General features: G+C 26.3%; 12 protein-coding genes and 1 long non-coding RNA gene across 29 annotated transcripts; 5 read left to right on the top strand and 8 right to left on the bottom strand.

Moving 5' to 3' along the window:
* The first annotated feature begins 3,640 nt into the window (after positions 1-3,640).
* LOC126549123 (uncharacterized) lies at positions 3,641-12,264 on the top strand. 3 transcript variants are annotated; one of them, XM_050197631.1, is made up of 9 exons: positions 3,712-3,972; positions 8,072-8,261; positions 8,348-8,548; positions 8,631-8,702; positions 8,932-9,056; positions 9,160-9,252; positions 9,736-9,816; positions 9,978-10,224; positions 10,463-12,264. In XM_050197631.1, exons 2-6 carry the CDS (start codon positions 8,078-8,080, stop codon positions 9,184-9,186), a joined length of 609 nt encoding a protein of 202 aa, XP_050053588.1. In that variant the 5' UTR covers positions 3,712-3,972; positions 8,072-8,077; the 3' UTR covers positions 9,187-9,252; positions 9,736-9,816; positions 9,978-10,224; positions 10,463-12,264. The 3 variants fall into 3 exon arrangements, with proteins under 3 accessions (XP_050053586.1, XP_050053588.1, XP_050053587.1); XM_050197630.1 differs by having other exon boundaries at positions 3,718-3,972; positions 8,932-9,075; XM_050197629.1 differs by lacking the exons at positions 8,072-8,261; positions 8,348-8,548; positions 8,631-8,702; ... (3 more) ...; positions 9,978-10,224; positions 10,463-12,264 and adding an exon at positions 5,678-7,783 and having other exon boundaries at positions 3,641-3,972.
* Positions 12,265-18,233: 5,969 nt separating this feature from the next.
* Positions 18,234-20,674, bottom strand: LOC126549288 (uncharacterized). 2 transcript variants are annotated; one of them, XM_050198009.1, is made up of 7 exons: positions 20,412-20,674; positions 20,090-20,314; positions 19,928-20,011; positions 19,550-19,657; positions 19,360-19,416; positions 19,204-19,275; positions 18,234-18,904 (listed from the first exon to the last, which is right to left on the bottom strand). In XM_050198009.1, the coding sequence occupies exons 1-7, from the start codon at positions 20,458-20,460 to the stop codon at positions 18,234-18,236; spliced, it is 1,266 nt and encodes a 421-aa protein (XP_050053966.1). In that variant the 5' UTR covers positions 20,461-20,674. The 2 variants fall into 2 exon arrangements, with proteins under 2 accessions (XP_050053966.1, XP_050053968.1); XM_050198011.1 differs by lacking the exon at positions 19,204-19,275 and having other exon boundaries at positions 20,412-20,671.
* A 3,742-nt stretch (positions 20,675-24,416) lies between these two features.
* LOC126549269 (interferon-inducible double-stranded RNA-dependent protein kinase activator A-like) lies at positions 24,417-26,394 on the bottom strand. Its single transcript, XM_050197966.1, has 2 exons — positions 26,222-26,394; positions 24,417-26,140 (listed from the first exon to the last, which is right to left on the bottom strand). Exons 1-2 carry the CDS (start codon positions 26,301-26,303, stop codon positions 25,779-25,781), a joined length of 444 nt encoding a protein of 147 aa, XP_050053923.1. The 5' UTR covers positions 26,304-26,394; the 3' UTR covers positions 24,417-25,778.
* A 1,541-nt stretch (positions 26,395-27,935) lies between these two features.
* LOC126549293 (zinc finger MYM-type protein 1-like) lies at positions 27,936-30,799 on the top strand. Its single transcript, XM_050198029.1, has one exon. It carries the CDS (start codon positions 29,522-29,524, stop codon positions 30,266-30,268), a length of 747 nt encoding a protein of 248 aa, XP_050053986.1. The 5' UTR covers positions 27,936-29,521; the 3' UTR covers positions 30,269-30,799.
* A 4,362-nt stretch (positions 30,800-35,161) lies between these two features.
* LOC114120949 ((E3-independent) E2 ubiquitin-conjugating enzyme UBE2O-like) lies at positions 35,162-50,843 on the bottom strand. Its single transcript, XM_027983066.2, has 21 exons — positions 50,434-50,843; positions 50,182-50,355; positions 48,938-49,090; positions 48,626-48,781; positions 48,424-48,557; positions 46,995-47,248; positions 45,776-45,907; positions 45,165-45,337; positions 43,896-44,095; positions 43,669-43,834; positions 43,402-43,592; positions 43,079-43,237; positions 42,891-43,009; positions 42,569-42,624; positions 42,224-42,488; positions 41,006-41,166; positions 40,574-40,838; positions 40,357-40,516; positions 38,317-38,382; positions 38,199-38,254; positions 35,162-35,578 (listed from the first exon to the last, which is right to left on the bottom strand). Exons 1-21 carry the CDS (start codon positions 50,638-50,640, stop codon positions 35,457-35,459), a joined length of 3,369 nt encoding a protein of 1,122 aa, XP_027838867.1. The 5' UTR covers positions 50,641-50,843; the 3' UTR covers positions 35,162-35,456.
* Positions 50,844-51,951: 1,108 nt separating this feature from the next.
* Positions 51,952-55,630, bottom strand: LOC114120946 (pre-mRNA-processing factor 6). The gene is made up of 2 exons (XM_027983060.2): positions 55,027-55,630; positions 51,952-54,488 (listed from the first exon to the last, which is right to left on the bottom strand). The coding sequence occupies exons 1-2, from the start codon at positions 55,473-55,475 to the stop codon at positions 52,145-52,147; spliced, it is 2,793 nt and encodes a 930-aa protein (XP_027838861.1). The 5' UTR covers positions 55,476-55,630; the 3' UTR covers positions 51,952-52,144.
* Positions 55,631-55,856: 226 nt separating this feature from the next.
* LOC114120947 (histone-binding protein N1/N2-like) lies at positions 55,857-72,153 on the top strand. Its single transcript, XM_027983061.2, has 3 exons — positions 55,857-56,139; positions 70,540-71,459; positions 71,516-72,153. The coding sequence occupies exons 2-3, from the start codon at positions 70,546-70,548 to the stop codon at positions 71,961-71,963; spliced, it is 1,362 nt and encodes a 453-aa protein (XP_027838862.1). The 5' UTR covers positions 55,857-56,139; positions 70,540-70,545; the 3' UTR covers positions 71,964-72,153.
* LOC114120948 (uncharacterized) lies at positions 61,462-70,086 on the bottom strand. Of its 2 annotated transcripts, none has more exons than XM_050199858.1 (6): positions 69,661-70,086; positions 68,453-68,632; positions 68,094-68,379; positions 65,346-65,471; positions 62,570-62,707; positions 61,462-61,786 (listed from the first exon to the last, which is right to left on the bottom strand). In XM_050199858.1, exons 2-6 carry the CDS (start codon positions 68,624-68,626, stop codon positions 61,503-61,505), a joined length of 1,008 nt encoding a protein of 335 aa, XP_050055815.1. In that variant the 5' UTR covers positions 68,627-68,632; positions 69,661-70,086; the 3' UTR covers positions 61,462-61,502. The 2 variants fall into 2 exon arrangements, with proteins under 2 accessions (XP_050055815.1, XP_050055820.1); XM_050199863.1 differs by having other exon boundaries at positions 69,905-70,086.
* A 5,056-nt stretch (positions 72,154-77,209) lies between the features above and the next one.
* Positions 77,210-81,819, top strand: LOC114120964 (glutaminyl-peptide cyclotransferase-like). The gene is made up of 6 exons (XM_027983087.2): positions 77,210-77,603; positions 79,972-80,103; positions 80,203-80,469; positions 80,953-81,108; positions 81,194-81,404; positions 81,473-81,819. The coding sequence occupies exons 1-6, from the start codon at positions 77,520-77,522 to the stop codon at positions 81,619-81,621; spliced, it is 999 nt and encodes a 332-aa protein (XP_027838888.1). The 5' UTR covers positions 77,210-77,519; the 3' UTR covers positions 81,622-81,819.
* Positions 81,820-82,132: 313 nt separating this feature from the next.
* Positions 82,133-108,720, bottom strand: LOC114120956 (dynein axonemal heavy chain 7-like). 2 transcript variants are annotated; one of them, XM_027983075.2, is made up of 50 exons: positions 108,440-108,720; positions 108,076-108,345; positions 106,091-106,323; positions 105,683-105,839; positions 104,868-105,017; positions 104,612-104,797; positions 104,177-104,547; positions 103,324-103,843; positions 103,059-103,262; positions 102,699-102,988; positions 102,506-102,628; positions 102,271-102,424; positions 101,547-102,210; positions 101,370-101,485; positions 101,034-101,312; positions 100,728-100,958; positions 100,470-100,635; positions 100,261-100,406; positions 99,580-99,828; positions 98,937-99,269; positions 98,673-98,852; positions 98,484-98,615; positions 97,999-98,427; positions 97,473-97,921; positions 97,254-97,401; positions 96,970-97,182; positions 96,582-96,896; positions 96,397-96,513; positions 94,760-94,900; positions 94,226-94,384; positions 93,700-93,929; positions 92,665-93,641; positions 92,374-92,602; positions 92,113-92,266; positions 91,896-92,029; positions 91,606-91,797; positions 91,120-91,525; positions 90,873-91,055; positions 89,754-89,937; positions 89,535-89,686; positions 88,464-88,613; positions 88,083-88,234; positions 87,621-88,000; positions 87,376-87,542; positions 87,278-87,286; positions 87,036-87,059; positions 84,542-84,776; positions 84,182-84,333; positions 83,978-84,115; positions 82,133-82,543 (listed from the first exon to the last, which is right to left on the bottom strand). In XM_027983075.2, exons 1-50 carry the CDS (start codon positions 108,566-108,568, stop codon positions 82,190-82,192), a joined length of 11,856 nt encoding a protein of 3,951 aa, XP_027838876.2. In that variant the 5' UTR covers positions 108,569-108,720; the 3' UTR covers positions 82,133-82,189. The 2 variants fall into 2 exon arrangements, with proteins under 2 accessions (XP_027838876.2, XP_050065838.1); XM_050209881.1 differs by lacking the exons at positions 87,036-87,059; positions 87,278-87,286.
* A 3,733-nt stretch (positions 108,721-112,453) lies between these two features.
* On the bottom strand, positions 112,454-114,926 carry LOC114120966 (cytochrome c oxidase subunit NDUFA4). Its single transcript, XM_027983091.2, has 3 exons — positions 114,749-114,926; positions 114,461-114,607; positions 112,454-112,615 (listed from the first exon to the last, which is right to left on the bottom strand). The coding sequence occupies exons 1-3, from the start codon at positions 114,794-114,796 to the stop codon at positions 112,565-112,567; spliced, it is 246 nt and encodes an 81-aa protein (XP_027838892.1). The 5' UTR covers positions 114,797-114,926; the 3' UTR covers positions 112,454-112,564.
* Positions 114,927-115,293: 367 nt separating this feature from the next.
* On the top strand, positions 115,294-115,857 carry LOC126551858 (uncharacterized). Its single transcript, XR_007605753.1, has 2 exons — positions 115,294-115,492; positions 115,644-115,857. It is a non-coding gene; the product is annotated as an uncharacterized LOC126551858 (long non-coding RNA).
* Positions 115,858-119,789: 3,932 nt separating this feature from the next.
* On the bottom strand, positions 119,790-130,399 carry LOC114120945 (cytoplasmic dynein 1 intermediate chain-like). 12 transcript variants are annotated; one of them, XM_027983059.2, is made up of 16 exons: positions 130,132-130,399; positions 129,942-130,047; positions 129,210-129,306; positions 129,033-129,144; positions 127,931-128,058; positions 127,674-127,733; positions 127,293-127,313; positions 123,532-123,579; positions 122,679-122,864; positions 122,441-122,597; positions 122,128-122,379; positions 121,946-122,063; positions 120,977-121,208; positions 120,753-120,913; positions 120,416-120,682; positions 119,790-120,113 (listed from the first exon to the last, which is right to left on the bottom strand). In XM_027983059.2, the coding sequence occupies exons 2-16, from the start codon at positions 130,038-130,040 to the stop codon at positions 119,955-119,957; spliced, it is 2,097 nt and encodes a 698-aa protein (XP_027838860.2). In that variant the 5' UTR covers positions 130,041-130,047; positions 130,132-130,399; the 3' UTR covers positions 119,790-119,954. The 12 variants fall into 12 exon arrangements, with proteins under 12 accessions (XP_027838860.2, XP_027838854.2, XP_050062092.1 ...); XM_027983053.2 differs by having other exon boundaries at positions 122,679-122,834; XM_050206135.1 differs by having other exon boundaries at positions 127,293-127,356; positions 127,675-127,733.
* Between the last annotated feature and the right edge of the window lie 9,514 nt (positions 130,400-139,913).

Here is a 139,913-nt window from a genome sequence, read left to right as displayed (position 1 = left end):
TCGTTAGGCGATTACATAAAAATTTAAAATTCAAATGCTCATAACAATTTTCCTATTATGGCGATTTGAGTTTTCTCTATAGCTATTTGAAGAAAATTTTATGGAAAACTTAATGTTGAATTGCCAAACCTTAGATATAAATACAAAAAATGTTATGAAGTTTCAACTATAAAATTACTTGTAAATTTTCACAATTTTAACATATCTCGTAAAAATTTGAACTTTAAACGCTTATAAATAAAATATGATGGCTAACGATTTTTTATTTTGTTTTTAACTACAATAAGAACGAGTTATAAGAAATTTTGTATTAAATTTTTAAGTATTTTTAGCAACCAACATTTTTTTATCTATCCTTCAAAAAAAAAAAAAAAAAAAAAAGCGGGCAAGTGAGTACCGCTCTGCTGTACATTAGGTGCCGTATAGATCATTATTATATATTATAGGAGTGTTAAATTTGAATCCAATGATAGTTATCATTGTATACGAAAAACGATTCTGAACGAAGATGATTTGTCAGCCTAGGATATAATTTCTAGTGGTTGGTGAAAAAGGTGGCTTATGTTTTAATGGCCTGAATACAACAAAATTTAAGTTCTTTTATAATAATTGTAAGTTAAACTTATGAAAAACCTTGTATTAAATTTTCAACTCTAAGCTACTTATACAAAAATTTTTATGAAATATATCTACAAAATAATTTCCAAGTATTCATGGTTTTGACGAATTTTTGTCAATATTTGAACTTCAAATGCTAATAAAAAAAAATTGTGCCTATGTATTCTTATAATTTTTTAATCACTATAATAATAACTTATGAGGAACTTTGCATTAAATTTTCAAGTATTTTGATAGGGCCAAAAAGATTTTATCGACACATAAAAAAACAATTTTCAGAAAAATTGAAAATTTCAGTTGTCTATAAATAGCTCAAAAAAAGTCAAAATATTTTGAAAATTAAATCACGTAAATAAAACGCTAATCTTAATAACTGGTAAAATTTTCAAGTATCTACGACTTATACTTTTTGAATAATATAACAAATATTTAAAATCGTTTGAGGATAAATCGTTATCGTTACGCGATTTCGTTAAAATTTAAAATTCAAACGCACTTAAAATTTTTCCTATAATGATGCTTCGAGTTTTCTCTATAGATACTTGAAGGTAAACTTATGGAAAACTTAGTGTTGTATTATTAATCCTTAGTTATAAACACAAAAAATTTTATGATTTTTCAACTTCAAATAATTTGCAAATATTCATGGTTTTGACGAATTTTCGTCAAAATTTGAACTTCAAATGCTAATAAAAAAAAATTGTGCCAATGTATTCTTATAATTTTTTAATCACTATAAGAATAACATATGAGGAACTTTGTATAAAATTTTCAAGTATTTTGATAGGGCCAAAAAGATTTTATCGACACATAAAAAAACAATTTTCAGAAAAATTGAAAATTTCAGTTGTCTATAAATAGCTCAAAAAAACTCAAAGTATTTTGAAAATTAAATCAAGTAAATAAAATGCCAATCTAAATAACTGGTAAAATTTTCAAGTATCTACGACTTATACTTTTTGAATTATAACAAATATCAAAAATCGTTTGAGGCTATACCGTTATTTAGCGCGGTTTTGTAAAAATTTAAATTTCAAACACTCATAAAAATTTTTTGTCTGAATCCGGTAGAGTTTTTTTTACAGATATTTGAAGAAAAATATATGGAGAACCTTGTACCAAATTTTCAAGACTTAGTTATAAAAGAAAAAAATTTTATGATTTTTCAACTTCAAAATTACTTGCAAATTTTCGCGTTTTCGACAGATTTCGTAAAAATTTGAAGTATAAACTCTTATAAAAAAAAATTGTGACTAACGATTTTTAATTTTTTTTAGCTACAATAAAAACAACTCATAAGGAACCTTGTATTAAATTTTCAAAACTTTTTGGTCATCCAAAAATTTTTTATCGACACTTTAAAAAAAATTTCTCAAAAAAAATCGAAAATTTCAGTAGTCTATAAATAACTCAAAAAAAGTTAAAATTTTTTGAAAATTTAACTATATACAGATACCACTGACATTAACATTTGGTGAAAATTTCAAGTATTTTCAGTGATTAGTTTTTGAATTACAACCATAAAAAAAAATCGATTTGGTCGAAAACTGGTTTTGCGTAAAAATTGCCGTTTTCCGTCATTTTTTTTTTGTTTTTCTCGATTTTTTTGAAAACTGTTGGAAAATGTTAACTTTTTACCTCTATAATGCACCAAGGATATTCACTTTTACATCGGAAACCACCCCCATAGATTGAAATTGGAGCATTATTTCGACTAGTTATGCTGTACACAGACACAAAAAAAAAAAAAAAAAAAAAAACACACATCATTGTAAAATCAATACATTCATCACTTCGTTCAGAATCTAACGAGAAAACGTGTCATAATATGAATGCGGCTTGACCGAAACACAAAATTATGCTGGAGCACAACGTTCCAACCCAGATAGCATTTTCGTAATGATAATGTTTTATTAAAATCATATTTTCATCAGAAAAATATTATTTAAAAAAATATATTAATATAATGTAAAATAATTATTTTGCAAAATAATATCATTTGTATAACATTAATATAATGTAAAATAATTATTTTACCAATAATATTATTTGTATAATATTTGTAGAATGTCATTAACGTAATAATATTATATTATTTTGAAAATATTATTATTATAATGTTAATAATGCATTATTTTGATGATATTTTGAATATAATATGGTTATGACATTATAATCGAAATAATAAAATAATATTTTGAACATATGATTATTATGTTATCAAAAACAAAAATTACATAAATTAATATAAAATCGTATATGTATGTATAATGTCCGAAAATGAGTATTCAAGTGTTATTAAACAATGTACTGTTCAAATAATTTTTACAACATATTATATTAAATATTAAAATGGCTACTTCCCTATAATAATATAATATAATTTAAATAATATTTTTGTTTAATAATAATTATCATAATTGTGTGCCATGTACGAACTATAGACACTATAAGGACACTAGTAACAGCAATACATTATACAGCATTGATGTTTCACGGCTTCAGACGTGTTTAGAAAGAGACAGGGCTGGTTATAGGAGTAGGCGACGTAGGCCCAAGCCTATGGCGGCAAAATTTATATTTATATATAGAGGCGGCATTTAAGAAAAAATCATAAAACAAGAGGCGGCAATTTTCATCTTTGCCTACATATAAAAATTTGCTTGCACCGGCCCTAGAAAGAGACGACGGTCTACCATTGATTATTGTGGTTTTAGTATTTCCATGCTTTCCATGCTTTTTTCATTACTAAATGAAATATAATATTGGTTAATAAGTAATAACATTATGACTATAGTCATGAGTATTTCACCATTGTAGTAGTTGAAAGCGTAGGCTTATAAATTGTAGTGCACTCTTGCTTTTTTTCATTATAATATTTTTAAACACCTAATTCAAATTTTGAATATTCATAATATTCGACATTATTATTCGTTACCACTCATCACTAAATATTATAATACACGTCTTTACCAATACTACTGTACTAATAAGAAATAGCACCGATAAATTATACTGCAGATACTGTAGTCTGCAACTGCCATAGATTCAAAGAGTAAATACATAAATGGTAATCGTTCATCATCGGCAGCGACGCGCCACGCGCCACGGAAGCTTGAAAATTAGTAATTAAATGGCAATATAATATTTTGTTTCCGTGTTCGAAAAATCATTTAGTTTTCTATGTCGTTTTTGCAGTTAAATAACGTTAAACTTTTTGTTTAATTTTCGTATTTAACTATAATACTGTTCGGCGTTCACCGTACAATCGTGTACTTATATTATATTTATTAAATTTGTGTGCATTTTAACTGCCTATTGCATTGTGGGATTGCTGTTCTTCGTTTCTTATAGGTAAGTGATCAAGGTTTTAAGTTTTGTATAGTTATTTTATATTTAATAAGTTATTTAGATGTAATTAGTAAATATATTCACAATACTTTTTATATAACATATTTTACCAAAAATTAATCCTATAGTTATTAATAGGTGTTTAAATATTTTTAAATTACATACAGAATTGCATATTATATTAATAAATAATAAGTAATCTGCAATTATTTTATAAATATGTACCTACCAATGTATTTAATATTTTACTCAGAATTTATAGTATTTATGTTGTTTAATATCAGTAATAATTTGTACCTACTATTGATTTTAACTATAATAATTTGCTCAAAAGTGTTATGTAGGTATTCTGTATTGATTATTAATAGCAGTTATTATGTGATAAATCATGTATTTTAATTATTACAAATGTAAAATAGAAAAATATTTTTATAGGTGATTGATATAAATATATAATATATAATATATATTATATATAAAATATAATATTATATTATATAATATATATTAATACTTAGGTATACATTTTCAATTGTTATATTAAGAGGTTGCTACACTCACATGTGTTGTCTACTTATTGTTTTCCTTATTTAGAAAAATTTCATCTCGAAAACAAACCAATCTAAGTACTTACTAAGTAGTCAAACAAAACAAAGAAGGGAATGCCCCTTAGAGGCAATACCATTTTTTATAATATCAGTGATGATATTTTTATTATGGTTAATTATGATGTTTTTCTTCCTTAATAAAAGTTACCTGATAAAAGTCATTATCAAATAGTTTAGTTGAAATTGATTTGCCAACAGACCCACATGAAAATAATTCTTTTATAAATTTTAAATTAAACTTACATTAACTCCAAAATGCTATAAAACCAAGTATACAATTAACTGATGAAACAATTTATGACTCGGATAATGAAATTAAATACTTATAATCGGAAACCAACTAAATTAAATACAGAAGCTAAAATTTGTCTTTTAACATGTAACAGTAACGGTGACATAATTAAAGTCTCAAATCATACAATAATGTTAAACTATGTTAGATATATTTATTATGATTTAGTTTATTTTTATATAGGTACAATTATTCTTGTTTTCATATTGCATTGACACTAAGGTACTATACTTTTATTACATTTGTGGATAATGTAGTATTAAATACCAGAAGGTAATAGGTATATCTTTGGGTAGGTACCTATCTCATTAATTAACGATAAAGTTTCTTTGGAAGTTTCGATCTTCAAAAATCATAACCTATGTCCTATAACATAACATAATAAATACTTTTAAGCTTTTAAGAATTAAAAACCCATAAGAGTTATGTCTCTGTGTTATTAGAGTTAAGAACTTAATTTATATGAGTGTAAGCCACAAACAATAATCTGATAATTATTAAAAATAATTTAACAGTTCCTTTAGCATTATTTATTATTTATTTATTATTAATTAAGTATTTCAAATGTTGAAACTTATTAAGTATGATTTTTACCCATACTTACACAATACCTATTAAAGACTAGCCAATAGACTTGTATCTAAATAAAATTGGATGCTTATAGTCTTATAAGTAGACATCATACTTATTAACACTAAATGTTAGGTAGATAGCATATGGGTATACGTTATAGGTATTTAACAAGAATTTTACTTAGGTACTTATATATTTATATGTTAATGTATTGTATAAATGCCTGATCTTGTAGGTACCTACTGCCTACTACCTACTATTGTCTAAGTAGCGATAATGTCTTATCAAAAGAAGTCAAACCTAAGTATGCGTTCTAAGAGAAGAAGAGTCAATGAAGAACTCAAAAACACAACTTTATCTATATCAGCTCCTACAATTGACAAAAATGTATCTTTGACAGCTCATTCAACAAGAATTAACATTATTCCAGAAGTAAATTTGGATACTAATGTTAAGTCTGTGGATAATGTTTGTGTTGCGTCTTCACAGAGAAGTATTAATAAATCCCCTAATAAATCCGTTGATCACAATTTAGTGACCGAATCGGGTGACGCACTATCAGATGTTAGTGTTATTGAGTCTTCATCAGATGAAGATAATTGTTCTACTTCAAATAAATATGGTAAAACATCATTTTTTATGTCATTAGTTGCTGAATGGGCCGTTAACTTTAAAATATCTCAAAATGCTCTTAATGGCTTATTAGGTATTTTAAGGCAACACACTTGTTTTGAATATTTGCCTAAAGATTCAAGAACAACCTTACAGACTAAACCAATCAACATCTTAAATATTCACTCGGTAGAACCTGGAAACTATTATCATTTTGGCTTAGCTAATGCTATCAAAGAAAATATTCCATTAAATTTAAAAAATAATGCTTCAGTGATCCATATTGTAGCAGGAATAGATGGTTTGCCTTTATTTAAATCAACTGCTGAAGAATTTTGGCCAATACTTGCTTATATACAGCCAAATAGAAGTAACGTGTTTCCAGTTGGGATGTATTGTGGAAATAGAAAACCCTTGGACAGCAATAAATTCCTGAAGTATTTTGTAGAAGAAATAAATTTTCTAGACAACAATGGTATTGATATAAATTATAAATGGAAAAAACTTTAAAGTTATGTTGGATGTGTTATGCTATGACGCTCCGGCTAAATCATTCATATTAAATATTAAAGGACATGCTGGATTCTCTTCTTGTTCAAGATGTGAGCATGAAGGAGAACACTTATTGAATAGAATGTGTTTTCCATATACAACACCAGATAATCGACCATCCAAGAGAACTCATCAGAATTATATTTCTCAGTTTGATGAGGAATATCATACTGGAAATACTTCTATATTAACTACAGTACCCTATTTTAACACTGTTACAGATTTTTCATTGGATTATCAACATTTAGTCTGCCTTGGTGTGGTTAGAAAAATTATGTATTTATGGATTAAAGGCCCAGTGCCTATACGTTATCCATCTTGGAAAATAGAAGAAATATCTACAATATTGATAGGTTTAAGAGTCAGTATACCTTGCGAAATCAATAGAAAACCAAGAAGTTTGACTCATATAAAAAACTGGAAAGCTACTGAATTTCGTACGTTTCTATTGTATTTGGGTTCTTCTGCTATCAAGTCTGTTGTACTAAAGGAACACTGGAAACACTTTTTTGATTTAAGTTTAGCAATGACAATATTATTGAGTCCTGACTTTGCACAATATATTAATATTGCTAAGAAACTGTTGGATAATTTTGTTAAAACCTTTGAAATTTTGTATGGTCGGCACCTTATATCACACAACGTCCATGGATTAACGCATATAATATGTGATGATTATATTAAATTCGGTCCATTGGACAATTGTTCTACATTTCCATTCGAGAATTACATGAGTACTCTAAAGAACATGATATGGAAGCCAGACAAGCCACTTATACAAGTTGTTAAAAGAAGTAACGAAATAAGTTTATTGAAACTAGATTCTCTAAAAGAAATACCAGTGTTCAATTTTTCTGGATTTCATAAACGTGGACCATTGATACAAAATATACAAGGATCCAAGTATACTACCTTAAAAATGAAAACATTTACTATTAAATCAAATACAGAAGCTGATAGTTGTTTTTTAACATGTAACGGTGACATAATTAAAGTCTTCAATATAGTTAAAGATAAAAATGATGCAATATTTTTAATTTGTAAACAATTTCAAAACAAAGACATTTTATTTGATAAACCGATTAAATCTTCAGAATTAGATATTTATAATATTAATACATTAAGTCATGAGCTCCACTGCTATCCTATAAATGAGATTAAAAAAAAAATGATTTTAATTCATTCTGACAGTAATGTGTTAATAGCTTTACCATTAATTCATAGTACTTGTAATACATAGTTAAAAGTTATTAATATTTTATATTTAATGTTAGTTTTTAGTAATCAAGTATGAAGATTGTTATTTGTTAATTATATTTATCATTAGTTGGTTTTAATGTTAATTTAAGTTATAGTACATATTATATTCATTTATTAATTCCTATTTAAACAATATATTATTTAATTAATTTAAAATAATTTAAAGTCTGACAGTTTTATTATTTTAATATTTACTATATTCCAGTAAAATATGTGGTCAGTTGTAAATTTTACTGATGACAATGGAGTTGCAGTTGTGCCATCATTTTGGGTCAAAGGAAATAAATCTGCTTGGCCAAAAAAAAACGCAAATCACTTTATTAAACAAAGATTAGTACCAAATAAATATGATTTCGAGTATTTATCAATTAAAAAAAAAATGTGCAAGGACTTAGGTAATATTATAATATACAATAATACTAAAGAATACATATGATTGTTATTGTCTATTATATTAATAAAATATTTTTATATTTTTCAGATGATTATTTTCAGGCTAAGGTCCGAGCAAAAAAGTCTGAAAATACTTCGAATGTTTCATCTTCATCATATGAAACAGATGATGAAATCAGAACTAGGCAAAAGAAGGCAACAAAAAAAGAATATAATAAAATAGTGAAAATTCAAAAAAACAAAGCAATTAAAAAACCAGCATGGAGTCCAGATTCCATTAAAAGTCTAGGTAATTGTGAAAAATAAAAATATTATATAAGCCTACCCATTAGAATAGTAGGTACTTATTAAAATTACTGTTTGATTCTTAGGGTCATGTAAGGAAATTGAAGAGAATACTAATTGTGACAATGCGTTCAATAATCCAGATAACATACATATCGGTATGAATATTATAATCAGTAAACTGCATGTATTATTTAATTTGTATATAAGCCCACGTGCAGGATATAGTTTAGATTTTTTTAATTAGTAAAAAATCATAATATATACCACATACTTAGTTAAATTTTAAACATCTTAATATTATTTTTACAAAATCAATATTCTATTACTTTGTTTTTTTTATTTTTAATCAGTATACTATTAATTTTTAATTATTGTTCTTTATAGATACTCCACCTTCTAGGAATAAAATTATTATTGATAAAGTATTATCGAGCAACCAATCAGTTAAAAGACAATTAGATTTTTTTGATGAGCTATCTTTGAGCCCAGAGTTAATACCAACTGCCGAAGTACTTAGTACATACTATAGTATGAGTATAATAATACTATTATAAATATGATTTTTAAAAATTAAAAAACTTCTAATAATTATGTCAATTATCCTTTTTTCAGATGCACAAGATGATGCTTAAGAAATAATTTATACATCCTCGTCACCCTTTAAAGTTTCCAGGACTAGTGCTATAATTGGTAACTCAGCATTAGGTATGTATAGTATGAAATTTACAGTTTAGTAATTTAACAACCATTTGGTGGTGTAATTTGGGGGCAGAGTGGTGGCAAGGTGGGCATTTATAACCCATCAAGTTAGTGAAAATAGCTCAAGAATCTAAACAATTTCTCATAAAACAGACAAAACTTGAACCAGTAAGCAAGCAATAAAAATAAAATAATATTAATAGTATTAATTGTATTGTATGTATAATTGTTTTATAAAATATCTGCTACTTTATATTTGCAAATGATTTTGTTAACTAGTTATTAAAATGGGATGCAACAATTATAGTATAAATTATTTAAATTATAAAATATGTGAGGTAGGAATGGTAATTTGATAAAAATGAAATTAGATATGCGATTAATACCAGCTGCCGAAGTACTTAGTTTGTATATAATAATATTATTATTATGATGATTTTTGAAAATTAAAAAACTTCTAATAATTAAATCAATTATCCTTTTTTTCAGATGCACAAGAAGTTATTGATACATCCTCGTCGCCCTTTAAAGATTCCAGGACCAGTGCTACAATTGATAACTCTGCATTAGGTATGTATAGTATGAAATTTACAGTTTAGTAATTTAACAACCATTCAGTGGCGTCATTTGGTGGTAAGGTGGGCATTTGCTCCCATCTAATTTTCAAAGCAGCCTGATGGACCATTCCCAGTTCCTTCCGTTTAATGATTATTATGTTTTATCACAAACAGACATACTAAAAAAGATAAATAGAACCACATTAAACACATGGTATGAAATAAAGACTATAAGCGAAAGATTAGAAAATATTGAAAAATGTATGACAAATAAAACAAATATATTTGAACTTCATGAAACAACATTGCAAGGAATTGATCATGTACTGCAACACATACTTTCTAATTTACCATTAAAAACAGAAGAAGATCTTTCAATATTTGAAGAAAAATTAACTGATATCCAGATAAAAAAAAAATGGTAAGAGTTATTTATTATAATAATAATGAGTAATAACTAACATGTAGGTAGAGCTTGTATTTAAAGAGGTCTCTAAATCTTTTTACCCAAGTAACTTACTGGGTTTTTTGTATGGGCTATCTTTATAATTTTTTGGGGAGTTATTAAATTTGTTCAATCAAGATGTACCTACTTATAAATAATTAAATTGTGTCCAGATAAAAAAATAACATACAAAAAAATTAATTTATGATAACAGGTCGAAGAATTATCACGGTTAGCTCGCAACAATATAGGTGGCACAGTTCGAACAATTCTAAGATTTTTTTTTACTGATGAATTACTAAAGGAATTTAGTTACAAAGGACAAAAAAAGAAAAAGGTTTTCTCAGTCTTGGCCACATGTTCCTTAATATTCGGTAAGAAAGATGATAACATAATATTCTTTTATATTCTATTTCTTCTGAAAGTTTATTTTTCAATTTTATCCTATAATAGTATAATACCAATATACCTACGTATAAATTAACCAAATATATAATAATTATAATTTGGATCATTACAAGAATTATGCCAGGCTCGCGCATGGGACTTACCGAAGTACGAGTATAGTCAAGGCATCAAAGGTTTATCAAAAAATCAGAAAAAGTTTTATACAGTAAAATGTTCTGCGGCCTGCGGGGCCATTTGTATCAGAAGGTGTTGGTAAAAATAAAAAGATGGCGAAACGGGATCAATTGATTGCAAAATTACAGTAACGACTAACGGTACAATAATGGTTAGATTAAAGAATATTTGATGTATTTTAATACAGATTTGTAACTGCACAATAGTTAATAAAAGACATGATGAGCAATCGACACCAACTTAATTTTTCAAGGTAGTGTAATTAAGAAATATTTTGATTGTAACTATAAAATATAAAAAATGTCATTTGATGCTTGAAAATGCTTGTTTTTTCGCCATCTTTTTATTTTTACCAACACCTTCTGATACAAATGGCCCCGCAGAACATTTTACTGTATAAAACTTTTTCTGATTTTTTGATAAACCTTTGATGCCTTGACTATACTCGTACTATACTCGTTCTCTAACGCCGCCGTCTCGATAACGCGTTTTTCTTAGGTTAGGTTCGATTATTACGCGGGTTTTCGACGATTTTATTATTTTTCGATTTTTTTTTTAGTCCTTTAAATTGACTATGGTGTAATGTGTAATACGTTTTAATGTATACTGTAACAATTTCTCTGAATAAATTATATATATTATTATTTCCTATATTAAATATTGTTATATATTGTATTGTACAATTGATACCTATTTGATTTGTTTTAATGTTTTGCCTAATATATTGGACTATTATAATAGATACCTACAACACACTGACACTGTACATATGGATAAGAAATAAGAGTTTATACAGTGTATAGTTATGATTATGATTATAAGTGTGACATTTCAATACATACAATGTGTTGTATTATATGTATGAATATTTTATAAGAGATGTTAGTACGTAAGAAATAAGTTAAGCAATAGTTAATTATTCACAGAAATAGGTTAAAATAACAATTGTGCAATTCGGTGCCAGTAAACTTTATATTACAGTTAGCATAGTAAGCAAGATATAATAATAAGGAATGTAAATTAATTTGTTTAATAATTTACTAATCGGGTTAAAATAACAATTACACAATAATCATAGTATCTATAATTGTAAATTTAACGTAGTAATAGAAAAATGTAGAACAATCGATAAGTAATTCGATTGTAAGTGTAATATATAAGTGAGATGGCTAAGACAGCAAGGGGGTCAGTGGTGGTGATCGTGTGACTCGATCACCACCGGACATCGTGTTCAAACTTCAAATAAAGTATTTTGCGTTATTTTGTGTTTAACTTTATTTTGGTATACGTCCGAGTAATCGGCGTATACGACAAATGGTATGAGGTATACCAATATATATATATACTTCCTTATATTACTGTGTGTGTATACTTAAGCAGAATTGTTATGACTGAATATAATATGTTGGATGGACATAGGACATGTTATTATAGTAACTTAATATGGTAAATATGAATTTATTAAATGTATTTTGTTATTTATTCTTATTAATATTAAATTTATTTACAAAAATTCTTCTATTTTCATCATTTTTATGTGAAAATGAAATTAAAAAAAAAAAAAAAATTAAATGTATTATACGCAATAGCTCATGTAAATTAACCAATACCTATTACCTATTATACTGCTTAATTTCTTTTTTTACATTGTATTGCATTATATATTTTAAAATTAATTAATATAATATAATATACTTAAGATTACAATAAGCTGAATAAGTATACATACATGTATTAAATATTTATGCTACTACCAAAAAAAAAAAAAAAATACCTATAACAATACCAACTGCACCAACACTCAACATAATTATAATGGTACTTAAAACACTCATGTTAACATATCATTATTATTATTATGTTAACCTATGAGCTGCACAAATACCTGTAATTGTAATGTAAGTAATTTGATCAAATTTATACTTTCCTTTACAAACATGATACATTGAAGTTGCACTACTACAACTGATACTATTATTTGATTATTAGATACTCATATTATATTAATATAAATATAGACACCAGGAAAACTCTTAAAGAAAAACACATACAAATATATTGATTATATTTTATTTATTCTGTAAAAATAAACATTACAAATTTAAAATTTAGAAAAATAATAATAAAAATGCTAACAAAAAAAAACTTATTGCTTACCGCTTGGACATTCTTCTCTGTCCTGTATTTAAATCATATTTTTAACAATCAATATTAATTAATAATATTGGGGGACGAGGTGGCCGTGCGGTCTAAGGCGTCGATGCGGCGCAGCCGGTTGCTGGTTCGATTCGCGGTCACCGGGTGGCATTTTTCTTCGGGCAAGACCCGGTGTCCGGAGAATAAGTGCCGCCATCCCCCGCGCAATAATAATAATATATATAATTACAAAATATACGTACAATCACGGGCCAGATGGGCCTTTTGTGCTTCAGTGTTTATAGCATCCTGAAAAATAAAAGTGTATAGGTAATATTGTATACATTCATTATTTTTGATATTCATACTTTTTTGGCATTTTTGGTCGGTGTTGACCATCACCGTACAGTTTCTGAAACTGAACATAATCTATAACATTTAATATTAAATTATTAATTAAGTAAAAAGTAAAATGACATATTACAGTTAACCTAAAAACAAACAAAAAATACACGCGAAAAGGTTAAAATAACTAATACGTGTACTCACTTCGAATGAACAATTCAAATTGAATAGCGTCCGTAAGACGTTCGTTGTTCCATTGCATATTACGCATTTATGGTTGGAATTAGTACTATAAATAACCGCAAGTCTGGTCCATCGGTCTACCCATTAGTGACGATTGACAATTAATATTTAATAATATCCTTTGTAATATTAATTAAATTATATTATGTGCTGTATTTAATATTTGTTAATACTGGTGCCATGTTGTGGCGGAGTAGAGAGCGAAAAGCGTTGAGGACCTGGGTCCGGTGCGCCTGCATCAGGCAATTTTTCTTTGACGTTCATGCAACACGTTTGTCTTTACGTAAACAAAAATTTGCACTTTTTTCTGTACTTTTTTACACATTTTATTACTTTTCTACAATTTTTTTGATATTTTTAAGTTCTTTTCCGGGATCGTCGGTCGATGTGGTCAACAACATTCTCATTACGTTCGTATCTCGCACTTTTTCAACGTGAATATTTGTCGTATTTACACATTTAATTTGTATTTATATTGTTTGTCAATGTCCTTAAGAAACATAACAAGTAATGATTGACATTGTTTCATTGAACAAAAATTTTAATTGTTATAATACAACATAAGCATTGTAGTTACTGATTTGTAACCAAACCAGACACTGTTGACCATAACAATTGTTATAACACACACCATGTACAGCGTTTTATGCATGTAATATTTTCATTAATTACTTACATTATAATAATAATTATAATACACATTGTTCTGTATGTTTTTTTTTTATGTCTCATGTTCAAAATATATATCAAATATATCATAAAAATATACAATATTCTTAATTATTTACCATTACAAACAATTAAAAAGAATAAACTCCAATACTTAAACGTATTATTGCCAAGTTTAATTTTACGTATACAATAATATACATATATTTATTGTTTGTTAATATTACACTTTACTATAGTGTTCTTTAAAATACTTTATATTCCTTTAATTTGATTTTCAAATACATGTGTACATTGTACAATATATGATGTGGTCGATTAAATTATAATATAATATGTATGTGTTTAAGAACTAACATCACACTTTCACAGGAATAGATTTACACTGGTTGAGGACAGATAGCTAGACACTCAATTGCAATTTTTCGAATTCATTTGTTTTTTGTTTTACAAACACAAAAGAACCGGGCAAGCGACCGAACACCGTATTACACTGGTTGAAGAGTAATAGACAATCAATTACCATTTTTCGTATTTTTATATTATGTATATTATGTAATATAATATATATTATTACATAATTACACATTCCAAAAACAGCCGGGCAATTATGTCGAGATAAACTTTTACACCGAGAGCGATAACAATGATAATACTATCAGTTAGGTATATTAACTATAGGTAATAACTTATAAACACAACGATCGACTTAAGTACTTTTTAGTACATGATCTCTTTTCTAGACACCTGATTACCATTTCCGACCGAATTCCCCGTAAAACTATTTTCACTCGACCCCATCTAAGGTTAGGTTAGGACCCCCCTCGGCGCCTTCCATAACCCCTGGATAGGTTAGGTTAACTAAAATTGTGACTACTAGACTTTTTACGATATTTTCTTTACAATCCCATCTCCGATCTAGGGTACTCACTTAGACCGAATTTCACAGCAGAGTGAGGCACACTTACACCGAGGCACACCGGCCGCTATTATTATAAGTATATATACATATTATTAAGTGTATTACTATAACGCGTTAAGGGAGTAAATTTTGAATTGTTATGTTTTCAATTTTTATGACATCTGATATGTTTTATAGTTTCTTATATATCAAAAACAACATCTGAACTTTGACATTAGGAAGTATGACAATTATGGATCTAACTTTCGGACATCAATTTACATCATATTATGATTGATAGCTAGACATTCAATTACCATTTTCACTAAATAAATTTTATAATATAAAAAAAAGAACCAGGCATGCGACGGGACACGGTATGAGATTGTTCATATTATACTATATTGGTATCATAACCTACTATTCACACATTGTCCACGATCCGACGCAATTGGATTGCCTACGTGGTGGGTGAGTTTAATTGCGTTTAATTCGATTTTTCCCAATGATAACTGACAACTCGATTTGAATGCTCAAAATATGTTATTCGACTTTATACTAATTATCCTACAATACAACATTAGACTTTCGACGTCGGAGGCGCAGGTGGATTGTATTGTCAGATATAGATTTTGGATACAGATTTAGTTACGTGATGTGATGATTGATAGCTAGACACTCGACTACCATTTTCGCTAAATACATTTTTTTATATACAAAAAGACAGGGCATGCAATGGGAAACGGTATTACACCAGTTAAGGACTGATAGCTAGACACTTAATTAAAATTTTTCGTATTTATTTACTCGACTTCAGTACTTTTCTTACTTTTTTAGTGTATGATTTCTTTTCTAGACACCCGATTACAATTTCCGATCGAATTCCTGATAACACGATTTTTACACGACCCCCTCAAAGGCGCCAAAGGCGGCTTCCACCAGCCCAGAAATCGAGGCACACCGACCCCCTCGAAGGTTAGGTTAACTAAAATTGTGACTACTAGACTTTTTACGATATTTTCTTTACAGTCCCGTCTCCGACCTAGGGTACTCACTTAGAGCGAATATCACTTAGACCGAATTTCACAGCAGAGCGAGGCACATCTAGTAATATAATAAAATAATAATAAGTATATAATAAAAAAATATCACCTACTAGTAAATAGGAGTATTGTTACTTATTTTATAATGATATAAGTCCTCAACATAAATTATTGTTTCTTGAAAAACATAATAATAACATGAACATAAACATAATAAATAATATTATTAGTACATAAATGGTGTACACATATAAATAGGCTATAAAAAACATTTTTTTTTCAAACATTGGTTATTAATATATTTGAAAATTTACTTTTTTTTTTTTATTAAATAGTTTATATCTTTCATAAGCGTTTATTTTTATTTGATCACTTTCGTTTTTATTTAAATTTGATTTACCTGATAAAAGCCTATTTATTTGTGTACACCAGTTATGTACCATTAATTTAACTGTAAAATTAATAAATTTTTCTGGAAACAATAATTTATGTTCAGGACATGTTATGTATTTTAAATCAACTTTTTCTTCAATTATATTAATTAAATCTACTTTTAATTGTTTATGATGACATATGGAAGGTAAGTTATGTGAAATAATATTAATTACATTTTGAACTAAAGAACAAAATCTAGAATTTGGATATTTCAGTAAATGTTTACCATTAAGCTGATAATCCCTAGCTTGAATTAGTTGATGATCATTGTTAAGATTGGAACAAATTTCTTTTAAACATACTTTGCAGTTTTTAAAGAAGACAGTATTAAGTTTTTTTACAATGAATCCTGCAATATAATTTTTTGTTTGTGATTCTAATAAAATTATGTCGGAATTACTGTTGGACGATTCTTTAAGTAAGCCATCAGCAACACGTTGTTTATCCGATTCAGGTTCAACAGTATCCAGCTGTTCATTGAATGTGGCAAACAACGTTTGATATGAAATCAAACAGGCTTCAGAAAAATCATCTTCACAGTTGCTGCCAGGAGAATGTGTCGACATCATATTATTCAACAGCAAAGTTTTATAAGCTGCTGAAAACATTTCACAGGTAGGGTTATTATTGCGATACCCTAGAGCTCTTAATGCACCAAAAAAGTTCTCCAATGAATCTTGATTGAAATGTCTCAAAAGCAAAACCTTTATCCCTTTTTCATTCATTGATTTAAATATGTTTTGGAAACCTAAAAAAAGGGGGGTTAGTTGTTGATGATGCTTTGAAATAATATTTTAAATGTTTACTTTTGATTGTTTTAATCCAATTTCTCAAAGTTGGTGGCTGTGGAGTGGATGGATTTCCAGTAGTAGGATTGATAAAACGCATTGTACTTAAAACTTTTAGAGAATCTATCCACAATTGATGATGAGGAGAATTCTTTTTAACTCCTGCTCTGTATATTTTGCCATCAACCACTTTGTCAAAACTACTATTGACAGAGTCAAACAGTTTGTCAAAAAAAAGACAAAATTTAGCTGTATCGCTTGCTGTTTCCCCAAGAAGATTATTGGCTAAAAATATTAAAAATAATTATAAAATAAAATAAATATTTATTAATTAAAAATAAATAATTTTGTTTACTTACATGCTAGAAATGCCATAATAGATGAAACTCTTTGACTGAATACTTGAGCAGCGTTTCTTACACGCATTTTTCTTATTTCATTTGGCATAACATGTTCTTTAGTTAGTCTAGGAAGCATTTTCACATCTTGTACACCACTGTCCAAATCATATAATTTTATGATGTCGCACCAACTAGCTATTTTTTCCCCATCCATATGAAACGAAACATTTTTGGTCAATAAGTTATTCCTAATACCTTTTAGGAGATGAGGTGGGTCGAATAAATGAAAAATTTTAATATAATCAGTACTGTTGCCAAATTTGTACTCCACTTCATAGAAATCGCCATTAAATTCTTTGTTATGTTTCCAGTAATATGCCTTTGTATCATTCATTAGGATGTTAATAGCCGCAGAATTAGTTGCACCTTGATCACATATAGTTGATATAACCTTTAGACCAGTTGAATGTACAGCTTTAATTACTTCACGTATTTGATGAGCCTAATCATTTTTATTTGTCGTGCTTTTGCAAAAAGTATAACAGATAGGCTGTTTAAAATTTTTTACAATACCTCTAACCATGAATACTAGACTGTGATCAGCAAATTGTTGAGTACGACCTGAGTTATTTTCTTCAAAACCATAAATTATCCCCTCGTTACTGTTGTAATGCAAACTGGCACTAAGACTTACTTCATCAAATAAAATACTACAAAACCTGTGTTGAGGTTTCAAACTTTTGACATTTTCTTTTAGTACTTTAATTAATGTTGGGTCTATACCAGTGTTGATGGGCACTGATGTCAACATATTTGTCAATGTTTTTCTACATGGAAGTACAAACATCTTCGCCAACAGCCTATATGATTTAGGACTTTGTTTGTACAACGATAAAGACATCAACTTTTCATTAAGGGTGAAACGTCGTCCTTTAGGTTTCATTTTAGATTCACGAAGTTGTAGCCTGGTAAAAATTTTTGCTGCAGTAGTCATTTGTTGGGATGTTTGGCAATTCATGTGATTGCTAGCAGCTTCAAGTCTTTGCTTGAAAGTACTACACTTTTTATGCTCTCGTTGTAATTGCTTCTGTAGTCGTTTAGCATTGGCATATAGCGATTTACACTTTGGTGTTAGCTTATTGGCTCGAGTTACTCCAATTTTATGTAATATACCTAAATTATAAATACATTGTCAAATTGTTATCATATAATTTATAAATTAAAATTATGTAAATTAAATAAACCCTAGAATGCTAGCTGTTGGAAGTAAAAAATGAGAAACACTATTTGGCACTACTGGTAGGTACCTGGTACATATAATATTTGTAACTATATACTATAATGATTGATATTAAAGTTAAAAAAGCAAATGGTTAGCAATTAAGCCATACAAATATGGTTAGCATTTTAGGTAGGGTAAAACTAAACAATTAAGCAAAGTTAAGTGCAAAAAATATAAATATAATATTAACCAGAGTTTGGTGCTTTTCTGTTACTGCTTGCAATATTGGCATCAATGGAAGGTCTATTTTCATGCATATCAGCTACATAACATTAAAATAAAAAAAGCAAGCATAATTTTTAAGCAAATAAATCATAGATAAAAGCATTTAGAAAAAAAAACTTACAGATTAACTCAGAAGAATTACATTCACTGTTGGCACAATATAGACTGGAAGTATGATCTAACAGAAAGAAAAAACATATAAATATACATAAACTGTTCTGTATTATAGCCTATTATTATTATTTATTTATTTAATAATAATAAAAGGTAAAACACAATTTATATAAAGGCATGTTTAGAATGTAACTTACTCAAATGTTGTATTTCCGAATCATTCAATATACCTATACCAGATATATTCAAGTCATCATTGAATACTGAAACAGCATTTCCAATATTTGGTGAAACATTACTAGCGGCTAAAAAATTGGAATAATGACTATTTGTAAATCATAATTTTTATTAAGGCTGACAAGTTAACTATTTTTGTTTATAACTCGTTAAGTGAAGTAAATTTTGAAAAATGTAAGTTAAGTTTAAGGTTGAAAGTTAAATTTCATTTTTAGTTAACTTGTAAAAGTTAAATGTTAATTGGAAAAAATAATTAACTTATATAACTTAGTTAAATGTAAGTGTTTTGTTAATGCCAAACTTTGGTTTTTATAGCATAATTAATTTAAGAAACTTACATGCTGACTCAAGTTGATTTAGATCTTGAGTTAGGACAGACTGTTCAACATTCACAATTGGTGAAATGACATTATTTACATTAGCTATTAACAAACGATATATATATATATATATCAGTAAGTATAAGTGTTACATTAGTATAGAACAAATTTATAACAAACTTGGGACTGGTTTGAACATCATTAAGTGTGGCAATACATTGTGCTTTAATGTCTTTGTACCAGGACTAAAGTCATTAATACTAAAGTGCAATGAACATATTCTAAATTTTTCATAAATTACACGATGTTGTATATTTTCAAACCGTTCTGATCCTAACGTTGTTAACCATTTTTGGAACATTTCAAAAAATGTTCTAGGATTTGGGAATCGGTGAGAACTCACACCTAAATAAAATACCAAATTAACATAAAATGCCAGGTTAAATTACCTATTATAAACTAGCTATTAAAAGTTACATTAGGTATATAAAGAATGAATTACCTTTTGACGTACAACCAATTACACAACATTTATATGCTGCACGGCCCATTTCCAGTTTTCAATAAGTTGAAATGAAAAAAAAAATTTAACACGATTAAAACGGATGAAAAAACTGTACGACAAAGAAAAAAATAAGAAAGAACACGATGGCGAAAAAATCGGTAAGAACACGATGGCGAAAAAACCGGAAAGAATGCAATGGCGAAAATCAAAAAGACAAAAGCCGAAAAGTAAAAATAAAACATAGAATATGAATTGCGCGCTGGTGGCGATTCTAACGGATGGTGAATGAACTAATTTTAAAGTCTGTAATCAGCCTATAGAGTTAATATATGAATATTAACATAATAATATAATATAATATATTATGAATATTCAAAATTTGAATTAGGTGTTTAAAAATATTATAATGAAAAAAAGCAAGAGTGCACTACAATTTATAAGCCTACGCTTTCAACTACTACAATGGTGAAATACTCATGACTATAGTCATAATGTTATTACTTATTAACCAATACCTATTATATTTCATTTAGTAATGAAAAAAGCATGGAAAGCATGGAAATACTAAAACCACAATAATCAATGGTAGACCGTCGTCTCTTTCTAGGGCCGGTGCAAGCAAATTTTTATATGTAGGCAAAGATGAAAATTGCCGCCTCTTGTTTTATGATTTTTTCTTAAATGCCGCCTCTATATATAAATATAAATTTTGCCGCCATAGGCTTGGGCCTACGTCGCCTACTCCTATAACCAGCCCTGTCTCTTTCTAAACACGTCTGAAGCCGTGAAACATCAATGCTGTATAATGTATTGCTGTTACTAGTGTCCTTATAGTGTCTATAGTTCGTACATGGCACACAATTATGATAATTATTATTAAACAAAAATATTATTTAAATTATATTATATTATTATAGGGAAGTAGCCATTTTAATATTTAATATAATATGTTGTAAAAATTATTTGAACAGTACATTGTTTAATAACACTTGAATACTCATTTTCGGACATTATACATACATATACGATTTTATATTAATTTATGTAATTTTTGTTTTTGATAACATAATAATCATATGTTCAAAATATTATTTTATTATTTCGATTATAATGTCATAACCATATTATATTCAAAATATCATCAAAATAATGCATTATTAACATTATAATAATAATATTTTCAAAATAATATAATATTATTACGTTAATGACATTCTACAAATATTATACAAATAATATTATTGGTAAAATAATTATTTTACATTATATTAATGTTATACAAATGATATTATTTTGCAAAATAATTATTTTACATTATATTAATATATTTTTTTAAATAATATTTTTCTGATGAAAATATGATTTTAATAAAACATTATCATTACGAAAATGCTATCTGGGTTGGAACGTTGTGCTCCAGCATAATTTTGTGTTTCGGTCAAGCCGCATTCATATTATGACACGTTTTCTCGTTAGATTCTGAACGAAGTGATGAATGTATTGATTTTACAATGATGTGTGTTTTTTTTTTTTTTTTTTTTTTTTGTGTCTGTGTACAGCATAACTAGTCGAAATAATGCTCCAATTTCAATCTATGGGGGTGGTTTCCGATGTAAAAGTGAATATCCTTGGTGCATTATAGAGGTAAAAAGTTAACATTTTCCAACAGTTTTCAAAAAAATCGAGAAAAACAAAAAAAAAATGACGGAAAACGGCAATTTTTACGCAAAACCAGTTTTCGACCAAATCGATTTTTTTTTATGGTTGTAATTCAAAAACTAATCACTGAAAATACTTGAAATTTTCACCAAATGTTAATGTCAGTGGTATCTGTATATAGTTAAATTTTCAAAAAATTTTAACTTTTTTTGAGTTATTTATAGACTACTGAAATTTTCGATTTTTTTTGAGAAATTTTTTTTAAAGTGTCGATAAAAAATTTTGGATGACCAAAAAGTTTTGAAAATTTAATACAAGGTTCCTTATGAGTTGTTTTTATTGTAGCTAAAAAAAATTAAAAATCGTTAGTCACAATTTTTTTTTATAAGAGTTTATACTTCAAATTTTTACGAAATCTGTCGAAAACGCGAAAATTTGCAAGTAATTTTGAAGTTGAAAAATCATAAAATTTTTTTCTTTTATAACTAAGTCTTGAAAATTTGGTACAAGGTTCTCCATATATTTTTCTTCAAATATCTGTAAAAAAAACTCTACCGGATTCAGACAAAAAATTTTTATGAGTGTTTGAAATTTAAATTTTTACAAAACCGCGCTAAATAACGGTATAGCCTCAAACGATTTTTGATATTTGTTATAATTCAAAAAGTATAAGTCGTAGATACTTGAAAATTTTACCAGTTATTTAGATTGGCATTTTATTTACTTGATTTAATTTTCAAAATACTTTGAGTTTTTTTGAGCTATTTATAGACAACTGAAATTTTCAATTTTTCTGAAAATTGTTTTTTTATGTGTCGATAAAATCTTTTTGGCCCTATCAAAATACTTGAAAATTTTATACAAAGTTCCTCATATGTTATTCTTATAGTGATTAAAAAATTATAAGAATACATTGGCACAATTTTTTTTTATTAGCATTTGAAGTTCAAATTTTGACGAAAATTCGTCAAAACCATGAATATTTGCAAATTATTTGAAGTTGAAAAATCATAAAATTTTTTGTGTTTATAACTAAGGATTAATAATACAACACTAAGTTTTCCATAAGTTTACCTTCAAGTATCTATAGAGAAAACTCGAAGCATCATTATAGGAAAAATTTTAAGTGCGTTTGAATTTTAAATTTTAACGAAATCGCGTAACGATAACGATTTATCCTCAAACGATTTTAAATATTTGTTATATTATTCAAAAAGTATAAGTCGTAGATACTTGAAAATTTTACCAGTTATTAAGATTAGCGTTTTATTTACGTGATTTAATTTTCAAAATATTTTGACTTTTTTTGAGCTATTTATAGACAACTGAAATTTTCAATTTTTCTGAAAATTGTTTTTTTATGTGTCGATAAAATCTTTTTGGCCCTATCAAAATACTTGAAAATTTAATGCAAAGTTCCTCATAAGTTATTATTATAGTGATTAAAAAATTATAAGAATACATAGGCACAATTTTTTTTTATTAGCATTTGAAGTTCAAATATTGACAAAAATTCGTCAAAACCATGAATACTTGGAAATTATTTTGTAGATATATTTCATAAAAATTTTTGTATAAGTAGCTTAGAGTTGAAAATTTAATACAAGGTTTTTCATAAGTTTAACTTACAATTATTATAAAAGAACTTAAATTTTGTTGTATTCAGGCCATTAAAACATAAGCCACCTTTTTCACCAACCACTAGAAATTATATCCTAGGCTGACAAATCATCTTCGTTCAGAATCGTTTTTCGTATACAATGATAACTATCATTGGATTCAAATTTAACACTCCTATAATATATAATAATGATCTATACGGCACCTAATGTACAGCAGAGCGGTACTCACTTGCCCGCTTTTTTTTTTTTTTTTTTTTTGAAGGATAGATAAAAAAATGTTGGTTGCTAAAAATACTTAAAAATTTAATACAAAATTTCTTATAACTCGTTCTTATTGTAGTTAAAAACAAAATAAAAAATCGTTAGCCATCATATTTTATTTATAAGCGTTTAAAGTTCAAATTTTTACGAGATATGTTAAAATTGTGAAAATTTACAAGTAATTTTATAATTGAAACTTCATAACATTTTTTGTATTTATATCTAAGGTTTGGCAATTCAACATTAAGTTTTCCATAAAATTTTCTTCAAATAGCTATAGAGAAAACTCAAATCGCCATAATAGGAAAATTGTTATGAGCATTTGAATTTTAAATTTTTATGTAATCGCCTAACGATAACTACTTATGCTCAACTAATGACATAAGTGCATTGATTGATAGATCTAAGAATTTACATATTTTTCCATCTAAAGAGCAGTATTTAATGATTTTACGAAGTGTCTCATTATATTTTTTATTTATTTTATTATATTCTTATTATTATAAGTGTACATTATATTTTTCATTCATTTCATTATATTCTTATTATCATAAGTTTACATTATATTTGTATAAATACCAACGTGGTTTCGATTGAAATATGCCCACTTTTCTACACAAGCAAGTCTGATTGTTCATCTATGTTTACTTGTAACTCAATTATTAATTATAAATATTTGATTTATCTTCCTGTGCACTAAACACAATGTTTTAATTGTGATTATTTTTTGAAAATTGGTCTTCGAGTTAGGTTAACTTAGAGTGACTAGTTTTAGAAAAATAACGGAACAATAATTTTTGGTTTAAATACGCTAAAAAAACATACACATTTTAAAAATTTTAATGACATTTTTTATATTTTATAGTTACAATCAAAATATTTCTTAATTACACTACCTTGAAAAATTAAGTTGGTGTCGATTGCTCATCATGTCTTTTATTAACTATTGTGCAGTTACAAATCTATATTATAATACATCAAACATTCTTTAATCCAACCATTATTGTGCCGTAAGTCGTTACTGTACTTTTGCGATCAACTGATCCCGTTTAATAGTTTTGGTTTACGTGTTAACTAATTTTTCAGAATTATAATTGATTTAATGGTAGAACTAGATGGCGATTTCTTGTCATCTATCTATATCACATTAGTGACAGAAAAATGTTGCAATTGCAAACTAACATTTCACTAATGTGTACGGACAGACGACAAAAAATCACCTTCTCGTTCCTACCATCAAATCAATTATAATTTTGAAAAATTAGTCAACTAAAACTATTAAACGGGATCAATTGATTGCAAAATTACAGTAACGACTAACGGAACAATAATGGTTAGATTAAAGAATATTTGATGTATTTTAATACAGATTTGTAACTGCACAATAGTTAATAAAAGACATGATGAGCAATCGACATCAACTTAATTTTTCAAGGTAGCGTAATTAAGAAATATTTTGATTGTAACTATAAAATATAAAAAATGTCATTAAAATCTTTAAAATGTGTATGTTTTTTTAGCATATTTAAACCAAAAATTATTGTTCCGTTTTTTTTTCTAAAACTAGTCACTCTAAGTTAACCCAACTCGAAGGCCAATTTTCAAAATAAACCACAATTAAAACATTGTGTTTAGTGCACAGGAAGATAAAACAAATATTTATAATTAATAATTGAGTTACAAGTAAACATAGATGAACAAGCAGACTTGCTTGTGTAGAAAAGTGAGCATATTTCAATCGAAAACACGTTGGTATTTGTACAAATATTAATGTACGCTTATTTAAAAAAAAAACATTTAAAAAACAGCATTTTTAGCTTCTTCATAACACATTTACCCAGTGCTTGAGCAACATCTTAGCCGCTTGTTTTTTCGCCATCTTTTTATTTTTACCTACACCTTCTGATACAAATGGCCCAGCAGAACATTTTACTGTATAAAAATTTTTCTGATTTTTTGTTAAACCTTTGATGCCTTGTTTATACTCGTACTTCGGTAAGTCCCATGCGCGAGCCTGGCATAATTCTTGTAATGATCCAATATAGTTTATGAATCTTGATAATTGAGTACTACAAACAACACATTGTTGATCGGTCGAGGGTAATTCCGGGTTATTGGAAAGTTGTGCTCCGGCATCATTTTGTGTTTCGGTCAAGCCGCATTCATATGACATGTTTTCTCCACCTATGAAATTTATTGTGTAGATATTATAATATGGTAATTGATCTACCACGAAAAGTATCTTATAATATACTATTGCTTTACCACGTTCAGCCATTATTCCACAAAGTCTGTAGTAAGACGATACTAATTCACCGTTGGCTTCAAATTCACAAAGTTCCGCCATTAAATTCAATATATTAAATGTAATACAACAATACGTCTTAAGCTGAAAATGTATACTATGAAATAATATATATATTATTAATCTGTTTTTTTGGAAACAAACTATTCACATAATGTTACCGTAGAAACAATAAGTATAGGTATAACTATTGGAAATTTTTTACTTTTGACCCCCCAAAGTACAAACTAAATTCACTTTCCTATCCGAAACAGGGTCCACTTTTTAAAATCGGAGCACTTTTACTGCTCCAAAACGTGGTGACAGACACAAAAATAAAATAAAAAAAAAAAAAAACACACATCATTGTAAAATCAACACATTCATCACTTCGTTCAGAATCTAAAATACCAACAAAATTAATCTTTCTAAAAAAACATTATATTCCTATGAAATGAATTCATTTTTTAGAGTTATCTTTAATTTAATTCAAATTATTCAAAAGTAATAAATTACCAATATTTATTAGTATAATATGTATAAAAAAAATAATAACAATATAATATATTATTACTTATTATGTAAAATTATTATTGTATTTACTTATTTACTGAATACCTACCGTGTTATATTTGTATAGTTTTGATAACACTAGGTATGTCATAGCTCGATTCATTGGTTGAAATTGAAATCACATTCTAAAAAACTGAAAAATACTCGTAATAATATTCTAATATAATTAAATATATAACTTTAATATGTAGTTATATTTTAAAATATATTGTTTTCAAACTAACAAATCTTATTAGCATTATGAAGTGTTTACTTTTAGTCATTGACACGCGCTCTAGTAGAAAAAACAATAAATATAAATCCCTTATATCCAAATAAAAATTTACAAACAGATCACGAAACACGTAGATAACATAATATATTCAAATTCGAAAACCATGAAATCAGAAATACATCAATACATTATAATATGTATTATTAACATATTGATCAAGTAAAAAAAATATAATACCTGGTTTTTCAATTATATAGATAGGTACATTATTTTTGAAACAGTTACATCATATCATTTATTACCAAAATAATGATTTTCTTTATCTTGGGTATTTGAATGTAAAAAATTGAAATTTTTTCATTCCTATAGGTAAATAGCTCAAAAATAGTTAAGACAATTAAGAAAATTTTATCATTTAGTAAACATGTACTGTTATTTTTTTTTAAAACCAAAACAATATTAAAAATTGTTATAAATTATAATAATATAATTATGTATTGTTTTCGTCTTAGTTGCGACTGTTACGAGTTTGACCATAAACCTGGCAGCGGTGACATTGTAGAATATCTTTTTTGGGGTAGGCTGGTTTGATTATGACCTTCATGTAGGTCTCCATGAAGTCCAAAAATAAACCTATCTTAGGCTTATAAAATTAGCTTTATAATACATTACAGACGAAATGTATTTTAAATATATGAATTAACCTAGTTTTAATGTAAAATGTTAACTCAAGTAAATTTGGTGCAATTGGACTGTAACCAAAACGAATTATTATTTTTTTTTTTTTTTGGGGGGGGGGGCACAAATGGGCAACCCCTATGTTACCTATATTTATTTTAAAATACATGAAATTCAAAATAAAAATGATCGCATTTTGTATTTCATTTTACATTTTTTGTATATTAAGTACGTATAGTAAAATTTGAGGCCCGATACATTCATGGCTCATCAGGTGGTGCCTTTCAACTCTTGCAGCTGCGGTATAGTTGCGGCACTATTTACTTATATATAAATGATAATATTGATTTTGTATTTTTTAGATCATACTATTTATTTAATTGTTGTTGTGTTCAAGTTGTTATTGTTTTTATCGCTATTTAAATCACCAGTTTAGTAATATCGTCATTATTGAACTTGTATAATATAATAACAATACATACCTATTGTTATAATTTTTTCAAATTTAAAAAACAATTAAAATTAATTTTTACATTTATTCGTTGTTGATACTTTATCAATTTTTTCTATATTTCACGTATTCAGGCAGGTATTACCGAAGATGACAAACAGTGGTCTTTATTGAGTGATCAGAGCCAATTAGGTTAGTATTAATTTAATAATTGCAGTTATTTTCTGGTCCCCATTCGTCGTAGCCGATTCACTAAGAGCTGATAAAGTGCAGAAAAGGTTTCTGAATTATACCGGGTACCGTTTAAAGTTAAAACATATAGTTCATTCACCTCACAATTATCAGCCTATAAATGAAAGGTTCTCTGTCTTATATCTCAGTCATCTAGATGTCAGACCCTTAGTTATAATTTTTTACGTAAAACATAAAAAAAAATTGATTAAGTATCAACAACGTACCTATAAATGTAAAAATGCATTTTAATTGTTTTTGAAATTTGAAAAAATTATAAGAATATGTATTTCGATAATATTTACCCGATTTATTTATAAGAATTGAAAGACAAGAAATTTCACTTTTCTATTATCGAAAAGTAAAAGAAAAATTAATTAAAATTAATGGAGAAATGGCAAAAAAAAATATATATATACAATGAATCAATTTTATTAAAAAATAAAGACAGGTTACAAGCAGTTTTAAAATATCAGAAATACTAAATGGAAAAGAAAACACAGATGAATTACCTGAAAATTTGTGATAAAGTAATCTCATATGTATGAAAAACTGTCCAGTTAACATCGTTGACGTCGAACGTTCGTTTTCAGTGTACAAAAATGTACTCACTTTCAATTAAAAAATATCAAACAATTTTTAATTGTTCAATGCAATTTCCAAAGAAAAATAATATTAAAAGATAACACCAAAGAAAACTGAAACTTTTAACTGTTTTATGTATTAATGCATATAAATACTTATTTTTATACACACTTTATATTTAAAATAAAATAAAATAATTTAATGATATATTCAAGTGTATATAATTTTTTTTATGTATAGTATTTTCGTACATATTTGATGATATTTTAATTTGCGTGTATATTTTTATGATTTTCAATGCAATAAGCCCCAATAAGTCATCATTTTTAGTATAATTAATAATAATTATTATAAAAGGTATATTTAATCCATTTTATGTAACTATTTAACTTTTGAGCAATAGATATCCAGAATATCCAGAATCTTTTGAAACATCTTGATTTTAATTTTTTTTGCTTACTGAATTTATGGAATGAAATATTGACAACAATTAATCGCGTTAATTTAGCTTTACAGAAGAAAAGTTTAACGATTGATAGCGCAACCAAAATGGTTAAAGGTTTAATTTTATCAATACAAACAATGCGAAATGAAGGAATTGATAAGGCAATTGAATTTGGTCAAATTATTGCTAATGATCTCGGTGTTAAAGCAAATTTTTCTGATAAACGAAAGAGAAAAGTAAAAAAATTAGATTTTGAATTAATTGAAGATGATTTGCAAGTTTTATCTCAACAGAACGAATTAAAAAAAGATATTTTTGAAGTGTATGATCGAATTCTTACAGAATTATATAATCGATTTGAAAATATGTCTGAAATTAATGAAAATTTTGGATTTTTGTATGGTAGTAGCCTAATGGACCACTCTATGGAATATATACAAAAATGTGCAGCTGACTTATCTTTAAAATATGAAACTGACTTAAATTCTTCCGATTTTATCTCTGAAATAAAAGATTTTAAATGTCAAGCATTTTCTCTTTTACCTGACTTAAGAGCCGCAACACCATTAGCCTTACTTCAATTAATTACAACATATTCTTTACGTGCTGAATATCCAAATATGGAAACAGCTTTACGCATATTCTTGACTTTACCAATAACTGTGGCGACGTGTGAAAGATCATTCAGTAAGTTAAAGCTCATAAAAAACTATTTAAGGTCTACAATGGGACAAGAACGAATATCCGATATGGCTATTTTATCCATTGAACATACGTTGGTAAATACTTTGGATATAAACGAACTAATTGAAGACTTTGCTGGGAAAAAAGCTAGAAAAATTTCAATTTAAATGTTAGTTATAAGTAAAAGCAATAACCAATATTATGTATTTATATATTTACTTATGCTGTATTATATTATATTTTATTATATATATATATATTAATATTATACTTATGAGTGTTATTATGTTAAGCTTATTATTTTTAAGTGCATTTATATTTTAAAAAGTTATTGGTTTTAATAAAATTAAAAAAAGCTCATATAATTATAAGGAAATAACATTATTTAAATAGTATATATAAACAATATTCAATTTTGAGTTTTTAATAAATAAAAAAAAAATATATATATAAAGGCGCATTTTTGAGTTTCGCCCCGGGTACAATATTTAGTTGCTACGGCACTGGATATCCTCTTATTGTAAAACAGTTTGAATAGTTTAATAGTATAAATAGATAATACCTTAAAAATAATTAACGTGTTTTGAAAATAGTAAAAGTTTTATTTATAAAAAAATAGTCAGGATTGTATATTCTTAAGATTTTTTAACTTTAGAATGAAATACTTAAGAAGAGAATTGTATTACATTTTTAAACCTTAGCTATAGAAATTTGAAATTTAAATAAATTTTTTACCATGCCATTTTTTTTTATCTCTTTAAATTACAAACTAGATTCATTTTGCTATCCAAAATCATCCTCAAAGTTAAAAATCAAAGTATTTAATCAACTAAGTACGTATATTTAAACTTAAAACTAAAATATCTGAAAATAACTATTTGTTTAATATTGTATTATGTTTGATGTATGATTCTTAAAATAACAAGTTACAATTGTTAATTTTAAACAAAATTGGGACCGTCTAAATACTATTATATTCTTAAAATAACAGGAATATTGGTAGGTACTAAAAACAACTTAATTCAATTTTAAAAACAACTAAGTATTTCAACAGTTTTAAAATGATTCCTATTGATTTTAACTGAAACATAAATAAATTACAACAAAACAACAAAGTATCTTAATTTTACTATTTGTTGTATTAGAATCTTTAATACTGAATATCGGTTATTTAAACCAACGCACCATTGTGGTTTCACTTAATAAAAAAGGAAAACAATTATGTATTTTAGTATGTGACATCAGAGTTATAGTAAATGAGTTGATTTAAATACATCCCATTTTTGTGTGTGTATTGGCCATTGAGTACAATTAAACATAAAAAAAACCCACAAATAAAATAAATAAGTTTATGGCTCTGGTCAAAATCTATAATCTCAAACAGTTTTAATGTTTTTTAACCCTAGAACACTTTTACGTGTGCACTCCTTGTGAGTAGACGTACAGTGCCATAACGACCTGCCTTATCTTTGTAATTAAGCTATTCAACATCGTCGTTATCCAAGTAATATGAATATTTTAATTTACTTAATCTACCCACCAATTTAATTTAATTACCAATCTAATCGTTCTACAATGAGTCCATCAGTTAAACCTTCACTATCTCACAGTCATAATATAAATATCAAAAATAACACAAACTCGCCAATACACCCAATTAAAATTGTTAAAAGCAATGACAACTCAAATAATTGGCAAACAGTACCGCAGAGATCACCTACTTCTCCCAGTCCAAAAATACAAAAAACAAACTCCTTTTCAAGCAAAAATCGGTTCTCAGTCCTCACCGACAACGAAAAATCATATGAAAATTCAAATGAAGTCGAAATGCAATCCCAAGAAATCTCAAACGTGCAACCCAAAATACCACCTATATACATAAAAGACAATATCGATTTCTTCGATTTTTGCAAAAAAATTAAACCTTTCACTGACCCCGAAGGGTTTAACACTAAGAGCTCATCATCCGGTTTAAAACTAATGACGTACTCAATAAACGCATATAGACAAATAATCAAATTTCTTGAAAATCAAAATATGAACTTCCACACCTTCCAAACACACGAAGAAAAAGCTTTCCGAGTAGTAATTCGCCACCTTCATCATACCACGCCAACAGCCTACATCAAAGAACAGCTTCATTCTCTCGGTTTCACCACTCGTTTAATTACAAACTGTCTTCAATACAAAACCAAAAACCCACTTCCATTATTTTTTGTGGACCTCGAACCTTCTCCATTAAACCAAAACATCTATAAAGTTGATTCAATTTGCCATACCAAAATTAAAATCGAAGCACCTCATCCAAAAAAAAACCCAGTTCAATGTCTAAGATGTCAAGATTATGGACACACCAGAACTTATTGCCATCACACACCCCGATTTGTAAAATGTGGTGACACTCACCTCTCTACTGATTGCCAAAAAGACTCAAATACTCCAGCAACATGTGCCCTCTGCTATGGGGATCACCCAGCATCATACAAAGGCTGTCCCAAATTCAAACTGCTCCAGAAAGGACGATCTTCAAACAAAACCAACAGGCCAACTGAAACTCAAGACACCTCCACAACTTCAATCAAAACCAACACCTTTCAAGATAATAACTTTCCCCCACTCTGTCAACCCCAATGGAGCACCTCCCAGTCTACCTCAAAACCAAACCTCCCTAATACCCACTCCCACCCTAAAAAAAAACAAAATCCCACAGAACCCTGTGATAACCCAAATACCGATTCCGTTTCATCCCAACTAACTAATTTCCTAGTCCAATTCCAATCCCTAATAAGCCCCCTTATCGCACTACTCACTAAACTCATCGAAACCCTACTAGTTAAATGACAAACTCTTACCCTAACAATTCACCCCTCTCACTCCTACTTTGGAATTCAAATGGCTTACAAAATCATTATCACGACCTCCATCTTTGCCTCAACAGCCGAAACATCGACATTGCACTTATCACCGAAACGCATCTCACTCCTAACAAAACTTTATTCTTCCCAAATTACTCCACTATCCGAACCGATCACCCAGATGGTTCAGCTCACGGCGGAGCAGCAATTTTTATTCGTAACAATATCAAATACAGTATCAGCCCTCCTACTTCTAACCAATCAATTCAAAGTGCAAACATCCAATTGAACATTAACAACACAAACACTACCATTGTAGCTGCATACTTCCCGCCCGCAAATCCAATCAACGAAATCATCTTAAATGACTTCTTTTCTTCTCTCAATAAAAACTTTGTTATAGGAGGCGACTTCAACTCAAAACACCCCCAATGGGGTAACAACACCACTGACACCCGAGGTCGCAACTTACTCAAATTTATAACAAATTCCAACCTACGTACTATCTCACCTCTACATCCCACCTACTGGCCCTCTCACCAAAACCGAAACCCCGATATCCTTGACTTTTTCATAGTTTCAACCCTCCCAACCATCCAACATTCAATTCTAAATATAAACGAACTTTGTTCTGATCATACAGCTGTGTTACTCTCCTTAAATACAACTACCCCCACCAATGTCAAACCTAGCTTAGCTAGAGGTCCCATATCCTGGACAAAATTCAAAGTTATCCTAGATAATAAATATTATTTATAAATATTAATATTGTGTCATAAATATAAAGTATGTTACAGCCTTACAGGTAGATGTTTTAAGTACCTACATTCATGTTCATACTTGTGAAAAAGATTTTAACAATCGCTTTGTTTATGGTTTAAATGGAACGTGGTCTGCGATAAACTGATGAGACATCAGACATCATAAACGCTTATGCTTCATTATTTTGTTTGAGCGCTTGTAAAGACAGAACAAAGACTTAGAGTTTTTGGTGGCGACAGTGCTGTAAGAACTGGGTGTGCAGAGTGTGCATCGCACACGGGCCATAGGCTTCCTACTATATTGCAGAGCCTCAAAAAGAGATTATAATATGGCCACATAGGTCCTCTAGATTTTGGTTTGCACACAGGCCTCGAGTAGTCTAGTTATGGCACTGGGTGGTGTCATGATTGTAGTGTGAGCTCTTCTATATGTCAATTGGAACATACTATGAGCGATTGAAGAGTACAAAACATTCAACTGAAATTTACCTATAATTTAAATCCAACAGGTAATTGTTTGCAAACCTTTTTTGTGCACTTAGTTGTTTTGATGAGAAAATACAACTAAGGGCTAAATTTTTATCATTAACAAGTCTTTTAGGACAGGATGTGGAAACCCTTTGGTCCTGACCATTGGAAGCTTTTTTCTTGTGCTTTAACTGGAAATTAGCTTATTATTACTTGATGGCAGAAGTTTTAGTCCTGAAAACTTTTTTTCTTTAAATCACTATCTTTAAAAAAAATAATTTTGTATTTAATTTTTTAAGTCAACAGTCAAATGAATACATAAGATTCAATGTATTTACATATTCTATTAATAAGAAGTACAAAGAAAAATTTATTTTGTTGGTATATTAATATAATACTTAGTCTTCTCTACCTGAGACATAAATTATTTAAATATATTTAAACAAAGTGTTGATGGTAAAAAGGTTAAGATATATACATAGTCGTAATCTTGGATGAATATCTGGTAAGGGGTTGGAAGATAATAACAAAACTAAAAATCTATCAGGTAAGAAAAAGAGGGAGCGCTTCCCCCTACATAGAGATATTTCTTCTAGTATATAATCAGTGTTTTATCGAGCAATATTATTGATATAATGATTATTAATTATTAAATATGAATGAAAAAAAAAACTATACAACATTAGAATGCATTGTGCTTTAAACTTATAACAAGGGGGGGGGGGAGCACAATCATTTGTCAGTCTCAAATAACTGAGGAGGTAGTTGCTTTCCTAATGACTATAAGAAAAAAAAACAAATTGGCAGTTTTTATGTTCACGTTACTATAATATTAAGTAAAAAAAATATTTAATTTTACATGTTTCAAAAGCCTATAATGTAATATGTTTAAGGCATAAAACAAAATTAACAATAGTTTATAAATAATGTACATGACAAAATAAACAAAAAAAATTAAATAATACAACAAATGGAATAAAAATATTTAACAATATTTACTTTATTATAGTTAAAAACTGTTTTACATGTAGTATACATTTCCTATAATTACATATTTGTTTTCTCATCTAAATATGAAGTAGTTGGAGAATAACATGTAATATAACTTTTAATAAATAATACTTAAATACGTTGAAAGCTAGAGAAGTAGAACATAAAAAATAAATAAATTTAAAAAATGGTAAGTATATAGAAACAATAACTTTAATATGAAACTCATATGTTGACATATGTTTTTCGTTGAATAGGATAGAGCAATTAGTTGCTTATAATTATTTAAACATGATATTCATAGAAATCAATACTTCTTTGTAATCTTTTAGAGCTTTGATGATTGATAGGCAAAAACCCTTGGAAAGTGGTAATAATGGATATCCAGGAACAAGTTTTTCATCTAAAAATTGATCAAATTATACTTAATATTAAATACAATCATTTGAAGTAAACTACTACAACTGTATTAATTACATAGACGTGCACAAGAGGGGATAACATGTGTGCCAGAGCTTCTTCTGATACATTATAATTGGAGATCTAAAACTCAAGCCCCAGAATAAGTTGGCATATTTTATTGTTACTAAATTATATGTAATTCATGAAAAAATATCATATAATAAAAAACTCTTATTTCTACGATATTCAAAAAAATAATTGATATCATTAAACATTAGTGTCTTAATATCATAAATAAATAGTAACTGTTTTGGAAATAGATTAAGATAATATTTCTCGAAAGTTAGAATTATTAATCATATTTAATATTATGTGATATTAATAAATTACTAAATTGAAAATTTCATGACACAATAAGTGACCATAATTCACAGGTAAACACTACATGGGCCTTGGAGTTTCATGTTTTATGTAATTTAAAAAATCAATATCACATATTCTATTGTTTGTTACAAATATGGAACAATTAACTAGGGTCTGGATTTATATGTCTTTACATATAGTAACTGAGTATATGCAGTATTAAATAGTAAAAATTGTGGACAATTCATTAAACACTGAGTTCACAAGAAAAAGTTTTTTTTGCATAGGTATTTGAAAATATTTCAACTGTCATAGAATATTTAGCATATTTAACAAATTTGATCCATTTTGAGAAAAAGGCTGATTTCTTATAATTTCAATAAAAAGGTAACTGGAATGGCAAATGTATTTAATAATTACTATAATTTTTTTTTAACACTTTTGATAAAAAAAAAAAAACATGCAATGATAATACTTTTATGTATCTATCCATGATGTTCATTAAACATGATGACTAATCTATAATTTTGGCTATTATTCATCCATTCTCATAAGAACAAAATATTTTTTTTATGATTTGATGTAATAAATGATTTAATTATATTGTTTATATATTATATTTCTATAGTGCAATAATCTCATTACAAAAGTGTTAATTCATTTGAGTAAAAAGTGGAATCTACTTAATAGGGACAAATATGGCGGTGATCTATCTGTCCCCACTATTCGACCGTACCGATTAACTGCATGATTTAAATTAATAAAAACATATTAAGGGGATTGGAAGCATTGATTTTCTGTCTTTGTCTTACACACATGGAATATAGGAAAAATAGCTATACGCGCCTGACAAAAATTAAGGTACTTCTAGTTGTTCGATTTAAAATATGTAAAGATGATTGAATTGGTATACAAGTTTACTTTGCATCGGTCGAAGCACTTTATCGATTGTTTTATTGTTTAAAATAAATATTTTGATGAGAATAAATATTTTAAATTTAATAATTTGTCAATTTTTATTATTAAATATAAATTGAAAATATTAAAAATATACTTCAACGGATGCAAAGTAAACTTGTATGCCAATTCAATCATCTTTACATATTTTAAATCGAACAACTAGAAGTACCTTAATTTTTGTCAGGCGCGTATAGCTATTTTTCCTATATTCCACGTGTGTAAGACAAAGACAGAAAATCAACGCTTCCAATCCCCTTAATAAAAAAAAAGAATGTAAATTAAAACTTATCGAGGAAGTAATTTTGTACCTAGGCTAGTCAAGGTACTCATGGTAGTAGGATAAAAATGGTTGACAAAAATAAAATACATACAAAATTACAATATTATAACATATTGAATAACATAAAATTATTATATAAAATATAATAATGACATTGAAATTAGATAATTACAGTTTCGATAAGAAAACAGGTTTGAACAAATTAAACTATGTTCCTTATAACTGATGTTTTGTGATAAACAAAATTAAATTGCTTAAAATGTATAAATTCATACGAGACTCTGCTGATTTGTCCCTAAAAAGCAGTTGTCCCTTTTATGTAGAGCTCACTGTAATTACATATTTGACGGAAAATGTAAAAAAAAAATGTAAAAATTTACATTTTTTTAAGAGAATTTAAACAGAATATTTGCAGTTTTTTTGGAGAAAATAAGCATCATATTTCAAATATATTTAGAGAATATAAATTCAGACCCTAATTATAACTATTCAAATATAATTATAATCATTAATACTATCAGAATTATACTATTTATTATAAATTTAAATCATAATACTTAAAAACAGACCTCAAAAGAGAAAGAATGAAATTCTAATAAAGATGCAAATTTTAGAAAATTAATGTGATTTTTTGATAAATATATAATATATACTTGACCTGGAATAAATTATAAGTATTATTAAAGTTAATAAGCTTTTATAAGATTCATTAACAAAAAAAAAAAATGTTGGGAATCAGGGTTGGACATTTTTTAAATTTAAATTTTCTATTCATGATTTTTTATTAAAATTCCACAACCAAATAAAATGAACATGTCTACAATTATAAATTTGTAATTATTGTTGTATGTATAATAAAAAAAAATAAGTTATGTACCATCATATAATAACCTTATTAACAGAATGCTCAAAAATATTACAGGCATCTCCTGAAATTGTGGTCTGCGCACGCCTATGATCAAATTATTATAATACATGATAAACTAATATTATTGTTAAAAATTGGTTATTAGATTACCTTCAGTTAATTCTCTTTCAGACATTTTAATCCAATTTTCAATTGTTTTGATTAATCTAAAAATATTGATAAATACAACATATTAAAATCATTCTAGATTAAATATATAAAAACATACTTTGGACCATGAGTTTGAACGTGTTCTAGTATTTCTTCTTTAAAATACCCTGTATTTTTAACGTCCCTAAAATAAAAATATATAAAAATAAATGATGATTATTTCATGTTTATATAAAAGTAATCAGAGCTTTCAAAGAGGGTGATCTTATTTTATATATTGAATATAAATTATAAGAAAAATTTACTTTTATTTGACATTGCCAAACAGTTCAAATTAAAAGGATTGTAAATTTTCAAAAACAATCATAGATGCAGTGACAGACTGGCTCGAAAAGGTCCAGTCCTCGATTTGGAAAAAAGGGCCCCCAATAGGGAATTAGCAAATGTTTTGATTAGTCCAAAAAAAATTCCAAACTGTGGTCAATATTTAGTTCCGGTTCAGAGTTGGAGCCATTGTCAAAAGATAGATAATTTTTTAAAATTTTTAGTTGTTGAATCATATTGTATTGCAAATTGTTGTAGTTCAGAAGTTAAAATATGTACACTTTTTTTTTGTTAATTCAACAAGTTTTAATATTGAGTTTTCAGGTAAACCACTTTTAATATTTTTTAAATTTTTAGGGTCTAAGAAAATACAATCTTTGAGTAGATCTGAATTGTCAACAAATCTTTCTTCCATACTATTTATCATAACATCAAATATATAATTATGTGTTTCCATTTTAAACTTTTTTTCTGTGGAAATGTCAGGCTTTTCATCTGATGCTAATTTACCAAGCATTTTATTTATTTTTCGCACTCTACTTACACATTTGTTTTTACTAAACTTATCTTTTATAATAAAATCTATACCATTTAATTCCAATTCCTCATTAATTTTTGTTATAAAATGTTGAGCATTAGAAATAAGTTTATTAAATGTTTCATCACCATTATTTCTTTTTTCTTTAATTTGTTTTACTAAATTTTTTGTCATATTAAAAGCTATTACATAATTTAATGAGCGTGATTGTAAGAACTGGGACAGGAGAACTTAAATTAAAAATATCAAGATAAATAGCTGCAGTTAAAATTATTTCAAATTTTTAAGAGTCATGTAATTAGTTTTTGCATCAAATTTTGAGTCACTAGAAGTTATTGCCAATAAAAAAATGTATGAATAACAAGAATCAAGAACCTTTTACATTAGGCTCATTGAACTGAATTATAGAAGATAATAATTAATATTGCCTTGGTAATTACTCCACTATCTGGTTGCTCCAATCAAGTTCAATTTTTCGAGTTTATAATGACTTTTATGAGTTTGTTTTGTTAAATCTGACCATACTTTCATTTTTTTAGGTGAATCTAAAAGAAAAGTAGCATATTGTTGAACTAACATATTATTATTGACTTTAAAAGTTATTTAAAACACTGTGGACTATACAGCCTTCATATGCATGAGTACAATTCTTATCCAAAGTATAATAATTTACAATTAGTGATAATTAAGAATACGTATAAATATAATATAATATTATTTAATAGGTAGTCACAACAATTTTACACTATTTATAATCAACAATAAATATTTGTATATACACAGCTATTACATTTGTAGAATAATAATGTTATTAGTTTAATAATAATCATTGAAAACTTCTCAAGATAGTAAACAAATATACATTTCCAGATTTGAAAAAAAGTAATGTTTATTTCATATTTCTATTTATTCTAGACGAATAATAATAATATTAATAGGTATAAAATCAGGGGTCTCCAATTACCATAATTAAGGTGGGGCCCTGTCCGCAATTGCGGACTAGAGGTCCAGGCCAGTGTGACACTGCATAGATGCTTATCTTTGTTCAATATTTCCCAAAACATACCAATGATTTAGAGAATTATGCAACATATCAATGTTTATTTTGAATCCTAAGAGTAATTATGTATTAAAAATAATTACATTTTTTCATGACTTTAATATAACCTTCAACTTAATTAAATTATTAATTAAAAAAAAAAATTTCCAATAAAATTAATTTAATGTAGTTCAGCTAGATACAGTCATATTTAAATGCAGTAGGTTAAAGGGTTAAATTTTATTTTTTTAACTTACGAATGGTGCATGTTTAATTTTAACATATTTGTCATTGATTGCACTACTTTTATCAGAGCCATTTCGTTGTAAACACGAGAGTTTTCTTTTGCAAGCTTTTGACCACGCTGAGAATCAAATCCAGCTTCATTATAATACGGTTCACTTACCAATATCAGTCCTGAAACAATAATATAATATTAATATCAGAGTAGGTATAAAACTGAATGTTTATCACCTTGTATTGATACTAGAAGCTGTAATAAATTAGAATTATTAGGTGACCATAGTTCAACACCATGACCAGACCAAGTACCTAAAAGACTAAGGCATACTTTTCCATCTTCATAAAGATTTGGATTCAATCGGTCATCACAATAACTATAATAATGACAGAGAGGTGGTTGAATTGGATAGGTAGGTGGTATTTTGACATCAAACAGAAACAAACCACCAGCATATGGAGTTTTTTCTGGTCCTCTGATCATTATAGAGAATAAATCCTAAAATAACAAAACAATTAAGGAACATATTAGAGAAATAAATAATAATTATTATGCCTTTTATTCAAATAATAATTTAACAATGATAAAAATAATATTAATTTAATTTATTTTGTACAGTTTTATTTTATAAACAATACACATATTTGTAAAATATTATTAATTACCACACGATTTTCAAAAGTTTTCACCCAAATTCCTGCTGGTAAACTTTTTTGAAGTATTTGAATGTCTTTGGCAATAACTTTTGGCAATGATGAATGTAAATTATCTTTATCATTGATATATTTGTGTGAATTATCCCTAACTGTATCAATTACATCAAAAACTGTAAAAGAAAATAAATAAAATTGAAAAACAACTAATTTAATATTTGACTTCAAGATTATTTTCTTCAAGTTTTATTATTTTAATAACAAATGTAGAATCTTTTTATAAAATGCCTAGTAGGAAGTTAAACTGCAGTTTTGTCTTTGTCTTATAAATCTTGCATTTAATATTATTTAATTATAATTAATATTATCAATAAAAATATTAACCAAAGAGACTTAAAACATACTTATATTGCTTATATTATAATTTTCTACATGCAACAAAATTTTCATATAATTCTATAGGAAGTGTAATTTACGGTAAAAATTAATTTAAACTACTTAATGAGGAAATTGCTAATAACATAAACGTTATCCTTAGAAAAAGACTGATTAACATTGTCTCCAACTACATATGATTAGTTTTATCCATTGGTTAATGGTTTATCATTGTATTAAAATATAATACTTCCATTATACTGTATATTTGAAATTTTTATTTAAAGTTGAGTTTTTTTTTAATTTTACTAAAGTAAACAATATTTTCTTTGTAATTTTTAACCATATTAATGGAAATAATAAAAATGTCTTACATTTTATAAATAAAGCAAATATTAATGCACTTGATTTATTTTTTTAGTACTTTTGTGATTGAAAAAAAATTTAATTCAGGTTGAATACTCTGTTCATTGAAAGAACTCAACTCGCTTGCACATCCAAAACATATAATTATCTTTATCATGCGGTTATTGCTATATAACTAGTTGTGGGTGTTGCGAAGACTATAATAAATTTTAAACATAGCCTAGTTATATCATGGCAAACAGAGTTTTTATAATTTGTTTTCATAAATTTATTTATTTTTTTTTACTAAAATTGAAATATGAATAGGTTGTGGGAAAATATGTTAATGCTCCAATATATATATTAATCTAATGTAAATTGAGAAGTGATTTTCTTGTTCGATACATTTAAGAAATTATTCGTGAAAAGTAAAAAAATAAATGTTATTTCACTTTAAGATAGCATTTACATAAAGTACTTTATAATTTAGCCATTTTTAGTTTTACAAACCTCCAGCTTCTTCTGGTTTGGTTATAACTTGAAATACCGGTTCTTTATCTGTTTCTACTGCAATGAAACGACATTCTGTAGGATTTGATTCAATTATTGGAAGATTTGATGTTGGATCAGTTATATACGTTCTCTCAAGACATTCTCCAGTACTTGGTTCAAAAGTTTTTAGTACTAAATCATAAAGATCATATGATTTATTAAAAACTCGATTAACTTTCTTTATGAAATCTGCTACTAGTTGTCTTAATGAACGTACACTGTCCTATAAATAAATATGTAATTTTAAAAATTAATCATGAAATATTAAATAGTATAAACTGAAATGTTATTTTATTTATTTACTTTAATTAAATTCTCATATGATAGTTCTTCTTCTTCAACTCTTTGTTCTTTACTATCTATAAATACAGTAATATACAGTTAAATATAAAATAAACTTATATCATTTATCAACAATGGAGCCATTATTTATCATTTTACGTAAATTTGCAACTTTTAACAGAACAGTTAGGTGTATACAATATAAAAATTTTATTCCAAGTCAAAATTACTTGAGAATGACTGTACAGTTATAGTGTTATCAATCTAGTTCTGTAAGCTAATTATGGTTCCATCTATATAATATAAATAATGTGATCTAATTGAAAACTATAAAATACAATACCTATTCTTGAGATTATTTTGTTTATTAATTTAGAGATATTATCCATGAGATCCTTGTACCATGCTTCTATTTCCTTATATTCTGAAGTCGATAAAGTTGAACTAATGTTAAATCCTAACCTATGTATCAGTACATTGTTTTTATATTTAAAATGTTTAAATCATTTTAAAATTTAATAGATGAATTACCTATATTGTTCCAAAGTTTTTTTTAATTTAATAACTTTATCCATGTCACAATTTTCTTCAACAGCATCTAAGAATAAATTTATACTCGTAGCAGATTGTTTTAGCAATTGTACTAATAATTTTGGATATCTCGGTTCATCTTCTTGGTCACAGCTTTTACTATACACATAAATAAATATTATATGAAAACAAAATAAAAAACTTGGAATGACTTGTATGAGATACTTATAATTATTAAACTCTGTGTTAACATTTATTTTAAGCAAATAGATTGTAATGTTATTTAGTTTGTTATAATTTAGGTAAAAATAAGTTAAATTTACTTAGATGATCCAGGACTAGTTACAGACATCCAATCTTCAGATAAGTCATCTTCAACAGCAAGAGGTGCATCATCATCTTCATCCTCATATTCTTCCTCTTGAAAACTGAAGTTATCATCATTTGGTTTGATAACAAACAATTCTTGAGGCCAACATTCAGTTTTTTCACCATTCACCCACATCACTAAAATCTAAATAATTAAAATACCATATAAATAATAAATATAAATAAATTATTATTAAATGAATAGTATAAAAAAAAGTTACCCTGCCATTAGGCCCTGCACTTAAGACTTGTCCAGCAGTTAAGGTATTAAAATGTCGGTTTGTTTCAGGATTAATGTGTATAATGAGACAACCAGATTTAAAATGAAAATCAGGATGATCTCGTAAGTCATATACACTAAAATAAGTCTTTTCAATAGGATTTGGCCTACAAAAATAGTTAAGATTCAGTATTAATTTGAAGTAATATTAATATAATTAATTCATACAATGAAGGATTTTCAGGATAAACTTTAAACCATTGTATATGAGCAGTACGTTCTGCATGGTCAACAGATTCTACAACTCCATAAACATCAGATTCAGGATTTTTATCAGTAACAAAATCACCAGGAAAAAACTCAAGATCATCAAGAGTTTGCACTGGGTAGAGATCGGTAGAAGAAACTCCTGTTTCTCTAGTGCCATCCTACAAACAAATACGTTCAGAATTAATAAAATTTAATTAAAATAAGAATATTTATATTTATAAATAAAAACTGAGCATTGAAAATTATTCTAACTGCTTGTTATTCAATTTTCCCTTTATGACATAGTGATGTTTTGCAATTTATTTATTTATGTTTTGGCTTAGGCAGATCTCCTATTTTTGATATTATGTTTTGTGACTTACTGATTAGTAAAGCGCTGATTTCTATGCTATTGCATATTTTTTTTCTTTTCACATTTTTGGATTTTTGTCAGTAATCTGTACAAATCATTAGCTTGAGGATACTGGTAAATTTTTTTTTGTATATTTCTGTATATTTAATGGTTATTGCTTATTTTTACAAAATTTGAAATGTATTAAAACAAAATTTTTAAAAAAATGTACAAAATAATATTTTGTCAAGTAGAAATATTAAAAATAATTTTGTTGGCATTAGATAATAACTGAAATAAAGATAGTAAGATGAATAATCAATTACGATAAACGTTTGTATCTACCTATAATCTTAATTGATCTTATTGTATCAGTCAGTTATCGACATACCACTCAGTTTGTTGATTAGTCCGCAAACCATAAATATGTCGAAAATAATTAGTTGATTTTCAACAAAATTCGATAATGGCTTTCATCAGCAAACAAAGACACTGAGGTTTTCACTATAGACGAAAAAAATAGTATTTTGCAACCCTTGTGGAAAATCTATTATTGTGATTTTAAAAATACATTAAGTTGTTCAAAAAATTTCCTATATTTTTTTTTTATTAAGTATTTAAGTAATTAATTATTTGTTAGTAAATTATTCATTTTTCATAATTACTTAATTTGTAAATTTTAAATAAAAAAAAAAAAATTCTTACATATATGTTACATATTTTCATGATTTTTAAAGCATATTTCGATACTTTTTAGTGCATTAAAAAAATACGCGCCCTACTGATAAAATTATAATTGGGGATTACTATGTAAAGATTATGCAAACCAAAAACTGAATTTTGTCAGTACTCAGTGTATTCTTATTTAAAGTATAAAAGTGAATTAATTTATATACCTGCCATATAACATCTACCATAGATTTTGTGTAGCAAACCTCAACTACAACTTTGGAATTGGGTTTAGTTTTTACTTTGGGTACATTGAGTTGTTTACTTTTTTTAATTAATGATTTCCATATACGGTTCCTCTTTAGTCGGTTTGATTTTAATGTATGAACGCAATTATTGCCTAAAAACAAATTAACAGTAAATTCTAATTTTTTAAAATAGATAATAAATGTTTTATATAGTATATAATATGGTTAGGTTCATTAAAATAACAATTTTTTGATTTTAAGTGTTCTTAAAGACTATATTTTAAATAATAAGACTATTTTACAATATTTATTACATAAATAAAAATAATTTAAATTAGTATTTTTTAAATTTCAAAACTATCCCCTCTCAAACCATACTAATAAATCCTTTTAACATTTATAAATAAAAAATAGAAATTTTTATGTTATATGTTGGTTTAAGAGCTTTTGCTAATACTAAGAAATTAAATGAGATTTAACAGAACATGGGAAATTTAAAAATTCTTAAGATTATATATTTATTTTTTCATAAATAAAGATAAAAATCAACATATTATACTATCAAATAGATTATATTTACAATTTTTTACCTGTTGTACTTGTGAATGGTTTAGATACACATTTTTTGGATAGCAATGTAAATTTAAATTCCTTATTTAATAATCTATCATTTCTCTGTAACTGCATAGCTGGAACGTTTCTGCTAGACACATTTTGTGTACCTACAAAAATAATATCCAACAATAGTATATTAATTATTCTGAAATATATTTTATAATACATTATCAAGGTCTTTGAAAATATAATTTATTGTTTGGTTAAGTAATATTACCAGTCATTTTAATTAAACATAAAATAAAATATCAAGCTGGACAATTATAATAGTTAATATTTTGACTAATATATTTTTAATGTATTTTACAATAGTAAAATTAAATATTTAATCAATTTTACATGTGAAAAATATAGATGGATCATTAAGATTAAGCAAGTTTTAAAAATTCCACTTTTTTTTTTTTAACAATAATTTCTAGATTATGATTTTAATTTTAGTGATGAAATGTATTATATTTTATAAATTTGAGCACAATGATAAAAATAATGTTGAGCAAAAACTGAAGAGGAAAGCAAGTTAAAGATTAAATCAGAAAAAGTTATATTTAATGTGATTTAAAATACTAGAACACGGGTGGCCAAATTGTTTTTCGTCACAATCTACTAACAATATACTTCACTTTTGAGGATCGACTTCCATAGAAAATTTTTTTTATTATTGAATAGCTATAATTATTAAGAAATATATAGAACGTGTGACCCTAAAAATAAATTTTAACATGATTGACTGTTTGGTTGATCCGAAATAATAAATTAACTCTAAAGATTTAATATAATAGGATAAAAAAAAGTGATAAGATCATAATTACAATTTAAAAACTATATTTTCTTTAATTCAAGTTTTATATTTTTCTTACAGTTACCTTATAAATAAGAAAAAGTACATTTTCTATATTAATTGCATGTCTTTATATACAACTTTTAATTTCACTTAATTAATAAATAGTTGTTCAATATTTTGGGAGCTGTTTTACTTCTCTAAGTCCTTAAGGGCAAGTTAATATATTTTTACTTAATAGTACAAAACTAATGTCCAAGTATGTGAAAGGTAGTAAGATTTCGATAACTTATTTTATATTAATAAATGTAAATATTTAAATATTTATCAAATGTTAACTAAAAACTACTATTTAAATAAAAATAAACATCAACATTACATAAATTCAATACATTATTATAAAGTATAATACATACTTAATAAGCCATCTATGTGATCCAACTCATTAAAATCTGTATTCTTTGATGATTTATTGGAACTTAAAAGTTTGTTTTGATGCTTATCATTATTTGTTTTACTATGCAATGAATCTAGTCCAATATTGAAGGATTCAGTACATTTAGATCGCCATTGTTCCATTGTCATTAAATTATCTGTATCTTGAATTGTATACCAATGTGTATCTCCCACTTGAATTGAACACGACTCAAATAAATCGATAGTTTTAAGTCTATACATTTAAAAACAGTCAAAATTATTCAAAAATAATACAAACAATATCAAACTAATTATTTTGCATTTATGTATACTATTTGGATACCTTATAGAACATTTTTCAATAGTATATGTGAAAATGAATATATTTTTATTTAATTAAGGTAGAAACTTATGACACTAGAATTCCTTAACTATAAATATGTAAAATAATATATATTAGGCAGGACCACGACATGACGCGGTTGAACCGCTTATGCGTGAACACGTATCAGGCAATTGCATTTAAAATCAAAAAGTTTGAATTTGTTGAGCGGTTCAACCACTGTGTATAAACTATAATGAATCTTAGTTATATTTAAATATTTTCATTTTTAGTTTAAATTAATACTATAAAATACTTTTAAGCTGTATATATATATATGTATACAGTAGAACCCCTCTTGTCCATCACTACGGTTGATCCAACCAAAGTATTATCAATAAGAATACTTTAAAAATATGTGCATTTAGATCCAATATTTATGTATGCATGTAATATCCTCATTCAAATTTTTTGGGTTACACATATTATGTAGTAAATAATTTAACACATGTCTGTAATTTAAAATAATTTAATGAAAAATTTCCGTCAAATGATTTTGAATATTCTGATAATCTAACCATTCAAACCTTTTTCATGTTTCGACCACATACCCACAGTTCTGAAGGTGACGGAGTAGAGGGGTTCTACTGTAAATGCCTGTGCGTATGTAAAACACTATGAATGACGAATGTCTTAAGATATAATTTTTAAGCTGTACAATGTATTGCTCGCAGATTAGTAGTCATTGACTGTAATATTAATAAGTAAGGCCCAGATTTTTATGCAAATAAATATTCTTCTAAAGTTTACCTAGAATTATTTTTTTCCCATATTTTTGCATATGTAGTCACCATAAAATAAAAATAATAAAAATAATAAAGGATATCATTAATATTTCAAGCAAAACATAAATTATACATTATTAACATTTTGTAACCATTGACCAACATAACCTCATAAAGTGCATACAGTCTATTTTCTGTAACAGCTTGTAACTATATCTCAAACTGCAATAGATAATATACAACAAAATAACCAAGTACTTATTACATAATAGTTAATAGTTAATATATTAAAATGAATACTTATTTTTCTTTAGTATTTACTTTTTCAAATTATCACCAGTAAATAATCTTTGTGGCCAACATTCTTCATGTGGCTTTGTTTTACTTGATGTTTGGCAGTACCATTCAACTTCAACTGATGATACAATAACATCTTGAACATAAACTTTGATCCACTAAAATTAATAAATATAGCATAGTTACAACATCAAAACTTATTTATATAATGACTTTAATATATTACCTTGGTCCCATATTTATAGCTGATTTTCTTCTTATAATTGTGCAATAAACATTTCATTAAGTTACTGACAGTTAAAAATGTTGCACTTTCTAGGGAATCTAGACACATTTTTAATTTTTGCCCGTGATAGAACACATTGTCATCAATGGAAAAACTCTAAAATTTAAAAGAATTAAAGTCATAAAAAATTTTTTCAAGCTCTATTAAAATTGGTAGTAACATAATAAACAATAAAAACTAATAGTAAAACCTAACCTATGTTATTTAAAAAAATTTTAATAGACTAAATTATCAATATAAATTTTGAATTACATCACTTGTAGATAAACTTATGAAGTCTCTTCGATATGGATCCTCTAATGTAAAAATAGATCCATCTTGTGAAACAAATGTAACTTTACATTTTACTTCATAAACTCCGCCGACCCACGATTCATAAAAAACTGAGGAATCAATTGCAAAGGGCTATAAATAAAATGTAATAATTAATGATACTTCTAAAATTTGTATTAATGAATTAAACAAAAATTACTATTATTTATTAAAATAATAATAAATGGCATCAATAAAAATAATTAAATTTGAACAATATTTTATAATATACTGTGTGTTCACCAAAATAGGGAACACTGAATTTTTCAGCTGGATTATTTTGGAATAAATCAATTTATTTTTACAAGCTGGTGATATATAAATACATTTAAAATTTTTTTGAAATTTTGGTCCACACATGAGCAGCGAAAACTTTTTTTTTAATAGCAACACCTATTTTAAACACCATATTTGAATAGGTATGTTTTTTTTAAGCAATTTTTATGTATCTATCAACTATGATTTTTAAATTCAAAATTGACTGAAAACAAGAGTCTTGTCAATTTTAATAAATAATAAATTTTTTTTAGAAGTAGTATAATTTTATACCCATATTATGTTTGTCTTGTTCATAACACTTCTAAAAAAAAAAAATACGTACTAATATTCCAAAAATACCTAACCAATTAGAATTAATTATAAATTTATAAATGATTTTATCCTAAATTTTTAAAAATAATAAAAAAAATGTGTTATTTTTTAAAATTGACATGGCTCTTATTCAGTTAATTTTGAATTTAAAAATCATAGATGATACATTAGAATTGCTTAAAAAAAATAGACCTAACTAAATATTGTGTTCAAAATAGGTGTTGCTATTGAAAAAAAAGTTTTCACTGCTCATGTGCAGACCAAAATTTCAAAAAATGTTGAAATGTAATTAAAAATTTGTATATATATACCTACCTACCTACCATTAGTTTGTAAAAAAAATTGAATTCAACTCGTCAAAGAAATTCAGTGTTCCCTAAATTGGTACACACTTTATATTGCATATCTTGAAAGTAAAATTCTTTTTAGTAATATGTGTAAGACTTAGGTACAAAATAATTACAATAAATATATTAAATAAAAAAATATTCAAAAAATTTAATAGTAAAATAATTAATTAAAATTAAAAACTTTAATTCGTTTGATAGATATGTAAAAATAATTAATATTTAAAATATAATATAAGTACATACTTTAATGTGAGTAAAATTTCGAGAATTGATATTTTCTATTATTTTGTTAGTATTAAGTACTTTTACAGTGGCATATATATCAATATTTTCACAATATCCAAACTGACTAGGTTTGCCTTCACTAACTTTACGTACTACATCACCAGGCATTAATGATCGATCCATTAATACAACCTAGGAAGTTAAAAAAAAAGTAAGGCTCTAATTTCAAAACACTTAAAATTGCATATGTATGAAAAAAAAATAATATACTTTATCATCAGAGATAATTTCTTCAGCACCATTCGGATGCCAGATCACTTTGATCTCATTATGATTTTTATACGAGCTCTTCTTTAACTCGGTTTCTGATCGCGATCTGTTCGTCGTTAAAACCAAACCATACTTAACTAGACCAGATTTTGAAGACACCATGGCCACTTCATCTTCGTAAAAGAATTTTTCATCATCTTTCTCCATTATTTTATTGTACGTAAATAAAAGCGGGTCAGATGACAGTACCTAAACCGGCTTACATCAACGCACAATGTTAGTATTATATTTTGTAATTTCTTTTACTCAATAAAAGTTGGAGACATGCGACTTAATTTAGTTAAATATATAGAAATACCTAAATGCCAATCTAAAAACAATTTTGGGTCTAAATCTAAATGATTCATTCAGAAATACTGATAAACGTTATTATCATTTTTTTTGAGTGATGCAATGAGTAATCATATGGTCACATTGATTTGACATTTTCCACCAATCATAACGGACTACAAGGACATTATACTGTATTTGTAATGAATATACTTTTGGCGCACAATTTAAAAAATATAATAAGCCACAATTTTCTTAGTATTCAGTATAGTTTTTTACTTTCAATTAATTCTATTTCTGTGGTAAACTCGTGAATTGGTATTTATTACATTAAATGATGTAACTTTTTTCTTGTAACTCATTAACAATTTTTTTGATACTTCAAGGTTTAGTTAATATAATAAGTTAAGTCATTAAAAAAATTAAAAAAATGTATTTACTTAAAATAAAATAATGATTTAAAATATTCAATACCAATTATATTTTATAAAAACTACAAATTATTGAAATAACTTATTTTAACATTACATAGTTATTTATTTTCATTTATGTATGTGTAAAAATAAATCTGCTGTATAATTTTGAACTATCCAAAACTCAGATGTTCTTCAAAATACCCTTAAAAACTTTTTTTTTCTTTATAAGTTTAGCCATATGGCATGTATTAGCTCAATAGTTATTGTTTTATTTGTCACTTGTGATATGACACATTTGTTAAACTTATTGGATATGAGCACCTAAACTTGATCCATAAAAGCAGAGATGTATTTAGGAATTTTGCGTCCCAGGTAAAGTACTTTTTTTTATCACCCAAATGTCATTGGTAACAATGGTAAAGTTGACATTAACAACAACGTTAATTTTTGATATATCATAATACTCTTCAAAATTTACTGCCCCTAAAAATGTACCGCCTAGGGTCCAATCTCATCCCCGCCACCCTAAATACGTCACTGCTTAAAAGTATACTTATAGTTCACAATAATGTACACTATCTTAAAAAATATTTAGTTTTAAGATTAGCACATCATTGTTGAAATACAGAAATATAATATTGATTGTAAAAGACACAAGTATTATTTACATAATATATATGTATATATTATATATATACATATATATATTTGTAAATCATTTTGTTTAAGTAGTTGATAAGATTGTTAAATACATTATTAAAATGTTATACTCGTTTTTATTATTATAGGTATATTATATTTTTTTATACAAACATTTCACTCTAAATGTAATTAATAAATTATTACGATTTAAAATTTAAAAAATACAAGTATAACTTAATAAAAAAAAAAATGATTTTTAGTAGTTATTTACAATTTACATACTAACTTAGCCTATAAAAGAACAAATATTTAAATGATGTTACTTAAATAGGAATAGGTAAATCTTTTGCAACTAACATTAAAACATTTTCAGTTGTAAGTCTCCAGTTATCAATATTTTTTGATACAATACACCATGCTTCACCATGATGAGGTTCTGCTGCAATACACCTCTTTTTAATATCTAGTTGTGCTTCTTCAGTTCCATGTAATACTTCAAACCTATAGAAATATGCCCAAGCATCTCCAAAATCTGGATCAATTTTCACAGTTCTATTAAACCATTCTCGGCATTTTTGTAATTTACGTTCACTCCAAAATAACTTGGAAACAGCTAAAAGTACATTTACATCATGTTCACATTTTTTTAAAGCATCCACACTTTTAGTTTTTCGTTGTGGTCTTGGTTCTAAAAATATAGCTTCTGACCATAATATTCCAGCATTTGGACATTCTTGTAGTGCTTTTGCCATCATTGTGTTTGCTATATCTCTCATTCCTGCACGAAATTCTATACGTATAGCTTCTAACCATAGTTCTGGATTATGTGGATTTTTCAAACGACCTTTTTCCAATACTGATCTTGCTTTGGTTAACATTTTTCTTTTTTCATCTAATCTAGCTAACCAGATCCATAAAGGAATAGAACTGGGACACTTCTTTAGTGCAGAATTAAAAGTTTCATGTGCTCTATCTACATCTCCTTGTTGTTCTTCAATCTGGCCTTTCATTAACCATAATTTAGCATAATCTGGAAACTTAACAAGAGCTTCTTCAAGGATTTGTAAAGCTGTATCTAAATTGTTCAAACACCATTCAAGTTTAGCAGATTTCATCATTACTCTTGGAGTTGGAGCTGAAGCTCTGGCTTTAGATAACAAACGTCTTGCACGGTCAAATTCTGAATTTTCAGACTCTAATTTGACAGCAGCAAGCCAAATTTCTTCTGAGTTTGGGTTGGCTTGAAATGCTAGAGATAAAATACCACGAGCAGCTGGTACATCGCCAGCTAACCATTTTGATTTGGCTCCCATTAACCATAATACTTCAGATTTTGGACAATGAGCAACAGCTTTTTGTAACAAAGTTTCTAAAGAATCTCTTGTACCATGATTTTTTTCAAAATAAGCAGCTCTCAACCAAATAGATTTTTTACTTGGGAAAGCAGCTAACGAATGAGAGAAAATGGCTCTTGCACACTCATAAGCTAATTGACTTGCGCACGAGTCAGCATCTTCCATCCAAGTATGTTTACGATCTTCATCTTCTATTCCATATCCAATTATAGCTTTAATAAGAGCTTGACATGTTTTTACCGAACCACATTTTTCTGCTTCAATTGCTTCTTTAATCCATTGTTCTCTGTTAATTTCAACACCATTAGCACTTAATGAAGATATAGCACGATCTATGATTTTTTCAACCATATTAATATTACCATTAGCTTCTTCTAATTTAGCAGCTGTAGTCCAAATTTGTCTGTCAGTAGGAATATTTTCACGAGCTTTATTTAAAACTTTACGTGCATTTTCATATGTTTCTAATCGAGCTAAAGCTAACCATAGATCAACACTAGTCGGGCAACATTCAACAGCACGACTTAATAAAATTCTAGCATCTTCTGGATCTTCCAACTCAATAGCTGCTTTCCACAATCTAACTGAATTTGGAATATGTTCTAAGGCTTTTCTGTATACTTTTCTTTTACCTTTAGTTTCAGATTCTAAGTCAGCAGCTTTAATCCAAATACGAACTGATGTTGGAATATGTCTAACAGCTTGGGCAATAACAGCTTTGGCAGTTTCTGGAGGTTGTAAACGAGCAGCTTCAAGCCAAAGATCTTCAGATTTTGGATTATCTTCACAGCCTTTCATTATAACATTACGAGCAGCTTGAATTTTTCCTGTTACTTCTTCAAGACGAGCTGATGCTATCCAAGCTGGTGGATGATTAGGATTTGTTTCTCGGACAGACTTTAACAATAATCTAGCTTTTTTTATATCATTAATATCTCCCCCATATGTTGGAATCATACTATGTAAATCAGTCAAATACCCTTTAGGATCAACAACCGTTTGTCCTTCAACAGAGTCTGATACTTGGTTAAGTTTTACATTCATTAAAGTATTACGAGCTTGTCCCATTTTTCTTAAATCTAAGTCACCAGATGGAGTTAACATTCCAGGTGTAACAGTACCATGTGGATATTGACTCATAAGACCACTTGCTGAATCAATAGAAGAAGTACTTTCACCACCAAGACTTCTTGAAAGTACAGTGTCAGGAAGTGGTGTGAATTTTTCAGCTCTAGGGTTTCTTTGTTTACGATTTCTAGCATCACCAACTTCGGGAATATTGCGCCATTCATCTTCACTAACCATAGTCAATCTAAAAAATAATACATTTTTAGAAAGATGTAAAAACAGTGTTTAAATATATGGTGCATAATGCAAAAGAATTTAACCACCTTTTATTTTATTGTGTATACATAATAGAATAGAATATTTTAAAACAAAATAAATACCACGATCTACTAATAAAGTTTGTTAATTGATAGTACATTATTTTATCAACCATTAAAATTTAAACATTAATTTTAGAACTGAGAATAGTTAATTCAAAAAAATGTTTGCAAAGATAATTGATTAGTGAGTTAAACTGTTTTAGAACTATACCATATTTACACGTGTAACTATATAATCAGTTGCGGCAGAAAATTAATTTTTTTTCTATGAAGCAACAATTTACCCACTCACAAATCGTTTTCATGAAAATGTTTATGATTTACCACAATACAACACCAATTATAAACGATTCTTGAATCATTAATACCTTTATTCACCTACCTGTAATTTTACAATAATTGGTCTCTTCATAAAATAACTATTTGCTATTACTGAATATAATTATGTACATATTGATTTACCCTCTTTTTAAGTCACTGAATTGTTGTTGAATTTTTGGTCGTTCTTGTCGGTATTTCTCTAATTCTTCTTTTAATCGTTTCTCTCTGTATTCTTTGCGTTTTTCATCCATTCGTTTATCAATTTCTTCATAAATCATGTCTGCTTCTTCATCATCTTTATCGTATGGATCCTTACTGAATAACGAACCACCATAACCACTGAATTCATCATAATTTGAATCGTTCAAATCTTCATCATCGTCTTCTTCTTCGTCCTTTTTTTTCTTTTTTGTTGGTGGTGCATGTCGATCGTCGGAAACATCATTAGCATCTCGTGCTGGACCAATATCAGATCGTGTTGTAAATCCTGTAGCACCTCGACCAACGCCAGCAACATATCCAAGAGGTGCAGGAATACCAATAAAATGTTTTTTTACCTTACTCACTAATGCGGCTGGTGGTGCTGCCATAATAATATTTTTTTTTAATCGACAAACATTCAAATTTAAAAATTCAGAATTAAGATTTTACAGATCCCAGTATCTACGTATTTCAAGTCTTACTGTTTACACTTTACAGTACTAGTGTTTTCACTGTTTTCGAAGATGGTTTTTATTACAGTCGTATCAATATTCTATGCTATCAAACAGAGGTTTTGTTGTTGTTGATAAAATAAGAAAACTATGGTTTTTCGTCCAAGAATAAAAAGGTTTATTCCATGATTCTTTAACCTTGAATTGAAATGTTTATCTTTTTTATAATATCCCGCATTTTTTTTTATTCGTTTATCATGAGAATTATGTTAGGTTATTCGTTATCTTTTTTCTTCTAACTATGAGCCATTCACCATTGAGAATTAATGCTATAAACTAATTCGTAGTGATATAGCGGGTTTTTCCTTCTTTAAAATTTTGTTGGTTTGGCGAATCAGTGGCGATTATCGTTATCGTAAATCGTAATATACTAATATCCGTTATTAATATTTGGACATTTAGCTCAAGCATTTGTCACTTGACACTTCATAGTTCTTACCTACTTATAGTTTTCACGTTTTTGTGACCAGCTCCTTTTAACTCAATATTTTTTGTTCAAGTAATAATTCTACTTATTTGTCAACGGATCTTCTCTTGATAGGTAAGTCACTAATTAGTTTTACCATCAACAAATAATTGGCCTTTATAATAAATACTTAATACATAATATATTGAATGTCTAATTAATACATGTATTCATACAGTTATTTAACATGTGGTTTTGTAATTCGTAGATTATTAATCAATTTTCAATATTTTTTTTCTTAATGAAGTAATAATGGCTATATTAAATAAAATAAAATTACAAGGCTGTATTATATTTGGCGGGAAACCAATTTTGGTTTTGTTCTTAATTTTTTCGCAGTATTTAGCAAACTTATATTTTTCTCAGTTGTAATTTTACTTCAAAATTATCATTGCTAGAAAGTGATTGTAATGTCTGTCATATAATGATACCAGATACGTTAATGTTACTATTTAGTATGTACAATGTAATGTAATATATTATGTGAATTAACATGTTTTTTATGTTATTGTGTGAAAAATGTCATTCCAATTGCATATACTTATGACTTCATTAATTTAGTGACTTAGGTTTTTATTCATTAATTGATTTCCTTTGTAATGTAGTAGGTATGCTCACTATATTTTTTAATTTAGCTCTATATTTATTTAGAAAGATACACGTATACAAGAGATACAAGTAGGTATTATTATAATAATAATTCTATTAAGTATAAAAAATAAAATTAGGTTATAGCTATTATATAGGTGTAGACATGGGTGCCCATTGAGGAGGGCTAGATAGGGCATTTGCCCCTCCATGGACAAAAAATATTATGAACTTGTAACTCAATAAATACCAGCATAATATCATTAGTATCTTCATTATCTTACTTTTGAGAAAAATTTTATTTTGACCCCCCCCCCCCTAAAATGTTACCCATGGGTGTAGAATTTGTGTCTTGATTAATTTTAAAGTGTGCTTTGTGCCCTGATATCTCTTATATTAAATATAATATACATAGGTATTAGAACGGAGATCTTGATGACCAGATGTTTATAATGAGTACTAATTCAGTAATATAGTAATAGTAATAACAATAAAGTGCGAGTCAGTGACAGTAGGCCTAAGAACAAAGGGTAAGATAAATAGTATATGGTTCAGTTAATTTATTTTGATATAGGTATAGCAAGAATAAAAATAGATCTAAAACTAAAAGCGGTACAAAAGAAATGCCGCTTGGGAATGATGATAATATCATATTATATTACAGGGGTGGCCAGCGAGAAGAGACTCGCGAGCCACCAAATGTATTAATAAATATGGAAGAGCCAAAATAAATGTAAAAAAAAAAAAATCATATTATATAATACATATATTCATATTAAAAAAAATTGTTAATACAAAATATGTTAGGTACGATAATATGCGAGCACGATGTCAGTATCGTGGGGATCTCTGGACGATATTAAGGGGGTTCCGAATGGACACATTTTAGATGTGATTTGCCAGAGTTAGAGTGAGCACCTTCATGCCACCCAGTTCATTAATTGTGTCTTTTGGTCTTAGAATATTTTTCCCTAGTTTAATTAATTAATTGGACATAGAATAATTTACAATAAAAAACCTCTTAGAAATATTTTGTCGATCTTCATTTTTTAACTGATCAACCTTAATCTACATCACTACGGTTGCTCATAAGTGGCACGCTACAAGTGCTAAAAAAACCCTCGCAAACATGCAGTTTAATAACTAAAAATATTCAATAATATGCTGTTAAAATTTTAAGAAAGGAAAAAATATTAAACAAATGTCTCTGTTTGATATTAACAATTAATAAAAAATATTTAGGTAAATGGGTATAATATACATTTTTCTGTTTTTTAATATTATAAAACTGTTAATTATATTTTTCTTCACTTCAAAACAATCAATTTAATCTTACCTAAAATATTCTATAATAGTCATATAAAAAAATTAACATATAAGTATAAGAAACTAAGAAGCCAAGAAATTCCAAACATTAGTTATAACTCCGGTTATAACTTAAAAAAAATAATTACATTAACAAATTAAGGAATATGTGCCTTTAAATAATATCTGTTGTAAATGTTTGGTAGAGAATTTCAATTCTGTCAAAATAATTGATAAGATGTTTTAGCACTTCTACCAAAAAAAAAAAAAAAAATCATGCAAGCATTAATTAAAGATAAATTTCCTACTCATTGCACTAAAAGATCAATATCATGAATTTTTTAGACAACAAAATCATTCTTTTATAAGGTGCAAAATAATGCACTTCTTACAGCGCTTAATATTTCAAGATAACACCTGAACTTAATAAGCATTTAGAAAGAATAATTTTGTGTTAGTTTTTTATTAAAGTAAGTTGATCTATATCAAGGATTTCAAACCTTTTTTTATAGCAGGTATTTAAAATCTGAGATATAGTTTGACATCATAGTCTAATTTTTTTTTAAATGTTTAGTAATAGTACATTTAGTACCCCAAAAGTCCTAGACATTCAAAAATACAATTTTATTGTTTTATTATTTAATTATCATTTCTGAAAAACCTCCACTTGGCCTATGATAAATAGGGCTCATTTTTCAGGTCTACAATTACAGTATTAAATTTAAAGATCAGAATATTGTTTGAACTAAAGTTTTCTCTGGACACTTAAGTTTCAGATCTACTCCACAATTCATAGAAAGATTGATTTAAAAATATTGTTTATGGTTATTATACTAATGTGAAAACAAATTTTACCAGAAATCTTAAATCATTTAAATAATTAGTATTGTCATTATTGTAGTCGTTTCTTTCATCGCCATTGTAGAAATTTTATGATGGCTCCCTCTTAAAGCCAATGTTGTACACTTTGAGATCTATTGATCTAGGTTAGTTTATAATAATTTCAGTAGCGGTACGTGAATACAATTTACGGGAAGACTTAACATTTGTGTAACTATTGGCTATTTATATAAATTTTTACTTAAAATATTAGTATTTTATTCAATGCCGTAACTGATTAAATTAGCTTAATAATTCCGAATATAGTTAATTATATTTTTAATAGATAATTTATTCAACTTCATTATAAGTTATTAATTTTAACTACTGAAAAAATATAGATAAATAGCATCGTTTCTTATATTATACAATATATTGTTAGATTTAAATATATTTATATATAGAAATTAAAACTGATAAAATAACAAGTATAAAAATTATATCTATAACAATAAAAATATTTAAAATAATATTTCAGCCATATTTTTTTATAAACAAGTTCAAACCTTCGTTCTTTTTTTTCTGCATACCCGACTACGAATATACTATTAAAATAATGCACTGCTCGGTGGCAAATGTTACTGATGACTGATGAGACTAGTCTCATGGCCTCCATTGGTACAAAAACCATTATCGCTATGACCCCCCTCCCCTCTAAACTTTTATATACCATCTATAATACTAGATTGGAGACTGTTGTGATTACGTCTCATTCGTATTACGACCTCATAGTCCATCGTTAATCATTATCGCTAATTCCAAGAATGGTATATCTAGTGCTATTTTCCTAGAACCTATGCGTTTTATGTAAACGCACACCACGATAAAGAGAATATTTATACACAAATACTTATGAGAAAATATTTTTAAAAAAATTAAAAATTAGTTTTATTGCTATGTTACAACTATTGGGGAGACGCCGTCTCAAAGCCTCCCTTGACGCACTGCCCCTGAATAATTTTTCTTGATATCTCAAACCTTATATTGAGAATTTAATTATTAAATGGGTTATAACTATTCAATACTACAATTTTAACATTTTCATTCCTCGTTTGGAAATGATCAAAAGTAATTTTATAAACCCTTGATTACCTTTTATAACATATTACAGTATATACGATGTATTCTACATTATATAAGAGTAATCTTAGGCAAAGACTGATATTCGTCCAGTTTGGTTAGATCATATCTTTAGATAAATTGATTTTCATTGACCTTAGTTGTTAGCATCCATTTACTACGATCAACCACAGTTAAACATTGTAATGTTATTTTATACAAAATGCATTATTTGAATTTTTCAATTTTATTGGTACTGGTTTGTTATCGCTCTACCATCTATATATTAATAAATACATCTTACAAACAATCTAATAATTCGACGGAAAAAACTTACTATTATTACTATAAAATACCTATTATAGATATTGATTACATATTATAGATGGATATAAAATTAAATATATAATATCAATCAAACATTACAGTATGTATTTGTCTGTGTTGAAAATGAATTTTTTTTTTTACATTTTTCAATATTCTATTTTTTAATTTTAATTTGCTTAAATATTATATCAATATATCATTGATTTATTACATTTATAAATATCAATAAAGAAACTCATTATTTTATATTTACATAATGTATTTATTGTTGTATGGATGGAGGAGCTATAGTTTTCACTTGTCGCTGCAGGGCTTATTAACCCAGTATCATTTTATTAACTGATTATGCATTTGCCTCATCTATAAGTTGTTTTTGTCAATGAGCAAAAAGATATCAAATTAGCATTTGGTTAAAATGTTTTATTTGGGAATAGAAAGTACACATTGTCTTTCTCTTTTTATTTATTTAAAAACCATGTAGTAATAACTTTAAAATGTTTAATTCTAGATCAAAAAAATATAATGACATTATTTTAAGTTTAAATTCTGTTGATTGACAACAACTATAAATTTAAGTATGTATACACATCTCATAGGATTTTATATTTTAATAATAGCACTATAAAACCAATAACTAGTAGCTTAGTAACCAGTAACTAAGTAATTAAACATCATAAATATTTGAAGATCAAGGTGAATTAAAATGAATAAAATATAAATGGTGAATAAAATTTGTATTATTAACTTCATAAATAATGCTTTATATTTTCAAATAGACAATACAAAATATATATACCTAGTTATAGTTTTAGACAGTAAATTGTAATTGATGAAAATTTGTGTTAATGCAGAATCAGAATAATAATGAATAATATTATCTTCATAGGCTTGCGCAGACTTTGATCGCAGGGGGGTTCTTAAAAAGGTCCAAACCAAAGATTCTTGTGTGATAGTAACTGGTAAATTAATAACTTTATCACATTTATTTTATATTTATACTATTATATTAAAACTGGCTTCCCCACTTTTTTCATGTAAAATGTAAAAATGTTCGCTATCTAGTAAAATATCATTTATTAAAGAAAAAGCCAGAGGCTGCAACCCACCCAACCACCCCCGTGCGCACACCTATGATTATCTTCAATATTTATAAGAAAAAATAACCTAACATTGGTTATTTTATACATTTATGAATAGGTACATTAAACTTAATAATTATTAATTAATGTTTAGTGAGTAAGTTATTTAAATATAGATCGAACGTAATAGTGTCTGAACTATTATTTTATGGTGGATCTCATTATCTTAGATAAAATAGTCCATAAACAGCTAGTTAAAATACATAAAATAACTGCTACCCATCCTATACTCACACTCCAGCCTAGTGAATATATTCTGGCAGTTAGCAATTGTTCCCAAAAATGTATTGTTTGACACATGTTTCTACTGACATTAATCATACCATCGATAAGTGCTAGTGATTGATTGCAATTATTCTGGCTATGTGTTTTTCTTGAATGATGTTTATTGTGCATTATTCCCAATGTGAACAATCCAAAAGTTCCTATAAAATAACAATTTAAGTTTTATACCTAATAGATATTAGATAAATTATCTAAGATAATTATACCATTTTAACACTCATTATTTCAAAAACTTTAAAATAAATGTTGAAAATATTTTTTATGTATACATTATTTGAAGTCAATAAAACAGTATTATACTTGAACAAAGATTATGACTAAATTTAAATATTTGGTAAAAGTATAATTACTGGAAAACTTAACTTTTACTTATTATTACTGATGTATGTCATCATTTCTATCTTTTATTAATCTATATTTGTACATTTTTTGGTAACAATCTATTATGATTAAAGTCTAAAGTATAAAAAAATCCTTACTATTGTAGGTAATATAATTCAAAACTAATAAAAGTGAAATGATGACATTTTTCTACAGATTTTAATCTACTATTTATTTGTATAATAACTGTGTTTATCTATCATATTTTTTTTTAATTATAAGTTTAATCAACATAATTTAAAACTGTTTAAAATTATTTTTTATTTAAAATTTAAAAACAATATCATCCAATAACAATTGGAAAAAGCGTATGGTTAGGTTTTTGATAAGATAATTTATTGCCCAAAAAAATATACGTAAATGTTGTATGCAAATAATAAATATTAAGATTTTGGCCCATTTCACTAAGGTTGTACCTCTTGGTAATGAAATTTATTTACATTTATACAACATAGTTGAATATATTTTATACTGTTGTACTACAATAATATAATATAACATGACATTTTGTTAAAATTTGAGCAAATCTATAGTTATATTACCTGCTAATAAATACATTACAGCCGTGATTAACATAGCACTAATTTGATGGCGAAAAATAGAAAAAAGTCCAATCAATGACGCAGTAACAACTATTATAATGCATACCAATGCACATGATATTGACACATTTTGCATTCCTTTAACATATTAAAATAGGTAGTTAAATAAATATTTATTAGTGAATAATAGGGTTTTTAAATTATGCTTTTGTTTTTTCAATAATGTAATTATGTCATAATTTATAAGTTTTTTTTTAACTTTTTTAAAACATTTGTCAATTTTTTAAAAAGTTTTTGTTCACACTGTAAGTGGAAAAATTTCTCGTTTGTCAATATACATATCTTTTTTATTACCTAATTATAAAATTGATCTAGATAATTATCATTTAGTTTAGTGTTCTACAAGTCAATACAAAACAGTTAATAACATTTTTTGGATTTAAATATATTAAACCGAAACAGTTTAATCAGTTGAAAGCAAAAGTCTCTCAATTATACACCAATATGTCTGTGATAAGGACAACCTTCTAATTTAATTTTGGCCTATTTTTATTGTACTAGTATTTTTAAATCTTTTTTAAAATCAGTAATAATTTTGTTTGTTTTAATACAGTAGTTCTTAACCTTTTTCGATTCATATCATCTTTAACCTCTAGAATCACACTGTGTCACCCTAACATCAAAATAATAAACAATCTTAGCTGTATAATGTATATAGGTACTATATTTAAAAATTATTTCATTATTAAAAAAAATAGTACTGTACACAGAAATAAACGTTTAAAACGTTAATACAAATATGAATAAAATAATATGATTTTTTTCACAAAAATGTATTTATATTTATTTAAAATGTTTTTTCCTTTTCTCATTGATTTTTCGAGTCAAGAAATATAATGACAAAAGCTATAAAATCACCAAAAAAGCATGGCAATTAAATAAGTGTATGAGTTTTATAAAATATAACATATAAATACAATTAATATTATTTATATCACCTTTATTAACCTAACCTTTTTAGAAGAATTAACATAAATATAATATAGTTAAATGAAACGGTTTTAGTGGAATTTAGGTAAGTGTAATATGATAGCTAAATGCTTTTAGGAGAGTTAACATTTGCCATTTTTTTTTTATGTCCAGTATGAACTATTTATAAATAACATTATGTTAAATGTTTAAACTTAAGCTATAACAATTGAAGATTTTTTAAATTTTGTAAAATATTAAGCTTTAAATGCATATAAAAAAAATATAAAACATGTACCCATCATTGTAAAATAAATACATTTATTAGTCCACTTAAAAATCTAAAAATATATTGAGCGCATTAAGCCTGTTTTTCTGTGTTTATCTACAATGTAGATTCTACATGCAAGCTTTTTTATTAGATAGCCTTCCTAAATGATATTTATTTTAACTTTCTAGTGTTAATTATTGAATTTTTTTAGAAAAAGTAAATAAAATAAATTTTTATATTAACTTAATATCTCAAAATGCCTTAAATAAATTCTGTATACGGTCCACTGTACATTACTATACATCATATACGGTCTACCATATGTTTTTTTATATTTAATTAAAATATCATTACGTATAGCCGTTTAGGTATATATTATAATATATATATAAATAATTATTATGGATTACAATATAATTTAATGTTTCTGTGAAAACATTCCAATGAGTCAATTTTTTTCCACCATCTTCTACCAAAAAATATACTCATATTTTATCAGTATCAATTTGAATAAGTCAATTTTCCATTAAAAACGTATAAAAGTATTTTCCCCTGGCTGAATAATTAAATTGACGTTTATTGCAAATAGTTAGCATAATTATTAAAAACTTTGATTGGGATTAAGTTTAATCGTCGCTGGCGTCTGGTTAGGTTAGGTTAGTCTGATGGGAATGACTCGGTTATGCAGTGGTAGACGAAAAGTATACGGTAGACTGCAATTCAGTGCCGGCGTGCGGCGCTAGGTTTTTCGCTGCCTTGTGCCAAATTACCTATAATATACTGCCCTTTTATAATTTATATATTTTTATTTATAAACAACGCCGCCCCTAAAATTCCAAATAAATTTGTCGCGCAGGTCGCTCATGCTTTCCGCCGGCATTGGACTGCATACAACAAGAATACCAAAAATTAATAATAAAATCGTCTTAATCGGAAATTATAAATCATTATATTATAGACCGAAGTTGTAACTTGGATAGCATTATTCATAAGCATTAAAAGAAAAAAATTCCATCTACAAATCATAAATAGTGAGATATTTGGTTCTTACCTCAATTCTTACAATATACATAATATGTACATAACTTAAAAATATTCATTGAAATTAAAGCAATACAACATTGTTCAATCGATATGTATGATAGAAAGTCATAAGTGTATATATATATTTTTTGAGTGAATAATATTAATATACGAGAATTATTCTGCCGTAACAATTAAAGCATGATGTTTATTAATAAACATATAATACATTAAATGTATATATATATATATATATTTATATTTAGATATACCTGAGTAAACTTAATAGTTGCGTGACTTATTTAACCTAACTAACTTCCCTATTTTTTTTTTCATTTAATGATTTTTATATGTATGTATAATGTATATAAAACAAAAATAAGTAATTTTAAAACTTTATTTTACCAAGTTTAACATTATATTTTTGTTATTATTAATATTATTTGGCTTAAAAACGGAATTTTTTTGTGTAATTGATATACATAAAAACAATAAAGCAATTGTATTACTTACTATGATGCCAGTCTGGTTTAAAGTATTCTTCTTCTGGAGGTTCTTCAGCTAAATAATTTACACATTTAGGTAACACCGATCCCATTTTATTGTTTGTTTCTTGGTACAGTTGTATTAACTGATCATCTAAGAATTGACAAAATTGTTAATTCTAAATTCTTGTATAATTTAAATGAATACTTTTAAATTAGATTGAATATAACTACCTAATTAATTTATAGAACATTTTAGGTACATACTAATGTACTGTAGTATTATTACCCTGCAATATAATTACCAAGATTTTACGATTTGAGTAATTCAGTACATTTAAAGTATCATATTTTGGTTAACAAAAAAAAAAAAAATTAAGAATTGCAGGTTACAAAATTGCATGTAATATTTTATTTATATTTGCGCTACGACTGCTATTAAACTGAATTTCGTGACTTCGCAATCTATCTATATGACCAATATTAAATGTTTTAATTATTTTACCGGAAAAAGTATTAATGTCATACTGTATCATAATATGATAATAATGTATTTATTTTAAGTTTATAAAGTGAATTATGTATTGATGTTGCAATATTGCTATTATTAGATTCTGAACGGAGTGAAGAATGTATTGATTTTACAATGATGTATGTTTTTTTTTTTTTTTTTTGTTTTTTTTTTTTTTGTGTCTGTGTACAGCATAACTAGTCGAAATAATGCTCCAATTTCAAACAATGGGGGTGGTTTCCGATGTAAAAGTGAATATCCTTGGTGCATTATAGAGGTAAAAAGTTAACATTTTCCAACAGTTTTCAAAAAAATCGAGAAAAACAAAAAAAAAATGACGGAAAAACGGCAATTTTTACGCAAAACCAGTTTTCGACCAAATCGATTTTTTTTTATGGTTGTAATTCAAAAACTAATCACTGAAAATACTTGAAATTTTCACCAAATGTTAATGTCAGTGGTATCCGTATATAGTTAAATTTTCAAAAAATTTTGACTTTTTTTGAGTTATTTATAGACTACTGAAATTTTCGATTTTTTTGAAAATTTTTTTTTAAAGTGTCGATAAAAAATTTTTGGATGACCAAAAAGTTTTGAAAATTTAATACAAGGTTCCTTATGAGTTGTTTTTAATGTAGCTAAAAAAAATTAAAAATCGTTAGTCACAATTTTTTTTTATAAGCGTTTTTAGTTCAAATTTTTACGAAATCTGTCGAAAACGCGAAAATTTGCAAGAAATTTTGAAGTTGAAAAATCATAAAATTTTTTCTTTTATAACTAAGTTTTGAAAATTTGGTACAAGGTTCTCCATACATTTTTCTTCAAATATCTGTAAAAAAAACTCTACCGGATTCAGGCAAAAAATTTTTATGAGTGTTTGAAATTTAAATTTTTACAAAAACCGCGTTAAATAACAGTTTAGCCTCAAACGATTTTTGATATTTGTTATTATTCAAAAAGTATAAGTCGTAGATACTTGAAAATTTTACCAGTTATTAAGATTCGCGTTTTCTTTACGTGATTTAAATTTCAAAATATTTTGACTTTTTTTGAGCTATTTATAGACAACTGAAATTTTCAATTTTTCTGAAAAAATATTTTTGAAGTGTCGATAAAATTTTTTTGGCCCTATCAAAATACTTGAAAATTTAATACAAAGTTCCTCATATGTTATTCTTATAGTGATTAAAAAATTATAAGAATACATAGGCACAATTTTTTTTTATTAGCATTTGAAGTTCTAATTTTGACGAAAATTCGTCAAAATTATGAATATTTGCGAAATATTTGAAGTTGAAAAATCATAAAATTTTTTGTGTTTATAACTAAGGATTAAAAATACAACACTAAGTTTTCCATAAGTTTACCTTCAAGTATCTATAGAGAAAACTCGAAGCATCATTATAGGAAAAATTTTAAGTGCGTTTGAATTTTAAATTTTAACGAAATAGCGTAATGATAACGATTTATCCTCAAACGATTTTAAATATTTGTTATTATTCAAAAAGTATAAGTCGTAGATACTTGAAAATTTTACCAGTTATTAAGATTCGCGTTTTCTTTACGTGATTTAATTTTCAAAATATTTTTTAATATAAGCTGGTTTTTTTAAACCACCTTTTTCACCAACCACTAGAAATTATATCCTAGGCTGACAAATCATCTTCGTTCAGAATCGTTTTTCGTATACAATGATAACTATCATTGGATTCAAATTTAACACTCCTATAATATATAATAATGATCCATACAGCACCTAATGTACAGCAGAGCGGTACTCACTTGCCGACTTTTTTTTTATTAAAAATTTAGGAAAAACAATTGATTTTGTTTTTTTTAGTCGCTTTTAATATCATTTGATTATTAAAATTAAACTTAAACTAAGACACATTGGATATCAATTTGTCGTATTAATACTACAAGTATCATGCATGCATCATTTAGCTATAATATTATTATATAGTACAATTTATTTTCTATTATTAAGAGAATTAGCTCAAAAAAGTTCTAAAATAGCCATCCTGCAGTCTTATTTCATTATTAAGCTTAATTTATTGTATTTCTTACGGTTTAACGAATAATAAATATAAATTGTTTAAAAACAACAAAACCGGAAACCTTATTAGAAAACAATAATTAAAAGAATTGTATACGAATCCATTAAGTGGCGCCGTTTTGTCCCGTCATACATTTCATTTTACATTGTTTTAATACTTCCAATGTATAGGTACATAAGTCTATTATACTCAGAATAACTACAAGTACCTGTTAGAGAGATACATAAAGTCCAAATTCCACCGTACATTGGTGCCAGTATAACTGTAGTCGTCGTTTCTTCTGTCAGATGTAATAATGTGTGAATGTCGTACAAATCCTTTTGATGATATTGATTTACTGTAGCCAAAACTAATAAAGCATCTCCGTTATTTACTGGAGATGGCTTTACCGCATTAATTGTTATTTTTAATGTATTTCCATTTACTAGCCATTCAGTATTTATATTATTGAACCACTTGGACGATTTATTTTGTGTTTTCAACACTGATATTGCCTAAAAATAAAATTTATATTTTATTATGAGTAAATTACTTTAAATTTATAACGCTAAATTCTTGAATACTTACCTCTTGAAAATCCCATTCCATACTTTCCCAATGATTAGTCCAAACTGACGTGCATAACATAAATGTTGTACACGATGAAAGTATAAGCGTGATTGTGAGAAAAAGTGTGAGTGGTTGTACGGATAAGCATCCCTGTGTTTCCGTTGGCCAATAATGGACCGTCACAGTGTCCATATTATTCTATATTTTTAAAACTATGTTATGTAACAGTATATAATATATTTGAATTCATTTTGTTAAATTATTGCTTAAAATAACGATCTGGAATTGTATTTAAAAATGAACATATTAATAGTTCATATTTTTTGGTTTACGCTATTCTAAATTTTATTGTGAGTACGTGATAATTTAACGACTGTCTAGTGTCTACAAAATCGTAAAAGTAGTCAGTTAATAAGATTGAAATAATCATGAAATGAATTTAATTTTACATAAAGTAATTGTATTTTACCTTTAACAAAATATAGATATTGTTCTTCCAACCTATAGTTTTTAAATATTTGATTACACTATAAGATATGTATAGAATATATTATCGTATATTAATATATTATATGTATCTAAGTATAGGCACGTGAGATGATGTATTTTTATTTTATCTTTTATCACATAGTCGTTAAACATCTTAATTATATTGTATATAATAATTTACAATTACAAGTAGAAAACCTACTATTTAAGATCGTTTCTTTACTGACTTTACTACATTCTTAAAGGTTATAATAATTTGTACATTTTTAAATGTATGTTTATATGTTGTATGATATATTTTAAAAAGATTACTGTGAAATATGCGAGGAAATATTGTTTTATTATTAAAAATTGTTTTTCATTTTAAAGAGTTAAGGATAAAACGTCTCTTAGTATATATAAATATAATATAATATATCACTGTATCAATATTTGTACTGTTCGGTGTTGTAATTTCCCAACACTCCGTGATATAATTTTAAAAATTGTGGGTTGATTTCATAATATTATCCCTCGATCAGACTTACAAACCGTAGATTCTTAAGATTATACAATATAAATAATACTAATCATAAATACATTAATCACTGTTTATTCTTAAATAAATTTCGTTCTTAAGAAATACGTCAGGTACAATATTACAATTAAGGTTTGAATGATAACATAAATAATAAAATGTTATTATGATAACTACCGCCTACACATAATTTAAGTAATTTATCATAAATAATGCTTACTCGATTATATGCGTGAATCCCTGATTTTGTAATAAGGTGGTAAAAATACGGTGTATTGTTTCTATTTGTATGTGTATATTATAATTTATAAATAACTACCTATGTACAGTGTCACATACACCGCAATATGATTTAGCCTGTATCTTAATTTATGGCTTTTAAATGTTCGATATTACTTATCGTTTTTAGTTTCCTGCGATCTTTTGAATGAAATGAAAAATATTTATGAAAAACGTGACCTTACCAATTATTATAATATCGTTATTAATACATTTGACGTAGGTATATATGTTTTAGTCCCGATTTTAAATGTGCTCCTGAAGAGTATTTTAAAACTACAAAGCACACGATTACTAAGCAATATTAATAACTAGATGCTGAGTAGACTATTAGACTCCAGTGTGCGTGAAAGCACGTTTGACCCGATCTATAATATCTGGAACTGGGGTATAAAGGGCGCCAAGCTCTAATAAACATTCTCGGCTACAAGTAGAGCCAACATAAAAAAAATGTTTACAATAAAAATGTACTATATTAGTCGGAACGTTTTTACTGTGCACCGTACACGCTGGATTAAAGTTTCATAAACAATGTAAATATAATCTTACCTCAGTACCTATATCACGTAACTTATATTTTTATATAGGTAATTAATATGTTCCAGGTGTATCGCAGTACGGTTTTAATTACTTTTAAGATTTGTTATTAAAAATATAATTGTTTCTTTAAGAGGAATATATTATAATAATTCTTTTTATTATAAGAATAACTTATTAGCTATATTCATGTTGAATGTTGATAAATAATAATGATAACAAAATTATAGAATAATATTAAAATATCACCAATAATCGCTAAGCATACATTTTTTCTTTTTAGATTAAAATGCCTTCTGAAGTAGTACAAAAAGAAGCTGAGATTGGTGTCGAAGAGAAAGATATTGAAAAAATTGATTCAAAAACCGAGGCAAAAGAAAATGGTTCCCAAGAATTGAAAACCGATGAAATTCAAACAGTTGATAAATCAGAAGAATCTGAAATCAATGAAGAAGAATTATCTGAAAGTGAAAACAAAGAAAATGAGGAACCTACTATTGAAGATATAGAATTGCAAAAAAAGCGTGCTGAACAACTTTTAACTGATGGTAAACGTCATTTAATAATCAAAGATTTTCAAGAAGCTGTTGATGTCTTAAGTGAAGCATGTAGTCTATTTGGAACCATATATAGTGAATTAGATGAAAAATGTGCAGAAGCTTATTTCAATTATGGATGTGCCCTTCTTGAGCTTAGTAAGAACCAAATAAGTCCTGTTGGACTAGAAGAAAAACTTGAAGAAGAAAATGACGATGAATCTTCAACTGAAGAAATGGATTCAAATAATGTGACGACTGAGGATAATAAAGCTTCTATGTCTGATGTCACAAATGAAATAGAAAAAGAAGAAACAGACAATGTTGATGATACCAAATCAATTGAAAAAAAAGAAAATTTACAAGAGGAAACATCTGATGATGTAAAAGAAAACGAAGTTGGAGAACAGTCCACTGAAAAAGAAGATACGTCTGTTGATGAAGGAGAAAAACCAGACGAAGAAGATGTTGGAGAAGATGAAGTTAATGATTTACAGATTGCTTGGGAAATGCTCGAATTGGCAAAAGTGATTTATAAAAACAAAGATACTGAAGAATCAAAACTTAAGCTTGCTGAAGTTTTAATGAAATGTGGAGAAGTAAGCATTGAAGATGAAAAGTTCGAAACAGCTATTCAAGACATGACGGAATCTTTGGAAATCCGAAGGTGAGTTATTTTTAGAAATTATAAGAAAGTCAAAATAATAAGTTACATTTTTACAGGTTATTATTACCAGAGGATAGTCGTATCATTGCCGAAACTTTATTTCAATTGGGCATAGCACAGGAGTTGGGTGGAAGTGGTGAACAAGCAATTGAACTGCTAACAGAAGCTGTAACTGTTTTAAATCACAAAATTAAAACCTTGGAAAGTATGAACAGTGACAGTGACACAACTAAGGCAGAAATTGCCGAAGTTAAATCTATTATTCCCGAAATACAAGAAAAAATTGTAGATATCAAAGAACGTAAAAAGGCTGCTGTAAGTGCATTGTTGGCTGCTGTAGGTGCTTCTAACTTAGCAACAACAAATGGTGAATCATCATCAACGACTAAACAGGCATCTAACATAAGCCATTTGGTTCGTAAAAGACCTAAACAAGAAGAAACAGCAGATATTGCTCCTAATAAGGTTCCTAAACTTGAAGAATCTTCAAATACCAAACAATAATTTGGAATCTGTGTATTTGTTTAATTTATTATATTCCTCCAGTTTTAAATCATTGGATTAATTTTTATTTTTTAACATTCAAAATTAAGTACCTTGTATTTTAATTAATTAAGTGAATTATTTTTGTATTTTTTTTTCTTTAAATTAAGGTTACTTTACTGCAAATAAATATCAAGACTGTCCTAAAATATTTAATTTTTTAAAAGAGTACTTTTTATTTTTATTGCTAAGCATTTTAAAAATTACAATACGGACGATTAGTGTTACGTTACAAATATTATAAATCCTTATCAAATGTCCCAATTGGATCCAAACAAATATTTTATACTACGTAAGCATATACTTTTAGAAAATTTGAACAAAATTGTAGTTTAAACTATCAATTTATGCAATTTTTCATTAAACTAACTATGCACAGTGCATTAGTACACACAAACCTTAAGAGTTTATAAAATTAAACAATTCTGCTTAAACAATATATAAATATAATGAAAATATTAACTTTAAGCAATATTACATTGTAATAGTTTTTGTTTGGATCCGACGAATCTATTAATAAAATTTGAGACTGTATAAAATGATGTAAGCACTAATTGTCCGTATTCTACTAAACACTGTTTACACAAATCTTAAATTGTTTGTAAGTGTTTTATGATTTTACCAATAGCTCTTCTACTTTTAAATTTTATATAACAAAAATTGTAATAGTTCCAATTCCATTCATTCAATATGCAATATGCATACATTCACTATTACAGTTTTGATATACTTTTGAACTTTAATACAGTTTATTCCACTTGGGTACCAAATAATTTTTCAGTACGACTATATTTGTCCATTACTTTAATAATAATATGTTTCTCAAAAGTGTTAGTAGGTACTTTTAAGTTTTAAAATACTTTTTTTAATAACCTATAATCTTTCCGATTATTTATTATTATTATTAATTTTAAAACAAATATTCTTTCTTAGATTTATGCCTGTTTGTTGAAGATATAATGTACTTGACAGATCTAGTTGTATTTTGTAAGCATTTTTAAAGAACCATTTAATTCGTCAAAGTTTTTGGCCTTAATTATAGTACATACTATAAAAAAAAAATTATACCACTTACATTCTTTCATCTTTGTGATTTGCTATTTACGGTAATTTTTAATATTGTGCGTGATGTCACAGATTCGTTTGCCATGGCGGAGGCCATGCATAATACACAATATTTATCCATTTTTGGTTTAACGCAAGTTAACTGCTAATGAACTTATTTTATTTTTCGAACGAACTAATCAAATGTATTTAAGAGTACCTCTTAAAGACGCTACACGTAAAGCGAAACATGCAACATACAACGGCCAGCAGGTAACAGCACATGGCGGTAATAAAAATTAAATTTAACGACGTAAAAATGTTAAATGCAAAATAGACGAAAAGCCATTAAAAAGTAACCATACTAAAAACACCTAGAATACATTTAATAGAGAAGAATATTTTGGAGGGAACCTTCAAGGTTTAATTTGTATTAATACACAACTCGTAGGTAATTAAAGGCACAAAACCTTTTTTTTTACATTTTTAAATAGCTACTTTTTTAATATTTAATAAAAACAGATTCGGTTCCCTCCTAAATATTATTCTCTATACATTTCATAATAGATATTTTTACAATAAAACCACTTTTTGATGCTGTTTTGTTTGTTTTCAATGGACACGTTTTTACCAATAGGTCTATGGATTAAATCAATGATATAATTATTATAACTTAAAAAGTTTAATATTTTTCGTTTTAAAAATATCAAAAATTCATATTATATAGCTAACCTATTGAAAGGTAACATGGTTCAAGTTTTTAAAATGATAGTGAACTGCAATGAAAAATATCCTCAGAATTTCATATGTACTTCTCATTATTCCTATGTTCTTATTATATAAAAAAAAATATATAGAGCTAATAGTCTAATACAGTGGAACCTTAATTTAACAAAATTGAAGGTTTTTAGAGAAAGATTCGTTAAATAGAAATTTCGTTATAAAGAGATAATATTATTTTCACTTAGAAAAAATTTAACAGAGCGTTTCATTCTTGATCGTGTGTATGCTGTCATATTATGTCGTAAACGATTGTGTACTTTATAAATATCAAACCACATATCGATATCAATAAAATAGGATTTTAATTTGTGGTAAAAATATATAATACAAAATGTATTTGTTAAATAGAAAAGTTTTTGAATAAAAATTTTGTAATTCCATGTATTATTTCTTTATTTAAAGAAATTCGACAAATAGAAGTTCCAATGTATTTAATTATTACTTTTAAATTGTAGATGCTTTAGTAGTATTTTGGGATTAATGTGATGATTTCTCGTGCATTTGTTTTAATTTAAAAATGTTCATAGATTTGTTTTTCGTTGTGTTCCGGTAATTTTGTGTTTGACTTTGTATACTGAAATGCTGTATTCAAAAACAATATCGTTGATTGCGACGGAGTTTATGTACGACATGTTTTGATTTGTGTCAACTAGAATTATTGCAATGAGCTAAAATATGTGTATCGCACTATCGCACCTCAGCGACTAATGGCACAAGTATTATTTATCACAATTATCATAAACAACTTAAAACACTGCAACAATGTTCCTAATTTGCCTACACTATACGCCGTGCAAAATATAATATTATATTATATTAATATATTAATACTATTATAATATCCTTAAAAAAAAAAAAAAAATTAAAATATTTAAAATATTACTTAAAATGTATATTAAGCTTTCCAGTCTATATGTCTTAGACAAATAACTGGAGCTCCATTGTATATGACCAACGACGCATTACATATAAGGATCTACAAATCCTAACAGTTAACGAAATAGCAACTTATCATTACAAAAAGTTTCACTCCAAACTACACTCAAACCAAAACCCTCTAATTTCCCGCATGTCCTCTATAACCAACCCCAACAACCCTCCAAGGAGGTTAAAAAGAAAATGGCCAAGAGATGCTCTTACCTAAAAAAAAAACGGTCTTCTTAATATATGAACCCATCAAATGAAATAGGAGGTACTGTAGATGGACGGTTTTCCCCCCTCAAGACAATCAAGTCATTATATTATTATTACCTATGTTATCAAATTTAATTATTGTGCAAATTGTATAGATTGTAAATATGCTTTTTAAAAATAAAAAAAAAATAAAAATGTATATTATACATCTCATCATTTTTATCAGTATTTATTACAATTTTTAGTGTAATCTATAACTTAAATAGTTGATTTTAAATATTTTACAATTATTTATTTTAATATATACATTTTTAATTATATTATAAAATGTATGATTATTGATTAGTAATACACACAGTGTTGAATCCAGATATACTTAAGGGAGAAGGCAAATGCCCCCCCCCCCCCCTGAAATTTCTTTCGACAAATAAAACTTTCAATAAAATGTACTTATTTATTAAATGCACAATGTTTTTTATACCGTATTGTCAGTATAAGAACTATCTACTGACTGTATCATCATTCACCAATGAAAAAAAGTGAGCCCCCCAAATAAATTGTCTGGAGTCAACACACACACACACCAATATAAATTGGTTTCTGTCAAGATTCACTGTTAGATTTAGAAAAACAAAAAGAACAAATAAGAAACCTAGAACGAATGTACAAACTCCATTTTTAAAAATATTCTCTTGTCAATTTTAGAAGCGGATAATGATTAAACAATTGCGTATTTGCCGGTATCAGTATTCGGTGAGTATTATAAAACACAGGAATCATTCATGTATTTTTTTTACGTTATACTTAATTTATATTGTTGGTTTATCATCTGTTTCGTACATTTCAACCTCGCGAGAACATAATCAATCATGATACTGATAACTCAGTAAATCAGTTTGAAACAAATGATGTCAAGTACATATTTTATAAATATCCACATTGGAAGTCTCCGAGTCATAATCTTATCATTGTTGAAATCGCTATGCATCTTCCAAAAAAAGGGTAAACGGACGTTTCGCCCCCGCCGTTTCGTCCCCTTTAAAAAAACCAATCCACGGACGTTTCGTCCCCGGCAATTTTTAAGATAGGACGTTTCGTCTCGGAGAGTTATAAGATATAGGACTTAAGTCCCCGGCATATTTTGATTAAAGGACATTCGGTTCTCAGGTTTCTTAAATCGTTATTATTTGTTAATTTTTTCAAAATTCATTATTTACTAACAATTATTAATACATTTCTTTTTAATGAACAATTCTGTAATATTTAATATAGTAGGTATATATACTATAGTAAGTAATAAAGATTTCACGTGCACTATACAACGAACGTGGACCACTTTGCAGATATCATTTATAAAAATTAAATAATTAATACTTCTTTAATGCTATTTTAGTATTTTTATATACGTTCAGGTAATAAAATATATTTGTTAAAAATATGTTTGTTTGGTTTTTATATCTAGTTATTTTAAAATCGCCCGATTCACTGCCCCACCCTGTATTTTAGATTCTGAACGAAGTGGGCGATGAATGTATTTATAATATTACGATTATTAAGACTTAGTAGTATGTTACAATTTGTAAATATTTTCAGAGGGATTTTTTTTTCTTGTGTGTATATTTTATTTTTGAGGGTGGAATTGTTTTCTTGAGTTTTTCTGTGGGTATTTTTTAGAGATTCATTGAATATTGTTAGGGTTTAAAAAAAACATATTGTAACTATTAGCATTGATTACCAGTATACTATGTATAATCAATGCTATTAGCTAGAGAGCCTAGATATTATTATCTAGGCTCTCTACTATTAGCTAGTGGCATAAATAGACCGTGGAACAATAATTGATTGTTGAAATCATAGACCTTATACTAAGTATAAGTAAAAGTAAGTATAATAATACTTAGTATAAGGTCTATGGTTGAAATAAATAAATTTTATCAGTGTCGGAACGCTCGGTAGGTACAATTATTAAAATTTCTTGCATCAAAATCTGTATTTATATTTTGTGCAAAACTATAAACAATATATTTAAATAAATTTACTAGCATGACAATATTATTATTTTGTCATGAACTTACTTTGGAACAACTATTTTGTGAAGTACAAGATAGTGATAAGTCCAATCGTGATGCATTGTGTTGTAAGCGTGTGACGTAGGTACCTAGTGCGCAGACTTGAACAAAATCCGTATATTTTACGATCATACCATGTTGTATTTGATATGAGTTTAATCAGTGATACGATGTGATATTGCTGTGTTAAAATATTTTCCTCTTCCACAATTCGCTTTTCGCAATTCAAAATGTAGAATCTGTTGAGAGGCACCTTATTCACCTGTTGCCTATCTAATTTCAAATTAACAATGGTACACCGTAAACTTTTATTTTTTGTTTAGTATTATATTCTTGTCTCTTATAAGTTATGGTCGTATTCACTCGAACGAAACGTTAAGCAACGAACGTTCGTTAATGATGTTTAGTATTAATGTCCAGAACGAGTGTTGATTTTTTAACTTATATTATTATTCATCACTAATTAGAGACTTTATTTTAACTGAAAATGTCATTGTTAAGATTTACTTTCGTAGTAATCCAAATCATTACAATTGTATCGTCACAGAAGATCAGTTCCAGAAATAAACAAGTATGTGAACCAATTTTCTAGTCTGATTATTTGTATTTTATTAAATATAAATTTTATAATCATATACTTATTAGTTATTACCTAATATAAGTATTGATTTGTTTTAATAATATTTCTATTAGAATTTTTAATCATTTAAATAATCTATTGTTTCTTTATTTGATATAGGGCATAGACTATTATGTAGTATGTTTGAGTTTTAATTGTAATATATTGACAGTACTATTAAAGTTTAATTATATTTTGGTAATTAATAATTTAATACCTACTTGGTTACATAAAGATTGATAAATTTAATGGACTAATCATTAGCCACTACAAATTATGTTTAATAATTTTGTTTAAGCTCATTATTGATTTATTAATTATTGTGATACAGTGATTATTTACGTAACTTAGAATAAATATATTAAAAATAAGTAATAAACAATATTTACGATAACAAAATAAGTATTTGATTGGCATAAGTTTTACCATATGGACATACAACTGGCTTATTTTAATAGTTATTACTAATTTAAAAAATTTAATTGTTCATTTACAATCATTTTATTTTTACATGTTAAAGAAATAAAAATAATCAAATCTTATCTTACTAATACTATAAATAAAAGTTTGAATGTTTGTTAGTCGTTACTCAATAATACCAAACTACTAAAAGGATTCAAACTTGGTTTGTAATTAGAGTGTATCCTGAAATAACATATAAGGACAATTTACAATATTTGATTTTACAATTTTACATTAAACTTTTCCAATGATACAATTAGGGGGAATTTTGAAATCGTATCCCCTATGACCTTTTTTCCTTCAAAAGACTGGTTAACTGCATAATTTATTTATTGATAATATTGTATATTATTGCATATTTTGTAATTATTACATTTGCAGGGGGGGGGGAGGGTTATAGATAAAATGTAAAAACATTTCACCCCCTTCCCCCTACTAACATAACCAAATTACTCCACTTAATTTTTCACGTACAAGAAGTATATAGGTATGGTTGTTTAGTTTTTAGGAGTAAATAGGTACATATGTGATAATTAAAAAAACAAAATTTAAAAACTAAAGGCATGTATAAAATTTGGTTATTTAGTTATAAATATTAATCTTTTATTTCTTATTTAGATATCAAAAACAACAATTGTACTGACTAATCCACAAAATATTTTTACTCTATAAAAGTTGAGAAAAAATTAATTAATTTAAAATATAAATACAAAGTTATCATTATGATAAAAGTTGAAAGTTTTTAATTTTTTTTTTAACGGATCATTAATAACTTAAAAAGATGTTAAAATGAATTAAATTGGTATTTTTTGCTGATGATTATTAGCAGTAATTTATAAGTGAAAGTTTAAATCAAAAATAAATATGATTTTAATTTAATTGATATAATGTGGTTCCAGAATATATGATTAAATGTAATATTGTTAATTTAAAAATAATATATATATATTAATGATAATCATTAAAATATCTCGCAGTCAAAGCCACAACTGGTAACAGTAATACTTATAAAATATTATTTGTTGATTATGTAATGACTTTCTAAAAACCAGTATTTGTTTGTTAAAATTAATTTTATATTCACAATGCAGTACTTTGGTATTTGTATAATTTATTACATAATTATTATTTATTTATTTTTTTATTAGTTTTCTGCATTTGTTATTATATTACTACTATATGTAATACTAAAAAAAATAATTTGATAATTCGTGTGGAAATTGTAATTCTGTTAGTGATTGTGGGACTGCAGAAAAATTAGATTAGTAATGGATGTTAATTGAAAAGAAACAGATAATACTTCTACTTATATTTTTGTGAGTAGATGCTGTAGAAAACTATTTTAGTGTAAATTACCTACTGTATGTGTTTTGGAATTCAATAATAAAAATTATTGTCCTTAATACTTCAGTAGTCAACTTGCAATGCTGTAATAATGTAATAATGCTGTATAAGTTTATTTTATAAAGTAATTAAGTTACTTTACTCAGTACTCAGGGATAAGGGTAATAAAGTTACTCATCTTGTTACTTAGGGATAATAATAATGAAATGATTTTACTTGTTTCTCAAATAAAACTGTATAGTAAGATTACTATACTTTCCAACATTATGTTTATAATATAATATAAAAAAATTTAATTCCACAAAATGTATAAAAATATTATTTATTAGTTATTATGGATTAAAATTAAATAATGTATTTTGTATTTATCAGCAAATTGAAATAATAATGGGCTGAAATGTGCTAAATTTGTTATAAGTTTGATTATTAAACATATTTTGTAAAAATATAAATGTATTATTAATTAGCATAAAATCATAGATAAACTTAATAATGTGTGTTTTTAAAAATTTAGAACACTGCTATTTCTCAAGATACTACTTATAAATTATGTCACATGGGGATTGAACAACATTTTAAGCCAATCTTAGATGAAATGTTAATTGAAAGAGTAGTTGGAACAAATAATCATGAATTTGTAAAAACGGTACCTATATTTTATAAATTAAATAATTAAAATAATCAATTATCAATTATATTATATGAAGCTCAGTTGAATTTTTTTGATTTTACCAAATATATATAGTATATCGCAGAAGAAATGAAGAATAATGGTTGGACAGTGGAATTAGATGAATTCAAAGCCATGACACCAAAAGGTGTATACAATATGACTAATGTTGTAGCTACTCTAAACCCTATGGCTGATCGGTATATAGTTATTGCTTGCCATTATGATTCAAAATTAATGGATTTTTATTTTGTCGGCGCTACTGATTCAGCAGTACCTTGTGCTATGATGATATACATGGCAGAGTCATTAAACCAACGTCTTGAAACCTTTAAAAACACTGTAAGTATATACATTATACATATTAAAAATATATCTATATTGAAACTTATATGTTTTCACTGTCTAATTGGTAATAAAAAAGTTCATATTATAAGGCCAGGGGGCGGCGTCCACCCCTGTGGCCTCTGGCGTTTTCTTTAATAAATGTATAAATATCTATATTATACTAGATAGCGAACATTTTTTTATATTTTACATGAAAATAGTGAACCTAATTGTTGTATGCACATATATATTGTACATTATAATGTTTAATTCCATAAATAATTGAGCTTACTGTTTACTTTTATTTGTTTACAGAAAATAATATATTAATATGTAAAGAGTAAGTAGTTAATTTGAAACAGGTTAGGCTTTCAAAACAATTTAGAGCTGGTATATATGTACTAATACAAGAAATAGAAAAATTTATAATATACATAACCATAAATTTATATTTTAGTTTACATTTTAAATCACAATATGTTATTTTAAATAATTTAGCCTTTAAGCTTGATGATGGTATTTTTCGATGGAGAAGAAGCTTTTGTGGAATGGACAGATTCAGATTCTCTTTATGGTTCACGACATTTAGCTTCAAAGATGGAAAATACCAAATTTCTACATAATGGTCGACAATTAAATCAATTATATAGAATAGTAAGTTATTTATTGTTTTCCATAGTTAATTAACAAGTATGTGATTAAACATTGAACTTTTATAATATGAGTATATTTATTTCAGGAATTTTTAATGCTTCTAGATTTGTTAGGCACAAAGAATCCAAAATTCTATAACTATTTTTTAGAAACAGCTGATCTATATCGATCTTTGATAAAATCTGAAACAATCTTAAACAAGACTGGTTGTTTAAATGAACATACTCAAACTTATTTCCGTCCAATGTCTGCATTTGTTCAAATTGATGATGATCATATGCCATTTTATCAAAGAGGTACCTAAATACTAAAATGTAAATATATCTTTAAATTCATATACATTAATCGGATATTTGTTTTGTAGGAATTGAAGTAGTTCATATGATTCCAAATCCATTTCCACATGTTTGGCATAAAAAAAGTGATAATAAAGATGCATTACACATGCCAACAATTCTGAACTTGATAAAAATTGTTCAAGTATTTATAGTTAGCTATTTGGAAAATCAGTGAAAATATTATTTGGGTTTCTTCCTAGTATCTCATTTATAAATTAAATTTTTTTTTTATATTTTTTGACTGTTGAATTTATTTTTATTAATTTTTTTTTTATGTTATTTTTTAATTTTACATATTTTATTTAATATATATATATATATATATTTGTATACTTATCTGTATAATTGTTAGAAAATAAAATTATTAAAACAATCGTTTGTCACTTGTCAGTTGTCAGTTATAATATCTAATATTATATACATTTTAATCTTATTTCATATAAATTTAATGATAAATCATTAAACCCATCAAAAAATTATTTTGAGCAAAAACTATAAATTGTTGGTATCAAAGTGGTTATCATCGGATAATACTAAAATAATTTTAACTAATGTTCATATTTTTTTTATTCCCAACGCCTACTCTTAAAAAAAAAAAAATTCTCACTAAATTCAATTTGCTACTAATAATAACCTATAATGTTGAATATCTAAGTATTTTTTTTTTATAAAAAAGTGTACTCAAATAAAAATTAAACATATATTATTGAAAATTCAATACATTCATTGTTCTGTTAACATATTTATTGTGATAATTGACACAATAAAGCAACTCCTCTCATTATCCAGTGTTCTGGTTGTTTAATTGTTGGTATTGATAAAGCAATAACAAAGTTAGTTGAATGTCCTGTAGTAGATAATGTGCCTTTTCTCTCAGCCGTTTTGTACATTGGACACAAATAAACAGTGTCAAATTTTAAATTTTCTTTTTTTATTGGTATCATGTGAATGATGGGCATTTTATTGTAAAGTTGTTTTGATTTTGATTCTTTGAGACTTGATTTTTTATTACTCCACCTTGCTCCATCCAAAAATAGTCCATAAACATAAACACCATTTTCTGGAGCTGAATTCACTATCATTTTTCTGTCCATTATCTAGAAACATAGTTTTATGCATACAGTTAAATTTTAAAAACAATACTACCACTACTTAAAAAACAGGAAGTGATAATCTATGTTCTATATTATTGCTCCATAATGTAATGAGTTTCATAGTTCATAAAATATTTTAATAACTTTTAAATTTGAAGATGTCATTAATTAATCAGTATCTAATTTATGTGTCACAATTCACAATAAAGATAAACTTGAACTCCTTATTTACTTAAACCTAGTTAACTGTACTACCAATTAGTACACATTTAATTATTTAATCATATTCTGTACTCAATTAAGAATTACATTAGACGGCGAAAAATGGGTGTGACTAATACATATATCAAGTGCTATGTTAGGTTATGTCATGTTCTTAGGAATGACTTTCATTATTCTTAGCTATTAGCTTATAGTTCACATTTTATACAGAAAGATATTTATCGGTTGTTGTTTATAATAAGAAACAAAATTTGGAAAAAATTGATTGCTGACTTAGGGTATTGTTATTTGAGTTTAAAACATAGTATATGCATCTTTTAAGTTATTTATGAAAAATTTTATCATGAGTAATATCTTGATTTATTTATATCTTGTATCTAGATACTTTTATTCTAAGTACATCTTTAAAAAAAATTTTATTTTGTTAAGTTATCCCTTTTTGACAAATAAATAAATTTTTATATTAATAACAGAAAGTTGTGCCGTAATTATTACTTCTCAAGAAGTAAGTCGATATATAATAGAAAGTAGATACAAATAAAAATATATAGTTTTTTTTAAATCTAACAAAACAAAATCAATAATTTTTAAATTTGTCTCAAATTATTTCCATAACTGATTGGTGGAATCAAAAAAATAATTAATTTATTTGTTTTACAAAAAAAATATAAAGAAGCATATTATTTTGAATATGAAAAATTATTTTTAAATTTCTAACCAAAAAAAAATCATTCTATAATTGAATTCAGAAAATTATGTACTTATATGTCGGCCATTTAGATATTGTTTTTATAATATTAAATTCTGTTAAAGATACATGGTTAGTTATTGTTTTTATAAGTTGTAATATTATAATTTATAAGTATGTGTAAATAAAAATTATAGGATGTTAAATGAATAATATTAAAGTGTTTTAAATTGTAACAAAAAAAATGTATTTTGTGTTTAAAGGTAAGCATTGATATATATCTAGTATGTACCTAGATACAATTTTCAAGTGACTTGTCCATTTATTCTTTTTATAATCGTTAAAATTTAGATTACATTTTAAATTATTTAAAATATTGGGAATAGGTACTACCACCACTATCACTAGTTTATAATAAACTGATCTAATTGTAGATACTTATGGTATTGGGACTATATGCCTCATTTGTACATTCAACTTTGTTTTGTACTAAAATATGCATGTAAGTTTAAAAGTCTACAGTTTACCTTATAATCAAAGGTCAACAAATCTATTGGTATTTGAAACTTTCTTGCAAAATTTTGTTGGGATCCAGTTAAAAATGCTTGTGTAAAATAGAAGCCGGAAATCCAAAATGAATTTGGAATACCGTGAATGTACCATTTCTAAAAAAAATTAAATTTTTAATATTCAAATTAATAAATGATATTATAATCATTAAATTAACTTGCCTGTAAAAATGCCATTCGCTGCAAAAAATCTTTAATGTAACTTCCCAGTGGTTTTAGTGATGGATATGAACTGTTAGCCCAAACAACTGGAATTTTGCTTATTAAGATACTATGATAAACTTCTTCTAGTTCGTTAGACATTAAAATTAATCCTAGACATAAAATAATGATTTAAGTATTATACTTGATCAAAACTAAGAATTTGTTTTCTGTAAATATTAATGTTAGGTTCCTATAATATATATTATATACATTTTTTTTTTTTTAAATAAAAATTATGGATAAATGTAAATAAAAAAAAAAAGTATGCAATAAGTAAATCAAGTTTAACAATATTGTAAATATCAAGTACAATAGTACCTTTTACACTTCTCTGTAAGTTTGTCAAGCTAAATTTAATGACATCTAATAGTTTATTAAACCGACCCATTTCCTGCACCAAAACTGTATTCATAGACTGATTGTAAGTAGTAGGATATTTTTCCAGAGCTAGTGTTATGTCAAAGTTGTTTGGCAACTTATTGAGTATGTCCATGGAAAATGTTAAAATTAAGTCTTCGGACGATACTCCTTTAGCGCCAGTAGTTTTCGAATCCTAAAACCACAAAACTTAACTATAAACATTGACATAAAGATTATATCAATTATTTTTATCTGGAGTTTTCTTAACAAAAAAGTATGTTTTAAAAAATTGTAATCTACTAATCTAATTAATCTATTAAAAATTTAAATATTTAATGAGCGTAACACAACAGTAATAGGAGTAGGAAATGTATTATAGCATATATCTGTAGGAGATGGCATTTTCAAACTTTTTTTATTAACGTCGCATTAATTAAATCGTACAGTGTAGTTGTCATAGGGGAATCGATCTTGATTACTGGGTTTTGACTATTTTAAGCAAAGGTCCGCAAAAAAAAAAACTAAAGAGTATCTACACTACATGCAGATACATTGGTACATGTATATGTCTTGTTTCTACTAAATATAGTTGATATAAGAATGTCAATGTCAATTTGGTATTAAATAAAAAAAATAATAAAAAATAAAAAATAGTTAGATTAAACTAATAATATAATATATTTTGCTATAAGCAATCGCTGTCTCAAATGGTAACATTCTTGGTGTCGGACAAATTAACAGAATGACCCCCAGCCATAAGACATACATGTCAAAACCAACTTTCGTCGTGTCGCGGAGAGTTCCTTCTCTCGTTGGAAAAAGTATACAATTAGATACATTTCTTATAAGACATGTCGTTACTAGGCATTATTTTCGAAAAATGTCTGACTTTAGAATATTTTGTATATTATTTTTCCCCAAAAGATGACTGTTGTAAACAACCACAACAAACAATAATATATAATTATAATATTATTGATATCTTTTGTAATTTAGTCAAAATGTTTTAAACTATATAGGTACCTATTACCTAAATATAAAATATGTGTATGCACTATAAAAATAAATACGTATAAGTATTAATACGTATAATAAGTTAAAAATTAATAAAAAAGATATTAAACAGTAACAAATTTAGTAGGTACTTATATTATTCCCTTTTACATTCAATATCGATACTTGATAGACTGGTTGAAACGAAATAGTACCTTAGTGGAACTGAATCAGAGAAAAGAAAATAAACACGAAAAAAATTGTTTTAAAGCTACCAAAACTAGGAATTCTTAAAAGCTCTTTTATCAATTTATAAATATTTTGAGATTATTGGTGGGCAAATATGATATTTCATATTTTTTTTATTTTATTATGTGATTAATAAATATCTATACCTTAATGTAATTTTTTATGTTAGGAGAGATTTTAGCTAAATACTATTATTATGACGATTATGATTAGGTAAGATATGGTGTGTGTGTTAATAAATGTATAGTTATTGTTATAGAAATATTAATATTTTTACGTAAGTTTTAAATTATTTTATTTTATCCTAAAATATCTAATAGAATAAATGGTATTTTATAAAATACAAAAATAGGTAAGTATTTAAAAAAAATATTATTTCTGTTTCAGTATATTGTAATGCTATAGCCTTATATGTATATAAATGTAGTTATTAAATGTTAAAATAATATAAAACCGTCATTAATGTTTAAACTATTATAATATATTATTTTTTTTTTAGCTATCTTTTAAAGTTTTAACTATTCAAACATTTTAGTTTAAACAATTTAAATTTAAATAATTTAATGAGGATATAGCATTGATTAAATATAAATTTATTCAATATTGATATAATATACTGAGCGATTTATTTATTACAACAAAATGTATTAACTTTTTGTAAAAAACGTTTTATACTTAATTTTCAGTCAAAATAAAACGAAATTTTTTTAATTTTTTTGAATCAAAAGATACATTTTTAATTTTATATTCTAAAGCAGAATATTTTTTTGAAGTATTTCGATACATAAAAATTGAAATTTGGAGAGTAGTTTATGAGTTATTATAACTTAAAATTATTATAAATATTTAAAGTTTAGGTAAACGGAGTAATAAACCAATGTTTTGTGAGGTATCTATTCGACCTCTTCATTTCACCCATCTAAACTTTTAATATTTTGTTATAAGTTATAACTCATTAATAATCCCCTTTATATTAGTCACAGATTACCTTATGTCATAATACATTATACACATTATCTCCAAAATATTTTTAAAAACAAAATCTATACATAAAATATATTTTTTTTTAAGTTGAGCTACATTCGTTTGTCCCGTTTTTAATTTTTATAAATATGGTGCCACTAAACTATGATTCAAATCAGTTATGTGTTTAGAGTAAACTATTTAAAATTTAAAATTAATAGTAAGTACCTACATAGCTAATACTTACGTTACTACATTTTTCCCATAAATCCTAAGATGTAAAATAGCAGCATAATAAAATAAAATAGATAGGTAAAACAATGGTTATGAAAAATAAAAACATTTAAGTTAATAATTATGACAGGTGATTATAAATATTATCTGTATCATCTACTCTTATAAAAGCAATTAATTAGTTATGTTATATTTTTAGTATGATTAAATGAACGATTTTACAGCTTAATAGTAGGTAATGTTAATTTTACTTACCACTCGGTCCTTTGTGGAAATTAAAATATTTTAAAAAATCAGTTATAATTGATTTTAAATTAAAAAAACTATTAACTATTGTCTATTAATTAATTTACTTCTGTCTTAAGAATGGAATTAAGAAGTAATTCGCTTTCTTGACGTTCTCTGATGAGATCAGCATTTTCATGCAGACCAAAAATTTCAGGTTTAGTGACTAATGGAAATCCTTGAATATGTTCTAAGATTTGATCATATTCTTTTAAATCAGGACAACAATAAACTCCTAGAATAGTATAAATACATTAGTAACATGCGCAAAAATAAAAAAAATTATCTCATTAAAATTTAATCACTGTCTTACCAGTCTTATCAAATTTAAAATTGTTCGCTTTAATAACCGATTTAGTGTAAAATTTGTGTAGACATGTGGTCAGACAACGACGATCCCAATCATCTGTTACACGTCCACCGTAGTTGCATTCACCGGTAAGATAACGCAAGGCATCGAATTGGACATTTGGATATTCATTTAGAAAATTTTGTAATTGTAGAACGCTGATTCTAAGATCGGTTTCGTTAAACTCGTACAGTCTATTCCATCCGATTGGACCGTAATTTCGACGTTCTTGAACCAGAGCATGAAAGAAGCATAAACTGAAAACCAATTTTTTAAAACTTACGCTTTGCAGTTTACAGCCCTCGAAAAATTCTTCATTTGTAATCGGGTCACTAGTAAATGACCTGAAAAATACATTTTAAATAATATATATATATATACATTATACAATTATTAAAAAATATATCTAAATATATCTAGTAATACCTATATATATTAGCCCGAAGTCCTTTTGGTGGTTCATTAGTCATCTTAACACTATTTTGAAGTACTGACACGGAAAAATATTCCACTGGGTAAGACGTGAGCCAGAGTCTAAACTCAGAATTAGTATGTTCAACCGAAAAACTTTCACAGATCTAAATAAGTATAAATGTATAATGTAAAGGTAAAATTAAAATAATTAACTGTGATTTTAATTAGATGAACTATAATATAATAACCGACCATTACTGACTATTGTTATTATTTATATCTCATAAAGTAATAACTTTATAAGTTATTTCAATATAACATAAAATTGAAAATATATACGACGAATTTATGAATTATATTTTTCATATAAAAATAGCTGATGAATAGACTAACTTTTTCAAGTTCCGGCATCCAACTTTTAGCTAAGTGACAGTTTTGCAACAATACCCAATTGCCTGTTCTTGTTGCTTCTTCAATTAATCTAGTAGCTATAGGACCTTGACCCTGACCTAAAGATAATGATGTTAAACGATATCCAAAGCCCTGAAAATAACAATCACTTAAAAGTTAAATCATAAAAAGTGCGGTATAAAGGCGTATAATACTAATATTAAAGATTTACAATTATTTTTAAAAAGATTCAGAATAAACTTTTTTATTAAAATCTTAGATTCTGAGTGGAACAATTCAATTTATAATGAATAATGATGTGCAGTTATTTTAATATTATTTTTATTTTTTGTATGTTTATAGTTTATGAAACTATACATCAGTTATCACCACTTTTTATAAGTACTTCAGTCCTCAACTTTAATACATTTTCTGGTAGGAATGAGTCTTTTTTTTGGTGAGTGGGAGGAGAAGGAATTTTAAATTTTTAAATTAATTTTGTTACAAAAGTTTACAAATTATTTTTTAACAAAAATTTCATACATTTCAAATGTTTAATTATTTACATCTAAACATTGAATCCAATCAAATATTTAAAAAATATATTGATTTTACACATTTAAAAAAAATAGTGTATTTAGAGAATAGAGATATAATTAAGTAAGTTATTTTAGTGTAATTCAAAATTACTAGTGAAAACTTGAAAATTGTACTCATATTATTATATTTTCAAACTATATTTGCAGGTTTAATTTTGAACTAAGTATTACTTATTTATCTCTAAATAAACTACGTTATAGTTGCAATATAAATATATTTGGGAAGTTAGACTGACAAATAGTTTCCACTCAGTACCGTTTTTCGTATGCAAATTACTTTTGAATTTTCATTGAATTCAAATTTAACACATCATCTATTACAGTGATTTATTTAATGGCAAGTAATACTCGACACATTTTAAGTGCCTATATAGAATAACTTTTTATTATTTAATATTTTCCCTAATTTTTATTACTTTCAAGCCATATAGATAAGGTTTGTTTTATAAAAATTATAGTACTTAATTAAATTTACCATTTTATCAGCATATTTAATTAACATGGATGTAGGATCAGCACCAGGAGTTAGTATAAATATTAAAGGAGTTATACAACTTGAACTTTCGAAAGATGCAGCCAAATCAAACGACGGCGGTTCAATAAATTTACTTTCCAAAATTGATTCATCTATAAATAAGAATAAAACCTATATAATTTATACTTTGTATTAATAATAAAGTTTCTATAAAATTACTTGATATAAAGTATTGAATTGCAGGCAATATTTTATCATATCTAATAATCCGTAATATTATACATTTTTGAAAATAATTCAAATTCGTATTCCAGGGTTCCGGAAAATTAACCAAATGAGGTTCAGGTGAATCATAAATTTGTTTCCATTTATCTTCATTGTTTTCAAAATCAGCTCTTATATCCTTTAATTTTGAAATTTTAGATTAAATAACGGCTGTGGCCGATGTTTTGAACATGCAATTAAAACTAAATGCAAATTGATTAAAAATGATTAAACAGACCGTAATCCTAGTACTTCTCACTCAATATAAAACGTAATATTAAAAAAAAAAAAAAAATGTGATTTTCTCTAAATAAAAACTTCCCAGGAGCTGGCTTGTTATGTTTAAATTAGCTAAATTCGTTAAGATTACATTTATATGATTAAACTTCAGAAAACATTACCTATACACCTAAAACCAACTATATTATTTTATTTTAACAATTTTTTTATTGTTATTTAACAAATAATATATAAAACTATCATTATTATTATATTAGTTTAATATCAACAAATACAAAATGTAATTATATATTATTAGAACTTAATCGTGTCATTTAAAATATCTATACCTAGGTACCTACCCAGTACCCAAAACATTAAACGTTTTACAACTGAAATTGTAAGCAACGTTTACACTATACTAGATACTGAAATCAGTGTAATTACGATTAATATAATTTTATAAAAATTAGTTATTAACTAGTACAACTTTCCAGTGGTTTATTAAATAGGTACATTTAGTCATTTATAGTATTATTAGCTAGATCCTTCCTATTTAATTTTTTAAAACATTTGTATTTGTTTTTGCCTGTAATAAATTATTTATTTACGTGTTTGTAATAGTTTGTTTTGTTAGTAGTGTTACTTTGTTGGTATTCATAATTGACAGTGTCGTATTACGACTTACTGCTTAAAATTAAAAAAATTTATATAATATGTATATAGACCTAAATAAACAATATAAAATACAAATAATTATATATATATATAGGACATAGGTATGAATATGGTATATTGAGTAAAATAATTTTTAGTATATTTGCTTAAATAATAAACCTGAAAAATTAAACATACTTTAAATTTTGGTAGGTTATCTAGTCTGCAAAGTTCATCCCAGTTTATATCTTGTAGCCAACTAATTTTATTTATTATTTGATTATCTAAATTTATACCTCCAGTTAAAAAGAAAAGCCACTCTTCTGGATTGATTTCTGTCGATAGCCTAATAGCCATAATTAATGAAAATAGAAGTTTATCCTATAAAATATAATTAATTAATTACTTTAAATAGTTTTAAATTTAAAATAAAATTGAATAATACTTTTTCAAATAAACTTCTGCATATATTCACATACAAAGAATAAGTGAAATAATTTATTAGTGATTTTGTACGTTCTTCAATTTTTTCATGCTTCGGACTATTTTCTACAGCCATAACAAATAAATTTATAAACCATGTTAATGAATATTGATACATTGGATCGATGTTAGTTAATGAATCAATTATGAAAAACAATGTTGTTGAATATGTAGCAACAGCTTTGTATTGGTGTCTAGTTTTGTCAATCGTTCGTTCAGTAATTTTGGCTTTAGATTGTTTAACTTCGATTTCATTAGCAAGAATTTTTGACGAACTTAATATATTAACAGCTTCTTCGTCTTCTAAAATATTACCCTCGGAAGAACTTAAAACTTGCAAAATCTTATCTTCAATATCTTTTAATGATCTACAAATAGCACATATACGATGCTTATTAATTTATAAGTTATAACCATCGCAAATAGAATATTAAATTTATTTTTTTACTTAGAATTTTCAGCTCCTTGTATTATAAGTTGATTTTTTTCTGCCTCTAAATCAGGTCTATCTTTAGCAACAACTACACCTAATAACTGATCTTCAAGACCAATTGGAGTTATCATAAAGTTTAAAAGTACTACTTTAACTGATATATCTGGTAAATAGTGAGGATTTCTAAGCTTTGTTGTAATGTAAAGCCTAATTGTAATCATTATAATAACGTCATTAATACATATATATTAATATATTATACATCGTTGCAATGATAAAATGTTAATTATAAAACATGGAATTACCTGAATCTATCGTTAAACTCAACAATTGTTTCTCCTAATTTTAAACAATATGTACCTCCACATATAAAAACTTGAGATAATAACACAGGATCCAAAACGGGATCTAATTCTTCGTAAATATTTTCTAACAATACCTGTTTTAATTTTTATGTGATTAATTATTATGATAGATATATGGTAAGCATAATGGTAGTATATTTTTCAAATAGTTTATTACTGGCGTTCCGTTGGTTATAGCATGTTCTAATATTTTTGTATAATTTGGAGTAGTGAAACGAATAATACTTAATGAATTATCTGCTTCCATATTTTTTATCCATTTATTTGCTTGAGATTGAGGATCAATCATAAGTGCTGATCGTCTTGAATTTCTACGAAGAAACGATAAATCAATCATAAATTATCAATTATAATATATACTTAATTTAAGTAACTTTAACCGTAACTATTACTAATTTTTAATAAAGTATTAACTTACGAGACAATGATTCCATTATCTGTAGAGAATGAGTCTGTAGGTAATCCAGCTATGTTCCATGCTCTAATGTCAACTGGATTTCCTAGTACAGTACTCAGTTGAAAATTTTTAGCACATACTAAATCGTTATTAACAATATCTTGGACCCATTCTTTAATTTGTTTATTTCGAAAATCCATAGTAAATGGACCCAAATATGCAATGATACCAGAACTTAATAATATATCTCCTAAAAATAAGTTTAATTACAATTTTTCGAAGACAATTATTTTTTTGAATTGTCTTATTAACCTGTAAGATTTAAATAAGACTTTCCAAGATCTATCGCCATAAGTCCCCATCGTTGCTTTTCACCACCTAACCCCCCAATCAACTCTTCAGCTCGCTGAAGTTTCGTTTGCACAGAATTAGCTTCATCTTGAAATGCTTTCATTTTTTTTTCATTTTCTTCAAGATCATCTTGAACAGCTTTCATTTTTTTTTCAACTTCAGCAAGTTGTTCACGTTTATTATTTAATGCGCTCATAGCATTATTATATACTGCCTCAGCTTCTGCAAGTGCTAACTTTTTTGGTGCAACTTCTTTTGCTACGACATCATAACTTGACATGGCTCTTACCCATTTACATAATCCTTCAGCAGCTACCGAAGCGTATTTTATTTTTTCTGGGTCAAATTCCGGGTTATTTATATATTTTTCATTGAGAACTTTCATTATTTTTGGTGGAATATTATCTTTATCAAAATTTATTAAATGCTCTAAAAATTTAAGATCATTTAGCAGTTTTTTCGATGCTACCCAATAATCATCTGATGTTTTTCCAGTAGTTGGATCCATGATTTTTTCAGGTTTAACATCTTTAATGATACAAACAGCTTCCATAGTTAATTTTACCGGTCTTGGTGGATTTTTCATAGACTTAACAAAAGTAATGTCGTTAGGTGTCAAGGTATTTAGCGCTGCTAAAGCAATATTTAATGCAGGTCTAGCAGCTTCCATGTGAGCATCACATTCGTCTTTGATTTTTTGAGCTCCCTCTGCTGTTTCCTGAGCTTCTTCTTCGTCTTTTTTAATTATTTGTTTAACTTTGGAAATTTCTTGGTTTTCTTTTTCAACTTTTTGCATTATAACTTTTACTTCTGCTGCTGCAACCATTATTTTTGGTTGCAAATCTTTTAGTTCTTCTTGCATTATTGATATATCATCAGCAGCAGTTTGCAATTTTTCTAAACCTACTTCATATCGTCGTTTGGCCATCAAAATTTCTCTAATAAAATTATTTTTGATATCATAAACAATTAACTATTAAAATTAATAAAACTTACTGTCTTTTTTTCCCTAAAAGATCTTTAAAAGTGGACATCAATTCTAAATATAATGTAGGTGTAACATACGTTTTACGTTGTGATCTAACTTCAAATTCCATAGATAAATTTTGAGACGATAAATGAAACTTTTGACACATGGTAACGCATACACTTCGTTCATGTTCAGTTAAATCAATTGCATCTAAGAAATTTGTTGCTACAGCCAACAAAGCATCTGATGGCCAATTCTGTATATAAACGCAATTGAATAATTTAATCTAGCATTGTCTAATGAGTAATGAGTAATGACTATAGAACAAATAGTCAAAATAAAAATAAAAATAAAAATTTAAGATAATTCTTATTTTTAGTAGGTTAGGTTAGTTTTTTATAAATATATGTTATGAATAATATAAACAATTAAAAAGAGGTTGATAAATATGAAATAATATTAATAGAGTATTATTCATCATATTTAATAATTACAAAGTCCAACACGTATAACAGTATTATGTGTTAAATATTAATGAAATAAAATATTTACTTGAAACCAATTAATTGTACAACATTGTACTAATGATGGAAACTTCCTTATTCTTGTTCGAAAATCGTTACCAATTGGGCTGAATGCTAATACTACATGCAGTTGTTCTTTCACAATTTGAATAAAATAGTTAAATACAGCTGACATACTACCATCAGTCTAATACAAATAACAATATTTATTATTTAAAAAATAAAACATTGCACATACAAATAGTGGCAACTACTATCATATAGTTTAAGTAAGGCTTTCTCAATATTATATTATATAATATTAATTATTGAGTTGTATACCTATACTATATAGCAGGGTTTAGGTTTTTGGCAATTTGCCTACAATATGAATAGTAAGTTCTGAATATTTTTAATTTATTAGTTACCTATTAGTTAATATTAGAAGATATTAATCTTAGTAGTTTAAAAAAAATGGTCTAAAAGTTATGAATAGATCTCCAAAAATATTCTCATTACCACTTATATTTAGATTATTTAGAATAGCAACCACTAAAAATATTCAAAGATTATAATAATATACCTGTAAAGATTTGTCACGCTGTTTATCTATAACAAGAATTTTATCACACAATTCTACTTTTTCATCTGTTGTATATAAATTTGGTACTTCCCCTGAATTCAATAAGTTATTTATGTCTTCTACCATACTTTCCATTTTAATCTAAACAAATATTAAACCATATTTTTAATGAAAACAATTTTAAACATAAAAATACTATTAAAAAGGTAAGCAAGTAGTGGGTCTTGTGCGGTTAGTGGTTAGTGGGTATGCTTAATTTAAATTTAATTGTATAATAATATATAATTCTAATATATCATTGCATATTTGTAAATGAAAAAACAAATTTAAGCAAAGATGGTCTAACTCTAACAAAATTATATTTTATGATGTTAAGTATATTTTTGATATTGTATTATTGTTACATAATTAATTAATTTTACTTTTAGTATTATGTTAAGTTGATTTAATTTTTGATGATAACATATTAACATGGCATTTATAAATATTATTATTTAATTATTACAATAATAAAAATACTTAAACAATTTTATATTTGTGTTATTAGCTCTTGAGTTAATACCACTTTACTGTAAAACAATGTGATGAGTTCATGTTATAAATATTGTTTATAATTATTAATTTATCTACATATTATTATCTTAAAAATATCATTACATAAATTAAAATTTATTGTACATGTAAAAGTTTTAAATCCCAATAAATATTTTTTTTTAATTATAAAAAAATAATGACGGTTGTTATTCATCGTTTAAATATGTAACTTTATCTAATTTTTGAATTTAAGTGAATAAAAAAAAATTATTCATTTATATTTTTAAATCTCTTAGTTTTAGTATGAATTACGTATGAGTTAGTTATGACAAACCTTATAATAAAATTTGAAACTTAAGCTATAAAAAATTAACATTTTATTTTTATAGATTATTAAACTGCAAAATAATTTGTACATTTTTGTGCTTTTGGCGAATTTTAATGAAATTTGAGCTAAAACTCAAAAAGAGTTAAGATGTTTTGAAAATTTTACTAAGCGTAAGAAATGTGGGACGTTCCTAGTAGATAACAAGTTAAACTGTACTCTGTAGTCTGTAGAGTAAACAACTGTCTCGATGTAATGGTCTGTTTATCATAAAATATCAAACGATCACTGGATTTTTTGTATTCATCACGAAGAGCGAGGTTCTTGCCACATGATCGTACGCCACTCATAGTAGTAGATAAGAGAATCAACTAAATTAAGTTGCTTGTCCCACGTAATGATGGTTGGAAAATGTGAATATCAGCAATAGTGGCGTATTTACGGGAGGGGGAGGGATCCCCCCTTGGTTTTTTTTACTATGTACTTGTGATTGCTATAGACCACGTTATCTCAAAGTTCTAAAAAAGTTAAAGCTCTATTTCCGCTCTATGGAGCCAAATTAAATTTCACTAAATTCTTGTTAAATGGCTTGATTGATACCATTCATACATCATTGTTAGTGTTTAATTCAGTTTCCTAACATCTCACTATCTCATTAATTCCACATTACGGAGGACATTGATATACATTACTTTTCATTACTTTAATAACTTAATATAGTTATTAAAATTTTTAATAATTTCTGTCGTAGTAAATAAAATAAATAAATACAATTTACCTCGGAGTCGTTGAATAGAAATACAACATGCTGGTCTAAACTAGATACTGCACGCCCTAGTATATTTTTTAAATCTTCTTGCCATTCATTAGTTCCATATAAACGTGTCATTTGTACCTAAATTAAAACTTCTATATTATTAGTAAATGTAAAATAAAAATAAATAAAAAATTTAATTTTTGAACCTGAAATAAATCATATTCTGATATATGAGCAGCAAGTCTTGTTAATGACTGTCGGCCTGATCCTCCTAAACCAACTAGTAAAGCATGTCCTCGAGGTTGCTTGAGAATTCGACAAATTCTTGAAAGATGTTCAATAGCAAATCTAAATAAAACTAGATGCATGGGTTTTTTGCTCATATTATTAAATTCATTTAAGTATCCTTCAACGATTATTCGGAGATTATTTAAATTATGTACTTCCATATAATTTCTAGTATCAGCTTTAGGATTGGAAAAATCACAGTAAATTAATTGTCGTAATTCATTTTGACCAATCTATAATTTAAAAATAAATGTTATTTTTATTTTTAATTCATACATTTATTGATAAATTTATGATTAAATTTACAGTTTCATTCGGGCCATTGATTAAATGATTGAATATATCATTAATATTTTCATTTAAAATCTCTTTACAAACTGCACTTAGATTATTAAAAAACCATGAGCAGTCGGAGTCATCTACCAATCGATCATAATATACCCTGAGAATTTCGTGAATCCAAAGTCGTTTCATAGCAATAGCATCTTCAATAGTTTCGGGAACAGAAAACATAACTCCCTTAAAATAATATTCCTGTTATTAAACACAAGATATTTTTTATTAATATGTAGTTAAAATTTTGAACCAACCTGTATGACTTTTGAAAAATCTCTCAAATTGAATAAATAATGCGATTTGGAAGGCGTTGGAAGTAAATGAATGATGCTTTTTTTATGAAGTTCCAATGTTGAATTAACTAATTGATGCATGCACGAGTCAAACTCTCTGCTAAAACCTCTAAATATGAAAAATAAATTATAACACAAAACAGTCAATTTTTATTTTATAGATATTTAAAACTTTCAAACCTTGTATCTAAATGCCACAATAGTATTTTACTAAATATCGATACCATTGTAGGATCATCAAACTCATTTATAACAACAACATTAAAATGTCGACTAAACCTTGGAGAGACTGAATTTCCTGTTGATGGTGGGCCCATAGCACAAATTAATAATACATCTTGAAGAGTCATTGGGACGAGCTCATTACGATCATACCACGGAAATTTATCTAAGAATTGCCTTAAGAGTTCAATGGGTGGCTGAGCTCCATAATATTCTTTTTGAGGCATGCTAATATCATCAATAAAGATAATACACTTAGTACCGACTGGAGGACCAAATATCCCTCGTCTTCTCTTGATCAACTTATTCATAATTATATCTTGTGTTAAATTAGCTGATGTGTGCGCTGAGAAATTGATAAACGATGATTGATATATAGTTTTATCAATTTTTTTGAATAAGTAATTCTAAAATAGTAATATATACACAACATTAAAGAATATATTTTTATAAACATACATTTATTTTTCAATGTGTTTATTACCATGGTATATGTTGATTTTCCAGTTCCAGTTTTTCCTACGGTCATCATTGGTAAATGATGTGTAATCAACATTGACATAATTACTTGATGTCTAATTACATCAATTGTTGGCACTAAAATATCATTGAAAGGTATGCCTTGAGGTATAGGTGGTGCTTCTGTTACATAGTCTGACCACAACTTCCACTCTCCTTTTCCTTGTCCTTCTAGGATATATCTATAATCAAAGACTGAATATTCTTTAGGTGGAAAATTGATGTAAGATTTTTTCGGAGAAGAACATAATTCAATAGGTATTTTGAAAGATCGGGAAACTTTATTAGGAAATTTGTTTTCCAATAACGCTCGAAACAAAATATTGAATTTGGTTCGACTTTGTGCATCAAGAGTTGCTCCCATTGACCAAATACACGAAAAAAAAAATATACCCTAAAAAATATAATTTTTTATTTAATTAAACCATTTTAGATATAATTTAAAATTACTTCAAGCTGAGCTCTAAGATCAGATTGTGAAACTGTCTTCATGTGTTCTTCATCACTATATAAATCCATAAATGTTTCACAAATATTTGTTAATGATCTAATAAGATTTGAATCATTGGAGGGAAAAACTTCCTAAATAAAAACCATAACATCAAGTTCAAATAATAGTTATTTTTTTAAAAATTTTACTGTAATATTATATCGTCTTATAAAATATAAAATTGGATAACTAAATCTCAAAATAAGTGATTGCAACATTTGCTTGTAATGTGAGGTTATGTTAGACGATAATTTTTTAATCCACGATTGCACTAAACATTCCCAACCTAATGCAGATGGTTCCATTAAAATCATTCCACATCTAGATACCTATAAGGAAAATTATGTTACGGTATTTTTGAAGAACAATTAAAACTTGACAAATTTAATTTGTCATGTTATAAAATTGTTTACCGTTGCCGGAGATGCTACATCTAAATCCATTGGTTCAAATATCAAATTAGTCGTATTAGCAAGTTGAATGATTTCACCAGATATCAGGCAAAGTTTTTTATTGTCATCGAGTACCGTATTCATACTTTCAATCCATATCGCATCAACTGGACCATCAAACAATAACCATTTTCTATTCAAGTTTTCAGATGAAGCATATTGTCTGAATCCAACAGCTATAATACCATCAAACCATTCATGTGATATCATATCAAATTGACCATACAACTGACCCAAAGTTATTGACTTTGGATTAATAACCATAATTTCAACTTTATGTTCATCCATTAATTTCTAATAAAAAGCAAAATTTTTATTCTAATATAGTCCATATTAAAAGCTTTGAATGGATATTAAGAAACTGTATTTAAACAGTGAAGTAGTTATCCATGTAGGTTTTAAGAAAACTAATTATTTTATTTATGTAAACTAGCATAATGACAAATTTGGGATTACTAATAATTATGGAAAAGTATTTGCTTGATTACTATTTTTTAAGTAATATAAATTTAAGTACTGAAATGTAATATTTTCGTGGTTTAAAAGATTTAAAAATAGGAAACTCATGTATATAATTTAGTTTCTACATAATTAATTAATATACCTTTTCTTCAATAATTGCTAATGCACCAGCAAGTACCCTATATGCTGAGGTTTTGCCACTAAATGGTAGTCCTACTATCATAAAACCATGCCTTACAATCATCATTTCATAAATTTGTTGTATTTTCTCCAAGAAGTATGGTGTACACTGAAGATTTAATTTTGTACACGATTCTTCAATACACATATTTAATATTTCATAGTCTGGTTGTGGTAGTACAATACCAGGAAATAAATCTGATACTAATCCCTGAAAATAAATGGTAATCATAGTTTTTATAACATTTAAAACTGTATAATTTTACTTATGTAAACTTTTGATTTATACTATAAAATGTTAACATTACATTGTGGTTTGTACCTACTAATCTACACCTATGTACAATAACTATTAATGTTATACTGGTAGTTAAAATATTTGAATCTAAAGATTTAAAGAAAAATCATATTTATATAATACAAGATGATTCGTTTAAGGTAAAACACTTATTTTCTCAAAAACTATTTTTTTTATTTTTTATGTATAATTATTAATTTCAAGTTTCTAAATTAACCAAAAAAATTTAAAGCTACGATTTTTTTTATGTTTTTGCTCCGTTTTTCATAAAAGAATCATCCAATTTATTATATATTTCACCATAAAATAATTAATATGTACACTTAAACTATATTTTTTTTTTACTTTAAAAAGAGGAATATCGTGGCCAAGAAATTTTGGTAAGTTGACATCATTAATGGACCGCAAAATAAGTATGTTTTCATCTTCTTCTGGATACTTTAATTTTAAATTACCAGCCGCTGTTAAAACTGTTTTCACAGCTCTCATTCCTACGATTATATATTTATTTGATATACAAATTTGATGATTTTTACTCCATCGATTTTACTAACCATAGTCATAATGATTCTGTGACGAAAGTTGTTCAGAGCACAGTTTATAAGTCGCCACTATTTTCACAGATAACGACCGGGCTAAATTAAATCCTTGAGAGTATAAGACAATTTCAGATATGAGTGCATAATCTGGTACCATCATAGCTACTGGACGAAATAATGCCTTAATAAAATAATTTTATATAATTTAAAATAAGTCATCTAAAAATCTAAAAAAAAATATAACTCAACCAATTTATATAATATGATACCTACTTTTAAATTATCAGGTAATTCTGAACGTCCAGCATATCCAGGGTTCATAGTAATAAATACAGCACAAGTTTTATCTAATATTAACGAAGAACCTTCAAAATGTATTCTAGATAAATCTGCTTGTATACCACGTTGAATTGTTAATATTTGCTGAGCAACAACTGATAGTACTTCTAATTCAATACGATTAAATTCATCAAAACATGCCCAGGCACCACAAGACAACAAACCCTTAACGAAATAATAATTTTTAAATTTTTATGTCCTATTTACAATTCTATTGTATTCTATACTTCTTCATCTTACTTTAAAAAACTTTCCTAAACCAATGTAATCCATGCTATCTGAACAATTAAATACGACACATTGTTTGGATACTGCTTTTGCTAAATCCTTAGTAGTCTCTGTTTTTCCAGTACCAGCCGGTCCTTCTGGCGCACCTCCCAAATTTAATTGTAAAGCACAAAATAAAGTACGATAACAACGATCAGTAAGTGGCGTAATTACTAGTCTTGGAGAATTACCAAGATATTCGTAACCATATCTTAAAGAAGCGTTTATCATAAATGCATCCAAATTGTCTTCCTAAAATATTTACAACTATTTATTAATAATTTTTTTGTCAAATTGATATATTCTTACTATCCAATAATATCGCAATTGACAAAGCCAATTAAAATCATTTGTTTTATGAACATCTTTTTTAACCATATCTTCTACGACATCTTTTGCGTGAACATCCGTCACAACTAAAGCTCCTTTTATGAAAATAAATAAATAAATATTTTACTCTTTTATTTATTTAGATTAAAATCTAACCTAAAGTTAAACGTGTTTGTACAGATAAAACCCCTCGAACTAATTTGACTATTTTGTCTATTTGATCATTGCACTTCATCAAATATCGTGGTAAACCTCGAGGATAGCGTAAAATAGCTTGAGTGACTTCAGATGTCCAATATGTGCAAGAAATAGCTAAGACAGCTTGTCCAGGCCATTGAATGACCCATTCTTGCCTTAAAGTATTTTTATATGCAAGTAATGCTTTTTCGATTACTTCACGAATAGTCAATTTCATAGATATTTCTAGATCTACAAGCCATTTTTCAACTTGACCTCTAGCTCTTGCAGTGTCCACAACCATTGATAAATGAACAATTTCTTCTTCGCTAGATATCATGCTAATAACATCTTGATCCGCGGTAAATTTTAACTTAGCAATTCCTTCGAAACATTTTTTTAAATGTGGTTGTACTCTCGTTGGATCTTTAGTTTCAGATAGGATTTCAAGAAGTTCATCATTGGATAAGAAAAAAAATCTTGGAAAGTATAAACGTTTCTTTTCTAAATAGTCATTGAGGCCTTTTTGAATCAACTCTAATAAGCTATTGCTTTTCTTTAATTTATCTAAAATTTTATCAATATTTATAGACAATATAACTTTTTTTATTTTTTGTGCTTCTTTAATCATATCTCTCCAAACCTAAAATTAGAATATTTGTGGAGTACATCAAATGTTTTATTATCGACAACAAATAAATACTTTATCGACGACATTAAATCTTCTGGATTCTTCAGGCATTTGAGTTTGTATATCTGGTGAAGAAAATATAGGCTCTAAATACATCCAAGTAATTTGGACTTTAATCCAGTAGTCTAATATATCATTTAACAAATGTAATTTTGATTCCCAATTTCTAATTAAAATGATAATAAATTAAAAAAACATATTGTTAAATAAGAAATTCGTACGTTTATAAAAAAAAAAAATAGTTTACTTGATATTCTCTTCAAATGGTTTTATAAATGGTGAATTTTTCATGGTTGTAGTTTTTAGTATATGATCATCAAGCAACAGTTGCACATCGTCTACACCGGATAATATATGAGTACCTGAATCTCTAAAAATGTAAAGTATCGGTAGTAATATTTGTTGAGTACAATACTATAATTAAAAATAAATAAATTAACCTATGTGGCATTAGAGTAAAGTATAAGTCTTTCCATTCTTCTTCCATCGCATGCAATTTTTTTTCTAAAGCTGTTTCTTTGGATGCACCATCGCTGACTACTTCAAATTTCGGCACAAATTCATCCAAGTTATAATCCATAATTTTTGCTAATGTAAGATTCTGGTTGGGATGTAAGGGAAACCCAATTATTTCAGATATTTTTTCCCAATGGCGATCTTTTAAACCTAGATTTCCCAAAGTCAGAACTACTGCAATATGTTCTTTAAATGCTTCAACTGATTGTTTTACCTATTACAAATATATTTTTTATAAACACTTGTTTTGTTTGAAAAATAAAGAAAATAATATGTTTAATTACTGCTATAGCAATCGCTAAAGGTGCAGGACAATCCACAAAAGTACGTTCCAATTTTACAATGTTACGATAATACATGGTGACATCTTGTTCAATTTGTTCCGGATCGTAAGTACATATTTTAGCATTCATCCATTTATCATAATTCTCTAAAAACTCTGAGCAATTATCATAGAGTTTTTTATATGGAGCTAAAGCATCTGCCACCTTAATAACCAAATTTCATTAGACACCTATTTACAAATTAATATAATACAAGTAACTTAACTGTTTTCCGTAGGGGATATGAACTTTCTTTCCATCCAAAATGTTTTTCTTCTTCATTAAATCCATCTATGGTACTCAAAGCACTATTTAACTTATTATCTAGACTATTTGCCTTTTCCAAGTATACAGATAACAGTTCTACGTTTCCGAATTGCTTAAATTCGGCAACTTGATTTTGAAAATTTTCCAGTTCAATTTTAAATTTATAGATGCGATTTAATAAGAAATCTTGTAATTGTTTTGTTTTTTGCTCAATCATTTTTGTATTTTCCGCAAAAACAAAATTAATAAGTTCTACCCACTGAAAAGTCTTTCCGTTTTGTTTTAGTTCCACGCCTGTCAATAAAGTGTAGTCTGATAAAAATAATTCATAAGATAGCACCACTTTAGCCCGCTCCTCCATCTCGGGAATTATATTATTTTTTACATCTTTTATATATTTTTTTAAATTCACGAGCTCTCTAGTATTTTTAGGTGGAGTAAGAGCTACAGTTTGTAAAGTTGCATATTCTTCATTCAATCTAAAACAATGGAACATACTTAACTCGAATATTATAAGTGATATTTTATACTAAATTTTAAGATATTAATAAATCCATTATAATTCTAAACTTTAATTATGTAAGGATAAATTATCATCATGCACAAAACGATTTTAAGCTAAAAGGAAAATGCTAACTTCTGAGATGACAAAAAAATGTCCAATTAATAAAACTAAGTATTCGACATTTTAAAAACACTATCTGCCTAAAGAATATAAAACAATTAATGTATCATATAGAAAAAACAAATACATTCCTTTATCCTTTTAGAATCATAAATAAAATTGTAAACAACAGACATCAAAAAATTACTTTTTTCCTATTGCTAAATATGTGCTTGTCATTCGACTGACTATCATATTTTTCAATTTTTCTGCTTGCTTACATAAAGCCTTTATCGTATCATTACGATGTACTTCAAAGATTCCAACTTCTATTTCTGTGCTAACATCGACTGGAATATCTAAAGAAATTGTATGATACTTAATAACATATTTTTTATACTCTTCAATTGTATGTTCAGTAGATAGAAATTTATCGATTTCATCTTGAGCTTGTCCATTAATTAAATAAAGATGTTCATCTAAATCATGTATAACTAATTCTGGTAATACCCAATAATCATCCAAAACTAAACTTAATTTTTTACGATGATTATTGACTACATTCATATCTATATTGACCTATATTATAAGATACAAATATAGTTAAAATTTTACCTAAAATGTTTTTATATCAAAAATATACTTGTAAAATTTTTTTAGTATAAGGATAATCCTTATATAATCTATGTTCAAGGCGTTCCAAATTCATAACCATTTCTCTGATTTGATCATAAATAGACATAATAAAATCCCGAATTTTTCTGAAAGTAGGATAAAATTGTAACATTGAATTTCTGTATATTAAATCTGTTATAAATCCAGGGTTAGTCTAGATCAAAAATTAATAAAATAATTAGCAATATAATATATTATAAACAATTAATAAAATAGTTTTATACTTTAGGATTGCACATAACGTCAGTAAATTCTTCCATTATTTTGTATACATACTCTTGATATTTTACTTTCATAATATACGCAACACAATTATAAAATGAAGTTTGCTTTTTGATGTTATCTTTCTTTGGAATGAAACGACTAAGTTTGGTCTAGAAAAAAAATAATGTAATATTTTTCAATAAGTATCATTTAGTATGAATGATTGCAGGTGTTACCTAGTTGACGATAAAATATTTGGAGTAATAATATAAATTACCTTCACTTTCGATCAAAATAGTACATACACTTAGAACTTACATTACAAGTTAGGTATACATCATAAACGAATAATTACTCGAAACAAACATTTATTTAGTATTTACTATTTAATATAAAAGTTAATTTTAAAAATAAAATAAAAATTATTGAAAAAATATAATGTAATTTATTGAACTAAATAGTTAATAAAAACTAATAAAAAAAAATAAAATTAAAAAGGTGGACAATGTGGGTCTATATAAATAGCTTAAAATGAATCAAAATATTTGAAAAAATTTATCATGCATGTATATAATGCTCACATAAACACTTAATAACAATTTCTAACAAGTTTTGAAAATATTTCGTTTACATTAATACTCATTAATATCACTGTTTTTTATTAGTTTTTCATAATCATTTAAAAATTCGACTCATAAAAGTCGACAAATAAAGTTACAACCATGTATATCAAATGTTTAATCTAAAAGCGTCCCTTAATCTGAATCACGATGCTTCAAAATTTAATAACGTAGTCGTCAATAAAAAAATATCTATTTCAAGAGTTAAAAGTTACTTGTTGAAATAGTTGTTGTACACTATCAAACCATTTAATCCGCAGAATAACACTGGCATCAGCAATGCATTTCCGTACATGTACCATATATTCGGGTAAAGTATATTTCAAAATACCTCTGGCCGCCATTTCTGCGTAATCAAATACTTGGGTTGGCCTGTTAACAATAAATAAATGACGTATAATTAATTTAAAATTTTTGTTGCCTAAATTTATTTGTGTTCGAAAAAAATATGTTGATATTTTTACTATGTAATCAGTATACGTACCTAATATATACATGAACTTTTTATTTATTTAATAACTAAATGAGACATTAAACGCTAACAATTTCTCAATACTAAATGGTAATAAACATTATGATCTTAAACAGTTATATATATAATAATTCCTTTTATGTAGACATACTCAAAATTCTTATGCCAAATTTTGATCATTTCAGCTATCAAAGGATTAGCTTGATGCAAATTATCTCGAAGAAACGACGCAGCACGTCCCATTGATTTCTTCCATAACGCACTATCCTTTCGAAGTTCTTTTCGCAATGGAGTATCTAGTATCGGTAATTTATTATGTATCGCGTATACATCATGTAATGAATATGCAACGACAGCCTCTTTCATTGCTTTCAAATAACATTCCTGCGTACAACCAATATTTGTAAAAAATTGTGTTTGTTGAGAAAAATTGTTTTTGTGTTAGGTTATAAGTAAAGGGGAACGAAATCAATACGATTTTATTATGATGTGTATATTTGTGATTATCATTGATTTTTGAAACCACAAATGGGTAATGTTTCAATTCAATCATCAATTTAAAGGGTGATTTCTGGTATTAAACTGGACCAAGTTGATTCGTTGGTGAAACAAAAGTAAAAAATTCTGATTAATTTTAAAAATAATGAAAAATGAAATTTACTCAATTCCAACGTTTAGACAAAATCCTCGACAAAATCGATTTTGTTATTTAGATAGAATTCAAAAATAAATAACTGTAGAGACTCAAACTTTTCTTTAAATATTTGTATTAGCATATTCGAAATTTTAAATTTTAAAATGTATTTTTATAAGCACGTCAGTATTTAATTCCTACGGTTTGAAAATTTAAGTTTTAAGTTTCTTAAGTTTTCCTTATCAGAATTTAAAAAATATATATTAAATCACATTTATTATTATAATGAGCATTTAAAAACCAAATTTTGATAAAGGTATAAATGTAGAAAATTCAAACGTACCAGCAATAATGTTTTATTTTTAAACAATTTTAATATTTTATTATAATTCAAAACTTTTAATTGTCAAAACTTAAAAAATATTTAAAATAATTTTAAGCTATTTTAATTTCCAAAGTTTATTTTTAAATTTGTTGATAAAAATGTATTTTATTGGTTAAAAAGTTTTAAATTTTGTATAAAACTTCTTATTGCTCTGCTTTATAATAATTATCTTACAGCCATTTAGAAGTATCAAAAATGCATCATGGCAACAATTTTTTTAGTGTTAAAAATTCTAGTTTTCACAAACAAAATATTATAACTTAAAAACCGTAGGTACAATTAATTTTAATGTTTTTCAATATAATATTTATATTTCATATACTTACGTAAAATGAATATTGAACATCTTAAATAGTATTAATAATAATTTGTCTAACAAATAACTTAAAATGATACCTACTATTTTTGTATAAATAGATATTTTTTAAATTAAAATTGTAAAAAATAATTTTTATGTGTAAATGGACAAAATTAAATATGAATTGACCATAATTAGGTAAGCAGAAAATGTTTACCATATTATAATGTTAGAAAGTAATATAAATAAAATATTGCAGAATATCCTTAGAAATAGAGGCTAACATATTATTGTTTCCGCTCAGAAATATATTTTGTGTACCTAGATTTATTTCATCATTAAATTCAAATTTAACACAATGACGAGGTATAATCGAAACCTACCATGCAATAGACTATAACTTTCATAATATTTTTATTTATAAATTTACAATCAGTAAAATATTTCTACAATAGCAGATATGGGCTAAAATAAAAAACTGTTTAAAACACCAGTGGCGAAACTAGGAGAGTGAAAAAAGGTCTTTAGCACTCCTAGATCAAATTTCGCAACCGTTATTATTTTTTATACCTGACTATAAAATTGTTTTAGTGAAACACCATAATATTGCATGAATCCCAAAAAAATTATGTTGATTACCTATATTATCTATTTAATATGATTATGAAACTAAAAAGTTACTCGATTTCTGTGAGGCATTAACAGTTTTAGCACCTCTCGTTTTAGAGGTCTAGTTGAGGCTATGTTCAACACATTATTACACTAATGATTCAACTAAGTACCTACATAAATCTGCAGCTAAGTTCTATGCAAGCTTACGTTAAGTATTTCATTTTGAAATTCTGGTAAAAATGGTGATTTTTGATACTCGATTGACAGTCTGCCAAGTATACCATTTACTATTCGTGGATCGATGGGAGCCAAATAATTAGCATCTGCTTCAGCACCTTGAGTAATGAAAAAATAATATTTCAAAAATGTATTCTCGTCCGATACCACATTATCTTCTGGATCTAGGTATTTAGAGTATTCATCCACTAAATTTGTACGAAATACTTCACGAGATTCGCGGTCTTTTTTTGCTTCTTTCTAATAAATAAATAAAGGAACATTTTAGTATAAACTACTATAAAAGCAAGCAATAAAACAAGTTGAGAATGAGTTTGATAAATATGGTTGTTACCATTTTTCTAGATTTCTCAGTAAACCCATGATGGATGTTTACTTTTTTTGTTGATTTATCCTGAATTTTGACTGAATTTTTCGATAACGAAAAACAGTCTTTATCCATTATGCGTTTTTTCTTAGACATAGTAAATGTTGTTAACAAAACGTTTAACTGAAATGATTAAATCTGTAATTTGTAAATAAATAGCTACTATTACATATTATAATAAATACTTTCTATATAGATTAACATACAACCTATAGTAACTAAATAGTTAAAATACATAACTATCTGTGATATAAGTATAGAATAATATTCCAAATTGTATGTATTGTACAACTTTGTTTAATCGATAGGTAAAATAATTTTTGAAACCGAAATAGCGTAACTAATGGATACCTACATGATAAACTTCTATAATACCGGGTTTATAATACCCAAACATAGAATACATTTTTACAATGTACCTACTGCAAATCATTCATTACTATATCAAATTAATAAGAGAAAAGGTAGGCAAGTGAGTTCTACTTTGCCTTTAAAGTTCTAAACATGTTTAACTCCTATTTTATAAGTAAATGCCTTGTTAAAGCTATCTTTAAAAAAAATATTATATTTATAGGTACTATAATTTTCTCTAGTGTATTAATTAATCTATAAAAATAAAATATTTGGTGTATTTTATATACAGACATTGGTTTAAATTTAAATATTCCCAACGTATCTGCATGTCAATGATAGAAAAATAACAATATAATATTGTATTGTATAGGTATTATACATTTTTTATCCTACAAAATCAACGCGAACTTGGTCAACTGACCTCAGAAAAACATTTTAATGACTGTTATCCAGCAATTTATAGTTAAATATGTATTTAATTGTAAAAAATATATAAATATAACAAACTCCCCATTATAATATGATAACAATTAAAATCATTATAAATTAAAATGTCAAGAATTAAGCTATATGAAATATTAATGTTGAGGAACAACGTACAAAACATTCGGTTGTACGTATATATAGTATGCATACAAAAATATCCTTCAATATTATTTAAGTAGGTAACTAGAAATAGTAACAGGTTCATAAAAATTAAAATTAAAAATAATATTATAAATATAATACTGTTTTAACCAGGGGCGTGCCTAGGGGAGGTTGGGTGTTCACCCCCCCCACATACACAAAAAAATTCTAGGCACGCCCCTGGTTTTAACTGTCTTAGTGATAAACTATAAGCAAAAGTATATACCTAATTAGATACCTAAATATAATAGCATTACTTGTACCTATGTAAATTAGAGAATTATGAACAAAATTAAGATGAAACAAATGATTGAAAACGTAACTGGTTATTACAGCCAACAAAATATTTTATTGTGGTCAATAAGTACTCTATTAATACACCTAGTATAGGTACCTACAAAACGTCAAAATAAGAGTATGCATTATTATAATATTTTATCATATGAATTCATTATTACTGGTAATATTAGAAGTTACATAACTATTAGGAAATAAGGAATGTTGAAAAATATGTATAGTTATACTTATCACCTGGTCACTATAAAACTATAACTTTTAGCAATAGGTTTGTAATATTACAAACATAACGGAATAACATTTTTTTTAATAGTTATGTTAATTAGTGGTATAGAGTAATAGAGTACCTATGTATACTTAATTCCAAAAAAATCGGAACAAAAAAAAAGTAATCCCTTTTACCATTTTTAACCCCCTTGGGGATTGCATTTTCAAAACAATTTTCTTAACAGATCCCTATGCCATAAGAGCTATCTATATGCCAAATTTAGCCTGATCCGTCCAATTGTTTGAGTTGTGCGTTGATAGATCAGTTAGCTTACTGTTTTATGTATATACACTATACAGATTACTTCTTTTAACTCCCTTAGGGGTGACATCAAAAATCTTTTCTTAGTGGATGCCTACGTCATAATAGCTATGTGTAGATATGCCAAATTTCAGTGCGATCCGTCCAATGGTTTGAGTTGTGCATTGATAGGTAGATCAATCAACTTACTGTTTTATATATTATATAGAGATAATATATTTTTATTTTTATACTACATAAAAAAAAACTAAAGTCTTTATACTTGGTTATTGCAACGGATAGAATACCAAAATTTGAATAGAAGTGTTGGTAGCAATGACCAGTTACATCCGGACGTATTTGGTTTTTGCGCCCAATGAAAAAAAAATGAATATATACCGTTTCAATGGATACGACCGTACATAGCTGGTTATTACACCCAACAGAAATTTAAAAATCAGTTTTATCATTTTTATTTCAAAACTATTCGTCCATCGTTGGACGTATTCAGTTTTTGCACTGATCGAAAAAGAATACTTTTTTGAATATTTCTATATCAAAACATGATTTTTAAAAAAATATGGACGTACCTGATTATTGCACCGGGGTCTTCATAATATGTCTTATTTAGATAATGTTCTGATAGAAAAATGTAACCTAACTTGGTTTATTTATATTGGAATAAATCGATTTTTTTACAAGATGATGGTTATAAATACATATTTTTAGATACATTTCAAATTTTAGTCAGCACATGCGCAGTAAAAACTTTTTTTTTAATAGAAACACCTAATTTGAACACCATATTAGGATAGCCCTATTTTTTCAAGTAATTTTGATTATCAACTATGGTTCACACTGTATATAAATTATTAAAATAAAATTTGTCTTTTAATGTAATAATTCAACATACCTACCAGTAATTTTAAAATAATAATTGATTGACTAATTTGATTTATGCATAATTAATAATTATGTATATATTTAATAAATTATTTTTTGTTCGTACTTTTTACCATTTACCATCCCTGTGGGTCAGGTCATTTCTGGCTATAATATGGTAGGTATGGAACACGATTTAAGATTTAAAACATAGTAAGCAATACACTGACCTATATATTAACTTAAGTGAGCTCACATAATTTATTTTAACATCATCAGAAACTCGTAATGTTTTTAACAGTTTATAGCATTATTTTTTTTACACTCTTTACTTATTAACAGTATTACCTATGTTATATGCGGAAAATAATTTAATAACAAATATAATAACTATTATACTGAAATGTTTGATAATTTTTTTTTAAATAAAATATGATGATGTATTTGTTCACAAGTACGAATTGTAATAGTATATTGCAGAGGTTCTTAACCTTTTTCAAATGACGGAACACTTAACATTTTATGAGGTTTTTGCGGAACACAGTCGTAAAATAAAACAGTTATTATATTAATTTTTTAATTTTTATTACATTAAACAATAAATGTATAGCATAAAATAGTTTGCTAATATATTAGTAAAATGTCTTACTTATATCTTTGTTTTTGTTTTAAAAGTCAACATTTTAAGAGAATTAAACTAGAAATACTAAATAAAATTTTTTTTACTGATTTTAAAATTTTGTTGGATCACTTATATTAAGTCCATGGAACACTGGTATAGTAATTATACTATAAGTTTATTGGTTTTAAATATTAATTATATGGTCAGTTAGTAAAATTAGTAACATACTCTTAACTATATAATATAATGACTACTTTTTTTCTTAAGTGTTCACCCCTAGTATTTTTTTTAACAAAACGTATCTTACATTGTATATACAGAATTCAAGATCTAGAATTTCAATACTTATTTTTGGGATCTTGCTCATCTTTTCCTATACCTACTGCTAGCCTACAGAGTAGGTGTCATCGTGATTAATTATCAACTAGTTATAATTAATTTATTACAATTGTAATTTGTAATGGAAAGAAATGTAATTTTTTGATGAAAAAATAAATTAATAATAATATACTGTAAACAATGAAAAATGTTCAAAAGAACATTTTGCTTGTAAAAATGTATTTATAAAGTTAAATAATATATTTTCTAGACAATATTTTATGAATAAAACTACAAAACTATTACACAAAATTCACCAATGTCAAATGAACAGTGTGTATAAATATAATGTGTTCATATTCAAATATCTAAGTATATTTTAACAATTCTTTATTTAATATAGAAAACACAGCAAAAAAGATTTATAACACTATGTTCATTTAATAAAACCGATCAAACAATATTGGTGTTGATTAGTGAATTTCTAATACTTAGGAGCTGGACTTACTGGAGGTTCTGAGCTGGTAGAATAAAACTAAAACAAAACAAAAAAAAAACAGTAGATTTAGTTATTACTCATTAGTTTAATATAATAAATTGAATGTGAAATAAAACAACTACAAAATTTAAAAATTTAAATTGTTAAAATATTACCACGAGTAATATTGTAGGTAATTTAAAGGTACAGCAATGGTACCACTACGGAAATATAAGTATGCTACCACTGATCTAATATATAAAGAAGACCAATAAAAATAAATACATTGTATATTTACAAATTGTACTGCTAAAAAAACAACTTGAATCAATTTTAAAAGTACCAATAAAACAAATAAATATTGAAAAATCAAACTGAATCTTAGTCATTAAAAAAAAAATTATGGATACAACATCTTTATTCAATAACATTAATAAGTCAGGAAAACCTTGAGTTTAAAAATTATTGAAACTGATCAACTTGAAAGATAAAATTTCCAGTTGTTATTTTATATCTTAACTTAGTGTTTTTTTCTTTGATTGAATAATTACATTTAGGTCATTAAAAATTAAATAAATTTTATTTTAAAAAATTAAATAAATTTTATTTTAAAAAATTAATAACTATTGATGTTTATTTTATAGTTTCCCACTCATTTGAATATAATTGATAAAACTGTTTTTTAATTTATTTATAAATTGTTGAGGTAAGAATCAACATCAGAATGTTAAGCCTTGGATAATATAAATGTACAGCAAAAAAAAGGTAATTACAGAAAAATATCATTCAGCATTCAGAAATATATTAATACCTGGGGATGACAAAAACACACTAATCCACATATAATTTTAGGTTGCTGCAATCTGTATTAAAAATTACCAACATTTTAAAAAATTACTTATTTTAGCGTTGGTGCATAAAGTTAAAACTAAATTATTAAATAACTTCAAATGTTCTACTGAACACAAATTGTCTATGTTATATATTTGTAATTCGGATACAACACATGTTGGTATAGCATTTTTTAAATTTATTGTAGGTATTTATTTAAAAAAAAAAAATTATGGATACAACATCTTTATTCAATAATATTAATAAGTCAGGAAAACCTTGAGTTTAAAAATTATTGAAACTGATCAACTTGAAAGATAAAATTTCCAGTTGTTATTTTATATCTTAACTTAGTGTTTTTTTCTTTGATTGAATAATTACATTTAGGTCATTAAAAATTAAATAAATTTTATTTTAAAAAATTAATAACTATTGATGTTTATTTTATAGTTTCCCACTCATTTGAATATAATTGATAAAACTGTTTTTTAATTTATTTATAAATTGTTGAGGTAAGAATCAACATCAGAATGTTAAGCCTTGGATAATATAAATGTACAGCAAAAAAAAGGTAATTACAGAAAAATATCATTCAGCATTCAGAAATATATTAATACCTGGGGATGACAAAAACACACTAATCCACATATAATTTTAGGTTGCTGCAATCTGTATTAAAAATTACCAACATTTTAAAAAATTTACTTATTTTAGCGTTGGTGCATAAAGTTAAAACTAAATTATTAAATAACTTCAAATGTTCTACTGAACACAAATTGTCTATGTTATATATTTGTAATTCGGATACAACACATGTTGGTATAGCATTTTTTAAATTTATTGTAGGTATTTATTTAAAAAAAAAAAATTATCTGATTCTAATTTGAATTAAAATTATTAATTATTTGTTTGATAATTGAATTTAAAGACATCTAGTAAAATTAAAAACTGGCTCATTTAAGATAAAAACTATACACAACCAATTAAGTTATTTCCAAAGAGAAACCAATCAATTAAAGATAAGTTAGTACATTTTGTAAGTAACACTAAATTTATTAAATATTAACATACTTTGTAAGTTTTTTGTTTATATTCTTCCCACGGCTCTTGATTTTTCTTTGGATGCCATGTCACTTCAGGGTTTTTCATTGCTAGTCGAGTCAAATAGAAACCAGCACCCGCCATACCAAGACCCAGACAAAAAAATAACGGGATTAACTACAAAAAAAAAAACATAAAAAAGTTAATTGTTTTGTAATAATTAATAAACTTTGTATTTGACCTTTGTAATAAACTACACACAATATCGAAATATTATAAACACTATATTGAACTTACTAAATTAAATTAGATACTTACGGACTTGTGTTTTTTTAAGCTCTCTAAGGTCATTCCTGGCATAACCATTTTGAATTCTTTTGGTACCTAAAACTTAAAAAATTAAAAGTTAATAAGCGTAGTCACTTAAATGTGAAAACTGAAAATGAAGGAAATAAATTTTGCGTATAGCACTATAGCCTATCGCCTTGGCATTGCATAGAAAATCAAGCAGTGCCTTTTTTTTTAGTATTGTTAGATAACAGATGACAGTACAGTGTAGCCAACTGCTTCACTCGAATCGTAGAAAAATGCCAACGGAAAAAAGCTCCAATAAATAAATTATAAACTATAAGTTATAATAATATAATAATTCTCTATTCCATCCTCTGCAATGGCTTTAAAAATTAAATTATATTATGAGCTTATTAACTGTTTGAACTTAGTAAGTACTGTAAGTTGTAACCTTGCCAGTTAAAGTAACATAAGTATATAATAGTGACTCCCTTCGATTGCTCCGTCGTTAAGTTATTAATTAATATACGTAGGTACATGGAGACATTTAGTTTGTTTTACTTAATAAATACATTTATTTATAATTATAATCACGGTTTAAGACACGGTCTTAGATTAATAGAATTCTATCTTAATTCGTGATTATAATATATGACTGATTTTTATATGTTTCTCTTGAAAAATAAAAATCATAGGGTCAAACTAGATGGGCTTGTTTGACCATCACGTATTCTTCCTTATGAGAAACAGTCTCATAGAACAAATTTTTAGGTAATTACAAATGCGTATAATATAAAATGCATTTTATTATAATTAATTAAATTTTATTTATTTGCCTGGAAAACACGTATTGTTTTCTTTGCATTTTTCTTTTTTTTATGATTATACTCAATTTATTTTTATATTTTTCAACTCTTGACAGCTATGCCCAACAGTCACAGTGCCGTAAATAGACTACTCGAGGCTTGTGTGCAAATCAAAATCTAGAGGACCTGTGTGGCCGCATTATAATCTCTTTTTGAAGCCCTCCAACATAGTATGAGGTCTGTGGCTTGTGTGCGGTGCACACTCTGCACATTATTTTTTAATTGGAACATAATACCTAATAAAATGGATATTGAAGCATAAATAAATAAGATATAGCGTGTGGTCAATGTGGTTGACAGTGGCGTACTCACGGGGGAGGGAGGTTTAGAACCCCCCATTGGCATTATTTTTTTAGATTTTGAACGAAGTGATGAATGTATTGATTTTAACTTCAGGAGTAGTTCCGATGGCAAAGTGAATATCCTTGGTACATTATAGAAGTCAAAAGTAAACATTTTTCAAAAAAAATTGAGAAAAACAAAAAAAAAGTGATATAAAAACGGGAATTTTTACGCAAAACCAGTTTTTGACTAAATCGATTTTTTAAATGGTTATAACTCAAAAATTAATCACTGTAAATACTTGCATGATATTTTCACCAAATCTTTATATTAGTGTTATCTATATAGTATATAAGTGACATTTTCAAAATATTTTGAATTTTTTTAAGCTATTTATAGACAACTGAAATTTTCGATTTTTTTAAGAATTTTTTTTGAAGTGTCGATAAAAAAATTTGGGTGTACAAAAAAACTTGAAAATTTAATACAAGGTTCTTTATGAGTTTTTCTTATTGTAGTTAAAAATCAAAAATCGTTAATCACAATTTTTTTTTATAAACGTTTATAGTTTAACATTTTACGAAAATATGCAAGTAATTTTGTAGTTGAAAAATCATAATAAGTTTTATGTTCATATCTAAGGTTAAAAAACGCAATACTATGTTTTCCTTCAAATAGCTATAGAGAAAACTCGAAACATCATTATCTTTTCTGAAATGTTCTTGGGCTGGTACTTTAAAGAAGTAATTTTTCGATTTTCTCAATAGTTATTTAACGCCACGGGAAAAACACCGAAAAATTACGGAAAAACTAGACTAACGCTTTGTTTATCACCATAGAAACGAATAATATTTAAATATTTAATGAAATAAAAAAATATTCTTTCGTCTGCTCAGAATCGTTTTTTATCGAATGGCAATAATTGGCAATTGCATTCAAATCGAATACTGCAAAATTACACTATACTGTCCAAGGACCAAAGGAATGATATGGACAGACTTCCTCCACCGCAATGCTGACCTACTTTTAATGTAGAAATCCACTAATTATAATAAATTTATACAAATAATGCTTGATTTGGTGGGGGGAAGTACCCCATTTTTTAAAAATATTTTTTAGCATACCCCTTTTATTTATTTGAAAAAAACGTTAAGAATGCAATATTTACTATGGTAAATTTGTAAATCATAATTTTTTCTGATGCAAAATATACTTATATACTATATAGTTATGTAATAACGCAAAAATAAAGAAACTAAAAATAAGAATATTAGTTAAGGTAAAAATATTAATATGTGATTAATATTTTTATTTTTAAAAGTAATGTTTTGATTTAAGCAAAGTAGTTTAAATAAATTGTATCGGCAATCACAAGGGACACAAGCCTTGAATGATTGCCTCAAATATATTTATAAGTTATTAGAAATTTATCGATTATTTTAGCCTATGTTTTATCACTTTAAATTTGCGAATCACCTTCCTCCTGATGGTCGGAGGGTTCTCGAGGTCGAGCTTCGAGAACGATCAAGTAAACTCTATAATACTATTATTGTTTAAATATGGATGCGCATGCACCTTATCTTGTCCGCAGCTGTCTATGGTTGCAGTCGACGTAACAAGGATAGAATTTATTAAATTTTTTTAGCACTCAAGAAAGAAATAACTAAACACTTTGAAAAATTTCGTTATAGAAAAAGAAACAGTAAAGTTGTCGTAGGCAATGTCCTTTGAGTGGTTGTGTGTAAGTCTGCTGTGCTCCTGCACTTGTCTGTTTTAGTGGTGCTCGTGCACTTATATGTTTTGGATGTGCTCGTGCACTTCTCGCTATGGAGGGTGCTCATGCACTGAAGAGAGGAGACGATTTTGGTCAGGCCCGCCAGAGCCATCGGCGGCCCGATCAAAGGTGTCGGTGTCCCCAAAGAAAATTGTCTTTTTCCCTGGTGAAAGCGACCCTGACCGGACCATCCCCCGTCTCCGGCGGCACATGAAAGAAGTTGCATGTGTTGCGCTGTACCGTTATAATCCCGTACAGTGTCCTGTACGCGACTAGATAATAGGAATCGTTCCAATCACCAGTGACATGATTTATTGGGGTTATTTTAGATTTTATTACATGCGTGCGACAACTCGACCGTTATATATTTTATTAAATGAAAATAACGAATTTACAAAATTTATGATATGTAAATTTGAGCATATCATTACAGTTATATACCTATAACCTAAAACCATAATATTTGTACATTATTCTATATCTATCTACATTTATTTTCATAGGTACTCTCATTGTCTCCAAATCACCTAGTCCAACGGTTCCCAACCTTTTTAGTTGTGCGGACTACCAATTTTGTAAAAAAATGTTAAATCGTTAAATTCAAACGTTCGATACGTGAAATTAGTAAAATAAAACCGACGTATTACCTTTTTTAACATAATATTAGCCATTAGGTACTTTATCATTGTGTTGAAGGATAGTTCAGCAGTACAAATAGTTGAAGCCAAGGCAGTGACGCACTGACGCCTGTAGGAAACTTACACAAATTGTTGAAAATATTATTAAATAAAATAATTCTGTTTCTTTGAATAAATCTAAAACTTCTTTCATCGTTGGAATATTGAATTACCATATTTATTTTATGCTTTTGGTAACAATACAAAATCATGTAAAAGTATGAGGATGAACATTTTTCTGCAATTTTTCCAAAAGGAGATTCTTACTGATTTTCATCAAATATTTTCATATACACATTTTGATCATGTTTCAGATAAAGAATACAGTAACACGCTACTTCATTTTCTTCCGAAAAACATTCATTAAGGGATGATAAAATTGATACTAATCAATAATCACTGATGAAAAGTTATGGAACGAAAAATGCTCTAAGAGCATTACTCTTTTAAAATAACTTTGAACACAATCAGTTTAATTAGTTCTATCCATTTATTCATTAGCAATTCTTGGAAATGTTATTTTAATTTTTGATTGAAATAAGCAATTACACTATTATTATATTTATACATCTAGTAAGTATAAATAATCTAAAGAATTTAATTGTATAACGTATAAAATAGTTAGTACACAAAAACAAATACAATGAGTAAATTTAAATCAAAATGTGGTTCTGAATTTCAAAATTTTATATTTTTGATTTTTAAAGTTTCAGACACAATCTAAACATATAAGGGCATATATTTAGTTTATTTTTTTTTTTTAATTGTATCGCTAAAAAGTAAAAACTAATAACTAATAAGTGATCTATGACATTTTATTATAATAAATCATTTCACAATTTTGACTCAACAAAGAGTAATCTTAGGTATAGTTATTTTAGTTAGTTTATTGATTTTAGAGTGATAAGTAGTAGTGACAATGTAATATATTGTATAATATATTTGTCTATATTACAAACATATAGGAGATTACTATGTTTATTACTACTTACATATGGAGGTTAGAATAGATAATAGTAATACAGTTTATTACCTATTATTATAGTTTTACTTAATTATAGAATATTATTTGTTAATATTTCAGTTTGGCTGTAACATAGTTTTAAAAAGAAATATTGTTTCATACCACTATACCAGTTATCTTAAGTTGGAGTTTTTTTTATTTTTTTTTTAACTTTTCTGATCTTTTAACAGAGCTTGAAAATACAGATATTTATCATTATACTAGAAACGATTAGTAAATGTAAAGCACAATACATTTCTGAGTATTTTCATAATACATTTTTAATAAATTTTAAGAATACAACTTTTGATCTAAATATTTATATTTAGAAAATAATAAGTACGCAATTACTTTTAAAAAATGTTTTATAACATCAATGATAATATTTTATTTCAGTACATTATCATACAAATTAATTATGTTCAAAATAAGTTAAATTTAAAAATATAAATAAATTAGTAAGCAATGTTTAACAGATAAGTTTATTTTTAAATAATGCAATTAAATAAAATCAGTATCTGTTTTTTTTTATATATATATATATAAATGTATGAATCATAAATTGATACATGTTTGTAAGACTAACATGACACATTTTAAATATAATATTACTTTTATTTTATTTAGGTAATTACTTCATCAAAATACTAGAGGATCTAGAAAAAACCGACGAAACTGAACCCGAACTGTAGTTAATAGATTTGTCCATTTCATCTGTCTGGTTACTTTTTAACTCCTGAAGTGTGTTAGAAAGCTTGGACCAATCATCATGTCTTGGTTGAGTCATTTGCTACATTTAAAAACAAATTATTACAATCATTCTACAAATGAAAATTTAATCATCATAAAAGTTTTCAAAAGTAAACTAAACAAATGTAAATTTTTTATTTTTCATGTATATGACATATGAAGTTAAATCATCACAAAGACAATAATTTAATAATCATAAATTATAATGATTTCTCATTAAAATTGAAATTTCTTTTATATTGCTTTATTTTTATATTTGAAACCTTAACCACAAATAATTTTTACATTGAAAACCCACTAAAATATGTCACTCATATTTAAAAAAATAATTTTAATACAAACCTCTCCAACTTGAAATACGGATATTTTGCCATACTCATCTCCAACACTTAAATGAGTTCCATTCTGTGACCACATAAGACTCTTTAATAATGGTGAGTTATCAAGAACTGTACTAGCTGTTGGTGATTCTGTATTATTGTTAAGGTTCCATAAGTCTAAACGACCAGTAACATCAATTGCAGCAAATACAGCTGGGTGTACAGGAGACCAAGCAACACTGCTTACATAATCATTGTTGTTTTCAAATGAGTGAATTGGTTTGGATTCCTTTATTAATATTTTAATAATTATTTTAAACATAAAAATAAAAATAAAATAAAACAAAATAATACTGAACCTTGATATTCCATAATTTAATTGTCCAATCTATTGAACTTGTCAAGAATAAGTGACTAAAATCAGTGTTTCCAACAGCACAGTGGGTATCAATAGCTGTTATTGGTGCAATATGACTCTCATAACTCTCAACTACTCCGGCTTTTTTTGTATGTCTACAAGCTAAATAAAACATTAAATTTTAAAATTGGATTTGTAAAAAATAAATGGTTTATAGCAACCTACCAGAATATGCTGCTCCTTCTTGACTACCAAACACAAATTTGTTAACATCATCGTGCAAAAATGCAAAAGCAGATACCGATACAGATTTAGATTGCTTGGCAGTTAAATCAAGGCGTTCAACTGGTTGAGTTAACATGTCTAAACTCCAGCAACACAATCGTCCATCTGTTGAAATACTGATGAGATTATGAGCATTTTGTGTACCCACAACTTGGATGCAATACACAGGATGCTGAAATAAAAATTGTTATAAAATAATGTAAGAGTATTTCAGTATACTAATTGTTCTTTCATCTCTACCTTTATGCAACATAGCAATTAAGCATTCATCAGAACTAATTTTCAAGTTAAATTTTATAATAGAGTAAATTGATCTATTGTGAAGCGTATCTGTGTTGTATATTGACTTTTTACAATGTGTCAATATTTCTATATTTTAGAATTTTAAATTGTGATACTTTACATACTCATAACTTGCATGATTAAAATAATGATAAAAACGTCAACGAACAAAAACTGATCAATTAACTCTAACATTACAGTTAACAATACAAGATTGGATAGCAATTTGAATATGTTATGCACAGGTTAGAAAGGGAAAACAAAAAATGTGCTGACATTCTCTAAAGCAGTATTTCTTAAACTGTGTTCCGCAGAACTCAAAAATCACTTTAGGGTTCCATAATGAGTGCTTTTTTCAACATTTTCAAGAAATTTACTTTAAAAAGCTAACTAAAAATTAGTAGTGGCTAGCGGGGAAAAATGTTTTATGCATTAAAACTACTGAAACACAGTAAGGGTTCTAATTATCGAACGGTATAGTAACTTATTATTGAAAACTAAAAAAACGTAGGGGTTCCACAATAAAAGGATTTCCACGAATTAAAAAGTTTAAGAAACGCTGCTCTAAAGAATTATTTTTAAATAGTATAGAATATAGATACTTGTTTTAATTAAATTAAAACATACAGTATGTGCCGTATTTGATAATGGAGTTCTCTGAATAGGAGTTTTCTTCTGTGCTCGATTATCCCACAAAACTATTTGTCCAGAATAAGTGCTTCCTAAAATTAAATTTGGATGAAACCTATACAAAACAGAATGTTGTAATTAGTACCAATATAAATGTAATATAATATTATACATTTTACCTAGCAAATGTGGCTGAAAGTACTCTTGATTGACAATGAAATACATATTCAGGAGAATTTTTTTTAAACTTAGTATTCCATACAAGAACTACACCATCAGGTTCATGCGGTGCATCAGAAATATTATATGATGCTACAGTAAGTTCAGGGAATTGTTGAGACCAATCTAAAGATGTAACTAAACGATTTTTAGACCAATGTTCATCATAAAACACACGTGTCAATGATAATCGGGTACTACTTTTGTCTTCACTAAAATATAAAATATAAAAAAATTACAAGTTTTATAATTTTTAATTTAGTTTGTACTAACTTTATATCATTGTCATCTAAAGCACCAGTATAATCTGTATAAATATCTACGTTTTCAGATAAAGCTCGTTCCATTACACGTCCTGCACGGTCCATAAATTGTTGAAAATCTTCAGAATGAACAATCATCATTTTCTCTGCATCACTCAATTCTCTAACTAAATAATAATCAAAACAATTATATACATATATATATATATCACAACAAGTATTATTTAATAACTTATTAGTTATTTTACCTTTTTTAGGTTCTTCTTTAACAATTAATTCTCTTTCCAGTGAAGTGACAGCTGGTGCAACTTCTTTCACCTGAGGAAGTCCTTGGGATAGAATACCTGGCGGCAGCTTGCTTTGGAAAGTGGACAAATTTGTAAGACTGATATCTTCATCTTCCGCTTGACCAGAGCCATCATCATACGTAAGAACTGTCTGTTAATTACTTAGGAATAGCTAGCAATAGATGCTTACAGTACACATATTTAATATGCATTCAAAATAATTTATATTTGGTTAAATTGTGTTAAAAAGGATTTCCGCCAATGTTTAAAATTAAATAAAAAAATATTTGTTAAAATAAAAAAAATAAAAATCTAAGCAAATATTAAAAACATTGGGTTAAATTTTATATTATGAGAGGAGGCTTTGAATAAGCATTTCGGTAATGTATCTTTAATACGATTCAGATAATTAAATTAATATAATGAATTGAAATAATTTAATTTTTTTTTAATTCAAATAAATATTAAAATATGTAAAATATACGATTTAAATTTAAATACGATAAAAACTTTTGTTAATATTAATAAATATTTTAAAACTCTTAAGGAATAAAGTTTAAAAAAAAATATTAAGTTTTCTGAATCATATCAATTAATACACAAACATCATATTATGCACTTGTTGTCTATTGAATATATTACAATACATAACATTAAAATTAACGCAACCTCCATCAACAAAATAAATTAATTTCCAAATTTAAATCACATAGAATATAAGTACAATTTGTAAACTGAAAAAATTATATTTTTTAAGAACCTAATTAAATTACAAATTCAAAAAATGCTTAAAAGCATTTGTTGATGTACCTACCTGTAAATTCGTCTTCCCATTCCAAGCCAGGATTTAAGTTGTATTCGTCTTGAAAAAAGAACAAAAACAAGCAAAACGACATAAACACCACCGTGAAGTAGTTAATTGCAAGAGGCATCAATTTTGCACTTTTTATATAAAAATAACTTAAAATAAATGTATTTCAATAAAAGGTAAAAGCAGGGAAATACATACATCATGAGAACAAAAATATTAATGAATATCTTTAGTTATAATACTACAAAAAGAATAAAAAATCCCAGTAAAATGTTTCCCTGCTTAACCTTTTATATTAACCCTATACACTAATACTATTTCATATAAATTAATAATAATAATAATAATAATAATAATAATATATTACGTATAAATCAGTATATTTAAATATAATGATGAATATATTTTAAATGTTAATACATAATAATGCATTATTCAAAATTATATTCTATCAGTTGTATTAATATCACTAATACAATACCAAGAAAACAAAATAATAAACCAATATTTTAGAAAATTCAGAAAGATATTTAAACTAATATAAATTAATAAATAACTACTATTTTAGAAAACCCAAAGCATCTACATACTATTTACAAATACTTATAAATTACAATCAAGTGCAGTAAAATGTAAAATACGTAAAAATAAACATATAAAAGTTAAAACAATAAATGTGTTGTCCTTTATGATTAAGTGATATGTCATTAAAATAGAGAAAAGTAAGTTCTATCAAGTACTATCTTTCAATAAAATAATAAGAAGGTAAGAAATTAACTCATTGCTCATATGATCATTATGAATTATAAGGTAGACTATGAATGGCTATCACAATTTGATTATCATGACTACAATATTTGAACACCATAATTTTATAAAAAGTAATTCAACTAACTAATTTATACAATTTATATAAAAATTAAAACTAAGAGTAGCTAAATAATATTGTATCCCAATACATAATATCATATCAATAATAATTAATATATAATATGGTAAAAAACCCCATGTACAATTAAATAATTTATAAAACATAATATGGCACACACAACAAAAACAAAAAAAAAAAATTTAAATATATTATAAAAATAAAGAGACTTAAAATAACACAAGGTTGAAAACTTTTTGCAATACAAGTTTGAATTCCATTAAATGAATTACTATGAGTTTGACAAATCATTTATTTAAATAACTTGAGATTTTGAGGAGTCATTTTTGAGTAGTCACAATAACCTAATTGTATTTACCGAAAAATAGTTGTCACAATAATTGATTTAAGTTAAATAATTTGTCTTTAAAAAAGTTTTAATTTTTAATTAACAAAAGTTACCTATTTTAATTTTAATTATAATTTTAAATACTATCATATTTGTTTAATTCTATTTATAATTTAATATTTTGAGCACATACTAAATGTATTAGTTTTAACATTATATTTTTTTAAACATTTAAAAAAAAAATGCGTTCAATGACTGTAAATCAAAAAAAACTTTTAATTCTTTTGTAGATAATTTTTTTTTTTTTTTTAACTAAAAATATAAATAAAGAACTGCAATAAAGCTAACATAAAAGTAAGGTTTTTTAATTTATTTTTATTCAATTACATTATATTTTTTAAACATATCTCATTCATGTATATATAAAGCAGAAATGTGTCTACTGTACTACTGTAGTAATATAATAATACTATCTTGTGAATATTTATTTTCAACATTTAATTAAGAGGACGCTAAAACCATAAGTTTTGTCTCCGTCATACAAAAGCATAACATAGATTATTGTACTATTTGATTAATCCATTTAACTTAATTATGTTTAATAGTAATGTGAATTGGCTTATTATTATATTATTTTAAAGTAAGAACATTATGTAGTAAATCTTGTAGTTTTTTTTTTTGTATTTTAATTTTAAACCAAGTTATAAGTATTTTAAAATATACAACAACAATTTAACATTTTTATACTTATAACTAGTGAATTCATGCATTTGCATGTTTTTTTTCTGAATGCATCAAAAAGTTGCTGGATAAGCTACAAATTTGTATCAAAACCCAACGAGTTCAAAAATAAAATTTTAGTTTGCATATTTTCACATATTTCCAGGTTTTTTTTTTACATAAATATGCATATTTTAAAATAAAATTGCATTTTATTTGTTATTTTTTTGTTTTATTAATATTTCATGAAAACGTCGGACTTTAAGTATATATTTCAAAATATATTTGGAGAAAAATATGTCTTTATAAAAACATTGCCAATATAAAATAAAAATCTTTTTAAAATTATAAGTTATACTTAAACAATTTAATATTATTTAATTTATAACCTGATAGGCAATAAGACAGTTATATTTCTGGCCTAATTTAATTAAAACCTTAATTGGTTTATTCTCGATCACTCCTTAACAAATTTGTAGAACTATTGTTTGTGGAAATACTCAGGAAAAATTAATCCATTGAATTCAGGTAATTCCAATTTCCAAATATTCATGGTATGATTTAATGACATTAAAAAACTAATGATATTTAAAATATGTTGGCCATTCATTTGTACTTGAAAACCTGTCAAAATCCCTAGCTGAAATTTGTAATTCTTGAAGTAAATACAACCTATATCATATTATTCATATTAATTAAGTTGTACATATTTTCCCCATCTTTTAGTTATTATTTTTGCCAAAAATTAAAAAAATTAAACGCATATTTAGTGCATATTTTAGTTTGCAATGTGTGAGCTTCCGGACCTTACTCATAACTCATTTTAAAATTAAAATATAAGAAAAACCTATAAAACCACCTTGATTCATTAGATAGTATTCTTACATTTAAATATAAAAATGGATTATTCACTCTAATATTAAACACTACAGTGTTAAATAAATTGTTCATAAAATATAATTTGCTATTATGCATATTTAAGACGGAGATGACACAAGGAGGTTAGCGTCTTCTAGTAAGTAATAGACCAATATTAAAATTTACTGTTTAGTAGTCGTTCTATAAAATATACAGCTTATACCATATTCCAAGCAATTTTCAATAGATAAGAAAATTAATTCTAACATCAAATTTTATACTCTATTAGTCTATGGCAAAAAAAATTTATAAACAATGAAACTTACTAAAACACACATTTTAATTGCAGAGTACTATATTTAAAGTGTCTAAGAAGCAAAAAAAAAAAAGATCAGTGCGAGTAAAAGTAATAAAAATAATAGACTAGTGCATTAGTGCAATAGTAATAAAAAAGAAGTAATAAATTGATTGTTGTTAGTAGATAGTTATTTTAATATTATATTAATAATAAAAGTTTTAAATTTAACATCAAATTAAAATCCATGAATAACCAAATAAATGAAATGAAAATATCAAATTATATGGACCACCTACATTGGATGGTTGCGTTAATTAATTATTAATATATGAAGAAAGTTATATTGTCCCACTATCATTATTATAATTGTTGTTAGATTAATTTAATATTATTAAAAGTATACTTTTAAAAACTAATATTACTCTGTATAACAAATATATAATTTTATCCAATTGAATTATTATTATTATAATTATTTTGAAATTTAATATATTTTGTCGACAAAATTTTAAATGTAGTCAATTTTATTACGTCTATGAACTACAGAAATAATTTAACTACAACATTTTAAAACATAATACACCATGCATGATATATATTTTTAAAAAATATTTTTCTATAGGGTCTAATTATAAAAATTATTCCTATATTTATATAAAATAATAGCTTACCGTAATATCCAAATGCTTGAGCTGTTGATGAGAATGATCCATGATTTCCGATATTGTCCCCATCAAATGGAAAAAAAAACACATAATAATACATAAATATAAATATGTAAATAAATAAATTATCCAAGTGATATACACAAAAACTATCAGTACATTTTAATGGATAATGTTACCATTTAAATACGCATGATAAATAGAAACTTTAATTTGATATATACATTTATTTTTATATTCATGTTAAACAATAAAATTAAATGCAAGGTTATTAAATATGATAATAATATTTTTATCCAGGTATACCACCTGGATTAAACATAATAAAAGTGGTTTTAAAATGTCAACTATAAGACTAGGCTATTACTGGAAATTTGTGAATCTAACCTTTTCTAGGCCTCCACCAATCTTCAAAATAACCTTTAAGAGGGGAAGAAGTGCAGGATCCTTTAATTTATTTTACCAAAAACCAGTGCAGCATAACAATAATAAATACAACAAGTGACTTTTTTTGTATTAAGTATAAATCGTTAAGTAACATTACTTAAAGAAAATTAAATCTAAATCATCATGCATACATTTTTTTAGTGTTCCACTCTTATACTTAATTTAGAATTAAAAAGTTAAATATAAATAAAGCATACCGTCTCTTTCATTTGATGAATGTGTAGTCTGAACAGCTTTAGTATAGCATTCTACCTCTTTGGGAGGTATATTTGTAGAAGAAAGAGAAACAATTGATAACTCACGAGTTTTTTTTGTAGGCTTTGGACTAAAAATTAAAATATCATTAAGATGAGAATATACCTAGTATAAATGTAAGATGTAATTTTCACTGAATTATAAATTGATAGTACTAAACAATTGTGTGATTTTTGACCTTTTACCTAAAAAATGCAATATTATTATGCACCAATTGAGAAGAATTTCTCAAATATAAAATTAGGACAGGCAACTAATTACTACAGTGTATTTTTAGATTGTTAAAAATTATTTATAGTATTAATCCTTATTAGATAAATACTTTTGGAAATCATACTTTCTTTGATCATGTTTGTTTAATTCAATTCAATTTTTTTTTAATTATGTAAAAAAAAAACTAGTTTATTTTAAGTATTTATAGCCAAGAAATATTATCAAGTAAATAAAAAAAAAATACTATTTAATTTTTTAGAATTATTTTAAAATCACTCTTTTCACTACCCCACCCTGTACATAAACTGTAAAAATTAATTTCAGTAGACAAATGGTTTATTAATTTATTTAAATATATAATTACTAGGGTATCAAACTATTTTATTATTATTATTAAAATAAATTAAAATAAATGTTTCGTAAAAATAATTGGTCAAGAAAAGTAAAGTTAAGTGAGTGTGTCTATATTTGTTAACTGCATATGCTCCAAAATTGTCTTCTATGAACCACTGCTTGCTATTTATTAAATATCACTCATTCAATAATAATTATTTAGAATAGTTACTAATTATATGTTTAATGTATAAAAATAACGGAATTATTATTTCAAATAATAAGTTTTATATTCTTTTAAATTTAAATTTAATATAAAACCATACTAGCATTAAAATAATACTAGTAAACATTTCTTTTTTCAATATCAACTAATTGGTGTAAATAGATTATAAGGAAAAATGTTTACTGTTGTTGCAGCAGCAATTAACTTTATCTCAGGACAACATTTTGACTAAAAACTTATGTGTATAAATATTTTGTTTTAATAAATTTTACCCAGTTGCTGGAGTTTGAGGTAGTGATCCTTTTGCACTAGAATCAGGAGTTGACATTGAACTATACAATGATTCACTTTTATTAGGTGAAGTAGTCAAACTTGATAATACATCTAAATCAATAAAAAAATAAATCATTTTTTGATAAATAATAATATGTATGTTAAACAACATATACCTGAAACTGGTGCAACTCCAAGCGATGATAACATTTCGTCAATTTCTTTACCTTGATCTTTTTCAACACTAATACCTCGGGAAACTGCTTCATCTCCCTATTTAATATAATAATTAATGACAATAAAAATTTAGAACAATTCTAGTTTAGCTCCCAAGCAATTTTTGGAATATTTTTTTTCAAAATGTGTGTTTTTGAATGCTTTATTTATGATACTTTTAAAAAATTCACTCAAACTTCCCTTAGAAGTTATGTTTAAAACATTTCAAAATATTCGATTTTTCATTAAACCGTATTTTTGTATTTAAAATACCAAAAATTGGTTTTTTTCAATACATCACCGCCTAGGTAAAATTATAAAAAAGCACATAATATATCAGGCGAGGTCACTCGCTCGCTCGGACAATTAAAATCAAAAATATCCCTCGACTTGTTATGTAAAACCACCTTAGGTAAATCTATAATATATTACACTAAGTTATGTTATCGGTTATTCCATTACACCAAAGGTTTTTTTCGTAAAATCGAGTTTTTTAACATAACTTCTAAGGGAAGTTTGAGCGACTTTTTTTAAAAGTACTATTAAATAAAGCATACAAAAACACACCATTTGAAAAAAAAATTGCTTGGAAGCTAAACTAGAATTGTGCCTCTACTTTTATTAATTTGTGTACAACTTTTTATTTTTAACAATATGAGATAAGCACTATGTGTTGTTAAAATTGTACATACATCTTTTTTTTCTTTTTCTTTACGAAGTCTTTCTTTTTGTTCTCTGATGGCTTGTAGTTTAGCTTTCTTTTTCTCTAATTCTGCTTTGCGGTCTGACATATTGTATCTAAAACACCAATGAAGGTATGTTAATCATGATAATCACTACATTTTGAAGGTATTAAACTGTTAATACAATGTATTTTCTTACCTTTATGCAGAACGATTATAAACTGTAATTCATTAGTCAATAAAAAAATAACATTAAGTAATAACGAAACAATTAAAGCACTTGAAATTATGTTATTTTTAAGTAAATTTTAAGAAATGAGAAATCTTACTTAAATAATACGTAAAACAACAAAAATTGAATTATAACAGATGCATACAATTAACCATTAACAAACAATCTGAAAAGTAAAAATCATAACTTTCAACCCATGTTCCATATCCTTAACAAATTTAACAAATCCAATATCCAAAATCATAAATTACAATAATTTTTACAAATTGTATTGTTATCACCCAATACATTAACCAATCAAAATGAATAAACAAAAATACTATCATAAGCAATTCCTATTGGTTTCTTAATGAAATATAGCAATAATGCCTCCATTTTTTAAAAATTTGAATGATTTTATCTATATTATTGTTTTAATAAGAAAATTTTTTAATTATTTTATTTTAGTCAATAAATAAAATGAATAATAATTTTAAAATATTATGCCATTCAAAAATAAAATTTTATACTTCTATGATTATATGACAATGTTTTAATGGAGATAACAGTAGTTATAAATTTAGTGATTTTCAGTATTAGGTACGTAAAAAATATATAAACATAATAAAATATAATTGATAATTTAAAATATTATAATAAATTATAGTATTTATAAAAACAAAAATTATTGAAACAATTAATTTAATAAATATAAATTAGATATTTATGTATACATTATGCTGTTTCAATGATTGACTGAAAATTATGCTTATTTGCAGGTACGGCACCAGGATTTTTTCGTAGGCAGTAAAGGGCAAGTAAATTTTTGAAGCAGCAAGCTTATCAATTTTACTTCTGTCAATAAAAATAATAATTATGATTTCTGTATCAGACGACAGTGAATAATGTAGAAGTGTATTTCTTCATATAAAATAAATCTAATACGAGTACCTAATATTAAAAAAAAACAATTCAAAGTACTATTTAAGTATGAACATTTTTTCAAATAAACATTATTTTTCTACTGTGACAAGATAACCGAATAATCATCGATTAAAATGATTATATGTGAAATTATACCATCGTCCAAAATGTTCAGATGGTCGAAATCACAGTGTTGTAAGAATATTACTTGTGTTCAAAAAATATTTAGATTATAATTTTATTTAGGTAATTAACTTGGTCTGGTAGCTAAAATTACACACCAGTTAAAATATCTAGGGTGTGAGAGATGGGCAAGAACTTATCTTGCAGGGATGCAGTCGTCCACCATTGCCCTCCCCTCATGGTTTAGTCCTTGCGCCTATTTATATGCATTTGACATTACAAATAAACGCGGTTTCTGTACAAAGACTATAGTAAATGTAATTAGAAGTATGGAAAAAAATTTCATAAGTTATACTACCATAGTACCATTACTTGATACCAAAAGTATGCAACCAGTTATAGTGATGAGGGAAAAACAATGGCACAATGATAACGTAGTTTTTCCTCATGATGATGGTGATTCAAAATAAACAAAACATAGTGACGGATAAAAATTATTATTAATAATTGTTATTGTTGGCTTAAGTATTTGTAACTTTATAGACTGTAGCTATGTAATAATCCATTGTTTATTCTATTTTAATATTTTATTTTTCCTTGTATATGTAGCTCCAAAGTATTCTTTACAGCTCGCCTATATACAGTTATCTAAAACTGTGTTATTGTTATAGGTATACTCAATTTAATCGACTGATATAAGTAAATAACTATTTTATAATGTTAGAATTATAACAATTTTTTAAGTATATCACCGACCCAGACAAAATAGGTACACGCACTTATCCCATTTTGCTGTGAATTACATTATTCAAAATTCAAATATACTTCCTTGGAACTTATTCCACTCCACCCAAGCACCGAACAGTTATCGTGAACGGTTGTAGTCTATATGTGAGTCTACGAGCCTTTAGAAGCCCCTCTACGATCAGTAAAATTTTGTAAATAATATTCCACCCCAGTTTGAATTTCTTCAATATTTAGTACAATCCTTCAATATCTATACTAGACCTTCAATAATATCGTGCAATATTATTGATCGTGTAGGGACCGCTTATGAGTTACTCATATTCTGAATAAGTCTTATTTATGTTTAAGATGTCGTTTAAAAAGATGCATCCCCGGATAGCTATCAGGGATCCCAAAACTAACATCAGTCAATAACTGTTTATAATACAATCGATGTAGATGCTTACCCATAAAATTACTATAATTACCATTATAATTTATAGCTATTACTTTTACTTACCTACCTACATAACAGTTAAACCATCAGGAATCACAAAATTGTTAAAATATATATTTTTTTAAATTTAGATAGTTTAAAGAAATACCTGTAAATAAATACGTAATTACTAATTACCTACGTGCAACTTATTATTATATGTATATTATAAATATTTATAATAAATTAATAATTAATACTTATATACAAATATACAGTCATATAAAATCATTATGTTGCTTATATGTGCATTTTCCAGGCGTTCATAACCTACAAATTAATAATATATTTCAGAAGTAGTATTCGAGTAAGTGAGCTGATATGATATTGGAAATAAATAAAATTATTTCTAAAAATATGATAATGCGTTTGTATTTCATAAAAGAACAATTTTGGTTTTGTTGTCATAATTTTTAAAGAATCAATGCTGGAGAATTGAATATCATTGTCTATTTATAATTATAATGTCAACATACAAATATATTCTTAAAAAAATTACCATTTTCTATATGAATATGTTTTGAATAATTCAAGTCATTTAAAGTTTAAACAAATGTATTTTTATTCTTTCGTAAAATATTAAATTTTTAATCAAGTTTAGTAATCATTTTTATATTTTATTGTTTATAAAATAGCGTTTAATTTTAATTTTTTTTTTAGATTTGATTGGAGAAGCGATGAATGTATTCGTTTTACAATAAAAGTGTTTTTTGTCTTTCATTACTTTTGAGATAATTAGATTTCAATCATAGACTCAGAGTGATCTCTGGTATTTTCAGAGGTTTGGCGGCCGGGAGGAAGTAATGCGAAAGCGGTTCCCTCCCGGTCGTCGGTTCAAACAGAAAAAAAAAAGAGGTAAATAATAGTCGGGAAAAATGGAAATATTTTATCAAGTACAATTCGAAAAAATATATTACATTTCATTATTTTGTTATATCTGATTCAAAAGCATATAACCGTATAGGTATATTGATATTTTTGATAAATATTTGTATTAGCATTTTCAGAACATGATATATTCTTTAAAATAGTTTAATTATTTTGTGTTATCTAACAATATTTAATATTTTTGACTTTTATTCAGTTTTTATCAATTCGTTATTGAAAAAAAAAACTAGAAAATTGAATACAACATTACAGGTTAGGTACGTTAAGCATTCTTTATCAAACTTCAACAAATCCACAAATACTTACAAATTATTTTAAAGTTGAAAATGCATAAAAAAAATTCAGGTTTGAAAATATAGTACGATATTCTTCATAATTTTACTAATAATAGTTTAGCGAAAAATTTTAAATTTCAAATTAATGATTCAATTTTGTTAACATTAGATATTCAACGGTATATTACAATAACAATTTATCCTCTCATAATTATTTTTGTTAATTTTTAAAAACTATTAATCTTTGAAACATTTTACTATTACTTTTTCTATGCATAATGAAAGGTTCAAAATATTTAGACTAAAACTTATTATATCTTAAATTAATTTTTTTTTTTTTTTATTTTCAATCATTGTAAAAAACTGGAAAATATAATAAATTTATAATATAATACAAAATTGATCATAAGTGTTATTCTTTCAAAAATCTACGAATCTCAAAAAAATGGTCTATTTATTTTATAAATGTTTGACATTTCAAGTTCAAATAATGTTGATATACTTGTATAATCATATAGGCCAGGGATGGGTAACTCAAAGTAACTAGCGGGCCACTTTTAAATACTTTAAAATCTAGCGGGCCGCCGCGCAGTGCATAGGAGAAAGTAAAAAAAAAAAGGTCCTTCAAATTTACTAACATTTATTTTTATCTTTATTTATTTATATTTACAATTATTATTTAATGTGATACTTGAGGATACGGTTTTTCAATAGACAATTTAGTAAAATCCACTTCTATGTATGTAGCGTGGGCCAAATAAAAAAGGTACGTGGGCCGCCAGTTATGCCCATCCCTGATATAGGCGATTGAATATCAAAACGAGAAATTTTTATTATTTTTTTCAATTTAAAAAATGTTATTCATAGGGACTTAAATCTTATTATTAGTACGTATATTGTTATCAACTATACCTATGTAATTAATTTTTCAAAATAATTAAAGTTGAATCTTATAAGTACCATATATCACCATAATATCTTATACCATGAACGATACTTATATAGTTATATATGATATTAGCATTGGTAATAGAAGCTATATTCTATAAATAGTATAAATAATAACCAATGGTATAGATTTTAATGAATACTTTGAAGCTTTCTTATTAATGTCACTATGTCAGTGAAAAAAAAAACATTGAATGATTTTAAGTTTGAATATATTTTGGATACTTACCTATTATTAAAAGTTAAAATATCATCTAAGTAATATAGTAATATCCTATATGTATATAAAATATTGTTGTACAATTCGTATACCTTCATAAAACAAATAATATATAATTATAAGCTTTTATTTGCCAATTGAAAAATTACTAATTGCAATATAATCTACTCTGCAATGAATGTATACACACTCTGATTCTAGTACTCGATAGTTTCGATACAGAAGAACAAGAACACCTCTTCTTCCGTAATTCGATTATTTTTGTTGTTTATTGTAATTTTTTATTTATCTAATTAATTTAAAATTGAATTATAAATTTATATTTGTAAAATTTCCCAATATATACCAACTAGATACAATTCGCTACCAAAAATCACACTCAAAGTTAAAGTATTCTTACCGTCTTAAAGAGATGACACCATCACAGACACCCGAAAAAATACATCATCATACGTAAAAGTAAAACCAATGAATTCATCGCTTTACTTGTATAAGCTCTTAAAGAATCTAATTATGGGCTATGGCTACATAATAATAACATATTATTTATTTTAAAAAAATAAAAACTTTTATAATAAATAACAGCATAAATAAGGTAAATAGTACCAACTACCAACCTAATGTATATACTAAAAAAAAAATATTGGGTAGTGTCTATACCCAATATAATATATAAATATTACATACACGATAATATGATATAATCTGTACGCAATACCTATTTTGTATAGGTACATATTATGTATTTTTTTATTATTTATAAACTAAACGATAATGATTTAATATTATGTATCCTACATCTAGTATTTTATCACTATTTCTTATTTTTGTTTTATTGCTATTGACCAGGTATATGGCGCCTGAAACCGGTCTTGAAACTTGAACTTGGCGCCACTGAATAATGTGTTGTTTTATTGAATTTTATGCTACGCATTTTATAACCGTTGTATGAATTCTTTGGATATTTATAACGAGAAGTATATTTGTTATTATTACTATTTGTATTTTAGGTGTATAATTTATATTTTCTGAGTTATCATAATTTTAAAGTTTTTGATTTATTATTTTATTATTATGTTTTTCATACATTATCATAAAAAATGTACACAACCAATACATTTTATACGCGTAAATAACCACTTAGTAAAATTATTTTTAATTCATTTAAAAAGAGGAAAAGTAGATATATCTAGATAACCGATCTGCTGTATAGTTAGATATCAAATGTACCTACCTTGTGGCTTGTTACTGGGTGAGTCCCTTGGTCCCTATAAATTCAATAAAAGTGTACCTAAAACCTCGATTATCCATCGTTCCTTCGCATCTGTCAACTTCTGTTATTCGCTTCATACACCGTCATAATAGTATCATGAGAATAATATAATAATAACAATCATAAATAGAATATTTTACATCCGTATTATGATGGGTATTTAGGTATATACTACTTTATAAGAACTACAGAATCGATACTTAGTTGTATTTGTGTTTTTGTCGTACTCGTGTGTGTGTTTTTTGTAAAATAAAATAACCGAAAAACGAAAACGTTTGCCTATTGACTTGGAAAAAAAAATATGAAATAATCCAACACTTATGGATAATTGAAAATTAATTAAAAATATTTTGAAAATTTAATTGTACAAATACTAAATAGTAAATAATAAAATACGTATTGACAAAATCCTTATTTTTGTTAATATATCCTCAAATTTCATCAAAATTTGAACTTCAAACACGATATAAATACATTTTATTTATGTATATTAATGCTTTTAAATTGCTATCAGAATTATTTATGTGAGGTTTTCAAGCTTTTTGATGGAGCCTATAAATATATATAATATAATAATTAATAATATAATAAGTTAATCTGCACCTATGACATAAAAAATAAAAATTATAATGTTCATCAAATAGTTTCAGAGCCTGTAATTATTTTCAATATTTTGTTTGGTACATGTGAATGATTTTATACTTAGAGCAGCGGTTCCCAAACTGGGGGGAATTTAGAGTCTTCTCGGGGGGGATATAGTGATGATGGAATTACAACAATAATTATATAATTATATAATTATAATTATAATAAAAAAAACCACTGTATTCATTTTAAGATTATAGCACATCGATAACAAATATACATTACATATAACGATAGACCTTTTCGCATTTAATCTAATATTAATAGATACACAGTGTCAAATTTTGATTCGCATGACTCACGGCTATCTGTTTGCCTCTGATAACGGATACTACAATCCAGATAGAGCATGTGTTTAAAAGTTTTTTGTGGACTCGACTTCATGTTTATAGTTACACGTCAGTCAAGTCGCACTTTCAATAACATCGTTTTGTATATGTTATATTAATATTTTTGTTTTTATATTCAATCATTTTTTCTTATAGGTACTTAATAGTTAATAATATTACTTCGTAAGTGATTTAAAATACATTTTTAATATTATGAAAATAATAAAAGTAAATAGTTGTATATTGTATATTTATATAATATATAGTTATTTTATATGATTTATATTTTATACACCTCACAAAAAAAAATCGACTATATATGTAAGGGGGGAGGGGGAGATGAAATTTTAGTAAATTTATAAGGGGACGTAGAATGAAAAAGGTTGGGAACAGTTGGCAGCGTCTTAGCAGTGAGTATAATTATTACCATTAATTTGTTTTTTATAATTTTATAAAAGAGCCTTTAAGTAATGTTCCATACAAATCGTACAATTCACCCCTTCTCATATAAAATGTTCGTAAATCCGCAATAGTACCCACTATTAATACTTATCGTTATCATTTACAAAATCTATTATTGTAAATATATAAATATCAACGGTAAGGTACGTGTGCATATGCGTGTTCGTAGAGAAATCATAATGTAATGTTGGATTTTCGTGATGTGTATACAAATACTTCAACTTTCATTTTTCTGGGAGAAAGCAGTTTTTTAAACAATCGCATCTATACAGATATTGATAATTTATTTAATAATTACAAAAAGAATACATTGAAGAGTATAATATATACCTATATACATATAGGAGTCAGAGTCCTATATGTTTACCAAATAAAAGGTAGGTTGTTGGTATAAGTTGAATATAGTCTCCTATATTATATTACATACGACTGAAACAGTGGAACTGTATAGCCACAACAACCTGTATAAATTGCGCAGTTATGTATGTTAATATATAATACCATTGGACATTAGTATAATTTATTTTGATTATAAAATAAATGACAATAGCTTAGTATATTCTATAGATTAATTTATATAGTTATACATAGCACAAAATATTAGATTCTGAGTGAAGCGAGGAATGTATTGGTTTTACAATGATGTTTATTTCTTTTTTTTCTGGAAACACTTTTTCTCCTCCTAAACTTGCTCAAAAGTATCAAGTGTAGCATGTTCTTGAGCTGGTACTTATTAGAGGGGTCATTTTTCGATTTTCTCAATAGTTATTTAACGCCACGGGGAAAACACCGAAAAATTACGAAAAAACTAGATTTCAATTTCTAACGCTTTGTTTATCACTATAGAGTATAGACACGAATAATATTTAAATATTTAATGAAATAAAAATTATTCTTTATAGTATTTTTCAAAAATCGTTATTTAGTTCTTTTTTTAAGTTTTTTACAGTTTTGAACAATGATATACCTATTTGTAGTTAAGCAAAACTTATTTTTTTGAGAAGTGTATAATTTGTGAACATCAAATTTCGAACGAGTAATAAATAGAAACTTAAATTTTCAAAACTCAAAAAATTATTGGACAATAAATTAAAAATATACCTATGTTGTTATTACTTATTACTTAAAAAAAAAATAAGTAAAAATACAACAATAAGTATAAAAAAAAATTATTTCCCAAAAATGTTACTTTGTATAATGACTTGAAATTGTTAAATAATTTTCAAAATAATGAGTTTTTTCTATATTAAAATAATGACCCCACATGTTTATAATATAATTATGTAAGTTTTGGTGGTGAATATATACGTGTGCGTTGCGTAAATGAGGCGGGTGCACCACCTATACCTAAATCGAGTGTGTTGTTTTCCAGATCCGTGTAATTCGTATAAATACGATTTATATATTAATATATACCTATCTATATCATTTATTCGTGTGTGTGAATAAATGTATTATAATACATGTGTGTCGCGTGTGTGTGTGTATGTGTGTGTGTGTGTGTGTGTGTGCATCGCAAACACGTACGTCGTGGTGTGAAAAATGTGTGTATTTCAGGTATGTAATGTAATGTAGGTACATATATAATATGTTTGTGCGAAAGAAAAGGATGGAACGACGAGCGCAAACATGCTGCGTAATAATACCACGACGAAGACCGAAGACGGGATCGTTCGCGCGCTTCAGACCCGAGAGTCACCCAAGGACAATGAACGGCCTTTAAGAACCGGTATTAACCGAAAAAAAAAATAAATTCCAGACGATATTCCGCTTTGCAAATCTCAACAACACTTTATCGTACGCTACGTTGAACAAGAACGTACACACACGTCACACACGCCTAACACACGCGCGTTTGCCGCGCGCAGGCGCGTCAAACGCAAATACGAACAGCGGCCATTAATAACGCGTGGCGGCACAGACGCGCCGCGCGACCGACACGTGGTCATCCTTGTCTGCGCTGGACCGACGCGTCGATGCTGCCTCGTCGCTTGCATCAGTTGCATAGTCCCGTATAAATACGAATACCACAAATCTCGAGTTAATTATAATATTATGCAAACAACATACTTACCAACTTACATGACAATGTAACGTGTTATAATCATTATATCGATCACAAGGGCTCGTCTACCTTTAATGTGTTAAGAATCTATCGAATTTACATCGGGAAATATCAAAAAATTCGTTAGGTTAGTAAGGTAGTACAACAATAAACTAATTTCCCTACAGGCTACAAGAACAGTGAACACGGAACTACCTATAATATATATATATCCATTTTGACACATCTCATAATATACAGTATACACTATTATTCATAATTGCTGCAGGATACAGTTCGAATAATCAAATTGTCCTTTACTTGTCTGTTGTCTACGACGTCTCCCACATTTGCAGTCCTTTGGGCTTTGACGATATTGAAGATGAATCTAGGACAAAAAGTCTAGGGACAAAAACT

The sequence above is a fragment of the Aphis gossypii genome, chromosome 1 (assembly GCF_020184175.1).
Source record: "Aphis gossypii isolate Hap1 chromosome 1, ASM2018417v2, whole genome shotgun sequence".
NCBI lineage: Eukaryota > Metazoa > Arthropoda > Insecta > Hemiptera > Aphididae > Aphis > Aphis gossypii.
This window is presented reverse-complemented; position numbering and strand designations above follow the sequence as displayed.

Excerpts from the sequence above, each read along its gene's own strand:
- LOC126549123 (XM_050197629.1), top strand. The coding sequence starts at position 5,719 with ATGTCTTATCAAAAGAAGTCAAACCTAAGTATGCGTTCTAAGAGAAGA.
- LOC126549288 (XM_050198009.1), bottom strand. The coding sequence starts at position 20,460 with ATGGGCCGTGCAGCATATAAATGTTGTGTAATTGGTTGTACGTCAAAA. Across the intron at positions 20,012-20,089 it reads GATGTTCAAACCAGTCCCAA|CTAATGTAAATAATGTCATT; the intron begins GTTTGTTATAAA and ends GTTTGTTAATAG. Across the intron at positions 19,658-19,927 it reads AAATCAACTTGAGTCAGCAT|CCGCTAGTAATGTTTCACCA; the intron begins GTAAGTTTCTTA and ends CCAATTTTTTAG.
- LOC126549269 (XM_050197966.1), bottom strand. The coding sequence starts at position 26,303 with ATGGCGGAACTTTGTGAATTTGAAGCCAACGGTGAATTAGTATCGTCT. Across the intron at positions 26,141-26,221 it reads TGGAATAATGGCTGAACGTG|GTGGAGAAAACATGTCATAT; the intron begins GTAAAGCAATAG and ends TAAATTTCATAG.
- LOC126549293 (XM_050198029.1), top strand. The coding sequence starts at position 29,522 with ATGGTTAAAGGTTTAATTTTATCAATACAAACAATGCGAAATGAAGGA.
- LOC114120949 (XM_027983066.2), bottom strand. The coding sequence starts at position 50,640 with ATGGAGAAAGATGATGAAAAATTCTTTTACGAAGATGAAGTGGCCATG. Across the intron at positions 43,238-43,401 it reads ACTAGTCCTGGATCATCTAA|TAAAAGCTGTGACCAAGAAG; the intron begins GTAAATTTAACT and ends TTATGTGTATAG. Across the intron at positions 41,167-42,223 it reads CAAACCAGAAGAAGCTGGAG|TTTTTGATGTAATTGATACA; the intron begins GTTTGTAAAACT and ends TTTCTTTTACAG.
- LOC114120946 (XM_027983060.2), bottom strand. The coding sequence starts at position 55,475 with ATGGCAGCACCACCAGCCGCATTAGTGAGTAAGGTAAAAAAACATTTT. Across the intron at positions 54,489-55,026 it reads TTCAGTGACTTAAAAAGAGG|ATTGACTATGGTTAGTGAAG; the intron begins GTAAATCAATAT and ends ATTATTTTTTAG.
- LOC114120948 (XM_050199858.1), bottom strand. The coding sequence starts at position 68,626 with ATGGACACTGTGACGGTCCATTATTGGCCAACGGAAACACAGGGATGC. Across the intron at positions 68,380-68,452 it reads TGGAATGGGATTTTCAAGAG|GCAATATCAGTGTTGAAAAC; the intron begins GTAAGTATTCAA and ends TTTTATTTTTAG. Across the intron at positions 65,472-68,093 it reads TTTATGTATCTCTCTAACAG|ATGATCAGTTAATACAACTG; the intron begins GTACTTGTAGTT and ends GTCAATTCTTAG.
- LOC114120947 (XM_027983061.2), top strand. The coding sequence starts at position 70,546 with ATGCCTTCTGAAGTAGTACAAAAAGAAGCTGAGATTGGTGTCGAAGAG. Across the intron at positions 71,460-71,515 it reads GAATCTTTGGAAATCCGAAG|GTTATTATTACCAGAGGATA; the intron begins GTGAGTTATTTT and ends ACATTTTTACAG.
- LOC114120964 (XM_027983087.2), top strand. The coding sequence starts at position 77,520 with ATGTCATTGTTAAGATTTACTTTCGTAGTAATCCAAATCATTACAATT. Across the intron at positions 81,109-81,193 it reads TAAATCAATTATATAGAATA|GAATTTTTAATGCTTCTAGA; the intron begins GTAAGTTATTTA and ends TATTTATTTCAG. Across the intron at positions 81,405-81,472 it reads TATGCCATTTTATCAAAGAG|GAATTGAAGTAGTTCATATG; the intron begins GTACCTAAATAC and ends TTTGTTTTGTAG.
- LOC114120956 (XM_027983075.2), bottom strand. The coding sequence starts at position 108,568 with ATGTCTAAGAAAAAACGCATAATGGATAAAGACTGTTTTTCGTTATCG. Across the intron at positions 91,798-91,895 it reads GAGTTTAACGATAGATTCAG|GCTTTACATTACAACAAAGC; the intron begins GTAATTCCATGT and ends GATTACAATTAG. Across the intron at positions 91,526-91,605 it reads CAAGGAGCTGAAAATTCTAA|ATCATTAAAAGATATTGAAG; the intron begins GTAAAAAAATAA and ends TGCTATTTGTAG.
- LOC114120966 (XM_027983091.2), bottom strand. The coding sequence starts at position 114,796 with ATGGTTATGCCAGGAATGACCTTAGAGAGCTTAAAAAAACACAAGTCC. Across the intron at positions 114,608-114,748 it reads GCTTAAAAAAACACAAGTCC|TTAATCCCGTTATTTTTTTG; the intron begins GTAAGTATCTAA and ends TTTTTTTTGTAG. Across the intron at positions 112,616-114,460 it reads ATAAACAAAAAACTTACAAA|TTTTATTCTACCAGCTCAGA; the intron begins GTATGTTAATAT and ends GTTTTGTTTTAG.
- LOC114120945 (XM_050206135.1), bottom strand. The coding sequence starts at position 130,040 with ATGTCAGACCGCAAAGCAGAATTAGAGAAAAAGAAAGCTAAACTACAA. Across the intron at positions 128,059-129,032 it reads CCTCAAACTCCAGCAACTGG|TCCAAAGCCTACAAAAAAAA; the intron begins GTAAAATTTATT and ends TTTAATTTTTAG. Across the intron at positions 122,380-122,440 it reads TTAGATGACAATGATATAAA|TGAAGACAAAAGTAGTACCC; the intron begins GTTAGTACAAAC and ends TTTATATTTTAG.